This window comes from Crinia signifera, chromosome 4 (assembly GCF_055691185.1).
Source record: "Crinia signifera chromosome 4, ASM5569118v1, whole genome shotgun sequence".
Classification (NCBI taxonomy): Eukaryota; Metazoa; Chordata; class Amphibia; order Anura; family Myobatrachidae; genus Crinia; species Crinia signifera.
The window spans coordinates 281,624,891-281,756,769 of record NC_139220.1 but is presented as its reverse complement, the minus strand read 5'-3'; the positions used below and the strand labels follow the sequence as shown (position 1 = coordinate 281,756,769).

General features: G+C 45.4%; 2 protein-coding genes across 3 annotated transcripts; one reads left to right on the top strand and one right to left on the bottom strand.

Annotated features, from left to right (window-relative positions):
- Positions 1-13,298: 13,298 nt before the first annotated feature.
- Positions 13,299-14,240, top strand: LOC146073069 (olfactory receptor 5AR1-like). Its single transcript, XM_083180247.1, has one exon. It carries the CDS (start codon positions 13,299-13,301, stop codon positions 14,238-14,240), a length of 942 nt encoding a protein of 313 aa, XP_083036373.1.
- A 25,330-nt stretch (positions 14,241-39,570) lies between these two features.
- DPYSL2 (dihydropyrimidinase like 2) lies at positions 39,571-125,996 on the bottom strand. 2 transcript variants are annotated; one of them, XM_083184787.1, is made up of 14 exons: positions 125,094-125,996; positions 69,750-69,838; positions 61,957-62,141; positions 59,437-59,601; positions 56,812-56,873; positions 54,814-54,894; positions 48,998-49,066; positions 47,453-47,573; positions 47,128-47,284; positions 46,760-46,901; positions 44,088-44,258; positions 43,805-43,984; positions 42,798-42,963; positions 39,571-41,282 (listed from the first exon to the last, which is right to left on the bottom strand). In XM_083184787.1, the coding sequence occupies exons 1-14, from the start codon at positions 125,379-125,381 to the stop codon at positions 41,191-41,193; spliced, it is 1,968 nt and encodes a 655-aa protein (XP_083040913.1). In that variant the 5' UTR covers positions 125,382-125,996; the 3' UTR covers positions 39,571-41,190. The 2 variants fall into 2 exon arrangements, with proteins under 2 accessions (XP_083040913.1, XP_083040914.1); XM_083184788.1 differs by lacking the exon at positions 125,094-125,996 and adding an exon at positions 92,395-92,785.
- Between the last annotated feature and the right edge of the window lie 5,883 nt (positions 125,997-131,879).

Below are 131,879 nucleotides of genomic sequence, written 5' to 3'. Positions count from 1 at the left end.
GAAAAATGACATGTAGGAGTTGATTGGTTGACTCTCAACTTTATCACTTTTTTGAAGCTTGATACATCTGGCCCTAAATATCAATAAAAAATGTAATCTGATTTTGATGTTTCATTGTAAACATTGTAGATCTATAAGGAATTACTTAAGTCATTTTCAGTCCTGACCCATAGGAATGACTAAAAGGCCTAGGGATGCCCAATGGGAAACTCATCATTTAAAAAAAAGCATAAAACATAACAAGACGTAGCAAACATTGAAAAGCGATATATTTACATCAGAACATTCTAAATGTGCGTTTATCAGCCAAACTTGGAGCACTTTTTACAAATGAATATTAAGGTGAAGCATATATATTACAGTAAGTTACACATTATTTTTAAATTAGTTTACAAACAAAAATTTGACTTTTATTGTATCTGAATTTGTTTTCTAATATTTCATACAAATAATCATTGTACCCTTATCACAGTAGTCCCATACAACCACCAGTCCAGAATATTTTTACATACACAAGGACTGGGGTTTTAAGATCCAGTGGTAAAAAGTAAAAATTGAGTGAAATGTGTACATTTGGCATGGCCTGGACCAATTGGTGGTTGTGAATGAAAATGTCTAAATTTCAATGCAGAGGTGTATCTGAATAGGACGATCAATGTAAGCTCAAATATACACAGTACATTTCTTAAGGATGAACTCCTCTGTCTTACGATCTTGGAAATATTTTGTACTGGGAAAAATGTTTGATTTTGCAGAACTATTGTGTAGCAGTCATAATTGTCTGCCGTCATTGTACACAGGATGATTCAAATAAAAATAAAAATGTAAAATCAACAAGCAAAATAATTTTTTATAATGTTATCAAATTAATTCTAGAGTATATTGGTTACATCTACTTTTTTTTAAAACATTTTGGTAGGGTATGGATGGAATCAGATGTACGGTTAGTGACTTATGGAGCCCATAGACTAGGCGATTTACAAGTGATTTGGGCTCTTTTCATGTGATTGCAGCGACCCAAGCATCCAAATCACATGTGAATGACAGCAAGTCCGATGCGATGTGTGGTCCTGTGCGCACTGGAGCCTGTGAGTCGCACCAGCTGAAGAAACAGTTTGCATCTGAGCTGGCCAGGCTTGGCTAGAATGGCCTGTGATATATTGTATTTGAAAGAACCACATAAATTATATTGCATGTGACCTTCCCGGGCGGCTCAGTGGGGGGATTGCGTGCGACTTCTCCGAGGGGAAAAGTCTAACAAGTGTATAGATACCTTAAGATGCAGTCTTTGGATGGCTGTTAGACATTTACACCATATATTTATTATTTTATTAAGGAGTTATCCAAGGAAATAATCAGAACTAATGATCATCATAACTAATCATCATCATTAAGTTATTTGCAGTTTAATTGTAATGTACGTCCATTCCTTTCAGTCAGGGAATTTCAGATTGCAATGTAAATTTTCACATCTTCAAATGACATTTTAAATTTGGTGACTCTAGATCACATTGAACTGTTTGCATACAGTACTTATATTCTGTTGGTGTTATACTCTGGTTAAGCACTCATTTCCTAAAGTCCAGAGCACTACATCATGTACTTACTGTATTTGAAAAGATGTATTAAATGTTCTGCTTGTGTTACAATACCTGCAGTTATTTAGTATTCACCTTATGGAATGCAGCAAGTTTATCGATTTTGGAAGAGAACTCAGTAGGGATTAACCCAAGTGGTATAATGGGGAATTAAATTGTTACCTTTTCTTGGTAAGTTGTGTTCTCTGGTTCTTACTCCCATAAATGTAGCATTCACAACAAGTACTATATTTTTTTCTCTAATAGATTTCTACCTTAAATTGATGCATGCCAACAGCTGTGATGTATCACAATTATCCAATGTTTAAAATGCAACCGTCCCCTGTTGTTCAAATTCCAACAATGCCCTAGAACACCCCAGCTGTTGTTGAACTACACATCCCAGCATGCCCTGCAACAGTTTTGCTATTTGGCCATGTTGAAACTGTCCCAGGCCATGCTGGGATGTGTAGTTTAAAGACAGGTGGAGTGCTAAAGTTCTCCATCATTGTCCTAAACTAATACTGTTTCTCATAGTCTGTCTGTATCCTACTCAAGCAATCTGCCCTCACATGACCTAGAGGTCTTATAATATCATAACTATGGCAATGAAGGTACAACAGTGGTTATTTTGTCTTAGGAAACTTTGAGCAGCAAATTGTATTAGGTTTTAAAAATATGTAATAGAAAGTGTTTTGACATACTGTACTGTATTGTTGTCTGGTATGGAAATAGCAAGCAATTGGAGCAGGTGGTGCTTACCCCCACAGGTATTATAGGGAATGAATTGCCTTTCATTGAGGAAATTTATATTAGGAACTTTCACCAGAAAATAAACAGTATTGTTCAAGATTGCTATCATCCTTTCCATAACATATTTTCCTTCCTTTCGTCAAAAAGACAGTTTACTGTAGGTGTATTAAGGCAAGGACATCTTGATTGGAATTTTTTTTCCACCTGTAATTATTGATTTCAATCAAACTTGTTAACTTATAATTACTTTGTGACCTGGGCTATAATTTTGTTTTTGTTTTTCACAATGACAATAAAGAATATCTTATCCTATTATTTAATTTCTCTCTATAGCTTAATGTGACCCTATGCCTCAATGTCACTTCTTCAACACAACAGTCCATGCATTACTTCCCCAATACTGTAATTGTACTTATTAATATATGCTACACCAACGCTGTATCCTAACTCCTCATTCATTCTGACTTTCATTGTGTGTTAACTTGTTTTCTTTACTTTACAAGTTACATTTGCCATATCAGGAGACTAATTGTGATACTGGTGATTTCTCACTTGTTGCTTTTTTCTGCACTTTCTCCTTTACTACATCATCTGTAGGAAAAATTAACCCCTACTTCAATTTATGGGGGTATTCAGAGGTTAAAGTGAGCCGGAAGGGGCGGAACTGAGTTCCGGCAGTTGTAATTGAAGCCGGAACTTAGTTGACACTTTCCAGAAAAGAAAGTAATATTCAACAGTGTTATGTCTGTTGAGGTCATTGTGAAAAGTGATGATATTGTTAATGAAAAATGCACAATAAGGGTTACCATCTACCTTCTAATATCACCCAAACATACTGCTATCAACATACAACAGTGAATTAAGGACGTCTGCACCTCCAGCACATTCTGAATGTACAGCCTGGACAGCCCTCACCAAGCTCCCTGCCTGCAGGTCTCTAAGACCTATGCTCATAGCCAGTACTTTCTGTTCACCCTAATATCACAAGTCATATTTTCTGTGTATCCATTTCAGTGTGCTAGATTCCACATCAGTTCTCTGTGCACTGTGTATGTCCCTGTACACCTGCTTCTTACTCTACCTACCCTAACTCTGTACTTATCTTTCTGAACTACAGTAACAGTGACAGAAGTCAGATCAAAAACAGCACATTTAACATCACACATCTTTGTACACAATACAGCTGAGATATAGGGAAGTGAATGAGAATAGATACAGGTATAGATTATAGGTGAGTAAGAGAGCTGTAATTGAAATGCAAGAAGGGTGCTGTGAGAACAGGAGAGAAGAGGACCCTGCTCTAAGGAGCTTTCAATCCAGAAGGAGGGGGAGACAGACAGGTGACATGAGGTGCAGGTAAGGAGACCTGAGGCAAGAAGTGAGGATGGCAGGGAGTGTCAGGACATGAGGCAGCAGGAGAATGGACAAAGTAGTCATCTCCCTCCTCCTATCCTCCCCTGCCCCCTCCACCCGCACCTTTGACCCCTAGCAGCCCTGCACTGTGGCCTATGCCACAACACACCCTGCTAGGGGGCAGAAAGCATGCAGAGTGAATAGGTATATCACAGGATTGAGGAACCATGGCTCTGGTACAACAGTGTACAGTATGTCTAGTTCTGTTTACCCTGTACTGTTCTAATGTGTTCTATATGTATAGCGCTGCGTACCACTTGTGGCACCTTATAAATAAAAATATAATAATAATAACAATTCGATGTTTAGAAAATGAACATTAAAATACTAGGCCCAAAATACATTTAAGTGAAAAGGTTTTTTAAGTACTTTTCAGACAAATATCTTAAATGTGTACATTTTTGCAAGGATTTCCAAACCATGTGGAATAATACATTCAGTGGTATTGTTAAATGTGGAAGAGTGAGATCGTTGTAACTTATGTAATGTAATGTAATGTAATATGTTTGTTTCATAGTTTCAGCTGAACTGGAATTTTGGTTTATGAACGCCTCCTAGTTTTCCAAAGTCGTCCTTCATGGCATCGCATCAGCTAAACAGAACCACAGAATTTTTTCTTGTTGGTTTTTCCGATTCCCCAGACCTATGGTTTCCACTGTTCTTCTTCTTTCTCTTTGTTTATATATTAACACTTGTTGGAAACTTTGTTCTGATCCTGTTGATATGCTCCAGTCCCTCACTAAACACACCAATGTACTTCTTCTTGTGCAACCTCTCATCTCTTGACATTGTGTACACATCGGTGACCTCTCCGAAGCTGATCTACATCTTTGCCACCAATGATGGAAGAATCTCCTTTGTGGAGTGTATTGTACAGCTTTTCTTTTTTGTGTCTTTTTGGAACACTGAATACTACCTGCTAACCGTGATGTCTTATGACCGGTACGTGGCCATTTGTAAGCCGTTACATTATACTATGATCATGAACTGGAGAGTGTGTAAGATTGCTGCTACAGGAACCTGGCTGGGTGGAATGTTGGGATCAGTCTCCTCTACCACAGTCACCTCCATGTCAACTTACCATTCATCTGTTAAACTTAATCATTTCTTCTGTGATATCAAAGCACTGGAAACAGCTGCAGTTGCTAATAATGTTAATATACATAATGTCATTCTTATGCATGGTCTTTTATCTGTAATGACGTCTTTCTTATTAACCCTAATTTCATACATATATATAGCAGCCACCATATGTAAGATCAGATCCAATAGGGGGAAATACAAAGCATTCTCCACCTGTGCTTCTCACTTAACTGTTGTAAGTAGTTTCTATATTTTAATATTCAGCTTGTACTTTCAACCCAAATCATCTAGTACTCCGAAGCATGACAAGGTGCTAACTGTCATTATTGTGTACATCATTCCTCTGCTTAATCCTGTGGTGTATAGTTTTAGGAATACAGATGTGAAGGAGGCACTGACAAGGTTGCTTAGAAACACTATGCATACATAATGCAACCAGCCTTAAGGGGTGTACACACACGGAGCAGATTTGTGCTATTTTCTAAGCAATCTGACTCAAGGGCCAGGGCTGGTTCCCAAAATACAAGGGACAAAATGAGTAGGGGTCCCCCGTATTTTAAGAACCAGCCCCAGGCACAACCAGCCAGCAGGGTAATGCCACAGCCGGGGGGAGACTTTTTATACAAGTCCCCCCGGCCAAAGCATTCATCCCTACCGACCAGTCAGCCTGGCCAGGGGCCCTGGGGGAGTGGGGACCCCCCAATAAAGGGGTCCCCCCCCCTCCAGGACTTACCTGACCAGGCTGAAGCCTGGTGCTGTCCCCGGTGGCCCTGTGCGGTGGCCACCGGGCTGATCATTGTGTAAAAAAATAGATGAAAAACCTATTGTTTTAAACTGTGGAACTATGAGTCCCAGCAAGCCTCGACCGCAAGCTGGGACTTGGAGAACCACAAGTCCCAGCCTGCGGGGCATTAAAGGGCCCGCTGGGTCTTGTAGTTCCACAGTAAAAAAATAGATAAATAAATACACACTGACACATTATAAAAATAAAAGTTAAATACATACATTACACAAACACACTGATACTTACCTATCTTGATCCCGTAGGTAGGTCCCAGGGTCCGGTCCGGTGGCTTGGTTCCGGGGCTGGTCCGGGTCCGGGGCTCCAGGGCTGAAGAGTCCGGGGTCCTGGATCCGTAGTAATCCAAAGGGGTACCTGGAGAAGGAAATCCTACTCACCTGTCCTCTGGCGTCCACCCCGGCATCTTCACTTCAAGACGCGCTGCTCCCGGCTGCTGGTACCCTCTCCGCTGTATACTAGAGACGCAAAGATCCTTCTTCCTCTGCGTCTCTGCTCAGAATGAATTCTGGCCAATCAGGAGCCGACTTTCTCGGCCGGGAGCAGCGCGTCTTAAAGTGAAGATGCCGGTGTGGACGCCAGAGGACAGGTGAGTAGGATTTCCTTCCCCAGGTACCCCTTTGGATTACTACGGATCCAGGACCCCGGACTCTTCAGCCCTGGAGCACCGGACCCGGACAAGCCCCGGAACCAAGCCACCGGACCGGACCCTGGGACCTACCTACGGGATCAAGATAGGTAAGTATCAGTGTGTTTGTGTAATGTATGTATTAAACTTTTATTTTTATAATGTGTCAGTGTGTATTTATTTATCTATTTTTTTACTGTGGAACTACAAGACCCAGTGGGCCCTTTAATGCCCCGCAGGCTGGGACTTGTGGTTCTCCAAGTCCCAGCTTGCGGGGGAGGCTTGCTGGGACTCATAGTTCCACAGTTTAAAACAATAGGTTTTTCATCTATTTTTTTACACAATGATCAGCCCGGTGGCCACCGCACAGGGCCACTGGGGACAGCACCAGGCTTCAGCCTGGTCAGGTAAGTCCTGGAGGGGGGGGGACCCCTTTATTGGGGGGTCCCCACTCCCCCAGGGCCCCTGGCCAGGCTGACTGGTCGGTAGGGATGAATGCTTTGGCCAGGGGGACTTGTATAAAAAGTCTCCCCCCGGCTGTGGCATTACCCTGCTGGCTGGTTGTGCCTGGGGCTGGTTCTTAAAATACAGGGGGACCCCTACTAATTTTGTCCCCCATATTTTTCGAACCAGCCCCGGACCTGGAGCCTGGGGCTGGTTGTTAAATATCGGGGAACCCCTATTTGTCGGGTTCCCTGATTTTTAATTACCGGCCCCGGCTCTTTCAGCCTGGTGCTGATTACAGCTGTGGGGGGCACACCACGCTTTTTTTTTTTTTAATCCCCCCCTCATATTTTTTATGGGTTAAACGGGTTTTTAAACGGCAGTGTGAATGTGCCAAAAACGGCTTTTAAACGGTAATTTACCGTTTAAAAGCTGCAGTGGGAAAGGGTCTTTATGGCTCTTGCTGTTTAAAAAAAACGGGTAATGACCCGTTTCAGCAGTGGGAAAGCAGCATAAGCAAAACCATCTCTTTACAATGTGTACATGGATTAAACAACAAAGTGAAACCCTTGTCTATTTGGTGATATAACCAGTCAGTCCTTTCTTGTGAAACACACGTCAGTACTAAAACGACTTTAAATAATGTTTTTGTTTATTATTATTTAACCTCACCTATCCTATAAAAGATACAAGTTTGTATCCATATGAAAAACCGTCATTTTTTCTTTTTATCTAAAGGGCACTATATCATAATATAATCGTACATCTAGCAATAACTTTTCCGAGCAATATCAATTACATTCTGCTCTACATTCACCAGGTGGTTTCCATTCACCCTCCTATATTACTGCTTCTTTAGCAGTCTATTGTCACATCTTTGCAAGTCTTGATTTAGCATGTTCCCTGTATCAGTCAAATTAAAAGTGTGATCATCCATATTGTAAAGATTTGGCCAACCCAAGAATAAGGCTGCAAATGAACATCGCTGACATTAGCGACTGGGCATTTTTTACAAATTTCCACCCCTAAACGCTGGTTTCCTGTCAAGCAGACCGCATTTATTCTGCGATATTAATGCGTAAAGATAGTTATCCGCTATTTGCCAACACACATGGATTGCAAATTCTCTGGTTAGCGATCCATGCTGCATTAGGTCGATCACACACAACATAGGGCAAGGCTGACCAGTACATGAAGATCCAAACTTCAAAATGCTATTGCAGAAATGCAGTTGTATCACAGTTATGTGATGAGATTGCATTTCTAGCACAAGCCCCTTGCCTCTGCAGTCTGGCTGCGAAGGCAGGCACAGCATGACCGTTCACACAGCCGCCCTGCATCACCTCCAACCGTGGTCACTGAATCTGTGATCGCATCCATCCGGGATGCAGCCGTAGCACTCATGCACACTGCGAAGGCTGTGTATGCACAGAATGTGAAAATCTTCTAATAGTGATTTTTGCACTTCTGCCATTAATTCTGACACGGGCCCACTGATTGTTAAAGAATAAAGTGAACAATTTTACATTTGCTCCCCAAGAAGAGGTGGAGACGCTGGATGGCCCATGTGGACTACTTAAAATCCTGTGAACACCACTGCAGGAATCGTCTGTTGCAACTCCTCCTAAAACTCCATGTAATAGACTGGATCAGCTCATCCTCCTCCTATCCTATCAGAGCCAGCTGCACTGCCAACACCAACCACAGTGGAAGATTTCCAATCTACATCACTTTTAAAATCCCTGGGGACTGCCAGTACTGATTGCATGGTGCCCAGGAATCAGCATAACCCATTACAGTGTTAAGCCTACCCCCAGAATCCTATTGGCTGGGGAGCGGGCCTAACTGTGTAATGGTTTATGCTGATTTCCGGGTGCCTCAGCTAATCCCTGCTAACATTCTCTGGGCTATTCCCCTCTGCACTTACCCCATTGAAAAAATGTTTTAAAAAAGTACCCGCTACTGAAGATTTAAAAGTTGCCATAACACTTCTTAATGTTTCTGAGGTCCCAATGGCAGGAGCTGACTTTATTCACTGCATCCAGGACCGTCCTCCACATGGGATGGGTTTGGGAGTGTGGTGCCCCCTGTGTTGGTATGGCTGGTCTGCTCCAGGTTAGCACACCCTAACACTTTATTAACACTTATGTTTTCCCTATCACATTGTATATATTTTGTATTATTTTAATCACACCTTTACTTTCTTACATAGCACTTATGTGCTTCTTATTAACCCCTACTAACTTTCATTTGTGTGCTGCACTGGAGTAGTCAGCCTGTGCCGGCATTTTGGGGCCCACGCCCCAGACCCATACCCAGTATTAGGGACCCCCAGTGACACAGAGACGCCTTGACGTACAGCCTGGAGGCTTAGCCCTATATCTGCAGATATACGCAACCAAGATCTCTGTATTATCTGATTATTATGTAGATATTTCTCACTAGTGTGCAATTGGGATACAAAATGTTTTTTTCCTAGCCAGAATTACCCCTCCCTTTTGGCACCTAAATGACATTACCTCTGATTGAGTAGCTTGCCAACAAATCCATCCTCCACATGGCCTTCTTCTGGGAAGCAGACATTCTGTACACTTGGACACCCAGTAGGCAAGGTTAAACCTGTACCATGGCATAGACCAGGGCCCAGTTTTCTTGATATGAAAACTGCACAATGTGGCCTGACCTGGTCTTTCCTCATCAGCGTCCTCCACACCAATCTCCAGAACCTACTCCTCACACTCGTCTGGCTCTGCTACCATGCCTGCAACACCTCTCCAAACCTCACTCTCTCAAGTACAAACCACCACCTGCTAATAACAAAAAGCTTACAAAGGACAAAATGGAGGACAGGGTTTATATAGGGATAGATCAATTATTTTACTTTTGGGTGCCAATGGGCGACTTCTCTCACACTGTGCAGATGTTACATTTTCAAATCATTTAGCCAGTGAAACACTTCCTTAGTCTCTGTATACCTTCAACTTTCTGTTTTTTCCAGAGTCCAGATACCCTATGCCGCCATTACCTGTGGAATAGCTAATTTGCATAATATTGGTTATTGGTCATAATAATTTGGCCACTTAAGGTCAGATGTATCTACTTCAAAACTTGGAGTGATAAATAACCAGCCAATCAGCTCCTTCCTGTCATTTTTCAAATCCGGCCTATAACATCGCAGTTAGGAGCTGATTGGCTCTCCACTTTATCACTTTTTGAAGCTTGATACATTTGGCCCTTAGGGTCTAATTCAGGGTGGCTCGTTTGCTGATTAGCGAGCACCTTAACGCTACCCACCAAACTATTGACCAGATAACAATTGTACAAGGTACAAATTGATGTTTCTCATTTTTTTATAGCTTAAACATCTTTATTTTGTATAAATGGAAAATTAATTGTGAAACGTTATCTAAAAGAAAAAAACAATTACTATCTACTAATGAAAACACAACATTGGAAAAGGATGTCCCATGTGTCATTCTCTAAAAATACAGGTCCTTAATGGGATCTAATGGGAACAGGTCCCCAAACAATACTTGAAAGATAAATCACACGTTATTCACCTTTATATAGGAGGCATCTTCACAGTCACCAGATACAGTACATTGGTCAGGTAAGGAAATAATGCACACACGGGTTTACGCTCATACATTGTTACATTGCAACACTATGGGCCTTATTCAGATCTGAGCTCAGTACAAATTTGTTTGGAAAATGGGCAAAACCATGTGCACTGCAGGTGGGGCAGATGTAACCTGTGCAAAGAGAGTTTAATTTGGGTGGGGTGTGCTGAAACTGAAATCTAAATTGCAATTTAAAAATAATGCAGCCAGTATTTACCCTACACAGAAACAAAATAACTCACACAAATCGAACTCGTCTATACATAGTACATGTGCTCCACCTGCAGTGCACATGGTTTTGCCCATTTTCCAAACAAATTTGTACTGAGCTAAGATCTGAATAAGGCCCTATGGCAGGATATAAAGCAGGGTTCGTTGCCTACCTGACCCTCTCCTTCAGGGAGAAAATGCTCTGCTCCTGGACTTCCCTGGTAATGTATGATTGCCAGCACCTGTGGGGAGCAAGGTAATTGATAAGAAAGGTGTTTCACCACAGGTGATGGCAATCATACATTACCAGGGAAGTCCAGGAACAGAGCATTTTCTCTCTGAAGGAGAGGGTTAGGTAGGCAAACTTGATATAAAGTATATCTTCCTGGCTTCACATTTTTATCACAGTCTTTAAATGTGCATTAAATTAAATTATACTGTAGATCTATAATGTTTTGTCCATGTTAACGGATTCATTTGTCAGGTAATTATTATTATCAATATTATTTTCTTTTATTTATATGGTGCCACAAGGGTTCCGCAGAACCTAATAATACGTAGATAAACAAAAAAAACAAGAAAATAGTTATATACAGAACAAATGCAAATTAGGACAGTTACATGGTAAATAGATAACAATTGCAGCAACGGACACAGTGGCAGTGATATATCCGTAAGCTGTGTACACACGGGGGAGATATATTGCTCAGTGTCTCCTTTTCATCAGCGACCAGAGATGGTCGCTGATGAAAGGGAACCTCTGCCGGCGGTGCTGCAGAAGTAATCAGCTGGTCGCAGGAGCAAGCTCCTGCGACCAGCAATTAGAACGGGGCTGAAAACGGGAGCATGCACCCAGTGATTTATCGCCGGGGCAGACTCCCATCACTGGCAATATGGTCGCCAGCAACCATATTCCCAGCGATTTCAGCCCCATCACAGCCATGTGTACACGGATTTAGAAAAGCACATGAGGAGAGAGGGCCCTGCTCATTAGAGCTTACATTCTTAAGGTAAGGTTCAGACAAACTGGGGTGATGCAGCAGGGATAGAAGTGAGCATATACAGAAGGTTAGGATGAGAAAATGTTAGAAGTGGGTCTTGAGACCCTGTTTAACCCTTCATTGCATAATTTATTTATTTTGTAAAATATGTTCATGCTTCTTGTGTATTGTACTGACAAGGAAAAATAATGAAAAAATCACAGGCAAAAAATTTAAGATTTATTTAGAAAAAACGTTCTGTAGCAAATTTGATACACCATGTAATGGTATACCTATATACCTTATGTGTATGGGTGGGATTGATATGAAATCCTGGCGGTCGGAATCTCGGCGTACAAAATCACGACGCCGGAATCCCGACCGCCGAAATCCCGAAGGGGGGGGGGGGCGTGGATCCCCTCCCCCCCTTCGGGCTCGCTGCGCTCACCACGCAGCGGGCACACTAATTTATTCACCCTCTATGGGTGTTGTGGACACCCACAGAGGGAGAAAGTGTCGGGATTTCGGCAATCTGGATTCCGGCATCGGGATTTTGAACTCCGGGATTTGAACTGCATCCCATATGGGTATATGAGTTTGTAGCAAATTTTTAACAGTATGCAAATAAGTTTTGTAGTGATATGGCTAGTCTGATAGGGAGGGGTAGAAAATTCCAGAGATACAGAGCACAACTGACAAAGGCAGATGTAACATGTGCAGAGAGAGTTAAATTTGGGTGGGGTGCATTGAAACTGAAACTGAAATATATATTGCAGTGTAAAAATAATGCAGCCAGTATTTACCCTGCACAGAAACAAAATAACTCACACAAATGTAACTCTCTCTATACATGTGACATCTGCTCCACCTGCAGTGCACATGGTTTTGCCCATTTTGAGAACAAATTTGGGTACTTATGTATTATCTGGACTCCCATGTTAAATGCACCCCATTTTTTCATACCCCTACTATCCAACTACGCATGGAGTTGATTTTATATAGTGTGGCGAGCGCAGCGAGGCACCGTGCCCGAAGCGTGGCGAGGGGACACGGTCTCATAAGAAAAACGAGAGCCCAGATATTACATAAGTACCCAAATTTGTACTGCGATCAGATCTGAATAAGGGCCAACAGGAGAGTTGAAATCTTTGACTCTTTTTCGCTGCATAGAAATGAATATGCATTTTATGCTTTATACAGTACATATATTTATTGACTGTGGTTTACAGTGCACATGGGCCCCTGAGTCTAAGCAAGCCATTGGGTAACTGGACACCTCTTCAGGGTTTGGAGTACCATTGCATATGCCCATGATGGCTAACATTGACACTCCAGCTGTTGTTGAACTGCACATCCCAGTATGCCCTGCATCAGTTTTACTATTTGACCATGCTAAAACTGATGCAGGGCATGCTGGGATGTGTAGTTCAACAACTGCTGGAGTGTCAAGATTAGCCATCACTGGCATATGCCCTCTGAAAACTGATTCTGATGTGAGGTGATTTGCATGCCACTGCTTAGTAAACATTACCCTTGTTACTGCCTGCAATAATAGTATAACAGGCAGGGTCTGTCATATGTAAGGTCCACTCAATGATTCTTTTTTTTTCTTATTCAAAAAACGCTACTTTCAATTGTACAATTTCTTTTTTGAATAGGCAATTTTTACATAATTAATAATCTTATGAAAATGTTGTTATGACGTTTTTCCTGGTCAACCTTTTCCTTCAGCACAAGCAACCCAGAGATTGGTTTAATAAAAATATTACTTTGATTATTTTGGACACTAAGATGACAGCAATTGTAAAGAATAGTACATTGGAGAGAGATTTCCACATCCTGGCATTTACGCAATATGCAAACATAGAACCCGTAGTGTTCTTTGGCGTTTTATTAGTATACTTGATATCAGTACTTGGGAACCTGACCCTCGTTGCACTTGTGGTATTGGAATCCCACCTCCACACTCCTATGTACTTTTTCCTGTGTAACCTGTCAGTGCTAGACATCACGTATGTCTGTTCCATCCTGCCCAAGCTGCTGATGATCACTATAACCGAGAATACCGAAATATCTTTGCCAGAATGTTTCATACAGTTGTCGTTCTTTGCAATTTGTGTTGACACCTATTTCCTCCTCCTGACCTCCATGGCGTATGATCGCTATGTGGCCATCTGTAAAGCCCTATACTACCTCCTCATCATGAATAAGAGGACTTGTGCTTTACTGGCCATTACTTCCTGGCTTTTGGGTGTACTAAACTCACTGATGTGCTCTATCATGGTCTATAAGCTCTCATTCTGCAACTCCCATGATATCAACCATTTCTTCTGTGATCTAAAAGCATTGCTCAAACTCTCCTGCAGTGACACCACCAGCCTTGAAACCATAATATCAGCAGAAGGGGTGTTCTGGGGAATGCTTCCCTTTGCTCTCATTCTAACGTCCTATGGGTATATTATATCCACCATCCTAAAAATCCACTCGTCATCAGGAAGACTGAAGACCTTCTCCAGCTGCTCCTCACACATCACTGTTGTCGTCATATATTGTTTCACACTTATCATACTCTACATGAAACCTGCGTCCGATAATTCGGAAGAACAAGATAAGATTATATCTATGCTGTATATTGCTCTTGTTCCAATGCTAAACCCACTGGTGTACAGTTTGAGGAACAATGAGGTTGTAGGAGCTTTTAAAAAAAAGATGTGGTTTATAAATTGGATGTAATATTTAATGTAACTAAGATCTAGATCACAGGTTTTCAAACTCGGTCCTCAGGACCCCACACAGTGCTTGTTTTGCAGGTCTCCTCACAGAATCAAGTGAAATAATTAGTTCCACCTGTGCATCTTTTAATATGTGTCAGTCAGTATTGAGTGCACCTGTCGGGTGACCTGGAAATCGAGAAATGTGTGAGGACATAAGAACCGAGTTTGAGAACCCCTGATCTAGCACTAAAATATATTTTATAGTAATAAAAAAGTGCTTACACATGGGTTACTGAATGAGCCAATAATTGCTGCCATGTGTATATGTATGTACAGTACTATAATGTTTTATAAGCCCGGACGGACATATATTTCCAGTACTAGGTATGTTTTCGTCAGTGTCCTTGGTTCCAACATTATTGGCTTCTGCCCAAAACTGAGTGGAAGATACTTGTAGTTCAATCTGCAGATGAGAGGTAAGTGTAAGTGAATTCTCCCCTTATTGCAATCAAAGATCCACTTCATCAAGATCCAACTCAAATGTATTAGCTAGGTATTTTCCTTTAGCAGTCATTAACAATGCACATGATATACACTTAGGGGTTGATACAATACTGATCAATCCCCAGCGTATTTGCCGTAAGTCATAGTCAAGTTCAGAAACTTTAGCTAAGGGCGTAAGCAATCTAGTGACACCTAAATCGTTTTTTCATGTATCCAAACGCCTACAATCCACACTACCAACTCCAGATCAAAAATAGTCCTGCAGGCCATGTCACTGGCATGACTGACTCCTTTTCCTATCTGGGATTCCTCCAGAGATCCGTGAGTGCTACACCTACTGCTGCCTCTGCTGCCACTGCTGCTATTGCTGCTGTGAGTCCCATTTCATCCCAGAGAGGTCAGGAGACCATTTCTACTATTTAAACTAAGCAATTGACTGTCCAACAGTCTTTTGCGAGGAAGATAGAGTATGATAGCAGTCACCATGTTGCAAAGTGGATTACGGACGCCATAACGACTATGCTGGTGTTAGACATGCACCCAGTATATGCCATCAGTGCAGTGGGATTTAGACAGTAGATAAACACACTGTTCCCAGTACCAAATCCCATCTAGATTCCACTTCACTAGAAAATCGATTCCCAGACTGTACATGGACCTTAGTGTCCTCAAAAATGCCATTGTACCTTCTGTCAACTACACCACATACACAAGTACAAGTAGAACAGGGCAAACTAAGGACTACAAGACTGTGCCAGCCCACTGGGTCTATAGTATTGCATTATGCAGCAACGGCACCGGTAGCTGCATCTCACAACCTCCAACTCGTCCCTAGGCAGGCTACGCTGTGTATCACCAGTGTCAGTAAGAGGCACACTGCTGAGAACCACCTAGAGGGAGCTCATCGCACAATGGCTTACCCCACTTAGACTCTCCTGGGGATGTTTGATATCTGAGAACACCACCAATATTGTGCGAGTATTACATCTGGGCAAATTCCAGCACGTCCCATGTTTTGCTCACACAATTATTTTGGTGGTGCAGAATATTTTTTTAAATAACAGGGGCGTGCAAATAATACGTATAAAAACAATCTGCGACAGAGAAGCAACTGCAATTAAGGAATTAAGCCTCTGTGAGAGAGAGTCCAGAGGATATTTGAAAAATTAGGATGATCCATAAATAATACCTTAAAATGTAAATGGTTGGAATAATGAAGTTTTTAGTGATGATGGATAGAGTCTCAGTTAGTGGATAAATAAGAATCTGATAGTTCCATTAGTAGTATAGCAAGAAGGTGAGTTACTGAATCCTTAACGTACGCACAGTACTAGTAAAGTGTATATCTTGCAGTCTGTAGTATTATAGTTACCTCTTCAAAGGCAGTCAATAACAGTGGAGCCGTCGCTCCATAGATTTCAGCCAGATGTGTGTGGCTTTAAAAGATGCACCACCCAGGTGTCCAATCTGTAGATGATAGTTCACAGCTGTTTTAGCAATATGCCCCACTCTTAGTGGAGACCTTCCATGTATGGATCAGCTGCGGGTAATCTGTAGCAAATGCTGGTACCATAATGGGGCTCTTATGCGTTTCTCTGCCTTAGAATTCAACAACTTCCTCAGAGAGCAGAGAAAAAAATTTCAAGCCACTTTTCACATACAACAACTGGAACACCTACAAACCCTCTTGAACCTGCCCTGCCATCACTTGAAGCAAAAGTTAGCATCGAGTAGGAATTCTAACCTCTATATGCTTCAGAGGATAGAGGAGCAGCAAAAGGCCATTCAAGCCTATACATCCACCTATGGCAAAGGCAAAGGAGGGAGAATGTACCTGACTCAAGCGCAGTTCAGACACTGCCAGCTTCCAGAAGCAGCTGGAGAAAGTGAAGGAAGAGCTAAAACGGAGAGTGATTCGATTTGTGGATGGATCCCTTCATTCTCTTTGCTAGAATTCAAGGGTGGTCATTCTGTTGAAATCAGAACACTACATTTTGGCCACCGTGCTCGATCCTAGGTTCAAGCCTGAGGAAGCAGTGGTGAAACACGTGTAGCTAGCACAGCTAATGGAATGTAGCATAGGGAGATTTATCATGTTATAGCAGTCATGCGATATATAAGGATGTAATATCAAGAATTCAAGATTTTAAGAAATTAGTGCTGTGTATTACAGTGAATAGGCCATTGCAGATTGGTAATGGTTAAATTCTCTGTAGACTACAGTTAAATTATAAATATGAAGAATTGTGACATAAACTAACTTAAATTTAGTAAAGTTTGTAAGCGGCAATTAAATCAAATCAAATTAAATCAAATATCAATTATACAGCCGCAATTCCAATATATGACCACCAGATGTCAATGTTAAAACACAAAAAAAAATACCGACAGTTTTTCAGGCGATCCTTAATATACTCTTCTCCCAATGTATCACTGAGGGTTGCTCATGTAAACATGCAAGAAGAAAGATAAACAATATAGTATAATAACGTTTAAAAACACTAGGGCCCTTATTCTGATCGGTGCGGATATATCCGCGTGCGTTCGGCCCGCCGATGTTTTGTGTCTGCGCATGTGCAGAGGCGTCTCTGCGCATGTGCGAGCGGGGCGTACGGCCAAATCCCGCATGATATGTGAACACTCCGAACAGGGGGTGGAGAGGGGCGTGAAGGGCTATTTGGGCTCATTACCATATGCATACGCCCCGCGTTTCATGGGAGTTCCCATGAAAACGCTGGGCGTACGTATGGTAATGCGGCCGTGACGCACGTGTAGGGGGCGGACATATGACATCGCCGGATGTCAGCTGCCCGCCCAGATCCCTGCTTTTCCACGGAAAAATGTCCGTGTGGTCTGAGGTTGCGGGTGCTGGTGGAGCACACGGCCCTGCATTCGATGGTCTGCGACCATCGAATGATGGGGGAGGTTCCCTTAGATGGAGGAGGCGTATTCCGTGAAAAATACACGTGCGGTCCGTTCGGACAGCTTCTTACCGCATACGGACGGAGTTGGCGATCCGTATGGAAGGCGGGGTTTCGCACGCACGGTCCTGGCCGCATAATCGGCTCCGGCCGCACCGATCAGAATAAGGGCCTAAGTTATGTGGTTGTAGTCACTTTAAGGTAGGAATCGTACCCTCTTGATTGTCCACTAAAATAGTAGACACAAATCGCTTGTTTGATAATAGGTCTGGAATGATAGGTCCTCGAATGGATCCTTCAGGTTTGTCCTTGTATGTTCACCATGTAGAACATTGAAAAAATGCCTCCAATGGTGTAACACCGTTTTATTTCGCACAAATCCAATAAAAAGAAGTACAATGTACATAAAATGGGTATAAAAAGTGGACTCTCACCAGAACATTTTGTCCACAAGAGTAGACATAAACAGCATGAGATGTTAACCACAGGCATCCCTGGATACTGGTCAATGTCCTGGAGGTCCGTCCACGAATTATCAGCCCCTTCCGCCAACGCGTTTCAGACACAATGTCCTTTATCAAGGCCTTGATAAAGGACATTGTGTCTGAAACGCGTTGGCGGAAGGGGCTGATAATTCGTGGACGGACCTCCAGGACATTGACCAGTATCCAGGGACGCCTGTGGTTAACATCTCATGCTGTTTATGTCTACTCTTGTGGACAAAATGTTCTGGTGAGAGTCCACTTTTTATACCCATTTTATGTACATTGTACTTCTTTTTATTGGATTTGTGCGAAATAAAACGGTGTTACACCATTGGAGGCATTTTTTCAATGTTTTACATGGTGAACATACAAGGACAAACCTGAAGGATCCATTCGAGGACCTATCATTCCAGACCTATTATCAAACAAGCGATTTGTGTCTACTATTTTAGTGGACAATCAAGAGGGTACGATTCCTACCTTAAAGTGACTACAACCACATAACTTAGTGTTTTTAAACGTTATTATACTATATTGTTTATCTTTCTTCTTGCATGTTTACATGAGCAACCCTCAGTGATACATTGGGAGAAGAGTATATTAAGGATCGCCTGAAAAACTGTCGGTATTTTTTTTGTGTTGTTTCAAGTGTGGTGTGTTTGGTGACACACCTACCGTACAGGTTAGGCTGATCCTAAGCGCTTAATTTGACCCCGAACCCCATTTTCACTATAGATGTCAATGTTGTACCACAAATTAAGTATATGATTCTTCATAACTAAGGTTGGGAATGATAAAAACAATGTTTCATTTGTATCGAGTGTAAATTTCTAGGCTGCATGCCAGAATCATCAGTGTAACAATCCTTCCCTTTGGAGTAGTAAAAAGATACTATTACATTGAATATTCTGATAATACATTTGTATCTATTCAACCGTCTGGGCTTTATGCCAGAATTGTCGGTATATGAAGTACTTTCATGTATATAGATGGAGATATAAATACCAGCTCATCATACAATCTTTTTCCTTATCATTAATAAATTTAGACCAAATTAAAAGCAAAAAAAAAAAAAAAAAAAGCTTGAAAGGGCAGTTTTGGCAAAAACAATCCAGATCCAAAACACTAAGGGACATCCAGATCCAAAACACAAGACACGTAAAGTGTCCGGTGCACATCTCTACTTTGAATGAAGGCAAATCATTTCTAGACATGACATATAAGATGCTGTGAAAAATATAGGAATTTGTGGCTGTGATCAAGGTTAAATCAGACAAGACAGTAAACTTGGTAAAGCTTCCCAACAGTAGTACTGTACATAAGACAATGTAAGAGTTCCATCCATACATCTGTTGTAGACAGATGTAAAGGGCCCTACATACGCAGAGATGTGTGCCAGAGATACATAACGGGAGATTTAGCACAAGAGATTTCACTCTTGTGGCTCATTTCAGACAATGAGCCACATACAGAGAGATTTGTGTCAGAGATTCAAATTGGGAGATTCAGCACGGGAGATTTCAAATCTGTCACAGAAAGTGAAGTACAACACTGCACTTCATCACAAAAATGTTATTATTACTGAACATTACTTATTTTTCTTTAATAAGTATTCTTTCACCTCCCCCTAATATTGCCCCCCCCCCCCCCAAAAAAAAAAAAAGTTAATCATTGGTGGCTAGTGGTTCCCCCTGCACCGACCGACCCCCCCATATGCAAACTTTTAAACATTGGTGGTACAGTGGAAACGGACATAAAAAAAAATACTTACCAAGTCCGGGGTCCAGCGTCTCGTCCTGTCATACAATCATTTTGTAAAATAAAAAAAATGGCATGGGGTCCCCCCCCCCCAGGCATGACCAGCCCCGGGCTTTTTGAGTGGTCCTGGTTCCCAAAATCCAGAGGACAAAGTGCGTGGGGTCCCCCGGATTTTGGGGACCAGCACCAGGCTCTTGAGCTGGCCCTGGTTTCCAAAATACGGGGGGACAAAATGAATAGGGGTCCCACGTATTTTGGAGACCAGCACCAGGCTCCACTAGCAGGGGGTGTAATGCCATAGCCAGGGGACACGCTTGATGGTGTCCCGTGGCCAAAGCATTACCCACCCTAACTAGTCAGCCCAGGCCGGGAGTTTTTGGGGAGGTGGGGACCCCCCAAATAAGGGGGTCCCCCCTCTCCAGGGCACCCCAGGCCTGGGCTGCAGCCCGGGGCTATCCCCTGCACCCCTGGGCGGTGGGTGCAGGGTTGATAGCTTGTTTAACAGTAATATTGTCTTTTACAGTAGGACTACAGGTCCCAGCAAGCCTGCCCCACATGCTGGTACTTGGGAGAACCACAGGTACCAGCATGTGGGGCATTAAAGGCCCGCCGGTACCCATAGCCCCCCTGTAAAGGAAATATTAAAATAAAACACACAAACACTGGTTTTAAAATATTTTATTAATCTGATTCTTCTTTTTTCACCCAGGGGAGCTCAGCCCCCCCGGGCTTCTGCGGCATCTTCACCTGGGGGCGGCAGCCGCCTAAGCTCTTTTGCATGGCTGCCGCCTCCCAGGGCTTCTGCCTCTTCATCTGTGTTCTTCACCTGGGGGCGGCGGCCTTTTAAGCTCTTTTGCATTGGCCGCGCCTCCCAGGACTTCAGGAGCTCTTCTCTCCTTCTCCGCCGTCGGACTGACTGCCCCTACCCCGTCTCGAGCTGGCTAATATAGCCAGCTCTAGGGGGCGGGGCAATGACGCGGCGAGCCGTGATTGGCTTGCCGCGGCCATTTTGAAATTTAAATTTTTAAAAAAATTTTTTTAAACATGTCCGCCGCGCTGCTGCCCCGCTGCCGCCGAGAGGAGAGGTGAGGTGGGGGTGGCGATGGGTGCTACAGCTGGTGGGGGAGGGGGGTCAGGGGTGGCGGCGGCGGGTTCTGCGGCGCGGGGTGCGGCGGGTCTGCGGCGTCCGCAGTCGCTCGGCCCTGCTCATCTGCCCGCAGCCACACATGCGGGAGATGAGCAGGAGCTTTCTGAGCGACTGCTCTGAATTGTACAGCCCGTCCGTTCTGAATCTATGACAGATTCAGAACGGCGGGTGCGCGCATGTAAATCGCTGTGTGGGCTATATACACAGCGATTTACATGCATCTTCAGGCATTTTCTGAGCGATTTGTTAGAATCGCTCAGAAAATGCCTGAATATCGTGCTGTATGTGGGGGCCTTAAGAGTTCCTCGGCATACAGTACAACAGAACATCATCAGCACAGAACAATGAGTGAGAGCAGACTTTAGGGAACTTGGGACCTTATTCTGATCAACACGCAATGCTGGGAAGTTCGGTGTGTGTAGATTTAACACTGCCCACTGCTCGTACAACTGCTCACCCCCTCTCACTCGCCAAATTCGCCCACATGGTTCTAAATGGATGTTTTGCATAAACATCCATTCACAGCCTTGTGTGGGTGGACCAAATCATTCGATGATCACCGATCATCGAATGATTTGGAGTGTACATGCAAAACTAAGACATTCTCAGGTGCTTTCACCCATATCCACCCAATACCTTCGTCCTGCACTGGTGGGTGCGAATAGAATGGCGAACTTGCAGTTTGCTCTGCCTATTTGCACCCATCATCTGCATATGTGCAAAAAAATGCGCATGTGCAGATGCCAAACATCGGTCCCCTGTGCAAATGCACAGGGGACTGAACAGACCAGAATAAGGTCCCTGATTACCTCAACAATTAATCACTTGGTGTTCTACAATGTCTATAACCTATGTAAAATCGCGGTAATCACGTCGGTGTTAGGAACAGAGAGATCTCGCCTACCCTAACTCCGTTGTCACCCCTTGGAGTTGGCGGATGCGTGCTAAGCTAACCTTCACCAATAATAGCCGCATTCGTGGGAGCCCGTTAGTCAGGCTCCCACCCCGATGCCACCTGGTCTTACTAGTGACAACGCAGCCGCCAAGGCCAGAGGTAAACAAGGGGAAATCTACCTAACAAACAAGGAGGCGAGAACCACCCTGCCCCACGGAGGGGGGTGCCAGTGGATAGCAGTCTAAGCTGGAACCCGCTGTGCTAATGCTGTTGGCAACGGGTAAGACAATGTACCGTGGCCAAGCTGACCGGTATCACAATACACGAGGTGTACCCAAATGCTTAGCAGGTGTAACAATACACAGTATGCTGACACAATAAGAACTGCTGACGGGTGTAACAATACACAATATGCTGACACAATAAGAACTGCTGACGGGTGTAACAATACACAATATGCTGACACAATAAGAACTGCTGACGGGTGTAACAATACACAATATGCTGACACAATAAATAAATGACAAGTAGGGAGACAAGGAGTGGGAATCTCCCAACTTATCTGAAAACCAAGAGATCAGCAGGCAGACACAGGCAAGGATCCTGGAGGCAGCCAGGAACAGGTACTGGAAACAGGAGCCAAGCGTAGAACAGGAGCCTGGAACCGGAAACACTCTGGACGCCAAATCAAGAGCTATAGCCGGCGTCTGAGTGCCCCGGCAATCCAGTTTAAATAGCGCGCCACGCACTACCCTGACGCTCCGTGTGGCGTCATGCACACCCCTTCCTCCCTGCGGCCGCCAGGCGTCCCCCGTCGCCTTGGCAACCGCTGCGGCAGGGGAGAAAGGGGTTGTACTCCGGCAGCCTGATGCCCGTCATCGTCCGCCGGAAGCTCCCGGCTGATGACGCGACGGCGTCGAGGTAACCCGGCAACCGCCGGGAGAACTTTAGAGGAGACTGCCGGGCGAGCGGAGGCGCTGCCCGTGCAGCTCCTAACAGTACCCCCCCCTTGAGGAGGGGTCACCGAACCCTTAGACCCAGGTTTGAACGGGAAGGTCTTAAAGAACTCTGCTTTGAGCCTGGGCGCATGTAACAATCGCTCAGGCACCCAAGACCTCTCCTCTTCTCCGAACCCTTTCCAATGGACCAAAAATTTAAGTTGACCCCGAACGACCTTGGAATCCAATATCTGTTCTACTATGAATTCTTTGTGCCCTTGAATGAGGACTGGTTTGCGGTTCGGAGCAGGCCCTGATTGGGGAGCCATCGAGGCTGGTTTAAGAAGAGAACAATGAAAGACATTATTGATTCGCAGTGCTCTGGGGAGCTGCAACCTAAATGCCACCGGATTGACTTGAGCCGTGATCAGAAATGGACCGATGAACCTGGGTCCTAATTTTGGGCATCTCTGGCGCAGCTTGATGTGGCGAGTTGACAACCACACCTTTTGCCCCACTCGGAAAAAACATGGTCTCCTATGCTTGTCAAAAAAATTTTTCGAACGTGCAGAAGACTGCCTCAGAGCCAAATGAACCTTTTGCCATGACTTCCTAAGGAAGGACACTGTGGAGAAGGGCGACCGAGAGGAATCCCTTGGAACAAAGAAGGAGTTGCACTTGGGATGGAACCCGAAATTACACAAAAAAGGCGAGCTCTTGGAGGCCACATGATAAGAGTTGTTATAAGCAAATTCTGCCAAAGGTACCAGCTCAGCCCAATTGCTCTGACATTTGGAGACGAAGCAGCGTAAATATTGCTCCAGGGCCTGATTGACCCTTTCGGTCTGTCCGTTGGACTGTGGGTGATACCCGGAAGAAAGACTGACCTGTATTCCTAAACCGGAACAAAAACTTCTCCAGAACCTGGCCACAAACTGAGACCCCCTGTCTGAAACTATATCCAAGGGAAGGCCATGGAGTCTGAAAATATGAGAGATAAAGAGCTGTGCCAACTCTTTAGCAGTGGGGAGTTTACGCAAGGGTATAAAATGTGCCATTTTGCTAAAGCGGTCGACCGTGACCCAAATGGTGGTAAAACGAGTAGAAGAAGGAAGGTCGACAATGAAGTCCATAGAAATATGGGACCATGGCCTTTCTGGAATGGACAACGGCAGGAGTGTACCCACTGGTGATGATCTGGAAGACTTATGTCGAGCACAGACCGGACAAGAAGAGATAAACAGAGCAACATCCTGTTTTATGGTGGGCCACCAAACCGCTCTGGACAAGTGCTCAAGGGTCTTGGTAACGCCGGGGTGTCCAGTGACCCTACTGGAATGAAAGTCTTTGAGGACCAATTTTCTGAGATGTTTTGGAATAAACAGTCTATTATGTGGAGTCCCCTGAGGGGCAGAAGGCTGGGAAGCCAGGACACGGGAGGCCAAGTCCTGAGTCAGACCCGCAAAAATGACAGAAGACGGGACAATGGGTGTATCTTTAAGTCCAGCACTCTGACAAGTCTGGAAACTACGAGATAACGCATCAGCTTTGACATTTTTGGGGCCGGGTCTGAATGTAATGATGAATTGAAACCTGGTAAAGAACAACGCCCACCGGGCTTGTCGTGGGTTTAATCGTTTAGCCGACTCGATGTAGGCTAAGTTTTTGTGGTCAGTGATCACAGTGATGATGTGTTTGGCCCCTTCAAGCCAATGACGCCACTCCTCGAAAGCCCACTTAATGGCCAACAATTCACGATTCCCGACATCATAGTTCCTTTCGGCTGTGGAGAACTTGCGGGAGAAGAAGGCGCAAGGATGAATTTTCTGATCATGAATGTCCTTCTGAGAAAGGACAGCTCCAGCCCCTACATCCGAGGCGTCAACCTCCACAAGGAAAGGAATTCTGGGATCCGGGTGATGTAAGACAGGAGCCGAGCAGAAGGCCTTCTTTAACTTATGAAAGGATTCGATGGCCTGTGGGGACCAAACTTCTGGATTGGCTCCTTTGCGAGTCAATTCCACAATGGGGGCAACAATGTCAGAAAAGGAACGGATGAATCTCCGGTAATAATTAGAGAATCCTAAGAATCTTTGGATGGCCTTAAGATTGTTTGGACGAGCCCAAGACATGATGGCCTGAACCTTGCTGGGGTCCATGGAAAAACCCTTAGGAGAGATGACATAACCCAGAAATGAGACTTGAGCAATTTCGAATTCACACTTTTCGAGTTTGGCGTATAATTGATTCTCACGCAACTTCTGAAGGATCAGGCGGACGTGTTGCCGATGTTCAGGAAGTGACTTGGAAAAAATCAAAATGTCGTCTAAGTAAACCACAGCAAATACCCCCAGGTAAGGCCGGAGAACTTCATTGATAAAATCCTGAAAGACTGCAGGAGCATTGGCCAAGCCAAACGGCATCACAAGATATTCGTAGTGACCTGAATGTGTGTTAAAGGCTGTCTTCCACTCATCTCCTTTTCTAATCCTGATGAGGTTATATGCTCCTCTAAGATCGATCTTGGAAAACACCATCGCCTCCCGGATTTGATCAAATAAAACAGAGATGAGTGGTAACGGATAGGAATTTTTTACAGTAATTTTGTTCAAGGCCCTATAGTCTATACAGGGACGTAAAGATCCATCTTTTTTTTCAACAAAAAAAAACCCTGCACCTACGGGAGATTTAGAAGGACGAATGAATCCTTTTTCAAGACTCTCATTTATGTATGAATCCATGGCCTGGGATTCAGGTGCTGAGAGGGCATATAGGCGTCCCTTGGGCAATCTGGCATTGGGAACTAAGTCTATGGCACAATCAAAGGGACGGTGAGGGGGCAACGTATCTGCTTCCTTCTTGGAAAACACATCGGCAAAGTCTCTGTAGGGTACGGGTATGGAAGAAAAAACGGGAAGAACAAGACGAAGAGGAAGAGAGAGACAATGGTCAGAACAGGAAGAGCCCCAACGTGTGATTTCTCCTGTGGTCCAATTGATACTGGGATTGTGCTTCCTAAGCCATGGTAACCCCAGGACGAGTGGCGTGAGCGGACAGTGAAACAACAGAAAAGAAATCTCTTCCGAATGAAGAGCCCCCACCGAAAGCTGAAGAGAAGGGGTGCACGCGGTAACACTGCCGTTGGAGAGTGGCTGACCATCCAGGCCACAAACCGACAAGGAATTGACCAGGGGAATGGGTTTGAGCCCCAATGAACAAACCAGACCCCTGTCAATAAAATTGCCGGCTGCACCGCAATCAACAAAGGCAGTGGTAGCGACAGTGCAGTTATTACAGGTGACAGAAACCTGAATAATGATCGAGTCTAGGGGAGAAAAACAAGATAGGCCCAAGTGAGTTTCCCCAAACCCACTTAGGCCCTGTCTTTTCCCGCCTTCAACGGACAGACAACTGCACGGTGACCCTGACCTCCACAATACAGACAGAGACCCTTCAGCCTCCTGCGATTCTTTTCTGCGGCAGATAAACGTGTAGCCCCAATCTGCATGGGTTCGTCACAAGCAACCTCCGAGGTTTCCCCCGGTGATGATGAGGGATATATCCCGGAGTCCCTTTCCCTCTGGCGTTCCCGGAACCTCCGATCTACCTTGATGGCTAATTCCATAATTTCATCAAGGGAGGTCGGGGTAGGGTAGTGAACCAATGCATCTTTTAACGTTTCAGATAGACCAATGCGAAACTGGCTGCGGAGTGCTGGGTCATTCCAACCAGAGTCAATGGCCCACCTCCTGAATTGGGTACAATAAGCCTCTGCGTTACTCTGACCCTGCCGTAGTGCCCTCAGGTTGGCTTCGGCTGAGGCAGCACGGTCTGGGTCGTCGTAAAGCAACCCCATGGCAGAAAAAAAAGCATTCACAGAGGTAAGGGCCTCGGACCCTGCGGGAAGGCCGAACGCCCAGGTCTGTGGGTCCCCTTGTAACAGGGAGATAACCATTCCCACACGCTGGGATTCCAAGCCGGAGGAGGCCGGGCGGAGTTTGAAATAAAGTTTACACGACTCTCTAAAGTTAAAAAACTGGGAACGCTCCCCGGAAAACCGGTCCGGGAGACTCAACTTGGGTTCGGGGTTTCTGGATGAGGATAAGACCCCTTGTACCCGTTCCTCTTGTGAGTTTACCCGGAGGGTCAATTTCTGAAGCTCTTGAGTCAGGGTATGCATCTGCCCCGCCAAAGCGTGATTAGCAGCCTGCTGGGCCGGATCCATGATAGCTGACTGGAAGCTGGGTGAAGTATGTGGCCGGCTATAATGTTAGGAACAGAGAGATCTCGCCTACCCTAACTCCGTTGTCACCCCTTAGAGTTGGCGGATGCGTGCTAAGCTAACCTTCACCAATAATAGCCGCGTTCGTGGGAGCCCGTTAGTCAGGCTCCCACCCCGATGCCACCTGGTCTTACTAGTGACAACGCAGCCGCCAAGGCCAGAGGTAAACAAGGGGAAATCTACCTAACAAACAAGAAGGCGAGAACCACCCTGCCCCACGGAGGGGGGTGCCAGTGGATAGCAGTCTAAGCTGGAACCCGCTGTGCTAATGCTGTTGGCAACGGGTAAGACAATGTACCGTGGCCAAGCTGACCGGTATCACAATACACGAGGTGTACCCAAATGCTTAGCAGGTGTAACAATACACAGTATGCTGACACAATAAGAACTGCTGACGGGTGTAACAATACACAATATGCTGACACAATAAGAACTGCTGACGGGTGTAACAATACACAATATGCTGACACAATAAGAACTGCTGACGGGTGTAACAATACACAATATGCTGACACAATAAATAAATGACAAGTAGGGAGACAAGGAGTGGGAATCTCCCAACTTATCTGAAAACCAAGAGATCAGCAGGCAGACACAGGCAAGGATCCTGGAGGCAGCCAGGAACAGGTACTGGAAACAGGAGCCAAGCGTAGAACAGGAGCCTGGAACCGGAAACACTCTGGACGCCAAATCAAGAGCTATAGCCGGCGTCTGAGTGCCCCGGCAATCCAGTTTAAATAGCGCGCCACGCACTACCCTGACGCTGCGTGCGGCGTCATGCACACCCCTTCCTCCCTGCGGCCGCCAGGCGTCCCCCGTCGCCTTGGCAACCGCTGCGGCAGGGGAGGAAGGGGTTGTACGCCGGCAGCCTGATGCCCGTCATCGTCCGCCGGAAGCTCCCGGCTGATGACGCGACGGCGTCGAGGTAACCCGGCAACCGCCGGGAGAACTTTAGAGGAGACTGCCGGGCGAGCGGAGGCGCTGCCCGTGCAGCTCCTAACAGTCGGTCGCATCGCATGCGATTTTTTGGCCGCATGCGATGCGACTGACGCAATTTTTTTTACCTTGCGATGCCCAAGATCCAAATCGTGGGCGCCGTTCTAGGTAAAGAGTACCCAAATATGTCCTATCTCTATATTATGCTATACAAGTATATGTGATTTTGTGATTCGTCAAAAGGAAACAAACAAAAGTGAAAAGAAAAAAAAAACATATTTAAACGTGCCTTAGTGGTACAGAGTAATACTTTGAGGCTTTCCATAAACCCCAGATCTTATGAAATTTTAGACAAACTTCCCTTGTAGCATACACAAATCTCTCATGGGAACAAGTGCTATTGACTAGTTTTAACCATTCTCCAACCGTCAGAGCTGAAGGGGCCATCCACCGTCTAGCGACGATAACCTTCGCTATGGCTGACAGGTTCCTAGCTAACTTTTTCTATTCTCCCCCGTAAACCCCTTGCTCCCAGACTCCAAGTATTAAACTAGTGGGGGTGATAGTACTCCGGGGGATTCCAACATCCACCATTAGAATAACAATTTTATCCCAGAAAGTTTTTACCACTCTACACTCCCAAAGCATATGCCAGAAAGTCCCCAAACCCTCCTTACACTTAGGGCATATCTCGGAGTAGGAGCTCTCTACTTTCTTAAGTCTCACTGGAGTTATATAACTTCTGTGCAGAATATTAAATTGCACCTGCTGAATAGGGATTGAAGTGGTAGCCCCACTGGGAAATGACAATACCTCACACCAGGAAGTTTGGGCCATCGGGGGAACATCCTCCATCCAATATCTTTTTAATTAATCCATCTCCTCGCACTGTATATGGGAGAGTAAATACCTATATAGTTTGGACAGCCTCTTACGGGGACACAATTGCATCATATATTTCTTACACGGTGAGTCAATAATATTTATCAAACCCCTCCCTTCAGACTGCTGTAACGCACTCCTGACCTGAAGGTATTTATAAAACATATGATTAGGAAGGTTATATTGCAGTCGCAGCTCATTGAAGGGTCTAAGATGACCTTCATGGTAGAATTGACCGATCGAAGTTAAACCATATTTTCCCCAGACTATACCCCCCTGTTGTGCCTTGATTCCTTTCAAAGCCACTAAGGAAAAAATAGATGTATCCTGATTGGTACCCTCAAACCGTATAGTTCTATGCACCCACTTCCAAATTAGAACTGTTTGTTTAATAATGGGGGGCAAATCAATTCGTACATCTCCCTACAAAAGTCTTTGAAGAGGAGTTATATCCGGGTCCAAGCATGTTATCAATTTTCCCATCTCCACTGTGATTTCATTATCCCAAACCCATGAACAGGCATGTGCTAATTGGGCCGCAATATACCTTCATGTTTGGAGATGCCAGGCCTCCTTTAGCCCTATCTCTACACAGTGTGGCCATTTTAATCCTAGGGCGCTTGTTTCGCCAGATAAAGGAAGATAGAATACTGTCAATTTCCTTAAAATACTCAATTTTTTATATAAACCGTGGAGTGCTGGAATACATATAGTAACCTAGGGAGGACAGACATCTTAATCAGGTTAACGCTTCCTATTTGTGAAATAGGTAGTTTTACCCACCTACGACACTTAACCTTGATTTCTTTGATAAGTGGAACAAGATTATCCCCAATATAATCTTGAGGAACCTTCGAAACGCAGATTCCTAAATATCTGAATTTATTAATCGGGTGTATTGGTGACCCAGTCTGCACCATCTGTGAACTATCCCCGAAATACATCAAGTTCGCCCAATTAATTTTTATCCCTGAGTATTCCCCAAATTCACTCAACTGTGTCAAGATAACCGGCAGATCTATCTCAGGGTTAGCCACCCCCACTAGCAGATCATCTGCATAAAGAGAAACCATATTTATTCCCTGTCCAGAGTCGCTTATGCGGTCCCTGAGTTTTTCTCTCAGTATACACGCGAGAGGTTCCACTGCAACCGCAAATAGTAGCGGTGACAGTGGACACCCGTCGGGTACCCCTTGCAAGCGGAAACGAGGATGAAGTGAACCCATTGATTGAAATCCTGGCCACAGGTTTCTGATACATCAATGTTATCCAGTTGAGAAAACTCTCCCCAAATCCAAAAGCCTTAAGGACCCCCCCAAAGGTATTCCCACTCTATTGAATCAAAGGCTTTGTTGGCATCAAAAGATGCCAACGCCGCCCTACCTTTCCTATAATTAACGCTTTGAATGTATGAGAGGACCCTCCTCAGGTTGATCGCCATTGACATACCTGCCCTAAATCCCGTTTGGTCAGGATGCACAATATAGTCAAGCACCATTCCCAAACGGTTAGCTAATACTTTAGCAAAAATGTTTGCGTCAGTTGACATTATTGAGATCGGTCGGTACGACTCCACCTGAGAAGGATCCTTTACGGCTTTGGGGATCATTGATATCGAGGCCGTTGACATTGACGGAGGAAAGTTTCCCTCCTCCACCATCTCCTGAAATAACACCAAAAGAGAAGGGGCCAAGATTTTTACATATTTTTGGTAGAATTCGCCTGGAAGCCCATCCAACCCTGGAGCTTTATTGGTTGGCAAAGCCTTAATAGCTGCCTCAACCTCCTCTAAACTAATTGGGGAATCCAGAATCTCTCTAAATTCTGGGGGTATTTGAGGCAGTGCAGATGCCTTCAGATAATCAGCAATCTCTTCTTTACTCTTAACCAGCTGGGATTGGTATAGATTGCTAAAATAGGAGACAAACTCCGAGACTATCTTGGGTGTATCACACTCCAGTTCACCTGACTCCACTCTGATATTAGGAATAATATTGGGGGGTCTATCCTGCTTGGCCAAAAGGGCTAGCCATTTCCCAGCCCTGTCTGCACTGGCAAATCTACGATGATCACCGGAAATTATTCTACGACTTGTAACTTCCTGCATATAGTCCTGCCATTCTTTTTGGGCTTCAAGCCAAGCACTCCAATCTACATCCAAGCCACTCTTCAAAAATATAGTCTCAGAATTAGCTACCCTGTTTTCTAATTCAGTGGCCCTAATCCGATGTCCTTTCTTTATAAATGCAATCTTTTTAATTAGTGTCCCTCTAATAAAGGCCTTAAAAGTGTCCCAGACCATCGTGCCCTGAGCAGAGCTGCGGTTCTCATTAAAAAACTCCTCGATTACTGCTTCTAACTCCTCCTGCTCACCTAATTGGGCCAGCCAAAATGGCTGCAATTTCCAGTACTTGAACCCAGCCTCCTTTGTAGTTCTAGCTGAATAACAACAGGGGAATGGTCGGAGATTCCTCGAGATTTATACTCTATCTGCGCAACCTTATTAAGGAGGCCATCAGAAACAAAAATTAAGTCTATTCTAGAAAAAACCTTATAGGTAGCTTACGATCTGGATATTTTAGGCGCCAGGGATCCCACCATCCTATTTCTCTAACAAAGTCTTGGAAATTATTGCCTTCATTAACTGTCCCCTGGGGTGATTTCCATCTGTCCAGTCGGGAATCCAGAACCTTATTAAAGTCCCCTAAACATATTACCTGGCTATCTGGATAGTTCGCCGAGAACTCTACAGCTTCCTTGATAATATCATAGGAGAACGGTGGGGGTATATACACTGCCAGAATGCACATCCTTATCTGATTAATATGACACTCTAAAAATATATATCTACCCAAGGGGTCTATCTTACAAACTCCCGGTACGAAAGCCAAGGATTTTTTGATCAAAATCGAGACTCCTCTAGACATGGAAGAGAAGGGGCATGATAGAAGGAACCCAACCAGGGTTGTTTTAAAGAAAGTAGTTTATCCCCAATCAAGTGGGTTTCTTGAAGGCAGATTATATCAGCCTCATAATTTTTACATTGTTTTAACACCAGCACCCTTTTTATTCTCTCATTCAGGCCCCTCACATTCCAGCTCAAGATTCAAACTCCCATATTGGCTCAAGGTAACTAAATTGTATGAAGAGAAAAAACCATAATGCGGCTTGTTCCGCCATTCCAAATTGAGCAGATTGTGACCAGAGAAAACACAAACAAAGAAATATAACATGACAAGTAGCACACCCCTCCCCCCACCCCCACCCTGTATACCCAAATCCCCTAGGCATACCTTTATCCCTGTAACAACCCCTCTCCCCAAACAACTGTTCTTTTGGGGCAATTAACTAACAAGCCACTGGAGAGAGCTGTCCCTCCCTCCCCATGCCCCACCTGCGAATAACACTGTATTAGATATATTCAAATTTCAGTGAACCTATCTCACGCCCGTCCTCTAGCCCTACAAACAAAATACATAGTTTCTGATCTGAGAGTGGCATCCGAGTAAGTTAGTCCATGACTAATTAGCTAGCACTTGTCTCTTCCCTGGAAAGGAACTGTCCAACCAACTGGCCACGTCGCTAGGCGAAGAGAAGAATTTTGTAACACCGTCCGCCACATCATTGAGTATTTCAAACCCACTCTCGCAGCCGCGTTTTCACATCTTTAAATTTTGTGCGGTCTCACTGGACCTCAATAGGAAAGTCCGGGAAGGTGGCTATTTTTTTCCCATTATGAGTTAAGTCCTCTTTATCCCTAGCTAGCCGTAACAAGGCATCACGATCTTTAAAATGCAGGAACTTAGCAATCAAGGTTCGAGACGGGGCCCCCGGCACAGGTGGCCGCCCTGGGATTCGGTGCGCCCGTTTGACCGCGCAGAATTTTTCAGGCTCCCTTCCCTCCACTCGTTCATCAAAGCCCAAAAACCTGACATTATTGCGTCTAAGCCTCCCTTCCAAATCAGTGAGCTTTTGACGCAGCTCTACATTAGATGACATTGTTTTAACCTGGGCGTTAAGTGGGGTAACACAGTCCTCCAATAACGATATGCGGTTCTCAGCCTCAGACACTCTTTCTCTTATTTTCTGAGCGTCGTTTCTTAATAATGAAATGTCCGACTGTACTTTACCCATTTGTTCCAGTAAGCGGGCCTCACACTTATTAACAGCCTCCAGCACTTGCTGCAAAGTAACATCCGCTGCCGGTTGGGGATTACTACCCTTTACTGGGGTAGTCGCGGGGGTAGTAGATTGGGAACTGTTCCCAAGCTGGGACTGTGTACGGGCATATTTTTCAAGTCTGGCGGCGGCCGTATTCTGGCCAGTTTTCCCCATGGTAATTATGTGTGCAATAGAAATATAAAACTGCAACCTTCTCAAAGCCAACTGAACAAACCCCTTAATATAGAGGTGCTGGACAGGGTGACAGGGTGAGGTCTTAGCAATAGTCAAAAATGCACCACACCAGATGTATTTCTGCCCTTCACAGAGGTGTGGGGGCTGGGAATAATCCTGTATATCCCAAAGGAGGAGCAGCTGTCCACTCTTCAACAGCTGCCTCTCTCACAGGCAGCCCGGTATAGGCAAATGCAGCACTCGTAGTTATCAAAGGGGTTTGTACTAACCGTACCGACCAGTCTGACTAATTCACCGGCTGCCAGCAGAGGTCCCCAGCCAGCCAGACACGGATCTTCCCTGCTGCTCCGATGGGTGCAAGCACCGCCATGGCCACCCCCCCCCCCAGGAGGTTGGACTTTAATATGACAGCTACCTGACGACCTACAGATTATGTGATGCTGCACTATATATGCTATATATGCACATGTTTTGAAGAAAGAGTTTTTTTATAAAGATGTATTAAATAAAGATGAGCCTTTTCCAGAAACTTAGGGGGAAATGATAAGAAATCTCCAAGTGTTTTAATGCGGCAATCATTTACAATGCAAAACCAGTTTGATTGTTGAAGTGTAAATGATTGCCGCTTTAAATAAACTGGAGATTTCTTACCAAATCTCTCACTTTCTGAATCTCTCATCCTATTGTATTTCACCCTTAGGATCGGTAAAAATGAATTAACCTGTATTAAACTGTTTCTATCACAAGATGGCGCCCTTGACTATTGCAGCAACTTGTTATTCCATACATACATACAGCTACAGTAGGTACCATTTTTTTAAATTGTAAAGCCAGGAAATTAATATCATGTTACATTTATTGTCAATAATAGCAACAAATTCATGTATTGGTGTATAAAACATATTTAAACCCTCAGAATACTGTCTTACAGACCAGGTTATTCATAGTTAGAAATATCCAGCGTCACATTGCTGTTGAGCTGGAGCTTGTCATGATGACATATTTCTAGGACATGAGACCTGATTCGGAGTCAGACACAAATCCCGCCGCTGCTGCATCTTTGCACACAGCGGCTCGGAGAAGGTATGCTAATGCCACCGCAGCTTTCTTGTGTACATGATTTGCAATTTGCATGCAACTTTGGACAACATACATCGGTCTTACCATTGTGCTCAAAAAATCATTTACAACTAAGCTGCCAGAGCCATACAAGGACACAGCTGCTGGTAGTGACACACCTGCGATTTTATAGACAGCCCCATTCCAACATATACCCATAGCAAGGAATACATTTAATTTACATTTTGCCAATACTGGAAAGTAAATGGAAATGTTCTAGGACAAAAACAAGTTATAGTGTTCAAAAAAAGTTAGTCTGATATAAAAAATGATATTAATGCATCAAAAATTGTTACTTGATGTAACGGGTTGGTTTAAAATTCCGACAGCAAGAATCCCGACAAAAATCCTGATGGATCCTGGTATTTACACCCTGATCAACGGCCATTTTTGACTATTTTCCACCGATGCAGATTCAAATCTTTAACAAAGTCGAACCTGAATCGGCGGATCAAGTGGCATTAACTAGGTATACCAATGAATACTCCAAAACGGGGAGTTAGTAATCTGTCCAATGGTCACAAAGCTGATCTGATGCGGTGGCCTCTGACATTGCCGCGGATCACAGAAGCCAGCCGCTTTCTCCCCCTTGCCATCACATGACTTGCTGAGAGGCTGTGTGTGACTGACAGCTATTCTTGTCTGTCCCCAGGTCAGATTTTGGAAACAAGATAATGATTTGTATGAGTGACAGCTAAGGATGCATGCTTACACGTTATTTAACTTGCCATTTAAAGAAGAGTAACAAATACACCTTTGATGAGGAACTGGTGTTTAAACAGGCATTAGAAGATTATTTATATAGCCTCTATTCAGCGCAGACAATGATGTACTTACTGGGCGTTCCCTCCTAGAACTCCGCTGTATTTCCCCACACTTCATGATACAGCATGAAAAGCTGAAATTGGCACAGAGCATGCCGAGAGCTTATTAATGTGTGTCTGCTAATTATCAGCCTCACAAATGTTAAGGTCATGCACTAAACGAGTGACGGGAAACATGCAGGCCTGGGGCCACACGTGGCCCTCTTAGCCTTCATTCGCAGCCATTAGACCTTGCCTGCTTTGTTGACATATTTGCTTGTTATGGCTTAGAATGCTCATATAAAACTCCTGACAAAATGTTGTTAGACATTAATGTAAATCAAACGTATTAAATTACTAAGATTAGGAAAAAGGTGAGGTTAGAGGACCCCCTCAGTGTGCCCCAATGTAACCTGTAGGCCAGGCATGTCCAAACTAAGGCCCTCCAGCTATTGTAAAACTACAAGTCACATCATGCCTTGGTACAGTTTTGCTATTATGGAATGCCATAACTATGGCAAGGCATGCTGGGATGTGTAGTTTCACAACTACTGGAGGGCCACAGTTTGGACATGCCTGCTGTAGACAGTGGTGTAACTACATGTTTGTAGGCTCCATAGCAAAAGATTTTAAGGGCCCCTATGTATCTACCAATAGTGAATAAGGTGGTCCCCCTTTAGCACTGGGCCCCATAGCAGCTGCACCTATGGTAGTTATGCAGTTATCTGTCGGGCTAGTGTTAAACTATGTGACCCATGTCCCACACCCCACCCTGAGGATTCCAGGTCTTCAGGAGCATCAGCGGATCACAGAAGCTGGCAAAATATGCCTCCTATGGCATTAACATATTGTCACACAGCAGGTGCACCATAAGATGCAGCTGCTGTGCTTACTGGGTGCATCTCTGAATCAGGCCATATGTTCAGATAACAAAACCAACCTTTAGTAAATGTAAGTAATTTGAAAAAGGTGTCAAGCAATTGAATTTTATGGCGGGTTGTACATGGCACCAAATTATTACCATTGTGCTTTATTTATATGGCACCACAAGGGATCAGCAGTGCCCAATTACAGAGTACTTACTGTAAATGAACAAGCAAAAACAGTTGAATACAATAGAGGACAAGCACATGGTACGCACACGTAGCTGCATCAGCAGAGGACACTGGGATAAGTATCAGCCTGGCAGAAAACCACAGGACTTGGTGCCATTAAAGATGATTTCATTAAGAGAAGGGAAAATGCATGAGGGAACCCCTTTGCTTTTTAAATGTAGCTATGTCTAGCAAAAAATTGTACACACTGTGCATGTAAAGCTTTTAATTAGCAAAGTGCATGCAGTCAGATACAGGTTACATGTATTTCACTTCCATTTCAGCCTATCATACGGGATTACAGGTAGTTTAGTTTCTCACAGAGCATTTGTGATATTTTTGTTATACATTACACTTTATAATCCGCTTCTCATTTTTTTTCTCTCTTGAGGGAGCTTCATCGATATTGATCTTTTCAGAAATTATTTGCCAAACAAATAACCTCTCCTTTTCACTCTTTAGTTCAGCTCGCTCAACTTCCAATATAATATCTATGCTCATGATACTTAACCCTTCCTCTCCTGATCTCACTCCTGCTCTCCTCGCTGGTATATCCGACTACCTCTTTTTGGATGTCACAGAAACTTAGCATGTCTAAGACTGGGCTAGTCATCTTCCCACCCTCCTGCATAACCGCACCTTCCACAATTTTACTTCCTTTTGATGGTCCAACTATCTCCTCTAGTTCTCAAGTCCTGCCACTTCCACCTTTAAAATATTTCTAGGATCAAACCCTCTCACCCAGGATGCTACCAAGACACACACTGGTCATCTCCAGGCTGGACTACTAAAATCTCCTCCTATGTGGCATCCCTGACAAATGCCTCTCTTTACACTCCCACCTACCCTCTTTGCCCTTCCCAAACACATGCTGCCTGTCCTGCCTGATTATCTCTTCCCATTTGTGCCTCCAAGATCTTGCCCATGGTGCTCCCTACCTCTGGAACTCTCTACCTCTCCCTATCACTCTCCGCTTCTCTACAAAACTTTAGGGAGAGGGTTGGCTTGAAGAAGCTTTAATTGCAAAACACGTGTCCTAACTAATGTTTATAGTGCTACATGGTGGGCTGTGAATAGTGGGTGTAGGAAATGTGTTCCTCGTAAAATGATTTGCATTAATAGAGTAAGTACTAAGTACCCGCACTGATAAATCTCTGTTGAATACATGACTGTTTGTGGAGTATTGGCTGCTAAAACAATGGAGCAATATTATATGATACCACAAGGTGTCAGTATTGCACTAATGTTGTACAAGAGCTCCCCTTGAAGCCCAGCAATAGTATCCATCCTCCGCAACATCATTACCTTTGACATTTCTGGGCAAGTCGCCAAGTATACACTGAATAATAGCAACAGTGTATTGAATCTAGTGGTGTCTATTTCACAAATATACAGGGAAAATCTAAAATTCTCTACACCGAATAAGCCAATACAGGCCAATTGCCCGTATATTTGTGAAAATTTCCACATATACCCCCACCCAGATCTTAGTGGAAACATCTCAGGAGTATGATAGGTGTCATAAATACTACTGGGACACCCCAATATACTCTCACAGCATATACATTGCTTTATAAAGCACATTATGAAGGGGGATTATTCCTGAACCACATATCGGCAAAACCGCAAGTCACATATGACCATAAGAGTATTCACAGATGAGTGACTACTAAGGGTCCTGCAAGGATATACACATACTCGCCTGGGTATGATGTGTATCAAACTAAGCCAATAACAGGCCAATTATAGATACACACACCACAAAGGGAAATATAAACAAATATTATCCTTTCCTACTGTATATCCTGGATGCATTAATCCCAGGTCAATAATCAGCACCTCACAGCACCATCTACCTATATTTTAAAATTTATTGAACACTTAATTTCTACTCTTTCTTCACTATAATATGTACATATATGTCGTATGTCTTACATTTTAACCTCTACTATTTCACAACTATAGTGGGTGTACCCTGAATCAATAAAGATTAATAGGATTCCCTACTCAGGATATTAATGTGGACAATGTTACCATCAATTTAGTAAAAGATCTCTATTCTCTTGGAGTGCATCCGCCACAACTACTTTCTTCTCTTTTGTGTTTACAAAACTTAAAACAGGCTCTTAAAACCCATTTCTTAACCAAACCAAGAAATCTCTCATCCTAATGTTCTGCTACAGTCTGTTTGCCATTCCCTTTTAGAATGTAAGCTTTCATGAGCAGGGGATTCTCCCCCTCACGTGCTTTCCCTACCTTAGTCGATTTTCTACTCAATACTCCCTACAACGGGGGGGGACCTCAGGCCTGGGGGACGTATGCGTCCCTCGTAGCCGTTCTGAGTGGCCCGCACACCCGCCCTGTGGCTTTGCCGGGAGTCAAGTACAGGGGAATTCTCGCAAGAGGTCGGTAGTTCTCGCAAGACTCCTCTTAATCAACAGCAGCCGGAGACTGTCAGTCCTAGTCAGTCGCAGCCGCTGGAGCGTGGGATGGCTGCAGCAGGGCAATTTGTAAGATACATTTTTTACATATGTCCCCCGAAGGATTTTTTTTTCCCCATACAAACAGCTCTTGGGACAAAAAAGGTTCCCCACCCCTGCCCTATAACATCACCCACTGTAGCCCTTGATTTCTGCCACCCTGAAGATTTCAGTGTCCCTGATGTAGCAATAGTTATATACCATGTACTTGTCCTGCATTCTTTGTTTTCATTTGCAGATGTACTTTGATAGGTGCTGCCAAACCCTTGTGGCACCGTATTAATTAAAGATAATGGTATTTGTGTAGTTTCAAGGCGCCAGCATGGCGCTGTGCTACTTCCGGTTCTACGCTCGGCACAAAATATCTAAAATAAAGTAACTTAACTCCATGCCAACATGGATAGTTCATACCCCCACTATCCATGTTGGCATGAAGTTGATTTTAGATAGTGTGGCGAGCACATAAGTACCAAGATAATGAAAATAATAATAACAATAAACAACTAAGTTTTAGAAGAACAGTTAACGACTTGTAAATCCTCAACTTGTTGCATAAATGCTTTGTTTTCTATAAGTACTTGTTTTATTGGTGGGGATCTACTGTTATTTTGTGCAGTGTAATTGTTTTATGAATGTGCAATCCAAAACATATCTGCAGATTGATGCAAATCACAGGACAGGAAATTCCTCTGCGTTTCCGTACGGCGCGCGCCAAACCTCTGGAAGGAAAGAACGAGCAGGACACAGTGTGAAAGCACAACATTTTATTAGTGGATCCTGTGATAAGAAATCAGAACACAGTGTTTACAGGGAAAGACACAAGACTTATCTCTTTGCTATTTAAGACATCGGAGAGAGCACAATTGCATTCTAGACACATTTATTAGCATTAGCACAACATCTCCTGCACTCAGAAACACAACCACAAATCCCACAATGGGTTAAAAACTGGTTGATATGGAACATCCACCCTGAACGGTCAGTACCGAGATGCCCTCTATACACTATATACCCACATAAACCTGAAGCTTCTGGCGTTTCCACCCAGGACGTCTTTGATGTAACTGATTAGTCTTAGGCTGAGGTCTACCTAAACAGTTTTAGTTTTGAATCATCGGCTAGTAATCAGATGGTGAGATGACTGGTGTAGAGTATCCAAACTAATCTTACAGTAGAATCCCTATGTTAGTTTGTAAAAAGTCAGAGAGCAGAAAGAGAAATTTACCTGCACTCATGTTTGCTACCGGGATCGCCACCAACGGTTGGTGATCTGAACTCACCTCGTTACCTAGTAGACATCATCAGTTTCTTCTTCTAAGTACAGGTGTATTTTCTCATAGAGATGTATATCACTAATCCCATAACCTGAATTTATATTCCTCTTCTGGCAAGACTGAGATGTTTCTACATAGTGACCTTTACTTCAGCACGAGAGAACACTGGGGGGGCATCAAAACTGGGAACAGATTTATAAAGGTGGTAAATGGGCACTAGAAAAGATGGATCTTGAGGGGCTCTCTAACTCAATCCAATAAAGTCCAGGAGAAATATGTGTGTATATTGATATATTAACGCTGCAATCCCACAGATTATATTTTTTTAAACAGCAAGTTTTGTACCATTGTAACAAGAAGCAACATGAAACTTAAAGTCATTTATCCAGGATGTCATCCTTTAAGACCTCAGTCCTCCCATTGCAAAAAGCGCTCTCTGGGGGAAGACTGGCATGGCTGCCATTGCAAGAGTGTCTCTCAGCTGGAAGCATTTGGTTTCGGATCTACAAGCTCATTCGTGAGGAGAAGGGTCAGAGCTAGTCAGTCAGGAAGGTCCTCATTAGTCATGTGATGTCAGACCAGGAAGTGATGCCAAGAAGTGGAATGCCATAAAGGGGTCCCAAAGACTTTTTGACTGGTAACTGCCATATTTAACGTGACTGTGGTTGTCATGGCAACTGCATGACACTTTAAAAAAAAAACTGTAAATGAATAATAGCAGCTTCATTAAAAATAAAAACACTATAAAAATAACTACCAGGTGACGTTACCAGAGTGATGATATTAAAGAAAAAAAAAAAAAAAACATCACTTTTACATGGGATTGCAGCATTAATACATATACTCATCTACACACATGCAAACATACAAAGTGATACCTGTAATGAACACACTACAAATATCCTATACATGTATGTATATTTATGATGTAGGTACGATGTCATACTGCTTGTCTCCTAGACCATTGGTTTCTGCTCCTAGAAAAGTCACTGCCCTCAAGATTAAAAAAAAAAAATGTCAGGACACGGTAAATCTTTCAGCATAATTCACCTTGGAAAAGGAACAAAATCTTGGGGCAGGAGAGTTAGTTTGGGTTTAGCCTAGGCTGGTGATGTTTGCACGACCACCGGGAGGCGCCACAATGCGCTGAGTAGTGCGTCGAGGTACATTGTCATCCACCTGTGCTCCTGAAAGAATAAAACAGCATATGGGAAACCGTGTACATTACCAGGGAAGGAAAGAAAGAACAATTGTGTTGCAAACTAGAAAACATTTTAGAATGGAAAAAAATGATGCCTGGGGAGGGGGTTGTCAATTCACAGCAGGTAATAGGAGTCTGAAATGGCAAAAAGGTTTTATTTGCCACTTTTAAAACCAACATGTTTTGCCCATGTGCATGATGGATCCTGCGGATCACATCACTATAATGGTAATGTCTCTGCCTGATTGATAGGCAGAGGTGCTCGTGGGGAGGGAAGGTGATGGAAGATGGAGATGTGCTGCCACTGTTTCCTGTGCTTGGTGAGGCCAAGAACGGTCTCACATTTCCTTGGCCTCGCAATGCCCCCTGCGACTGCAAGTATGAGTAAGGTCAGACTTACTCAGACAGCAGTCGCAGGAGGACATCCCAAGCGATGGTCACGATGTTACTCTAGAGCAGGCATGTCCAACGTTGGCGTTATATGTATAAGTTTTAAATAAATGTTTTAAAAATGTTTCAATTCTGTTTTGTTTGCATATATGGAATGAATGCCATCTAATTCTGGGCGGCGCTGTTGACACTGTTGTGTTAGAGATTGGTGTTTAAAGTTCTGACTAGTATGGAACTTAAAGCCTTATTTTGGTTGGTCCGGACGGATGCGTATTTGCAGACTGGAACCGAGTGTTCTTAGCCCTGCCTTCCGTACGGATCGCTCACACCGTCCGAATGCGGTAAGACGCCGCCCGACCGGACCGCGAGTGGATTTTTCATGTTAACACCTCCTCCCGAATGGTCAGGCAGCACCAAGTGCTCCAGACCACTCGGGCATTTCTCTGTGCAAAAGCAGGGATATGGGCGTGCAGCTGGCATCCGGCTATGTCATATGTCCGCCCCACACACGTGCGTCATGGCCGCATTACCATACGCACGCCCAGCTTTTCATGGGAACGCCCATGAAACGCGGGGCGTACGCATATGGCAATGAGCCCAAACAGCCCTTCACGCCCCTCTCCACCCCTGTTCGGAGTGTACAGAATTCACGCCGTATTCGGAAGTGCGCGGCATTCACACATGTGCAGATACGCCTCTGTACATGCGCAAACACCAACCATCGGCCGTCCGTACGCATTCGGAGCCATCCGAACAAACCAGAATAAGGCCCTTAGTGCTGATAGCGACCGATGTTGGAAGAATCCTATAAATATAAGCACAACCTTAGAGATTTATATATATGCACTGTGTGGGGTCCTGAGGACCAAGTTTGAGAACCTGTGCTGTAAGTAACACAGAAGCAGAATCAGATGGATTTTAACAGCTAGTCTAATAAGTAAAGGTTAGAGCCCAACTGCCTTATGATAAACTGCATTAAGACAGTGATGCTCCTAAAAACACTAAAAAACAACCACCGGGAGACGTGACCAGAGTGGTGATGCTAAAGAAGAAATCTCCTGTAACATTTGAATCGGCGACCATTCCCAGCAGTCAGTGGATGACGACTCACCTGACAGGCTGAATCCAGATTGGTGCAGGTTCCGTATGGGCTGCCCCGGCTGTTTGGCAGGTGATGTCTTGGCAGAGGATGCAGGGGTGACTGCTTTTGGAGTCACAGAGACTTCGCAGACAGGTCCATCGTACAGTCCACGGGGGACCCCTCGCAACTCAGCAAGCTAGAGAGATAAGTAAAGTTCTTACGGACACAAACCTTATTATTTTTCAGGGTTTCCTAAAGTCAAATCTAGAACCTTGCGTGGCGGTTACATGGAATGTGGGCTTTCCTGAAAAGGACGTATCTCTTGTGATCACAAAAACTTCCTCCCCAACATTTTTGCCAACCTAAATCCTGTAAAAAGGAAATCAGATCTTCTCATGTGCAGGAGCCAGACTGTTATGTCGGCAGCCTAGGGCCACCAACATCACGTCCTGGGTGTGTCCTAGAATGTCTAGCGGTTCCCATTATGGAGGCGGAGCTCTAAAAACACTACTGCAAAATATGCTTGTAGGTATCTGAGCACTTTATCATTGATCTCTACAGCGCACACACACCATCCCACCTGGGTGCAACGTCTTGCTCAAAGGTGATAAATCAGTCACCTGAGTTACCTATGACATGTTCCTCTGTGCTCTGCATATATGAGAAGGGGAGAGAGACCGAGTCATTTGGTGGATCTAAGACACCTGGGGTGCATGGCGATAATGTCCAATGTGGATCTTTGGTCCAAGGGTGGGGCTGGAAGACTTCTATAGTGGAGATCAACAGCTACAGTGATAATGGCAATAATGGTGGTCTCATAATGTTGGAGGCATCAATAGCTGACTATATTTATCTACTTAACCCTATTCCTACCACCTCAATTATTCAGCCTTGTTCAGATTTGAGCCCAGCTCCTTACAGTTTAAACCTCGTCCCCTGATTTATCTCCATGCTATCATTGAATGTTAGATGTATAATGACATATACATGATCTCACTACTCGGCTGCTTCCGATGGTTAAACACTGTAAATCTCACCCTGCTTCGCGCCTTGATCCTTTTGTACACGTAATCTGGGAACGGCTTCCTGGGAATGTATCGTCCAGATCCCTCGATGACGTGGAGAGTGCCATCTTCAAATACAATCTTTCCCTGGCTTATCACCACTAGGGGGCTCCCACGGCACTCCATACCTTCAAAAATATTATACTCCACAGACTGAAATGAAAGAGACCAATTTAAAAAACAACGGTGAGTAAGAGCTGATGAAGAACTGCTGCTAGTACTTTCCTCTGTTCTTCACACAAATACCAGAGCTTACACTGTTGTGCGTCTTGGCTGAGATTGTCTTTACACCGTCCGGGTCCCATATAACCAGATCAGCATCAGATCCTACTGCGATGCGTCCCTTTCGAGGATACAAGTTGAATATTTTGGCAGCGTTGGTGCTGGTTACAGCGACAAATTGGTTTTCATCCATTTTCCCAGTCACCTAGACATACAAAGAGGCAACGGAGATGACAGTTTAGCATTGAAACACCAGCCATTAACACTCTAAGACTAAAAAGGAAGATAAAAAAGTAATATCGTGCCCTAAAACTGATGCACTGTATAACACTTAGCGATACCAACCCCACAAATCAAATATACCAAAAAAACAAAGAAATGTGTACACTTGTGCACTATTCCTCAAATTGGTGGAAGATGAACTCTTCTCAACGATGTTAACCATCCATGAACCACATACACATGAAGAAAGGGATATATCATATTAGTGGCAGTGGTGTAGACAGTTCATCCTAGATTACCAATTTTTACAAAGCCTGGCCTTTCTCACCAGCCCTATGTTCACATAAAGGTTTCTTTGTAACCAATAATCTTTGTATATGTATAGATAATCAAAGAAACCTTTATGTGCACATAGGGCTGGTGAGAAAGGTCAGTCCATGTAAAAATTGGTAATCTAGGATGAACGGTCTACACCATTGCCACTAATCGGATATATCCCCTTCTTCATGTGTATGTGATTCGTGAATGGTTCAAATTGTTGAGAAGCATTCATCTTCCACTTATTCAAGGTACAGCGCAGAGGTGTACACATTTCTTTGTTTTTGGGATACTCTGAGACTGGCTAGTTATTTCTTACGGTGTGCAGACCAGCCTGACGTCAGAGACACGTGACTAACATGACGATGACACTGTAACATGTGAAGTATTAGTGACTATGTAGTGTGAGTAGTAGAGCTGTCAGTAGCTGTATACATGTTCTGCTAAACATGGAGTTGTCTCCCTTCTAGAACTCCAGTCTTCCCTCAGTTTTACACAAATGAACAAGATTGTGAGGTGCAAATAACTATTCAACTCTGGATTGTTGTGACCACTAGACAAAGGGGGAGATGTAGCAATCTTGGACAGAGATAAAGTGAAGAAGATGTGCAAAGCAATAGCCTCCAACTGTCATTTATCTAGAACAGTTTTTGAAAGGACACAAGCTCCACTGTATCTCTCACCAAAGCTTGCTACATCTCTCCTAAAATAAGGACCCCATCTCAATGGAATACTAGAGGGGTGGTAGAGATGGTATTCTCACTTTGGAGAGATGCGTTAAACCTTCAAGAGAGATACTGTCAAGTTCCCAATAGCAAAACAATGGGCAGATGTATTAAGCTTGGTGAAGACATAAAGTGGAGATAAAGTGGAAGATGATAACGCACCGGCCAATCATCTATGTATACCTTCCACTTTATCTCTTCACCAGGCTTAATACTTCTGCCCCAATCAGCTTTAAACTAAACTATAGACTGTATCTGGAACAATGAATAAAAAAAGAGCTGATTGGTTGCTTTGCATAAATTCTCCCCTTCGCCGACATGATCCTGTATCCTCTAGAACTCCCCCCCCTTGACTCACGCATTCTTCATACGGTCACCAGATAGGAAACCTTGACACACAGACAAATTAATGGGCATTTCCTACTGCAATTACTCTCAGGGCCTAATTCAGTACCGCTCGCTAACCAGCGGTCATTTGAGGAGGGACAGGAGAGTGTTACAAGGGGAGAAATGATAATGTTGGTAATGCTCGGGAAAGGGCTCAGGCACAAAAACTGCCTCATCCCATCATTTACTACATGAATTAAAATGTAGATATATAGGAAACATAAATAATACTATACATTGCATAATTCCTTTAACATTTTCTAATATATTACGCTGTAAAATTCACTCTTTAGGTTGAGCTCAGAATACTTAAATTAAATAGTTTTCTATATGTAATTATTATACAGTAATCCCAGTGGGGGAAGCGGTCATCTATTAGAATGAACTTAGGTCTACAGTCATTAGGTCGGCCCCACTAGGTCGACTGGCAGGAAGGTCGACCTGACTTAAGGTCGACATGGGCCAAGGTCGACATGACTTAAGGTCGAATTTGCATAAAGGTCGACATGAGGAAGGTCGACTGGTCATAAGGTCGACATGGGTTTTTCACTGTTTTTTGAGCCGACATGTGCCGACAGGCGGTATTTCATGCCCTACCATCCACTAGGGCGTGGTGGGAGAATAAAATAGTGTGCCAAGCGCAGCGAGGCACCGTGCCCGAAGCATTGCAAGTGAAGCGAGCAATGCGAGGGTCCGATTCTCATTGCCAACTGTGTCCATGTCGACTGTGTCGACATTCGGATAAAAAACAGTGAAAAACCCATGTCGACCTTATGACCAGTCGACCTTCCTCATGTCGACCTTTATGCAAATTCGACCTTAAGTCATGTCGACCTTGGTCCATGTCGACCTTAAGTCAGGTCGACCTTCCTGCCAGTCGACCTAGTGGGGTCGACCTAATGACTGTAGACCTAAGTTCATTCTGACAGATGTACCGATTCCCCCTGTGGATGCCCCCTCGCTGTCTCTCACTGTAATTCTTGTTGTCCTCTCATAATTGGATGCTCTGGAACCCAACGCACTAAACTCTCCAAGGTCAACTGTCTGTACCCACCACAGCTCGGTCCCACACGATGCTCATTCTCTCCTCCGCTCCATTGGTCCCTTCTGGAATTAGTGCGAAATTGTCTTTTCCGACAGCTTTCTGAGCTGTGTTAAAAGTGCAGTGTGCACTCCCGCAAACCTGCAAGTCACCACTGGGAAACGGGGGAAGAAACATTAACCTTCAAACCCCAAACTATCCCCGTTATTGACATAAAATAAGCTGCTCTGCGTATAGATGCACCCGGCCCACATCTAGGACATTACAGAATCTCCATTCTTCATGAGTAGACAGCACACACAAGGTCCTGACTGTCCATACACACCAGGGAGTTACGGTAAAATCCTGGTTAGCGGAGGCTTCGAGCACAGAGGACTCACCAGGAGAGCAGAGAGTTGAGGAAATCGGGAGTACTGGGGTCGGGGTTCAGTGGGGGAGATGTGACGAATGCTGCGGCCTTAGCCCAGTTCTTGCTCCAGTAGTGGGAGCCATCAGTGCCTAAACTTGCAGTGATTGGCTCCCCATACACAACCGCACCTGTGAGGATAGAGAGCCATTTGTACTGTCAGTATATACGGAAAGGAAGAGCAGTAACTAGATTCGGTGGTGCACATATTTACCTGATCCTCAGAATAAGAGATCAATGTCTCACATAGAAATTAATATATGCTCAGAACATACTTCAAGTCAAACTCCACAACACACCTTTCTTCCTGGACTGTGCGATGACTTCTGCAGAGCTTTTGCTCATCACCTTGGTGACATATAGTGGACAGTTGGTCTGGTTGGCGATGGTGATGGAGCGGTTGACAGCCTCTGCCTCCACCTACATAGAGGTTACAATAGTCAGATATACTTGAACTTGCCACCTGGGCTTGCACATTATGGGGGTTATTTTGGTTCACTCTTTCTGACAAATTCCTTCTGAGATGGACAAAACCATGTGCGCTGCAGGTGGGGCAGATGTTACTTGTGCAGAGAGAATAAGAATTGGGTGGGGTTTTACTTCAAAGTGAGATCTATATTGCAGTGTAAAAATAAAGCAGCCAGTATTTACCCTGCACAGAAACAAAATAACTCACCCAAATCTAATTCTCTCTGCACATTTTACATCTGCCCCCCTGCAGTGCACATGGTTTTGTCCATCTGAGAAGGATTTTGTCAGAAAGAGTGAACTAGAATAAGGCCCTATATCCTATCACTACGTTGAGCAGTAGGGAAGAGACTACTCCTTCCAAATCTAACGTTGCCTCTTCTCATTTGCTACTATTCTCACATTGGGCCTTATTCTAGTTCACTCTGACAAAATCCTTCTTAGATGGACAAAACCATGTGCACTGCAGGGGGGCAGATGTAAAATGTGCAGTGAGAATTAGATTTGCAGTGCACATGGTTTTGTCCATCTAAGAAGGATTTTGTCAGAAAGAGTGAACTAGAATAACCCCCATTATGCCATATCCGCTGTCACATAGTGGTGTCCACATTGCCACAAACAGGAGTGGACACCTTCTATATCTCTCATCTCCTGCTGCTGTGATCACTCCAGTGATCTGGTTTACTACAGACTGTTATAGCAAAGCCAAACTTAAAACGACGGACACCAGGATGAGCAGGACTAAATACAATAAAAGCACCTGGTACCTTAAGGAAAAAGAAGAATGAATCACTGTCCAAGACATGACAGTTAATTATAAGAGCCGCAGGCAATGAGTCACGAGCAGGCAATCACAGTCCTGTGTTAGTGTCCCCGCTAGGCTGTTTTAGCAGGGCACTGCGCCCAGCCTGATTTTTAAGGGTGCCCTGCTAAAACAGCCTGCTGCCTGTCCCCGCCAGAAGCACGGGGAAGCCCAGCAGTGACTTCAGCGGGGCCAGGCCCGCCCCTTTTGGAGATGTCAGCGGGTCTGGCCAGCCTCCTTTCGTGATGTTGCCGGCTGGGCCCACCCCCTTTCATGATGTCGCAGCCTGGGCCCGCACCTTTCGTGACATCAGCGGCCCAGACCCACCCCTTTCATGACGCAAGTGGCCCGGGCCTGCCCACAACGGTAACGTCGGGCCCGGTCCGCCTTCTTTATGCTGCCCCCATGCAGCACCGCCCTGCCCAGTTCCTAGAAGGAACACTGCTGTGTCAGATATGGTAGTGCTCAGACAGCTGTAGGAGGTCTGCAAGGGACGTTCGGGGATGTGTGGCACCAAGCAGAAATAGGATATATGTTTGTAAAGTGGAAAGGTGTTAAAGATAATCTGTCTCACCTCTTCTGGCCGGCTTAAGACGTGTCCCTCTGGGCCAGTGATTCCTTGTTCTAAGATCCTTAGTTGTTCCTGGAATAACAATGGAATGACATGAAACCCACACACAGACATCACTGTATGGTACACTAGTCACAGATTGCCTGGTCTTACACAGTACAATAAGTGGACACTGGGTTTTTATTTGTCAGGAAAAGGGATCCGACAAAAAAAGAAAGAAAAACGCTTTTTGGGCGCACTCTTTTATAATGATTATATTAGATAATTAATACATAACTTTTATTTTAGACTTACTTTAAAATAGGGTGGCACGGGGGATTAATTGGAAATATAGAAGGTATTAAAATGTAGTGTGATCCTTGTACTGGTGTAGTTCAAGGAAAATTCGCAGATTGGTCACACCTTTAGTATGTCATTTAAGCACTGTTTTTATCAGAGGTACAGTTACCAATGATAGTAGGCAGTGAAATGATTAGGTTCTCATCTCATATGTAATAATTAATGCTTAATAGCATATGATAGTATACCTAAATGATAGTATGAGGAGAGAAAGAGTTACACAGCCTCAAAACAATTCTATTTATAATAAACACTCACTCCGGCAGTCATTGTTGCAGGTATTTTATTTGATATTTGATACGGCGGCCCTTACCCCTAATCTCGATGTTGCCACACCGGGGCTTCCCCGGGAGTCTCCCACCTGGGTACTGACCTGGCCCTCCACTGCTTGGCTTCCAAGTTCGGAGAGGGTTTGGGCAGACCAGTGGGGTATGGTGGCAGATCTTTAGGGTTCAGTATCCAATCAAATGTAGCCTGTAGGGCTGCAAGAGGGGATCACTTCACCATGCGCAACAAGTGATTCTTGGCAAGATAGATGTTTATATATGGGTAATTATCGGTTTGGGGGATTGAAGATCCCTAGGTAGTCAGGCTATCAGCCACTATGGATTTTCTCCTAAATAAATTAATTAGGTGGAGAAGGTGGGGCAAAAAAAGTGGGAAGAGAAAATTGTTTTTTGGGCACAGAAATAGATGGTCACAAACGTTAGTTGTCTGCTAGTAGCAAAATTTTTGAAATTCCTTGCAGTCAATTTTTTGGATATACGATTTTATGCAGTAATTGCTCCACTTAGGGATTTATTCTTTGCCACACACCATGCGATTTAAGAAACGATAATTGCACTGATTTGGGTGAAATTCCTACACTATACAGTAACAGGTTAAAACGTCAGATTGCCAAAAATGATCAGATACTTAGTTGCAGAGTTGTAAATAAAGCCTAGATATTTTGTTGCATTTGAGTAACAAATGGGGCATGCACACAATGCTTGATCAATGAGTGAGACGTAAACCCTGTTGCTATAGGCAGTGGGGGAGCGTCTCTCCAATCTGTTACCTGCCACACACCATGCGATTTGAGAAAAAATATATTGCACTGTTTTAAGATGAAATTGATACACAATACAATAGTAGGTTAAAGAGTCAGATTGCCCAAAGTGATAAACCACCTAGTTGCACTGTTGTAGCTAAAGCCTGGATATCTTGTTGCATTTATGTAGCAGATAGGGCATGTACGCAGTGACTTGGTCAACGAGTGAGACGTGTACCCCGTTGCCGTTGGCAGTGGGGGAGCGTCTCTCTAACCTGTTGCCGCTGCCTGGGTTAGCGGCTGGTGTGGAGGGAGTTCCGTGATGATGTTGGAGCGCAGAGATGTGACCCGCTGACCGCTGGGTGACGGAGCCGGGGATGGACGATGGTTTTGAGGCTGTGTAACTCTTTCTCTCCTCATACTATCATTTAGGTATACTATCATATGCTATTAAGCATTAATTATTACATATGAGATGAGAACCTAATCATTTCACTGCCTACTATCATTGGTAACTGTACCTCTGATAAAAACAGTGCTTAAATGACATACTAAAGGTGTGACCAATCTGCGAATTTTCCTTGAACTACACCAGTACAAGGATCACACTACATTTTAATACCTTCTATATTTCCAATTAATCCCCCGTGCCACCCTATTTTAAAGTAAGTCTAAAATAAAAGTTATGTATTAATTATCTAATATAATCATTATAAAAGAGTGCGCCCAAAAAGCGTTTTTCTTTCTTTTTTTGTCGGATCCCTTTTCCTGACAAATAAAAACCCAGTGTCCAATCATTGATATCTAAACGCTGGGCGCACCACCAACCCCTCTAACTACCAGAATCTATCAATAAGTGTAGTTTCTCAAGTTGGTTCTTCAAGTATACACAAATTTTGAGTCTGTGCGGATCTCCAACCCCATCTCTGTTCACAGTACAATAAGTACAATACTCAGACATCAATAAACCCATAGATGCATGTACAAAATCCATTGTGAAAGAAGTTGTGTAGTTTGGTCAACATCAATTATTTATTTTATAACTGTTTGCAATTTACTATTTATTAGAAAATAATTCACATTGGTGTTGTTTTGGACCTCCTCAGTATGATTAGAATGGACTGCAATGCTCTATTTTAGCCAGCAGATGTCATAGTGAACCTGCTGCTTATAGAAAAACCAACGCTTTCAGGGCTAAATGTATGAAGCAGTGATAAGGGAGGGGAAGTGAGCCAGAGGAGAAGTGGTCCATGGCAACCAATCAGCACTGAAGTAACATCTATGATTTGCATAATATAAAATTATACAGAGCAGCTGATTGGTTGCCATGGGCCACTTCTCCTCTGGCTCACTTCTCCTGCCATATCACTGCTTCATACATCTACCCCTCAGTGAGATCACATATATCTGCTGTCCACAGACAGAGGCATGTGAGAGGACATAAACTCAGACCGAACAGTCTATTAAATGACAGAAAGCGAACAATTGTTATAGTTATCTTCTCCAGCACACCATAATAGAACAGCAGTTGAGACATGGGGGTATAGTCAATGCAGTTTTGGCGAGCTATGACAGTGCCTATTGCTCGCCGTCACAGCCCGCCCCCAATATTCAACTGACCCCCTGCACTTGCCGTTTCCACCTAGCTATTTCTAAAACACGAAGTGGAAACGGCAACTGCGGCCATCAAAATGGGGAGGCTTGCGGCTATATGCAGCCATTAACCTCGCCATTCGGGGGAATCCTTACCGTCCTCCAGCGGCGAGGATTCCCCCGGAACATAGAATAGGGAGTACAGCCTTAGATGGGGTTAAACAGCGAGGATAGCTTGTTTTTGGCGATCCTCGCGGAAAACAAGCCATCCGTGCCATAAAAACCCCCTCGCCGGCCACATTGAATACACCCCTTGGATCCTACATGATAATAGTTCTGCAGAGAACTCGGTTACAAACATTTGCAAACATATAGTAAGTTGCCAGGCATGGTAAGATATCTTTGCTCTGGTGGCCCAACACCACATGATAATAACACCTGTTTATTATCTAGTCTAGAATAACTCCTTTTTTTACATGCACATATGATGGACCAATAAATTAATGTGAGCCATTTTCTTTACTATTTTTCACCCACTGGCCCATACCAATCCACTGTCATTGTCTCCACCACTTCCTTGACCATGTCTTCACCCACCAGTGTGATCCGTCTCACTACTCCACCCTCATTCATCTACTTTCCACACCCAGACACAGTCACCAGACCCAAGCTCAGGTCTCTTGACCCAGCAATCCTATCCTACCTCAAAACTCTCCTTTCTCATCTAACCAGCATGGTCTGCCCCAACCATGCAGTCAACTTCTAGAATTCCACCTTCACCTCTATTCACTCTATTCTATTGACCCCAACTCCTTGGTCCCCTCCACTGTTCTAAACCCTAACCCTGGCTCTCAAAACTAACCAGGTTCCTGCAAAAATTCTCACACACACACTGGTCAACTCACGGCTCAACTATTACAACATTGTTCTCACTAGCCTTCCATACTCCAGTCCCACTCTCCTCTGATGTGTTCTCAACTCAGCAGCTAGACTTACCTTCCTCTCCTGCTGCACCAGATCTGTCATTCCCATTTAACAAAATATGCACTGGCTCTCATTCTCCTACAGAACCTTCTTTAACCCCTGTAGTGGGTTCTCCTGGGGCAGGACAAACCTACATGGGCAGATTTGTCTTGCGCCAGAAAAACCCACCACTGAAGCTGCAGTCACTACCCTCTGAAAGTAGTGCTGCAGCTAGTAGTAGCAGCAGTGGCTCCAAGCGGCCACTCAGGAAAGTTCGGTGCCACTGGGGGGGTGCCCCGCGGCAGCGAGTGCGCTTGGGTGTTCGGGCGCTCGTGTATTCAGGTGCCCAAACACACAAACATCCGAGTACTACAGGGCGGCCCAGAACTTCCAGGGCAGTGCTCGGCAGCGGCGGAGTTCAGTAATTGGTGGTGGCAGGGAGCGCCCGGCAGTGGAGTGTGGTCACTGTGGTGTACAGTATGTGAGTGCGCGCCAGTGCTGAAGGCACCACTGGCGTGTACCTACTGAATCGTGGTATGCCTGAAAATTTTCTGGTACAGCCCGCTGTGGCATCGCAGCTGAACCCTGAAAATTTCCGGGCATACCACTGAATCGGTTAAGCTCCTTTCTCTCACATACTGTACTGTACAAGGCAATCTGTAACTCCGCTGCTCCAACTTCATCTTCCAACATACTCCCTCTCTCCCGCTCCATTTAGCCAATGACTGTCGCTTCTCGTCTACCCTGGTCACTGCATCCCATGCGTGTGTCCAAGATTTTTCTTGTGCTGCCCTGCTTTACTGGAACAAGCTCTCTTAAATGGGCACTAACCCCTCCTATTCATCAAAGCATATCATTTTGCAGGATAATCTAGTATTAAGGCCACTCTCCCTACCACCTTGCCTAACTTAAGCCATTTTTCCACCTTCCACATGTTCGCACCACATATCACCTGTCTCTCCCTCCTCCTCCAAGATGCATCGACATAAATCGAGCCTCCTTGTGCGTTAAACAACACTTTTCCAGTAAACTACTGTATTGTAGCCTTTCGTATGCAGATACACCTACAGTCACACATGGAATACAGGCATGCTATATATCATTTTAATCAACAGAAGCTGCTTGTGCGCCATACTCAACACCTTTTGACGAATAAGCAATTTATACTGGATCCTGGAGAGTATAAACAGCCAGGCAGCCAGTGTAGGGGTTTGCAGAGGGGTGGAGTGTAATGCTGAGCAGAGAGGGAAAGATAGTCTAGCCACAGTATTTGGGGCAGATAGGGGAATGCAGAATAAGAGGTTGCAATAGTCAAGGTGGGAGATGAGTAGATAACGATATTATTGCATTTTAAATAGTAAAAAGGTGAATTCTAGCATTTTAAAAGTTGAAATAAAGGAATGACATCTGTTTTGGGAATGTTTAATGTATTTATTTTTAAGCTTTATATAGCATTAGGATCCCTGTGGAAATAGATGGGAGAATGCTGGTCATGCTACCACAATAAAAATATATTGTCAAAACCCTTGGACCAGAAGTATTAATGGCAGGATATCAATCACATACGCCTTCACCCACAGTAAGTGTTTATATACTTTGAAATTCACTAACACTAAATGCCTCAGGCCGTCCTCGTAACACACTCATATATATTTATCTCTCTATCCACGGCTGTACCATTCTCCCAAGGGCCAATTGTTGGGCTCAGTCATTATTTATGAGACTGTAACCAATCACGTCGCTAGAAACCAATCACGTGACGTTCCCCAGTGTGCTTCAGGCTCTCACCAGGAGACACAAACCACATAGTTACATGCACAAAGTCAGCATCAGTCTCATCACTGAGATGTACATCACTCCCTGATATAAAGTCATTAACCAAGAAATGTCTTACCTCAGCTATGACATCGCCATTCTCTGCATGCACTTGTGCAATGGCTCCAATGTCCCGAATGACACTAAACACCTCATAGATCTGAGAATGAGAAGATAGGCTTGTTGTTACAGTCTATACAGAGATCTCAATGTGTTTTTACCTACAGAGTTTACAAATAGTGCAGCATAATGGGGTATTAATCACTGTTCTCCTGTCAGTATATATGGGGAAATGACAATGTATAAAATGTTCTAGTATAAATACAGTGCTCCAATGTTACTAACAATCTATAACATGATCAGCTGCAATACAGTAAGATAATACATAGTGTTCATTCTAGCACCCGCCATCTTTGAAAACACATGCAGTTCCTCTTCCCTGCCTGGGGTGTCGCTGTCTGCTGTAGTGCTTCTAGCAAAGTGTGGTCTGTGTATCAGCACTGATATGCAAACCAGACCTGTGATAGAAACACCACAGCAGACAGCGACACCCCAGGCAGGGAAGAGGAACTGCATGGGTTTTCAAAGATGGCGGGTGCTAGAATGAACACTAATACAGTTTATATAGATAAAACAATTATGCAGGCGCTATGGGTGGCCCTCGTACAGTAGAGTAAGAGGCAGCCTATTTATTTGGGACAGACCTGATCACCAAAAACAGGCTGGCTTACCGGCATACGGACATAGGGCCGAATTCAGTATGGATGGCTAATTAGTCAATTTGCAAATCAGGCAATTATTGAACGACTACGCATGTGCGAGGGAAATAGCGACTGAAAATGTCAACAGATCACAAAGTAGCCACGGGTTTTACTGACAGGAAGCCGGTGTATGGGGGTGCAAATGAGCAGTTTTCTGGGATAGGTTGGGAAAACGCAGCCCTGCCCAGGAGGTTTTAGTGTGGGTCTGTGGCATCAGCGCTAACCACTTCCTGTCTGTCTCAGTCACAGACTAGTGGAAGCCTCTGACCTACTCAGGATTTGTAAGGACGGCAGGTACTCTTTAACGGTCTTCGATGTCCCAGGAACTATGAATCGATTAGTGTATGGATTGTGTTGATCCATTCACAATTTTGCTCAAGGGATTTTGGCTGTCTGGGCTATGCTTTCTGCCCGCAGGCCACTGTGAATTCTCTCAATAGCAATCCATGCTGAATAAGCCCCATGGTCTTTGTGGCTTACACACATGACCTAAGAATATTTCCTGATTTCTCTTTTAGGAAGGCTGTCAAACAAAAAGACTTAAACAATGAAAGGGTCACAAAAATCAGGTGGCTGAGTCCATACATCAGGCATGTCCAAACTATGGCCCTCCAGCTGTTGTGAAACTACAAGTCCCATCATGCCTTGTCACAGTTTTGCTATTAGGGAATGCTAAAACTATTGCAAGGCATGCTGGGACGTGTAATTTCACAACAGATGGAGGGCCACAGTTTGGACACGCCTGCCATACATAGAATGAACTGCATCGCTTGTGATTCCATACACCAATTATTGCAATAACTATTATTACAGTGCTTTTATTTACCTATTAATGAGTATATATGGCATCTAACTCCCGCCACATTATTTCCCCATCAGCACTGACATGGGAAGCGATTAGCAAATACACGTCAAAACGGTAGCGCTGCTGATATCCGCCACATACATCTGTAAATAGCACATGTTATGTCATTTACACCAGTATTCCACAGTGAATCTTACCTCATGTCTTGCAGATTTACTGTGTCAGTAATTATCTGTGTGCGGCCAGCAGTGGCTGGTATGCAGAGTGTGTCATAGGAATCCTGAATATGTGTTTACCATGTGTGGTGTCCGCTAGTCTTGGCAGAAGTTAGCTCATTCTCATTACACACCCAGACACAGAGCAGCGATAACAGATTGTGTACACTGGAGCTCAGAGGATTTTCTCCTCCAGTGAATGCAGCGTTGTGGCAGTAGGCTAGCCGGGCCTGTGATTCCCCTGGTGCGGACACTTGACAAATACAATTGGGACAATATACTGTCAGGGCAGTTACCTGTGAGTCTGTGAGCTGATACTCATCCTTGTAAGCCATGTACACCAGAAAGGAATTAACACCTGGAAAAAGAGGGTAGAGGGAATTCAGCGCGCACTTACTACATGGTGGTACAAGTCATACAGGAAATTTACTGGCAACATATATAAAGCAGCGATAATGTTACAATCTCATAGAAAGAAGTGCCCTTACTTGTATCTACCATTATGTAATCAGAAAGGACTTGTTCAGGCCCAAATGCTTTCAGAATGTTCACAAAAAGTGGGATTACAATGTTAATAATGCTAATTTGATACAGAACGGGTTCCAGGTGAATGCCTGACAGGGAGGAGCCCGACGGTCAGTATTCCAACGTCGGAATCCCGACTGCCGGTGCGCTGGTGTCCCTTGTGGGGGACCATGATCCCCATAGAGGGAGAAAGGCTTCTTTGCGCTCGCCCCACTGTTTGAGCACCGGCAGTCGGGATAGTGACTGTTGGGATCCCCCCGTCAGACCGCCATACCACACCCGAATCCACCAAGCCGCATTACAAGTTGTCCACTGACCTGTAGGTCTCTGTTGCACTGTAAAGAGTGGAAGGGGCTACCCTGATTGATTATGGGGGGGGGGCATCACATTAATGCAATATCTTAAATATAGGAAGTGTTATGTAAAATAGATTTGGATTATTATTATTAATAATAATTATAATTTAATTGTTTTGAGAGCTAATGTTTCTTTCTTGTATAGATCTGTGAATACGTTGTATTGTTTTCTCCAGGAGTAGACCAGCTGCATATACGTCTGTTCTCTCAGATTTATCCACTGTTCAAGCTGTACAAATTGTATATTTTTTCGTACACATCTCACAACTGCACTTGCAGCTACCCATCCCAAATTATATTAGTGTTCATTCTAGCACCCGCTATCTTTGAAAACCCATGCAGTTACTGTTCCCTGTCTGGGGTGTCGCTGTCTGCTGTGGTGTTTGTAGCACAGGTCTGCTAGAAGTAGCTATCTGCTGTCTTGCTAGAAGCACTAAAGCAGATAGCGACACCCCAGGCAGGGAAGAGGAACTGCATGGGTTTTCAAAGATAGCGGGTGCTAGAATGAACACTATGGCCCTTATTCTGGTTGGTGCGGCCGGAGCCGCACACGGTGCTCCGGCCGCACAAACCAATCCCCGCCCACGAGACGGATCGCCACGGCCGTCCGTACACGGACGGCTGGCGATCCGCATAAAAATGGTGGGGCGTACGCCTCCACCATGGTGGGAGCTGCCCCCTGCATTCGATGGTCGTCGACCATCGAAGGCAGGGCCGCACGCCACAGCAGCTCCCGCAAGCTGAGACCACACGGACAATCGTCCGTGTGATAGCTTGTATGGGGGCTGAGAGCTGACATCCGGCGACGTCAGCTTTCCGCCCCCATCACTGGCGTCATAGCCTCATTACCATGCATACGCCCCGCGTTTGCATGGGAACGCCCATGAAACGCGGGGCGTATACATAGGGAAATGAGGGTATGAAGCCCCTCACGCCCCTATACGCCCCCTTTGCGGCGGACGAAATACGTCTGCGGCGAATGGGGCTGCACATGCGCAGATTGACCTCTGCGCATGTGCAGACTAAAAACATCGGCGGTACGGCCGCACGCGGGCCGTACCGCACGATGCAGAATAAGGGCCTATATATGAACACCTAAGACACTCCAGTGACACTTTTACAAAAGAGGGCGTTTCTGTCCAAATAGTTCCTACACACACACACACACACAAATATGTAACTTGGCATCTGCGCAGGCGCTGTAATCTAGAATGTACAGTATGCGTCCCGGTCACACTCAGAGTCAGACCCATAGGGAGGTGTTACCAGTATATCACACAAGTGCCTTACCCTGCATAGTACAGCAGCATATCTACATGGGTATGGGTCGACATGCATTGGCTCGATCACTGAAGGACGACATGGCTTAGATTGACACATGAAGTAGGTCGATAGGGTGGGAAGGTTGAAACAAGCCCTACGTCGACAAAGGCTAGGTCAACAGTCAAAGGTTGACACAGGTGTTTCTTTCCTTTCCTCGCTATGCCCGGCACACTATTCCATTCTCCCACCATGCCCTAGTGGATGGTAGGGCATGAAATACCGCCTGTCGGCACATGTTGGCTCAAAAAAAAAACATGAAAAACTCATGTCAACCTTTTGACTGTGGATCTTCCCATTGTCGACCTTCCAACACGGTCAACCTATTTCATGTGTCGATCTAAGCCATCTCAACCTTCAGTGGTTGACTCTGCATGTCGACCTTATACAGTATGTGATCGACCTAATGACCATATACCATCTACACATAGGGCCTGATTCGCTGCTCCACACTACAGTACTACACCATTGCAATATAAAGATACTTCTTGTCCCAACTGCACAGGATCATTTTTTCTTTGGCCAGGGCAGAATTACGTAGTGGTTCACCTTTAGATCCTAACAACCCAGCATGCCCTGCAACCTGTTGCAGGGCATGCTGGGATGTGTAGTTCAACACTGTATAGTATTTGTGTTTTAGGCAAACTGACAAAACCAGAACTCTTGCAGAGCATGTACAACAACACTGCTGCCTGCTTATATTATAGAGACAAAACTCACCGTGATCTTTCACCAGCGCCTCCATTTCCTCCTGTACGCCCTTGTGCCACTCCGTGATATCCACGTGCAAGGAGTAGTCACAACAGGATTTGCCATCCGCCCACTCGTGCCATTGGTCAAATGCAGAAAGCAAGCTGGTCCCTGGCTCCGGTATAACATGATCAACTAGTGTCAAGAAAAAGATAAAGTAAGGACCGGATTGGGTACTGGGAACACAATACTGCACACACTAACTTAGGAGGAGTGCAGGCTGGTAACTCTGCCTTAAAAGGACATCACATTGCCCAACTAGCCATTGTGATAACAACTACTGTATTAGAATAGTACAAGGAAAAGGTGCATTTATTGTGCCCATCTACAACATAGGCATTGAGTGTCACCTATAGCAATACACAGTTTCCAAGCCCATAGCAGCATCCTATCTTCCATAGAACTCTCATCTTAGTAAATAAACCCCACTGGATGTTACCATAGAAGGTTAGTATAGAGTCATTGAGGTTTTGAACATGGGTTTAATATTAATTAACTCCTAGAGGTAAGAGGAGAATATGCTCCTTTTATGTGTCAGAAATCAGTATATTTTCATGCTAATTGGCAGATACTGCCTACATGGGCTGCCACTATCCCATACACTAGGGATGCGGAACCTTTGGCCCTCCAGCTGTTTTTGAACTACACATCCCAGCATGCCATGCAACAGTTTTAAGCATGACCAAACAGCAAACTGTAGCAGGGCATGCTGGGATGTGTAGTTCAACACCAGCTGGAGGGCCCAAGGCTCCCCATCCCTGCCATACACAAATGGTGTTAGAGATACAACAGTTTTAGCATGACCAAATAGCAAACTGTAGCAGGGCATGCTGGGATGTGTAGTTCAACACCAGCTGGAGGGCCGAAGGTTCCCCGTCCCTGCCATACACAAATGGCAGGGCTCAGAGATACACCATTTGCAGCCTGTCCTGGGTCTGCAGCAGAGCATACATCAATGATACGTCTTCACATTTGCCCAGTAACGCCCATTCCAGTTATTCATAGAACACATGTGCATTCACTATATTGGTGCACAGAGTTTGTGCAACACCATATAATTAGTCGGAGATGTGCACCAACACTGGGTTTGGTGTAAAGTGTATGTGTTTTTATTGCTAATAAATCTAAAATGGTTTTATGATTAGATGAAACAGAGATTCACAAACTCCGGTACTGCGGCTCATGATTTAAGAATACCCATGCTTGAGCAAAGGTGCTTATTTAATACCTCAGTCAATTTGATTTAACCATCTGGAATCAAGCATAGATATCCTTAAAACCTGGACTGTAATGTCAGGGCTTGGGAGACTGATATGACCACAAAGTGTTATTGTTCTACCGTAGTCGAGTCGGAAACTGCCGTTTGTCGGAAAACTTCAGTTTCTGACTTTTTTTAGTCGAGTTCATGATTCGGCCTATTCAGTTTTTATTTTTTATTTTTTTCCGACAGGTCGGAATAGCCACCAAACTGCGTGCTTTTGTCGTAAACGGGGCAAAATTTGACAGGTTTTCTCCTGTTTCTGACAATCTCGATCCGACTTTAAAAAAATTTGGATTGAGGAGATGAGGTAGGGAGAACGGCACCAAGGCCCTTATTCTGATCGGTGCGCCCAGATCCGAATATGCGGCCAGCACCGTGCGTCCTAAACCCCGCCTTCCATACGGATCGCCAACTCCGTCCGTACGCGGTAAGAAGCTGTCCGAACGGACCGCACGTGTATTTCTCATGAATACACCTCCTCCATCTCAGGGAACCTCCCCCATCATTCGATGGTCGCAGAACATCGAATGCAGGGCCGAGTGGTCTGCCAGCTCCCGCAACCTCAGACCACACGGGCATTTCTCCGTGCAAAAGCAGGGATCTGGGCGGGCAGCTGACATCCGGCAATGTTATATGTCCGCCCCTTACACGTGCGTCACGGCCGCATTACCATACGTACGCCCAGCGTTTTCATGGGAACGCCCATGAAACGCGGGGTGTAAACATATGGTAATGAGCCCAAACAGCCCTTCACACCCCTCTCCACCCCCTGTTCGTAGTGTACACGTTTCATGCGGAATGTGGCCGTGCGTCCGGCTCGCACATGCGCAGAGACGCCTCTGCACATGCACAGACACAAAACATCGGTGGCACGAGCGCACGCGGATATTACCGCACCAACCAGAATAAGGGCCCAAGTGAGCAGCATCAGCAGCCAAATTCAACAGTCGGATTTGGACGGACAATTGAATAGGTATTGTCGGATCCATTCTGAAAAATGCATATCGGAATGGATCCGACTTTAATTGAATAGACCCCTATGTGTGATCTTGTTACCCAGCAGTACTCAGTCACTATTGTACTTCCACGGCACTGCACAACAAAACACAACAGTGTTGTGTCGAATGAGTTTATGAGGAGCCAGAGATTGTTATGAGACCAGTGCTATCAGGGCACAGGACGTAACTCTGTACAATATTATATCTAGCATGGCATAAGCCCTCTCTTACTGATCATTGTGGTGCCTCCGGCCAGACATGCTTTGGTCCCCTGGAAGAAGTCATCTGCAGACACCATGCCGTGGGCGGACCTCTGGAAACAGGTGTGGACATCTATCCCGCCCGGCACCACCATCCTGCCATGAGCCTCTATGGTCTTCACACCTCCTGGTACAATCAGATTTTCCCCGATCTGCCTGTTATAGAGCAACACACCAGGTCAGAAGCATGGAACACTGACACCTCCTCAAACCACCAACAAAGCCATATCTTAGTTACATTATCAAGTGACTGCCTGGTATGCTTGGGAAATCAGGATCGTCAGTCTATTTGTATACATCTGTGGTTCACAAACTTTCTTTAACCCCTTCCTGACGCAGCATGTTTTTGCCTTCCTGACAGAGCCCTTTTTTTCAAATCTGACATGTATCACTTAAGTGGGGATAACTTTTTTTTGCTTTTACTTATCCCAGTGATTTTGAGATTGTTTTCTCGTGACACATTGTACTTCAAGTTAGTGGTAAATTTGGGTCGATACAGTCTGTGTTTTTTTGTGAAAAATACCAAAATGTCGTAAAAAAATTGAAAATTTAGCAATTTTCAAAATGTTAAATTTTCTGCTTGTGAGACAAATAATCATACCACTCAAAATAGTTAATAACTAACATAGACCATATGTCTACTTTATGTTTCCATCATTATTTCAACATCCTTTTAATTTTTTTGGACACTAGGAGGCTTAAAATATGAATAGCAAATTCTCAAATTTTCAAGAAAATTTCAAACACTGATTTTTTTAGGGACCAGTTCAGTTCTGATGTGACTTTGAGGGACTTGTATGTGAGACACCCCCATAAATGATGCCATTTCAAAAACTGCACCCCTCACAGTATTCAAAACAGCATTTTGGAAGTTTGTTAACCCTTTAGGTGTTTCACAGGAATTAAAACAAAGTGTAGGTGAAATTTCAAAATTTCATTTTTTTGCAGATTTGCAATTTGAATACATTTTTCTAAGGAACACAGTAGATTTTACTAGAGAAATGTGACTAAAAATTGATTCCCCCAATTATTTTGTTTTCATAAATATCCTATATGTGGCCCTAGTGTGCACGTTGGCCAAACCACAGGCTTCATAATAGAAGGAGCACCTACTTGATTTTGGAGCCTCCTTTTTATGAGATTATTTTTTAGGCACCATGTAGGTTTCTAGGCACCATAAGATGCTAAAAGTTAGGAACCCCCCCACAAGTGACCCCATTTTGCAAACTACACCCCTCAGGGAATTCATCTAGGGGTATAGTGTACATTTCAAACCCCCAGGGGTTTCACCAATTTTGGTACAACTGGGCAGTGAAAATGAAAAATTAATTTTTTTACACAAAAATGCAGTTCTGGCTCCAAATTTTTCATTTTCACAAGGAATGAAGGAGACAAAGCACCCCAAAATCTGTGCCCCAATTTCTCCCGAGTACAGCAATGCCTCACATGTGACCAAAAAATACCATTTGGGTGCATGGCAGGACTCAGAAGGGAAGGAGTGATTTTTGGATTTTGCAGCTCAGATTCTGGTGGAATGTTGGTGGGTGCTATGTCGCATTAGCAAGACCCCCGAAGCACCAATACAGTGGAACCCCCCCACAAGTGACCCCATTTTGCAAACTACACCCCTCAGGGAATTCATCTAGGGGTATAGTGTACATTTGAAACCCCCAGGGGTTTCACCAATTTTGATACAACTGGGCTGTGCAAATGAAAAATTACATTTTTTACACAAAAATGCAGTTCTGGCTCCAAATTTGTCATTTTAACAAGGAATGAAGGAGACAAAGCACCCCAAAATCTGTGCCCCAATTTCTCCCGAGTACGGCAATGCCTCATGTGTGACCAAAAAATGGCAGGACTCAGAAGGGAAGGAGTGATATTTGGATTTTGCAGCACAGATTCTGGTGGAATGTTGGTGGGTGCTATGTCACATTAGCAAGACCCCCGAAGCACCAATACAGTGAAACCCCCCCACAAGTGACCCCATTTTGCAAACTACACCCCTCAGGGAATTCAACTAGGGGTATAGTGTACATTTCAAACCCCCAGGGGTTTCACCAATTGTGGTACAACTGGGCAGTGAAAATGAAAAAAATTAATTTTTTACACAAAAATGCAGTTCTGGCTCAAAATTTTTCATTTTCACAAGGAATGAAGGAGACAAAGCACCCCAAAATCTGTGCCCCAATTTCTCCCGAGTACGGCAATGCCTCATGTGTGACCAAAAAATGGCAGGACTCAGAAGGGAAGGAGTGATATTTGGATTTTGCAGCACAGATTCTGGTGGAATGTTGGTGGGTGCTATGTCGCATTAGCAAGACCCCCGAAGCACCAATACAGTGGAACCCCCCCACAAGTGACCCCATTTTGCAAACTACACCCCTCAGGGAATTCAACTAGGGGTATAGTGTACATTTACACAAAAATGCAGTTCTGGCTCAAAATTTTTAATTTTCATAAGGTATGAAGGAGAAAAAGCACCCCAAAATCTGTGCCCCAATTTCTCCCGAGTATGGCAATGCCTCATATGTGACCAAAAAATACCAGTTGGGTGCATGGCAGGACTCAGAAGGGAAGGAGTGATTTTTGGATTTTGCAGCTCAGATTCTGGTGGAATGAATGGTGGGTGCTATGTGGCATTAGCAAGACCCCAGGGTATATATAAAAAAAAAAAACCTGCACCCCCAAAAAGTTGCTGATCAGTTAATTTATACTGTTCAGCACAAAAGGGGGGGCAGCAGTCAGTTGCACAGGCAGCACAACCTTTGGTGCAACTGACAGGTGTATATATATAAAAAAAAAAAAAAAAACCAAAAAGTTGCTGATCAGCACAGATATACTGATCAGCACAAAAGGGGTGCAGCAGACACAAAATATAGCACTCTCTATCACTCTCTGTCACTCTCTCTCACTCTCTGTCACGATCTGTGACTCTATGACACTGCAGCAGCAGGACACAGGAAGTCACAAGATCCAGGAAGCATCCAGCTGCTGGCAGCACGCTACCAGCGGTGATCAGCGGTGATCAGGTAAGTATCAGGCAAGGTTCAGGTATGTATAGCACGACAGAGTGGCCGGTGACCGCTCTGCACGCAATTCCAGACCGGAATGGCGTCTGCAGCGCAGTCACCGTTAGTTTAAATCACGCGCCATGGCTGTGATTAGTCCGTCGGTCCGACGGACCAATCACAGCCTTGGGGCAGGTGGGGTGAGGTGTGGTCATCACCGGTGACCCCCTCACACCCGGCGGTGATTGATCCCTGTGTTACCGAGCGTCTGATTCGCGTCTGATTCGCCGGTAACACAGGAAAACGCTGCGATCGGTTGTTCACATTGAACAGCCAATCGCAGCGATCGCCGACGTCCCTAGACGCGGTGACACTTTAAAGTCATGACGTATATATACGTCATGTGTCGGGAAGTACATCCCGGCCATGACGTATATATACGTCAAATGTCGGGAAGGGGTTAATCACGGTGCCCCAGAGTCATTTTTCACGGCACCACTACTGTGTGCCAAATCTTCTTAAAGTGAATTCAACGTAAATGATTTAATGAAGTTGTGCTTATCGGCCGTCCTTAGGCCGTAGTTATAGAGTGGTGGACAGGGCTGTGTTTCTGTTTGTCCACATAATATATGATCAGCAGCAACCAGAACTGGTTTGGTCGATTACAGTGACCATAATTAATCTGAATCGGCCCTGAACCACCAACCCGTGGCACCCATGCTTGTTCCCTGCCACGCCCCAGGGTACCATGGTACTCAGTTTGGGAACCACTATAATCAACCACTATAGTCATTTTGAACAGCATGATTAACGTTGCGTGGCTGGCGCAGAGAGGTGTGTATGCACATCTGCAGAGCGGTGATGGATCACAGGGCTGACAGTGACCTGAGCACATGGCCGCCCAATCAGTATACTGCATATCCTAGCTTGGCTGACTTTGAGTCCATATGAACGGTAAATTATGAAAAAGTCAAAATTATGAAAATAATTGTGAAAAAAACGCGTCAATCTTTTCATGTGTCGACCATTGTAATTTTGACCTTGTGCATGTTGACATTTTGGTGTCAACTTATTGACTGTCGACCCAGACATTGTTGACTTGTCATCAGGATACCGTGCAGAGAGTATAATGCATGGTTTTTGCTATGCGTTTTCTCTGGAAACCAAGGACATGATACAGTCCCGAACGCAAGACTGCAAATTCACAGCCGATGCCGATTATCAGGCGATCAAGCATGCGCACAATACACTGTACGAGCCGTCCGTGTGAAGGCTGTTTGCTGGCTGCTCGCAGGGTGATAGACACCCTGTGGCCGTTTGGGGAAAACGCAGGTGTTCCTGGCCAATGGGATGGAGGGCCGCTGACATCATCGGAGGCCAAGTCCTGGCTTACTCGCTGCTGTGAACAGAGGGGAAAACTAGTAGATGTAAGTGATTGGTTTTCCCCGCATGTGAATGACTTTGCAGCCAGCTAATTGGTAGGTCAGTCTCCTCTACACTGGCCTCTGTAAAGGAGTAACTGAGCTGATATCTTTCCTTCCCTTCTCCGTTTTTCCTTTTGGACGGACTACTGTTGACACCACGCCGGCAGTTCCTAGTCGGTAAGTGCTTGGGAATATCTGTCACCAAACTAGCGATAGGGGCAATGTTATTGAGCTATATTTCATATGAAGTGTATCCCAGCTGCCAGGCCGCTGTCTTCATCACTGTAGTCAGTAAAGCTGTGCTGACTTACAGAGACGTTAACACATAATAAAGTAATGCGAGTGATATGTACACACGTCTGTGCGCCATCTCAGTACTTTGTGACTGATTCATAAGCAGGGATGACACTTTCCAGATGTTTCCTCCAATCCGCTCAGAGCCATGTTAGTCTTACTTTGGCCTGGTTTCCCCATTCTTCTTATGGAAAACTGATTTACAACGGTATCCGGTTGATAGAACTACAGTAAAATCATGGGACAGTCAACCCCAACTGTTCGACATGCAACAAGGTGTTAATGTTGACAGGTAAAAGGTACTGCTTAAGGTCAACGGGTTCAAAAAGTAGACTCGATCTTTGTGAAATTTTGAGCCAAGTTTTTTTTTTTCACTTTTTCAACATTTTGTCAACCACAAGGGCTACGATTGGGAATAATAAGAAATTCTGGCCAAAGCGTGGTGACCGAGCTTGCCCAGAAGGGTACGTGTTTCTATCCCTTTTACACTGCAGCAAAAACCTGGGGTTTTCCCTCATGGACCCAGGTCAGCGGCGGAGTAAAAGGGGTTAACCCGTGTCCCTTTACACAGGACTTCTACTCAGGTCCTGACCAGGGTAGAACCTGGGTAGAAGGCAGTGTAAACGGGTATGCCGGATCATCCGTTTACAGCTATGGGCGAAGCCCAACCTCCGAACCGCAGCGTCCTGCGGTCAACATGGAGGTTGGGCGGGTGGCGCACACAGCCTCTGGTGCTTTCTGCTGTACTGTGCAGACAGCAGCGGAGGTGAATGAAACCTGTGTGCGGCATCCATTCACCTCAGGGGGCTAGGGGGTGCACGGAGGCTGAAGGCAGCCCAGTAGATTACCTTGGTGCTGGGCTTGGCCCCAGCGTTGCTATGATGGCGGGGGTCCCAGCTGGTGGATTTCCCGGCACTCTGAGATGATGCAATCCAATCTAAGCACCGGCCTCAGAACCTTCTCCGCCGTGGGGGGGGGGGGGGGGCGCGCCGGTGAAGTTTCCCAGGGCAGACTGGGTGCGACCTGGCGTTTTGGTGTAAAAGGGGTAATAATTGGCTCAAATATGGATACCCATAGAAAATGACACAAAACTTGTATCGACCATTTTCGTGTTGACCTTTTGACCTTATACATGTCAACCCTTTGGAGTCGACCTATTAACTGTCTTTTTACTGTAGATCTATTGAACCAAACCCGATTACAATTACTGTAAGCTCTTCGTCCAAGCACTGGTTATCCCAGACCCTGTAACATACAGATGTGTCCACATTCCCTTGTCCTGACCTCGCACCTAAGGGCCCTGCTTGGTGCCTCACCGACTTTACAACTGAGCCCATGTGAGGCTTTTTCATAATAATACGGTGTCTTATTCACATCACCAATGCAACAAAAATACAATGTAGGGTTACCCGGCCTACTGTGCTGGCATCTCATGTAGCTTCTGTGTGCGACTCATTCACTTATTTGGGAAAAAAAGTCAAATTATTATTACCATTTATTTATGTAGCACACACACATAAAGGGAAATTTCCGAAGATCTCGGCCAGGAATCGCATATTGGCAAATTTACAGAGCACAAAATTCAGCCAATTTTGCTTTTTTACAAATGAAAATCATGGTTGAAACAATAAGAACCAAACTCGGCAGGACTTTCCATAGGCACCAGGGCAACTCGGCAAATTCACCATCCATCATATGAGCAAAGTCGGATGCGAAATTATCTCAAAATTCTTCTATGTGTAAGCATCCAATCTGCCCTACACAATACACCCACCCACATAACTGTAATATGGGACACCGTGACCACACACTCAATACTGTACTATGGACACCTCACATACACACACACACAGAATAATGTACTTACTATGTGACCACACACACACACCCCAATACTGTACTATGGACACCTCACATACACAAACACACACACATAATAATGTACTATGTGACCACACACACACCAATACTGTACTATGGACACCTCACATACACAAACACACACACATAATAATGTACTATGTGACCACACACACACCAATACTGTACTATGGACACCTCACATAATAATGTACTATGTGACCACACACACTCAATACTGTACTATGGACACCTCACATACACACATAATAATGTACTATGTGACCACACACACACCAATACTGTAAAATGGGACACCTCACAAACACAATAATGTACTATAGGACACCACACACACAATACTGTACTATGTGACTACACACACACACACAATACAATGGGACATCTCACATACTGTACATACACACACACACACACACACACAATAATGTACTATAGGACAGCCCCCCCCCCCCCCCCACACACACACACACACACACAATACTGTACTATGGGATACCCCACGGACACAATACTGTACTATGGGACTGTACACACACACACACACACACACAATACTGTACTATGGAACACCTCACATACACACACACACACACAATACTGTACTATGGGACACCACACATACACACACACACAATACTGTACTATGGGACACCACACACACACACACACACACACACACACACAATACTGTACTGTGGAACACCTCACATACATACACACACACACACACACACACACACACTACTGTACTATGGGACACCACACACACACACACACGATACTGTACTATCGGACACCTCACATACACAATACTGTACGGTGGAACACCTCACACACACACACACACACAATAATGTACAGTGGAACACCTCACATACACACACACACTATACTGTACTATGCCCCCCCCCCCCCCAACAAACACACACATTCTGTACTATCGGACCCCCCCACACACAATAGCACCAAGTATAACAAGCCTAAACATTTGCCTACAGCTATGGTAACACACATCACAGCGTTTATGTGCAATGCAAATACATTTACAGCTTATTGTAATACTGGGCATGAGTACAAGAGTGAATATGGGTCAGAGTCAATGACATGAGCGCGTTCTAGCACCAGTCTAGCATTGTTAATGGTATACTCACTTAATTAACCCATCCTCCATGTAGATGTCAGCAAGAAATGATTGGTCATCGTTGACAATTTTCCCACATTTTATAAGGAGTCGATCGCTCTGAAACAAAATATATTATAATGGTTAGTGACTGTTTATTCAGGTCTCTGGGGACAAGGTATAATGCTCTAAATCTGTAATTGATAATATATACACCATCTGTTAAAGCTTTTAGAACACCCGGGTTTTCTCATTTTTAATTGTTTTTTTTTTATCAAAAGTAGCCGCCTTCTGCAATTATAATCGCTGCACACTTGTGGCGCTCTTTCTGTAACAGCAATCAATGCTGTCCTTCACTCTGTGCGCGATAACATGGACGGAGATAAAGTAGACCCGTATGTCTGGAGACTGTGGTGGCTATTCCATGTTTTGTAGCCAATCACCTCCTTCTTTTCCTCCAAGGTAGGTCTGCATTGGCCTGGAGGTATGTTTGGGTCACTGTATATAGGGTAGTGGCACAGTAGTATGCTGCGGTAGCCCCTTAGGTTCACTCTGCGAAAGTTGCTGACTTCATATATAGCAAAAGACACACATTAATGAACCAATTTATCAGCTACTTGACACAAAAAAATAGAATGATCGAAGATTTCCAGTTTTAAGGCCCCCATACACTGTGCGACTTCTCAGAGGGAAAAAGTAGCATCCATTACCCCCGTGAGCTGCACAGCAGCTACATGGGATTTGGCATATTTTACATACAGATAGGCGTGTGACAACGCTGGCGACTTAAATTCATCAGCTTTCTCCAATCTTCACTAGTCCACTGGTGGTGTTTAATGAACCAGACAGGCCTCGTTTCCTTATCTTGCCATCTTAGCAAAGGTTTTCTTATTGCCACTTGACCTATCAAACCTGAATCCCAAAGACTTCTCTACACAGCTAAAGCTGAGACTTGCTCACATTGACCAGTATCACACAAGCTGTTGTCTCCCAGAAACTTATGTTGTGGCTTTATCGTCTGTCACACCACTTCCTGTTGTTTCCTCCAGTGTCCAAATGCCTTTTTATTGTGGAGGAAACTGTACTCACGTACACCTTGACTTACTTTATTATTTCTCTTAAGGCAGGCATGTCCAAACTATGGCCCTCCAGCTGTTGTGAAACTACAAGTCCCATCATGCCTTGCCACAGTTTTGCTATTAGGGAATGCTAAAACTATGGCAAGGCAGGCATACTGGGATGTGTAGTTTCACAACAGCTGGAGGGCCACAGTTTGGACATGCCTGTCTTAAGAGTTACTGACATTTTCTCATCATTAGGACAGCTATACAATTCTTGCAAAGGAATATTGTAATACTTCTCAGGATGTAATAATGATGCATACACATGGGGCAATTCCAGGGCTATTTGTAAGAGATCTGACTAGATTGCTTAGAAATTGAGCATGTATTGCTCTGAGTATATACCCCCCAGCAACGGCGATGCGTGGCTCAGTACGTCACCATCACCTGACTAGATTTATACTGCATTCAGTATACATTGGGGGATATTTTCTAAGAAAACGAATATGACTCAGTCGTATTCGTATTCTTAACACGACAGAATACGACCGCCTACGGTGCAGCAATTGCGATCTAGAGGCTCCTTCCTATCTGATGAGCTCCGGGCCTGCGCATCGGACGGATGTAAAACACACGCGGTTTGCCACTTTTAACCCGATTCCACGGCCCGATGCGTCTGTATCGGTTGAAATTTCGCAAACTCGCATAAGTGTATGGCCAGCTTAACCCATAATTTGCTCCCTCAAAAAAGACATATCTTTGTAAATTTTAAATATATAGTTGATCTTCCTAACATTTATTGTTGACATTTCCGTAAAAGGATTAAAAATGGGGATGTTCTAAAACTTTTGACCGGTAGTGTATATAGGATCTAGACATTAATGTATCTAAGAGTGCCTTCTGTAGTCAAACACAACTATGTATGCACAACATACCACGCAACCTAATTGCTTGTTTCTATAAAATAACCGTACAGTATATACCCTTTTCTGTAATATATAACATATAAGAACCAACTCCCAGCAGTTCTGATGGCTTAGTAACCACCTATTCCACGGAGCGCCAGCTAGCTACCATATGGGTATTGTATAACAGTAATGCCCAACAACAAACTCAGCAACTGCCACGGCTTTCCGGCAGCCCGTTAATAAACATCCTACCCAATATATCTACGTACAGGGCTTCCATTGTCTCTGTTTTTTCAGGACACTCGTTTTTTGCCAATGGAAATAACTTGGAATTTGTGTGTTTTCTGCACTTCGTCTCTTAGGGTGTGTTCTATGACAGTGGAAGATGTTCTGAAAAAATGTATTTGATGGAACAACTGTACAATCTAACACCACGTTCCATTAACATAGCTTCCATCAGGATTCAAAAACGTACAGCGCAGTCATTTATTATTTAAAATGAAGGATTTCTAGCGGCGTATCAAATCGTACTAGCTTAGGGGAAGATTTATCAAAACTTGGAAAGAGATAAAAGTGGAGAGATAAAGTACAAACTAATCAGCTTCTTACTGCCATGTTACAGGCAGGGCTTGAAAGATGTCAATTAGTAGCTGATTGGTTGGTACCTTATCTCTCTTCGTCTCTCACCAAGCTTTATACAGTGTCACAGGTCGCAAAAGACAGGGGGGGTGCTGACGCCATGTTACGGCAACCGCCCGCGCCAAACAGGCATCGGCCCGCCTGCGTTTTCATTGGGACGCCCATAAAATGCTTGGGGTTCCGCTGCTCCGGGCCGGTGTCCCCCACTCGCCCTTCCCTACCTCAGCGAGTGTGATACTTGACGAAGGCGTTCGCACAGGGGGTGTGCACATGCGCAAATACACACATGAGCAGACCCCCACCATTGGAACGGGACCGAATTTGGCCCCTTCCGAGTGAAGCTGAATCACCCCATAGTGGTTCCCAAACAGTGTGCCTAGGTATACTGGGGTGTCTCCAAACACTTGCAGGAGTGCTGTGGGTTGGTGATCCAATACCAATGAATATTATTAATGTATAAAGGTAAAAGCATTGCTGGTGGCTTCCAATAATAAAATATGTAGACAAACAGAACCAAATCTGATCCCTCACCACATAACTGACCCTAAAGGTAACATATAAAATCAATTCACTTTTTTTCAATTTAAAATGTTTTTAAGAAAAAGTTTTGAGAAACTTTTGGCCTAGGGGTGACATGAAAAAAAAAGTGATACTCGTGGGAGCGGATTCAAAAAAGTTTGGGAACCACCAATATACAGTAAGAGGTGGCAAAAGTGATGGAAAAATCTATTTTTCCAATGACATATTTCTCCTGTAATATATCTGGTTATGGGCGCCCCCAGTTTTGGTTTTACAATGAAGGTATGCTATGAATTTAAATGCCCCAGTACACATGGCTTACTGTGGCAAGAGAGGTACTTTGCCACTTGGAAACAACCCTAGGGAATTAATAGTGGCTTGTGCCACTAAAAGAAAGGCTGGTGGAAGCTACTCATAAGGTGCCAAGGGTAGATAGGAAGTGTGGATGGACTGGGTTCCCATCCATTGGGCCCAGGTCAGGTTACAGAGGCTTCTTAGCCGAAGAAACTGCTTCATCAGCCAGCACCTGGCTGCTGGGTTTAACCCTTGAGTGGTGTTTTTTTTGCTGGGGCAGGACAAACCTACCAGAGCAGGTTTGTCCTGTCCCAGCAAACCCACCACACAACGTAGGACACCCCCCCTCCCCCTCACCTCTGCTCCGGCGTTTGTATGCCGGAGCTCCCGTGTCCTTGCCCCAGCCGCCAGTCACAGCAGTGATCACAGGCGGCAGGCTCGGGGATGTTCGCAGCGGCTCGGGAGTACTCGGGCGCCTGAACTCCTGAGCGCTCCCGAGTCCCCGCGAGCCACCCCAGCCTGCCGCCTTCGTCATTGCTGTGAATGGTGGCTGGGGAGCTCCGGTGTTTGATCGATGGAGCGGAGGTGATGGGGGGCCTAGAGGTGTTATGCCAGTGGTGCACAGCTGAAAGCACCACTGGCGTGCACCTTCTGCATAGTGGTATGCCTGGAAATTTTCCGGGACAGCCCTCTGCGGCAGCGCAGCTGAGCCTGGAAAATTTGTCTGTACTTGTACTAATGGATGGATGCGCACAAAGCTAAGGGACAATGACACTTACCTTGGTCAGCAAGGTAGCTAAACTGTATTACATATTGTATTAATCTGACAATTAGGGGGCAGAAGCAAATGTATTTTTCTCTTTAGCAACCAGCCATTTTGTACCAGAAAATTACAGTACAATGCACAAAATAGGTTGCAGGCATCTAATCAGGCATTGGCAACCCATGGCTCTCCAGCTGTTGGGAAACTACAAGTCCCATCATGCCTTGCCACAGTTTTGCTCTTAGGGAGTGCTAAAACTGGTACAGCATGCTGGGGCTTGTAGTTTGACAACCGCTGAAGAGCCACAGGTTGCCTACGCTGGATCTCATCAATCCCTCACAGCTTTAATGCTTCCATCAGTCTGGCTGGTGCTATAATCACTGGTCATAATAAAGTAGACAATGACCATGGGACAGGACATACACAGGTAATGGAATCTCAGCTTTAGGTTTCAGTGAAGCTGCTAAAAGACCAGTTTAAATATACAACCCGACAAGAGAAATGCATGGAATGGACTTTCATAGGGATGCGCCGGCATCAGTGACGCGCGGTCAGGGAGGGCAAAGCCTCCCCTCCTATAAAAACAATTGAAATAATTCAAAGTAGATGTTTATATCTTACAACTATACTATTTTTAGTATTATAACCATATTTAAAGTAAAAACTCACCAACGTTCAGCCTGCAAGGCCTTACATAATGGGGGTGATTCTGGTTGACCTTCAAAGCTGTGAAATTCAGGTCTGGTCTGCATCTCAGTATTAAAATAAAGACAACACGGTTCTAGGAGCACCACAGCAGAGAGCGCCACCCCAGGCAGGGAAGAGGTACTGCACAGGTTTTGAAATATGCAGGGTTCTAGAATGAACACTATGGGGGTTATTATGTAAGATGGGAGCACTATTTCATATGGGAAGTTGCTATGGGTAACCCCTTCTTATTTATCTACCACCATCTAGAACAGGCATGTCCAAACTGTGGCCCTCCAGCTGTTGTGAAACTACACATCCCAGCATGCCTTGCCATAGTTTTAGCATTCCATTATAGCAAAACTATGGCAAGGCATGATGGGACTTGTGGTTTCACAACAGCTGTAGGGCCATAGTTTGGACATGCCTGTTCTAGATGGTGGTAGATAGATGAAATTGCCTGATGTAGAAGATAATAGATAGAATCTGACTGGTTGCCCATAGCAACATCCCATCTTAGCAACTGAGAGTCCCAATGATAATAATTACTAATACAATAATAATAACTAATATAAAGCCAAGAGGACAAATATCTAACTGCTTCCAGCCTCTAGTTCCCATTGTCAGAAGCATGATTACTCAATGACAGTAAATCCAAGGAACGATCTGGCTGGCACAGAAACGCCTCTGCTATAACTGCTGGTCACACGCGCAGAGCAGGACCACAGGGAGCTGCAGCGGTCCTGCAGAAAGACCAGAGGTCACTGGGAAGAGAGGACCCTAGGCACAAACGCAATCTGCGTGGGAGAGCAGCCGGGAACACATCCTACAGCCATACAGGAAAAGTCAACATTTCAAATATGCAACATAATTAAATAAGCCAGAAATGTTTGACAAAAAGGGCTGAGGACAGAATAAATACAGCACGTGGCTTTTCTTACAACAGTTACAAAAACATTTCTTTTGAAGAAATTAACACCTTAAAAAAGACATTAATTATGGGTGTGGGGGTTACTGCATACCAAGACAGTGGGCCTGATTCAGACCTGTTTGCACAGGTCCGAATTCATCCCCCGTCCCCGATGGTGGGATGCTCCATAATGTGCATGTGCAAACCCCCGCAGCGAGCGTCTTCGGCGGATTTTTCATTTGCGGGGGCGCTCGCTTCCTGAGAAAGAGGCAGGGGGCGTTCGCTCGGGCTCATCCAGCGCTTCATGGGCGTGGCCACCAAACCGGTGGTCACGCCAATAGAAACGCTTGGCGGACCCCAGTAAATGCAGGCCTACACCTGCCTGCTCGGGGGCAGGTGAATGACGTCACATGGCGTCAGCGCACGCCCCCAATTCGTCGGAAAGCGCCCAGGTGAAAAGTAAGTCCTGGCTTACTGTTCATAACATGGTGAGTAACCATCAAATTATTTTTCCTCTGTGCGAGTGGATGTGTAAGCGGGTGCATGCGAGTGGATGTGTAAGCATACACATCCGCTCCAAGCATAGCGCAGGGATTTGGGTGGCCGCCTTTTGACAGAAGGGTACGCTCGAGCGCCACATTATGTCGGAGCCCTCCACCACCCTCCACCGGCTCCCCGCAGTCCCCACGCCCTGCCCGTCTCCCTGAAGCGGAGACGTGCAGGGAAGCCGCTCCCCACCGCCTGAGAGCGTGTGAGACGCCCCATCAGATGGAGCTCCTCTCCGCCAGCCTGAGCCAGCTCAGGACATCAGGCGATCCTGCTGACAGTCGCTCCATCTGTATATTCCCACTAGGATGGTAAAGTGTGAAGTCAGTTTAAAAAAATCACGAAAAACTCACGTTAAACTTTTTTCATGTTGACCTAATGCATGTCAACCTTGTACATGTAGTGACCTTCTGCATGTCGACCAATAGTGGTGGACGTTTTGACTGTTAACCTAGATACGGTCGACCTGAAGACCACCTTATCAAACAATCCTAGAAGCTAATGTAATCTTCCCTGTACTGTGATATGGACACTGTGGCACCATAGAAAAAACATTATAATAAACAAGTGGTTGTAATAATATCCAGGGTCCCCTGGAGCTGAACAGAAGATGGATTTTGCAGCACAACAAGAATCCAAAACACACCAGGAACCAGTCATAGCAAATAGATGAAAGATTAAAGTCCTGGAGGAACAAGACCTGAATACTATTGAAAATCAGTGTGGGGGGGATCTCAGACCTACTGGATGACGCCTGAGCCAGCAGGGAACTGCCAGGGAGAGAAGGAACAGATACTAAGGCAGGAGAAGAACAAACACTACCCGGAACAAAATGTCTGCCATCCGTAACCTCTGCCAACAGAGGGGCTGCAGAGTACAGACTGACAGGGTGCCCACACCATGGCACATGCCACATTCACTGCCCTATTGTACTCAATCTGGTAAATTCAGCAAATAAATAGTAATTGTGCATATAACGTGCAAACTATGGGGGTTATTCTGGATCACTCAGAAAGGGACAGTCACTCTCTAATGGACAAAAGCATATAAAATGCAGGTGGGGCTGATGTAACATGTGCAGAGAGAGTTACATTTGGGTGTTTTATTGTTTCTGTGCAGGGTAAATACTGGCTGCTTTATTTTTACACTGCAACATAGATATCAGAAGTACAAACCCCACCAAAATGTAACTATCTCTGCATGTTACATCAGGACCCCCTGAAGTGCATATGGTTTTGTCTATTAGAGAGCGATTGTGCCTTTGCGAGTGAACCAGAATAACCCCCTATGTCATGTTATGGGACTAGAAAGGGTATCATATTTTCGAGAGCTAAGTTAACAGCAGGTATATTTTTGGACTGTGGAAGGTAACCGGAGAGAATATACAAACTCCACACAGTTGGTAATTGAACGGATGACCTCAGTGCTGTGAGGCAGTCATGCTAATCATTAGGTTGTGTTACCCTTCTTTCCACTCATTTAGTAAAACAATCAATATGACCAGGTGCACAAGTATTTGGAAACAATTCTATATTACTCCTACTAACACCCCACCCCAGGTCAAGTGAGATTATGAAGGGGACACAACTCCATGAGGACTATACTGTCCTTATATCTCACCGCAGTGGTGCATTACAGGGCTGTAACTAAGGGCCTTATTCTGGTTCACTCCTTCTGGCAAATTCCATCTTAGATGGACAAAACCATGTGCACTGCAGGTGGGGCAGATGTTACTTGTGCAAAGAGAATTAGATTTGGGTGGGGTTTTACTTCAAAGTGATATCTATAGTGCAGTGTACAAATATATTTTCCCTGCACAGAAACAAAATAACTCACCCAAATCTAATTCTCTCTGCACATTTTACATCTGTTCCCTTGCAGTGCACATGGTTTTGTCCATCTAAGAAGGAATTAGCCAGAATGAGTGAACCAGAATAAGGCCCTAATAGCCTTATTCTAGTTCACTCTTTCTGACAAAATCCTTCTTAGATGGACAAAACCATGTGCACTGCAGGGGGGCAGATGTAAAATGTGCAGAGAGAATTAGATTTGGGTGAGTTATTTTGTTTCTGTGCAGGGTAAATACTGGCTGCTTTATTTTTACACTGCAATATAGATCTCACTTTGAAGTAAAACCCCACCCAAATCTAATTCTCTCTGCACGAGTAACATCTGCCCCACCTGCAGTGCACATGGGTTTTGTCCATCTAAGAAGGATTTTGTCAGAAAGAGTGAACTAGAATAAGGCCCTAAAGGTGGTGCTGACAGTGCTCAGCACATATGCACTGCGGGCGGAGAACCATCCAGTGGCAGCACGCAAATCTACCCAGCATTTAAGCAGGCAGTGATGCGGCTGCCCCACTATCTCCTGGCAGAGACATCATACTTCTGACCCTGGGGCCCCTATATAGCTGGAGAAGAGGTTTCCCGTGGCAGCCGTTTAAAGTCCTGGACACGAGGACCTACACCATTTTGGATAAGACACTGGAGGCTTCGAAAGGTCTCTGCACTGGCTGAGTTTCAGCTCCACAATCCCTTAGCTGGCGAAAGCGTTCCTGCTCTTGATGTGGCTTGACCCACCTCTGTCCACTGATCTCTGGGTGTTTTGCTGCCTTGTACCTGTCTCTGGACAAAGTCTCGCCAGTGCAATAAAGGGCCATTCTAGCACACAGCTTATACAAAGGGGATTGCTTTTAGGCTGTGCTGCTTTTCTTAGGCGTAATGTTTATAAGGGGCTCTACTGTTGTGCAATGTGTATAAGGGGCTCTGCTTTCTGGTGTAATGGGTATATGTATTAATGTGTGGTGTAATATGAATTAATACTATTCTGTGGCCACCACCCTGTTTTGACTCTTTCTGGCACAGGGCTCCAAAATGTCGGGTCTGGGACGGATATTAGACAGCACTTACATCGACAGCCATTACATCGACACCATTAGTTCGACAGCTCAATAGGTCGACATGGTTTTAGGTCGACATACCATTAGGTCGACATGTCATTAGGTCGACAGCTCATTAGGTCGACAGCTCATTAGGTCGACATGTTTTTAGATCGACACTACCATTAGGTCGACAGTGTCTATGTCGACAGTCAAAAGGTCGACATGGGTTTTTTCACTGTTTTTGGCCGAAATGTCGACACAGTCGACATGGACACAGTTTGAAGTGTACCGCTCGGCACACTATTTTATTCTCCCACCACGCCCTAGTGGATAGTAGGGCATGAAATACCGCCTGTCGGCACATGTCGGCTCAAAAAACAGTGAAAAAACCCATGTCGACCTTTTGACTGTCGACATAGACACTGTCGACCTAATGGTAGTGTCGACCTAAAAACATGTCGACCTAATGAGCTGTCGACCTAATGACATGTCGACCTAAAACCATGTCGACCTATTGAGCTGTCGAACTAATGGTGTCGATGTAATGGCTGTCGATGTAAGTGCTGTCTAACAATAGTCCGGATACCAAAATGTCTTGTTCCAGCATTGGTGAATTATTCCTTATACTACATGGACAGCAATGTTGTGTTAAATGTTTTAGAATTTTAATTTCCATATGTACTAAAATGACTATTGCACATGTTTAGTTACTGTATAGTAGAAGACAATATATATAGCTGTACTAAAATGCAGGGCTGTGGAGTCGGTAGATAAATGGTCCGACTCCGACCCCGACTTATCGTACGTCTGACCCCGACTCCGACTCCTCTGTATTAATATGCGAATGTATTTGATACATTCCTCGAAGGAAAGAAAGGCAACATACATATTATTACTACAGAAACAGTTTAAGCAAAGGACAAACACAATGTTTGTCCGCTGGTTTGCTTGCTCATCACCGTTCAATTCAAGGACACAAGGAACGATTTCTTTGCCGAATCGTTACTGGCGACGAAAAACCAGCGTAAGGAATGGCTTAGCCAAGGTAAACAAACGACCCCGCGCATGAAACAAGATCTTCATCCGCGTAAAAATATGTTGTGCGTATGGTGGGAGAGCTTGGTTGAATGAATTTTTCGAGGTATTGAAAACCTTATTGAACGTTGGAAATAAGTTGTAAACTACAAGGGAGAATACATTGTGTGCCATATAGTGAAGCACATGAAAAGCATGCTTTTTCACGGTCACTTAACGTGTTCGTTTTGCAGTTACGTGAGGCACTGCATGCATTGGTCTTTATTCTTACAGTAGGAAGTCATTAATTATAATTTTCGGAGTCGGTGCATTGTTTGCCGACTCCGACTCCAGGCACTCGAAATATACTCTGACTCCTCGACTCCGACTCCACAGCCCTGAAATGCATTTATATGCAAGTTTGTATCTACTTTACGCAAAGGTGGAAAAAGCACATGTCTAACATAGTTCTAGGATACACTGTATACATAAACATGACTCAGTACGGACGGTGTAATGGTTAGCATTACTGCCTCACAGGACTGAGGTCATGGGTTTGATTCCCACCATTGCCCTAACTGTGTGGAGTTTGTATATTTTCCCCGTGTTTGCATGGGTTTTCTCCGGGTACTCCGGTTTCCTACCACAATCCAAAAATATACTCGTATGCTAATTGGCTCCCAACAAATTAACCCTAGAATGTCTGTGTGTACATGTGGTAGGGAATATAGATTGTAAGCTCCACTCGGGCAGGGACTAATATGAATGTACAAGTATTCTCTGTAAAGCGCTGCGTAATATGTGTGCGCTATATAAGAAACTGTTAATAATTATTACAGTCCCTGTGACCAGAGGCAGTGCGCAGCCCGCAGTTGCCAGGGTGTCAGCTTCCTGCACTAGCAGCTGAGCCAGACACTCAGCAGAGGGGACGCTGTGCCAGCCCTTCACAGGAAACACTACTTTGTGTGTGAGTCACATGTGGGACACAAACCCAATGTCTGGTAACCGCTGGAGACCGACACACAAACAGAAGAATTCTGGTCTGAGAGAGGCTGCTGCGGGAGATGTTTCGCTGCTCTCACCGGACGGTGCCTGCCATGCAGATCACACTGCTGCCTCTCACCACTTCACTCCCACTTCATACCTGAGAAGGGGTTTGTGATCCCGGTTTCACAGTGGAGACAGGGAGGTGACCTACTTTGAACGTAAAAACGGGCTGTTACATGGGTGTGTTACTTGAGTGCCACATTCGTGTCTGGGAGCGCTGAAGAATTTCCAATTGCAAATCTACTGCTTCACAAGACATGTAGTTGGATTTGACTGTAACTAGAGTATGCACAACACCAGTGGCTGCTTCAGAGGCTGGGCTGCAGTGCAGGTCAAAATTCAAAAAGGGGAGACACATCAACTGCCACCAATTGGAATTCCAAACTGACTCACTGGCAGTGAGTGTGGCAGCACTATTTGAATTTTGTATTGTGCTGCAGCCCCTCCTCTGAAGCCATCACTACACAAGACTACAGCAAACATCGATGACGCAACCGATGTTGCATTGATGTTAAACGGTTTACAATCTCCATTGCAATTAGACAGACGACATGGCTTGAAAGAGACCTTCTCAGCTCTCTTACACCTTGTGTAGCACATAGTGAAGGCCAGGCCGGCCAATAGGGGGTGCTGTGGGTACAGCTGTCCCAAACCGGCTTTTTTAGAGAGGGAAGGGCCTGGCAACACATTTTGCCCACTGCACGCACCACCCTCCCCCCCCACCCACCCACCACCACCACCGCCTCGACTGTGCTGCCTGCACTCTCAATGCACTGAATGAAGCCCTTTAGGGTCCCAGAGGTTTCTTCACCTCCAGACGATGGCAGCCAATCAGTGCATGCGTACTGCTGGCAGCCGCTCTGATTGGCTAACAGTACGCTAGCTCTGATTGGCTTACCAGCCATGTCACATTTTATTTGACTGGTGGTGTCCGGAGGCAAAGAAGCCTGCATTCCAGGAGCAGGGCTTCCTTCAGCCGCAGCGCAAGGGGGTTGAGACCCGGAGCTGGGGGTGGTAAGTGAGGGGGGGGGGGGATTTTGGGGACCGGGACTGATTTTTTAGTCCAGGCACCAAAATTCCTAGCAGCAGCTATGGTGAAGGCATTATACTTTGCTCCTGAAGAAGCTGGGAGGTCAATCCCAGAGAAACTCGTTGAGCTCTTTTAAATTGGGCATTCTACAAAAAAACATCACGGCACTCCATGTAATAAGGACACTTGACATTCATCAGCAATCCATCCCATCAGGAAAGCAATCCGAGGCAGCTTCAGGCTAACATCAGCCATCCAGGTTCACCATCCCGCCAGAGGAACCTAATCCATCTTTGGACTCTGTATTTGGGACTTTTTGGCCACCTAGTGTCTATCTGCTACATATGGGACCCAACAAATGATGTCCTCATGGTATTATGCCCACACAAATGCCTGTTTGCATTGTGATGTACAGTGTTTTATATTGAATGTCCTTGCATTATCCATGCTTTTTAATATGCATTACTACATTTTTAATGGAATTCAATAATTACAGCTAAATTAATTAATTATAATAAAAATTTATTGTACAGGATACCGTTCTCACCATTTTTTTCAGCCTGCGCTGGTATACCACTTTGTTTCTGCATTCACATATTTTGGGACTTGACAACCCCAGTACCAGCTGCAGATAGTAGCGCACTGATCAAACTTCCTTTTTCTCTGTTAGGAGCTGATTGGCTAGTGTTTTATCATGTTCAAGCTTAGTACATCTTGCCCTTTATTCCTTATATTTGCTGAGTAGTAATCAATGGGCCTAATTCAGACCTGATCACTGCTGTGGGAATTTGCAGAGATCTGCGATCAGATAGCCGCTGCCCAGATAGAGTGAAATCATGCCCTAGGAAAGTCCACAAATTACTTGCGAATAGATATGAAAATCTATTCGCAACTCACCCACCATTGAAATATTTTGACAGTCTGCAAGTGTGTGCCTCTGGGCTAGATGCACTAAGCTTCAAAAGTGAAAAAATGGAGAGTGATAAACAACCAACCAATCAGCTCCTGCCTGACATTTTTCAAACTCTGTGGCATGGCAGGTAGGAGCTGATTGGCTTGCTTGCTTTTTATCACTCTCCATTTTATCACTTTTGAAGCTTATACCCCTTTTCACACCAGAAAATGCAGGGACCCACCCGGGAATTCAGCCCAGGGATCATGCCAGGCCATTACCGGTTTGGCCCCTTTCACACCAGAAAAGTCCCTGCATTTTCTAGTGTGGGAAGGAGGCGGGGAGGAGGCCGGCAGGAGGCGGGCAGGAGCTGGGATGGCGGCAAAGGCGGTGGACAATACTCACCCTGGGTTGCTGGTTCTCGGTGCAGGAGGGTGATCCACACAGGTGGCGGGTGCAGATGACACAGCTCTCTGGTGGCAGTGAGGGCACCGGAGAGCTGCGTCATCTTCATCCGCCGCCTGTCCAGTCATTTGTGTCCGCCGCCTGTGTGGATCCCCGGCCTGACAGCACACCGAGGACCCGGGTAAGTACCCCCTACCCTTTTCACATCAGCCAGGTCCTAGGGTTGAACCCGGGAACAACCCTGCTCCACAGGGCCTTATAAACCACCGCTAGTCGCGGGTTGTTCCCGGGCCCAACCGAGAAAATTAGACTGGTGTGAAAGGGGTATTCGTGCATCTAGCCCTCAGTCCCTTGCCCAACTGTGAGACAGAAACAGGCTGACCAAGGCTGGCCCTGACATCACACCCCCTCCCTGAAAACGTCTGGGCGCGCCCGCGTTTTTTCTGACACTCCCAGAAAACGGCCAGTTAACACCCCTAAACACCGGCTTTCTGTCAGTAATCTGTGAGGTGATTGCAAATGGATTTATCAAAGTTTTTGGTCAGTTTGGCCTCGCGCATTCGGGCTATGATCTGTACGCATGCGCAGTTATCTGATAATCGTTAGGCTTGCAAATTCTCACAACTGCAATCAGGACTGAATAACCCCCAATACCTTTTGAGGGAACAGCGATAATCTCCACCAATTGGTATATTATACAGTTTATAATACATATCTTACCTTATTACACTGACAATTTTTGTAAAATATTATCATTTATATAATCCATTATCTGAAGAGGAACTTTGCACTATTGTGAGATAACAGTCACTGGGGTTCATTTAATAGAAAATGTACGGTAACCCACAGCAACAAGTCTGCAAATAGCTATGACAGACCTAGGGCAAGTTCAACAAGGATACTTGCCCTAGATTCATCAAATCCGCCAAGAGTACCACGTGGTAACACAGGCCCCAAACTGGGCAATGCACATTTACAAGGTCAGTGGTACAAAGAGAACCAGCAATGGAGGAAGGCAATATGATCAGAGGAATCATCCACCAAATTGTAGCATTCATTTTCCAGCAGGAGCATGATAACGCCCGCATCCACAGGGTACATGCAGCCATCCAATGGTTTGATAAGAATGACACTAATGCACAGGACCCCACACAGCGCATGTTTTGCAGGTCTCCTCACAGAGAACCTTATTTTGATTTGTTCAGTCCCCCGTGCGTTCGCACTGCGCACGGCATCAGATGGATTTTGCGGCCTTGCGAGTCATAAGATCCAGAATCATAAGTGAAATAATTAGCTCCACCTGTGGATCTTTTAAAATGTGTCAATGAGTAATGAATGCACCTGTGCGCCTGCCGGTTGACCTTGAAAAAGTGTGTGGAGTCCTGAGGACCAAGTTTGAGAACCGCTACACTAATGTAATCCACATTAATCCAATTCATGATGTTTTTAGTCAACAGATCACAACCCAAGGGAACACTTATGTGATGTCCAGAACCAACACCTCAGTCGACCTTTTGACCTTTCCCATGTCGACCTAATGCTTGTGTCAACCTAATGTCCCTGTCCCACCTAACCCGTGTCGACCTTCCTGCATGCCGACCTAGTGACCGCATCCAATGTAGCCGGGGATGGGCAGGTGGGGGGGTAGGTTTAGGCACCTACTGAGCAGTTAGGGTTAGGCTATAGGGAGGGAAGGTTTGGATTAGGAACCATTTAGGGGGGGGGGGGGGGTTAGCCACTAAGGTGGGAGGTTAGGGTTATGCTGCGGGAGGGGATCTTACCTTCTGATGCCAGCGTCGGGAGATCGATCAATCCTGACGTCAGAAATCATACTGATCCCCATTAAGCCTAGTGTAAATGTGTGTGCACATGTGATAGGGAATAAATATTGCATTAGGGAATCAACCGCTGTGAATGAAATATTTGCGCTGTAGAATATATACGTGTTAAATAAATACAACCCATAATTACTAAATAATGTAGGTCTGTTTCTTGCATATAAGAAATAGGGAATTATTACGGTCTTAGCTTACATGAGTTTTGGAGCTTCATTTATACCTCCTTCCCTTTCATTGCTGGTTTCATCCCTGTTCTGTTAGTGGGTATATCAGACCTCTGAATAATAACACACGCCCGCTACGGCTCCGATCAGTACCTCTCACCACGAATACCTACATCGGTAAGGATTACGGTTTATTTTCCATTACAACAGCTTCCATAAAGATAATGTATGGATGATATTAGAGCAGTCAGGCGATACACCATACAGCTTTCATTATGTGCATATTTTAATCTCCCAGACATATGTAATTTGGATTTGCCTGTCAAATAACAGATCCCCTTTAGGCTGATGAAAACAAACTAAGATTTCTGGGTTTTCCCCTCTCTTTAATATAGCTTAGCGGTACTGAACAGCCCTGGTGCTGGGCGTCTCCACATAAATTACATGCTCCAGATTGCTCCAGTGAGGAAGGCAGACTCTGCATTAATGTCTCATCCGATGGCAGTGGTTGCCATGGAAACAAGACCCCACCAATGTATTGTGCCAACAGTCCTCCGATGGTCTGTCCCCAACCTGGGATGTCACAGGGGGGGTGTCTCTTAGCCCCTCCTCCCCCCCTTTTTCCTAATCCACATACAAAAGGACACAATGAAATAGATGGGTGATTGGTCTGACAGGCCGAACACTGCCGGTGTGCTCTTAATATGGGTTATGTGTCTGAGTACATGACCAGCCTGAGATCATGACAGCAGCTGCATGCATGACAGATGTGGTCAGCAATTATGTGTGGCAAGCACCAGGTGTACTTGTGTTACCAGTAGTACACTCTGATTGGGTTCAGTAAGAGACTGTGATTGTGTGTTATGAAGAAAACAAGTGTGTGAAAAGGCAGTAACGTATGTGTGTCATGCAGAATCGGGGAGTGTGTTTGTCAAGTAGAGTAGCATGTACTATTAATAATCTGGGCATGCATAACTTCAAAACATGATTTAGTTATGACAGACATGCAATAAGCATGTTTGACAGGCAGACATGTTTAAATGCAACAGGATGGCATGTAGACATGTGTACATGCCACAGGATGGCGAGTGGGTACGCACGACAGGCGGGGCAAGCGGGTAATAATCCTTTCACATTGGCATTAACCCGGATCGGACCCAGGCTGCGGTGCAGTGTGAAAGCACCAAACCATATAACACGGTTCGAGCAACCCGGCAATTCGACCTTTAGTTATAAGAAGGGTTAATGTGCAACCCAGGTTTAATGTGAATGCGCCAGACCCGGGTCCAATCTGGCTTTGCGATCTGAAAGTGGAAAAAAAAGTGACAAACTAAGCTAGTTCATACGTGTAACAGGCTGAGCAAGTCAGTTCACATCGCAAATGCATGGTCGCATCCGGGATTTGGACACGGAGCGACCCAGCATTTGTGTTATTAGTCCCCTACAGTGACCTGGCAAGAAGCCTGGAAGCTGACGTCAAAAAGGGGGTGGGGCATCATCGGGGGCGAGGGAGGAAGCAGCACTTGAAACTGATGCTATCTCCTCCATAATGTGAAAGGGACACGGGTTGCTGGACCCGGGTTACCCGTTCACACTGCACAGCAACATGTGTCTGACCCGGGATTAACTCTTCTTTCAACCTGGGTTGGAATGTCCGGCTGTTGGACCCGGGAAATGTAGTGTTCCCACTAGGCTGTTTTAGCGAGGTGCGATTAGACGGCGATTTCCAGCGCTTCCTCGGCAGCACGGTAACTTTGGCGGGGCCAGGCCCTCCTCCTTTAGTGACGGCGGTGGCCGGGCCCGCCCCTTTTCATGACGCCACGGCCCGGGCACGCCCCTTTTGTGATGTCGGCTGCCTATGACCGCCCACAACTGTGATGTCGGCGGGTCCGGTCCGCCCCCCTTGCGCTGCCCCCATGCAGGGGCGCCCTGCCCGCCCTCATTTCTAGAGGGAACACTAAAATATGAAAAGGCCCTTTCACACCACATAGAGACCCAGGTCGACCAAGATTATTTTTGCGCTGTGTAAGGGGTACGGGTGTGACAGGCTGAGCAGGAGAGTAACTGTACAGTAACCTGTACAGTAGGCAGAGAAGAGCAAATTCGTAACCGTGGTGCGGAATTGTTAAACTGCGATATTGCCACTCAATGCATTTCTATGAGGCGCACAAGCGAATCAGACACACGCACATGGTGACAGTATCGCACCAATCGCCAAGGGAGTCACACATGAGAATTGGCATGGCAACGATGAGCTATATAAGAGATAGGCGTATGACTGAGAAGAGGGAGTTACTGTGACAGTGAGAGCAGCGAGCACCTTCAAGAGGGTGAGTACCCAAGACTATCATAGGGAGAGATGTACTAACCCTTGAAGAGTGATATAATGGAGAGATAAAGTACTGGCCAATTAGCTGCTGTTATGTCACATTCTGTTTTTAAAAGTTAGGAGCCGATTGGTTGGTACTTTATCTCTCTTCTGCTAATTACACGCCAAGGCTTAGTACATCTGCCCCAGGAAGAACAGTGAAGTTATGAGACAAACACATAACAAGGAGAGTTCCTGTGACAGGTAATGCGTAAAATGTATCTGACAGGCATGCAGAAAGAGAGAGATAAAGTACCAAGCAATCAGCTCCTTTAATTTTTTAAACACAGCATGTAACCTGGCTTTATTTCTCCACAATGTCTCACTCTCAGAAGCTTCAATCTCCCATACAGTATTTGAAACGGTGATTGTTTGCTTTGGGAAAGTACTCTATGGCATATATTCAATGCCGTGGGCGAGCGGTGACTGCGAGCAGGACTTTTTGCTCGCAGTCACCGCTCACCCTGTCAGTATTCAACTGACCCCCCTCATACGCAAATTCCCCCTCGCTCCGTTTTTTTGAGCGAGGGAGAATTGGTGTATGTGCCTCCAAAAGCTGTGAGAATCGAGGCTAATTACAGCGAGTTTGCTGCACTAGCCGCGGGTCAAGGATCACTGGTTTTCTGCGATCCTCGCAGTTTAACCCCCTCGCCGGCCGCTCGCACCGGCATTGAATACATGCCTATATATCTCCAAGGCTTGGTACATCCCTAATGGTGGCCACACATCAGACCAATTTTACTCCATACACTCCCACTAGTTGGTTGGATGGAATAAAAACCCGGTACTGGATAGGAGCAAATGTAATTTGTAATTGAGTCATTTGTTTCCCAAATATGAAAATGGACAACAACTGTCACTCAGACAATATACTGTAGTTGGAAATATTTGATTTAAACAATTTCACTGAATGTTTTTGTCCATTCTCCTGAGTTTGTGAGCAAATTGCTTATTGGCATTTGCCCCCATACAGTACCAGATTTTCAGTCCAACCAACCAACTACTTGGATGGTTGGAGGAAAGTTGGTCTGATGCGGCGAGCATAAGCAAGTAGAGCAATCAGTATCTCTGACGCTGAGAATATGTGACAGGCGTGTGATAAGGACAGCAGTGAGCACCTGTGACAATCAGAACACCTGCAGCATGCAGAGCATTTGATATGGGCAGAGCATGTGTAACAGAGCAGTGAGCACCAGTGACATGCAGAACACCTGTAGCAGACAGAACAGTGAGCCCCAGTGACATGCAGAACACCTGTAGCAGGCAGGACAGTGAGCACCAGTGACATGCAGAACATCTGTAGCAGGCAGGACAGTGAGCACCAGTGACATGCAGAACACCCGTAGCAGGCAGGACAGTGAGCACCAGTGAGATGCAGAACACCTGTAGCAGGCAGGACAGTGAGCACCAGTGACATGCAGAACACCTGTAGCAGGCAGGACAGTGAGCACCAGTGACATGCAGAACACCTGTAGCAGGCAGGACAGTGAGCACCAGTGACATGCAGAACACCTGTAGCAGACAGAACAGTGAGTCCCAGTGAGATGCAAAACATCTGTAGCAGGCAGGACAGTGAGCATCAGTGACATGCAGAACATCTGTAGCAGGCAGGACAGTGAGCATCAGTGACATGCAGAACATCTGTAGCAGACAGAGCAGTGAGCACCAGCGACATGCAGAACATCTGTAGCAGGCAGAGCAGTGAGCACCAGCGACATGCAGAACATCTGTAGCAGGCAGGACAGTGAGCACCAGTGACAACACCTGTAGCAGGCAGAGCACTGGAGCACCTGTTATGGGCAGGACAGGGAGCATGTGTTACAGAGCAGTGAGAACCTGTGACAGACAGAATGGTACTTGTGTAATATCTGGGCGCCCGATTTTTTAATTGTATTGCATCGCATGCAATATAGTGGCATACAATTCATGCAATGCCATTTTTCATTGTAAAGACCCGATTTTTAATTGTATAGTCACCCATGGGTGATTTCAAACCCCACTATCCAACTATGCATGGAGTTGATTTTATATAGTGTGGCGAGCGCAGCGAGCCACCGAGCCGGAAGCGTGGCGAGCCCCGCGAGGGGACGCAGAATACATGTAAAGTAATCTGGGTCCGCTCGCCACGCTTCGGGCTCAGTGGCTCGCTGCACTCGCCACACTATATAAAATTAACTCCATGCGTAGTTTGATAGTGGAGGTATGAAATCACCCATGGTTGACTATACAATTAAAAATCGGGTCTTTACAATGAAAAATTGCATTGCATGCCTTAAGTAGTGGCATGCAATGAAAAAAATCGGGCGCCCACATAATACACAAGTACCGACAGAATACCTGTAGCAGGCAGAGCATTTGTTATGGGCAGAGCAAGGAGCATGTGTAACAGAGCAGTGAGAACCTGTGACAGGCACAACACCTGTAGCAGGCAGAACAGTGAGCACCAGTGACAAGCAGGACACCTGTAGCAGGCAGAACAGTGAGCACCAGTGACATGCAGGACACCTGTAGCAGGCAGAGCAGTGAGCACCAGTGACACGCAGGACACCTGTAGCAGGCAGAGCAGTGAGCACCAGTGACACGCAGGACACCTGTAGCAGGCAGAGCAGTGAGCACCAGTGACACGCAGGACACCTGTAGCAGGCAGAGCAGTGAGCACCAGTGACACGCAGGACACCTGTAGCAGGCAGAGCAGTGAGCACCAGTGACATGCAGGACACCTGTAGCAGGCAGAGCACTGGAGCATCTGTTATGGGCAGAGCAGGTAGCATGTGTAACAGAGCAGCAAGAACCTGTGACAGACAGAACAGTGCCTAACTGTTATGGACAGAGCACTGAGTACCTGTTACAACAGGCAGAGTAATGTATATGTGTGTGGGCAAAGCAGAAAGCATCAATAATCAGCATTATGTATTCATTTAGGCAGTATATCTGTGACACTCATCCTTTGTCAGAATGCTGTTCCCTCCTGTACAATAGCCTTATCTATTCACTATTAGCCAGAAACCCCACTACAGTCCACAGAAAACCAATATAGCTGCACGCCTACTTAGTGTTCTTGATAAAGAATAAAACACACACACACAAATTATGAAAGAAATCCTGTGCAATTCTATCGTGGAAATATACTGTATGAGGCTGGATGTTACTCACAACAGACCCATCTATGTTGTTATGTAACCACCATCCACACTGACTCATTACGACTTAGGTTATAGATGCTGCAGCTACAATGTGTACAGTTTCTCGAAGCACTTACACAAGGCGCAGGCAGTTCTATTAATAAACCAATAAAATACTATCTGATTGCACAGGACCCAGTGTTTTGGTGAATTACTTGCCCGGTACCTAATATTTTTCCAAATACAGGTCACAAACCCTAAACAATTTACTAAACACGCCTTGCATTCTGTAATATTATAAATGTACTTCTGCAATCTTGATAAAACCAAGGAGTATCTGGCAGATTATACATTGCAGGCTGGACACAGTTAAATACACTGGGTGGTATGGTACAATGGGCAACCCCAGATACAGTTCTAAACATAACAAGCTGCCTCTTGCCAACATCATGAGCCATACTACCTACTTTGCACATATATCAACAAAGTCATAATTTACGAGACTACACACACACACACACACACACACAAACACACACACATCCATCCATACAGCATCCTGCACCCTGGCATCATGTACACACACACACAGCATCCCGGACCATGGCATCATGTATATATAAACACACACACACACACAAAATCCTCCACCCTGGCATCATGTACACACACACAGCATCCTCCACCCTGGCATCATGTTATATATATATATATATATATATATATATATATATATATATATATACATACATACATACATACATACATACATACATACATACATACATACATACACACACACACACACGCCATCCTCCACCATTTCACCATATACACACACCCAGAGCATCTTACACACTAGCACCATGTATATACAGACACACACATAGCATCATCAACCCTGGCATCATGTACACACACACCCAGAGAATCTTCCACATTAGCACCATGTACATACACACACACACATACACAGCATCATCCACCCTGGCATCATGCACACACAGCATCCTCCACCCTGGCATCATGTACATACAGAGCATAAACACACGCACACCATCCTCTACCCTGGCACCATGTACACAGCACCATGTACAGACACACCATTCTCTACCCTGCCTGGCACCGAGCACACACACAGCTTCCTCCATCTATGCACTATGTAGACACACACACACACACACACACACACACACACACAACAGCATCCTCCACACAGGCACCATGTACACACACACACACAGCATCATCCACATAGGCAAAAAGTACACTACACACACACAGCATCATCCCCATTAGCACCATGTACACACACACACACACACACGCATAGCATCCTCCACACACAGCATCATCCACACTGGCCCCACGAACACACACACAGCATCCTCCACCCTGGCACTGTATGCACACATACACACAGCATCCTCCACCCTGGCACTGTATACACACACACACAGCATCCTCCACCATGCCAGCCTGTACACACAGTGACACAGCGATGCCCTGGCACGCACAGATGGCCATGCATACAGACAGGCTGCTGTCTGCAGCAGACACGATGCCAATCACTGAGCTCCCACTCACCGTGATGCGAGGAATGTTCTTCTTGCCCTGGTAGGACATGTTTGCGGCTCTCCCCTCGGAGCAGGGCGGGGGGCTGGCGGACGCGGGGCAGTGTGCTGAGGACGGAGGGTGCAGAGGAGGAGGAGGAGGATGCGATGCTACCCCCAATCTTCCTATCAATGCCCGGGCTGCAATAAAGGACTTGCAGCAAGCAGCAGTGCGCATGCGCAGCGCCACTCCCTGTCCTCATCGGAGGCAACAGCTCCCGGCCACTGTGATTGGCTGCGGTGTCGGCCGCTATGCTAATGAGGATACCGGACGGAGGGCGGGGCCGTTAAAAAGGATGCAACGACTGCAATGCAGGGGAGCCCTGGTCATGGATGCGCTGCAATCCAGAGTGTTAATTGGTGATTCTGCAGCGGAATGCACGGAGTGAGTACTGCCTGGTGATGCTTCAGCGCTATCCATGGAGTGGGTGTCGCTTGGTGATGCTGCAGCACAATCTATTGAGTGCTTGGTGATGCTGCAACGCAATCCAGTGAACGAGTGCTGTGCCACCCAGTGATGCTGCAGCGCTATCCAGGGAGTGAGTGCCACCTGGTGATGCTGCAGCGCAATAAGGGGAATGAGTGCCGCCTAGTGATGCTGCAGCTCAATACAGTGAATGAGCAGGGCACTCTGTAGAGTGAGTGCTGCCCATGGATGGATATAGGGAAGGAAAGTCTGGTGATGCTGCAGCATAATCCAGGGAGCGACTGCTGTCTGGTGATGCTGTACTGCTCTGTCCAGGAAGTGAGTGCCACCTGGTGATGCTGTACTGCAATCCAGGAAGTGAGTGCTGTCTGGTGATGCTGTACTGCAATCCAGGAAGTGAGTGCCCTCTGGTGATGCTTTAGTGCAATCCAAGATGTGAGTGCCGTCTGGTGATGCTGCAGTGCAATCATTGCCAGCTGTCAGTAATACCCTTTTCAGAAATACGACCCAGGAATTTCTCTGCTCACACCCAGTTTCTCACCTGTTAAAGGTTTTTGCTTGAGATCCCATTTCACCCTAGGAGTGGGATGCTCTAAACCGAAAATGCGGTAAAAATCCCATTATTGGGGTTTTTACCGTATTTTTGTATACTCTAAAGACCATCTGTCGGGGGACAGCGCTTCGGAGGGAATCACCAACTTTTGCTGGCTATACCCTGCGTCTTTCCACTGCGATGAGTGAGGGATCCATCACGGATCCCTCCCAGCATGCCCCGTGGCAGGGCATGCGTGGAGAGACTCCCGTGTTTTAGACCCGGAAGTCCAGGAATGGAGCTGCATCAAAAGAGTTGTCCTTTGCGTTACTAATCGCATATGTTAGTCCATATGCGATTAATATAAATCCCTGGTCATCCCTTTTCAGACTAAGGGCGGGATGTATTAAAATACATTGCGGCCCCCCCGCCGCGATGCCGCCGCATATGTACTAACATATGCGGCTGGCATCGCGATGCGGTGACGGAGGCCCCCTGCGATACCTGGAATGTGGTGTGCGGGAGGTCTCCGTCACCTCTCTGCCCCCTCCTGCATCCCTCACGCCGGGGACAGCTAAGCAAGCTGTCCCCGGCGCCTCCTCCTCCCCCCTGCAGCCGGAAGTACGTCTGGCTGCGTCACTAGGGGGAGGAAGGTGTTACCTTCCGGGTCCAGGAGTACCTGGACCAGGTAAGAGAGGGAGGGGGAGAGGGGGGTCGGCGGGTTTTTCGGCGGGGGCGGCGAAAAGAAGCCCATAGGCTTCTATAGGGTATCGCCACCCAAAGGTGGCGATACCCTACACTGCGGTGACGTGGCGGTCGGGTAATAGTACATAGGAAAATGCGGTAAAACGGGGGTTTTACTGCATTTTTCCTTTAGTACATCTCGCCCATAGGCCTAATCTGCCGAACTGCTCTCATGTCACATTCATACATGTCATATATATACACACACGTCACACATATACACACACATATCACACATGTCTTACACACACATATACAGTATGTCTTATGCATAAACGTGACACTCATACACACACACACATACATATCATACTTCCCAATGGGGACAGCCATCTTGGCATGGTGGCAGAGGGAGGGGTGCGACATATAGGGGCCTGGTGGAGGAGGGGTGATGCTGGGTTGTGGCAGGGGGGAGTGTCCACAAATGTCATCATAGCGGACATGCCTCCGACACACAATGCCAAGATTACAGGCACTGTGAGGTAGGGGGCAGGGCCACCATAACGTGATGCAGCGTAAGTTGCATTATCCTTATTGGTGCACCATACAATTTTTGGGAAAGTGCCTGCGATTCTGGAAGAGTAGGCAACTATGATGTCATACTGAGGCACTGCCTTCCAAAGCAGCAGAGATCCTACCAAGAAGAAGTCGACAAAACTTATATAAATTAGGCAATATGGAACGAAAGAGTAACAATGTCACTTGTATTGCATTGTACATGGTTGTTTTGGTGTATGTTCTTTGCTTACATGTCTGGACATTGGGCCTAATTCAGACTTGATTGCAGGACAAATCTAAAGCTTAGTACACACCTAAAGAGTTATATATGGGAGTATATGAGACTTGAGCATTTGCTCCCATACACTGGGAAACAGACAATGGTCATTAATACGCATTGGCTAAATCTATGTGATTTAACAAATTTATCCAAACAATCATTTTGTGCATTTTCCAGCATTTGGGATTTGTTTTTTTATTTGCTCCCATATATTACCAGAATTTTGTTCCCAGCAGACAGATTGGACAGACATATCTGTAGGTGTGTATCCAGCTTTACACTCCGCACATGCTACATTAGCCCCACCTGCAGTGCACATGGTTTTGCCCATTTTGAGAACAAATTTGTCCTGCGATCAGGCCCATTTTCATTGAAAATAATAGGAAATTATTTCATCAACCGTTTCTGGACCATTTGAAGCGCAAGTGAGATCGTTAACCTTTCCATCGATATACAAGCACATCACAGTCATGTAAACACATGTCATACACTGTAACCAGACCTCATCACAATGAGCAACATCTCTTTCTGGGTTGCGTTGGCTGCTTTGACTACACATTGGGCGGTATTCAATGAGGCTGATTCTCCAGGTTTTTATGGCGATTTTGTGCTGTAAGGCGAATTTTTGACTAAAACGGTGAATCACCCTATTCAATGACCAGATGGCGAATACATTTCAAGGTTTTTTTCGCCATGATTCACCGAGTAGCAATCGCTATCTTTTTATGGTGAAGTGAAATGTGAACTTTTAAAATAAAGTGTTTTGTTTTTTACATTTGGTGTAAAAAAATCTGGAATTTTATTCTGAGGAGGGGCATGCTATTTTTATTCATGTGCTGTAAGCACATGAATATATATTTAATTTTAAAAAATATATATATATATTTTTTTTACACAGACCAGCCAGCAGGGGGCCGGAGCCAAGCCGCTCATTAGATATTCATATATTCACTTCACCCGATCATTACATATGCATGATCGGGTGTAGTGAATATACCCGGTCCCCTGCTGGCACCCCCAGGGGGGCAGCCTGTGCTGCCTGGCACCCGGGGAGCCCACCTTCCCTCCACAAACGTTCTGGGGCAGGCAGGGAGACTTCCATTTCCCTGCCTGCCACCGTCCTCAGGCTCCCTGCGGCATCGCCGCAGGAGTTAAAATTCGCCGGTCAGGGGCAGCAAGCCCCTGACTCGTTGAATACTGGAGCCGGCGAGGCTCCGGAACGCGGCAACCAGTGGCGAATATGCAGCGAATCCTAAACAGGATTCGATGCACATCGCCAAAATCATCATTGAATACCGCCCATTGTATGAACTGCAGCTGTATGCCCGCCTCCCCAGGTAGCCACACCCCCTTCAGGCAGCCCCGCTCCCTCCACCAAACCCAAAAAACAATTTTACAGCTTGCAGACAGCCACGGTCAAATAACCTGACAATTACCCGGCACTTGAAGCGCCGGGTTATTCGGCCGCATGCTGTTAGACCCCCTTCACACAGAAGAGCAAATCTCAAGGGTCTAAAATTTAGACCCGGAAATTCACTCAATTACACAGGTTTTTCGCCGTTGTGAAAGGGTCATCCCGGATCCTAAACTCTGGGTCTTCGACCCTGGTGATTTACAGGGTCGGAGACCCAGAGTTTAAGATCCGGATTGAACCTTTCACACAGAAAAAGGAGCCAAGTATTTCATGAAATTCCTGGGTAAAACTGCTTCACCTGGGAATTTCAGTTTCTATGTGAAAGGGGGAGATATATTGCTCAGTTTCTCCTTTTCATCAGCGACCAGAGATGGTCGCTGATGAAAGGGAACCTCTACCGGGCGGTGTCGCAGAGGTAATCAGCAAGCTCCGGCGACCAGCAATTAGAAGGGGGCTGAAAACGGGAGCGCGCACCCGGCAATTTATCGCCGGGGCACACTCCCATCACTGGCAATATGGTCGCCATATTTCCAGCGATTTCAGCCCCTATCGCCCCAGTGTGTACACAGCTTTAGTGCTACTCAGGAGTATATACCCAGGTCTCACCATTAAGAATTGAGCCATTTTATCTACCAGGGAAGTAGGTCCCAGGAAGAACCCAGGTTGGTTACTTTCTTACATACACGAGACCCAGGTAATTTGCCCGAGCCCAGGCCTTAGGAATCTCCATGTGTCTGAATGGTGTATAAACAATGCACATCCATACTCCGGGGCTAATACAGCGATTGTCAACCCTATTTATGTCGACATACATCGGGTCAACAAGGCTCAGGTTGACACCTGAAGTAAGTCAACACGGCTTAGGCCTACACTAGCATCAGGTTGACAATGGGAAGGTGGACATGAGTTTTTCATGTCTTTTTGAGCCGATGTGCCGACAGGCGGCATTTCATGCCCTAACATCCAATACGGCGTGGTGGGAGAATAAAATAGTGTGCCCAAAGCATGGCGAGCGCAGTGAGGGGACGCGGTACACTTTGCTGGTGTTCATGTCGACATTTGGAACTAAAGAACACGAAAATCTCATGTCGACCTTCCCATTGTCTACCTAATGCTCTTATCGACCTTACAACCCTGTCGACCTTAGCCATGTTGACCTATTTCAGGTGTCGACCTAAGACCTGTTGACCTTCAGTGGTCGACCCAATGCATGTCAACCCAATGTTGACATCGCAATCTACGGCCCGTCATTCGCAAGGCATGTTCCTTCTCACAGCGTGCAAATGGATGTTTCACATAAAAATCCATTCGCATTCCACTGGGAGCCTCCCACATCTTTCGATGGTCGCCGACCATCGAGAGATGTGGAAGGTGCACGCACATGTAAGGTTGCTCTGAGCAATCTTACATATGCGTAGATGCTCGGGGGGAAGTGGGTGGGCAGTTGTTTGTCATGGGCGCACGCACCCTGCGCATTCAAAAACATTGCCCCCATGCGAACACATACGGGCTTGCAAATGGACAGTGACCCATACCCCTTGTGAGTGCGGTCCTGTGGACTGTACTGGGATATACTGTATGACTGTGCTGGGAAGTATACATTTGCATATAGAACGTGTCAGTGATGCAGTCTGGTATCCTGCACTTTGTATTAATAAACCTGCAGTTACAATATACGGTACTTTTGTAGTATCTGGGCCCCCGATTTTGTGATTGTATGCCTTACCTTAAGGCATACAATCAGTTGCAATTCGACGCGATTTTTCGGCAAAATCGCATCGAAATTGCATGCGAGATCGCATGCAATCCGATGCGATTTTTTTCATAGGATTCAATGTTAACAAAGTCCTGTTCATTTCCCCACTATGCAAGTGGGTATAGAGTTGATTTTATATAGCGTGGCGAGCGCAGCGGGCCACCGAGCCCGAAGCGTGGCGAGCGGACGCGGAAAACATTTGAAATAATCCGCGGCCGCTCGCCACACTTCGGGCATGGTGGCTCGCTGCGCTCGCCACACTATATAAGATCAACTCTATGCCCACTTGGATAGTAGGGAAATGAACAGGACCTTGTTAACATTGAATCCTATGAAAAAACGCATCGGATTGCATGCGATCTCACATGCAATTTCGATGCGATTTTCCGACCCGATCTTAAAATCGGGTGCCCAGATACTACATAAGTACCCAATATACTTCTATTATACAGTTGAGGTTTAAGACTAAAATGGACCCTGGGCAACAAGATGCACCGTACCCTGTCACCTCACCAGCACCTCTTGCGCCATGATCCCATGTCTGCTTTCTCCTCCATCAGTATGGCTGCCCACTATCAACACTCCCAAACCACAATGCTTCTTCCAATTGCTAAAAAGGCCAACCAAACTTCAACATGCACAGCACAGCTCCCCCAGGCATGGCTATGGCAAATACTGTTGGCATGTATTTATTAACAGCATTTTTACTAGGCTTATGCTGTAATTGGACTACTTTGCTGGTTGTTGTGACAAATTGCAATTATCAGGGCTACACCATTAGTCTTTTGCCAGGATAGCGACTTGGATAAGACAAAGTAGCATGTACAGTATATCTTGAATGTATTGAGCCTCCATGATCACTTTACTTTGGCTAGGTACTGCACCTTTTTCCTGGTGTTTTTAGGGGATATCCCACAAAAAGAGAAATAGGCCCCATAGAGTGTACAGTGTAGTGACGGCTGTCCCTGTACTTATGGTTCTGTCCTGGACTACCTAGAACCGAGGGGAGGAATGTCCGGCCTGCAGCTATTTGTCTCAAAAACAAAGGAAAAAACCCATGTTCACCTTTTGACTGTGGACCTAGACACTGTCGACCTTCCAATCATGTCGACTTATTTCAGGTGTCGACCTTCAGTGGTCAACCCAATGTGTGTTGACCCGTTTACCCTAAAGACATACTCGGATAGTAGAAGCTTGTCAGAGCTTATTAAATAGCTACAGTATATGACTCCACTCTATGCCACAACAGGAGTAGTCATTGAAATCTGAGTGAGCCCCTGAAATATCGTTTATATCGCCGGGAATTCCATCAGACGACGGCCGCCTGCTATTTTCCCTTGTGGGGGTCCACGACCCCCATAGAGGGAGAATAGAACAGGTGGCAAGCGCAGCGAGCCCGCAAGGGGCTTAGTTACGCACACCATGCTGTCTGGGTCCGGCCAGTCGGGCTAATGACTGTCGGGATCCCCTGTACAACATCCTATGGAAAAACATAGCCTTGCAATAATGCTCATGAACACATCACAATCGGTAATTGTAAATGACAGTTTCCATTTTCAAACTCATTTACATCCGTTGTACTAGTGATAGTAACACATAGGAGCAGGGCCGGTGCTAGGGTGTCCGGCACCCTCCTGCAAACCATACATTTTGTGCCCTTTCACATTGCCATCGCAACAAGCTGCAGCCCGATTGTGGGAGTGTATGCAACATGCGATCCTACGGAGGATCTCGGGTGCATGTACATGTTTGCATACACCATCTCAGTGCTGTGTCCGCAAAATGTTGTAGGGCACTAAAGGTGCCCATACACGCTGCAAGAATCGCATACGTTATGGGCTAGATTGCATCGCATCGCACGGCATGCATGCAATGTGTAAAGCAGTACAAAAAGTATGTGCAGCACTCGTGACTGAGGGGGAAAGGAGGTGAGGGAAGGAGGAGATGGAAGAAGAGGGGAGGTATAGAGGGGGCAGAGTGATGAGGACTGGCAGCGGCACTGGCACAGCAGACTGAGAAGAGGGAAGGAAGGGGAGGCGGCGCTGCTGCCTGTTCGTCATTTGATTGACAGCTGACAGGCGCAGGGAGCAGTGGGTAGGGGGCGTATCCGGACATGACATGTCATCCAGGCATTCGAAGACCGCGCTACATGAGTCAGCGCAAGTGTCCGTGTGGAAGAGGGGGCAGGTCGAAGGAAGAGGACAGTGTGTGCGCGGTGCAGGGAGCTGCTCAGCCTCTCCATACTGCCGTCCGCTGTCAGACAGGCGCTGCGGACAGCGTGCAGGAGGCAGTGACAGTGAGGGCTGAGGCAGCTTTAGCAGAGCAGGGAGGGAGACAGCGCCTTTTCAGCATGGCGCCTCCCTGCTTTGCAGGAGCTGCTGAGTGGGTAGCGCTGGCCCTGCATAGGAGGAGGCTGCATGTGAGATGAGTGCTGAACGAGGAGTATAATGGGCCCGTTTATCAGTAATCTCAATGTGATCTGGGGCGCAATATTAGCCCCTTGACTCGCATTGTAATATGTAATTATAATAGCGGCATGCATCATCGGGCACCTGCTGGTTGGTTGACTGTATATTACCGCATTCAATATAAAATACTTCTACATACATACTTCTACATTCACACAGAGCCATTACTCTGACTACACCGACTTATATCTCTTTACTTATCTCAAAATATATCCCCACCCTACTGAAGAATTTCCTTAAGTATTGTTTGTTAAAAGCTTTTTTGTACTTCATTGTTCCTGTACTGTAATACATTCATTCTATCTGTTAAGCACCTTGCATCCTTATGGAGAAAGTATACAATTATTATTATAGTGTAACTCCTAGCATAAATGGATTTATTAGTCATGCTTGCAGAATTATTGCGTTCAATCGTTAACAGTTTAATACAATAAACAGTTGAGCCTGGTACACACTAGGCAAAATTTTAATCAAATTTGCAGTTAATGACCATTTATTACAACAAAGTATTAAAATGTGTGTGCTAGCGATGCGCACTTCTAGTGACGTTCATTGTCGACTTACATTCATCTCAGTTTCTAAAATGCTGCAAACCATGCAGTATACACGCTACCAATGATCAACAATATGTCTTCACAACCTGCTTGGTGTGAACATCATCAGAGTCTCTCCCTGGACACTCCCATACACCATTTTTTGGGCCGATCACTGGCAGCAGTGATGATAGGGGATCCAGAATTTCCATCCAAGTTTCTGAATATTTTGGTTTGTATACAGTGCTGTTGCCAATGTTGCTGCTGCCAACCTAATTATGTTGCTGCCCACCAATGTTTACACAGTTGCCCACCAAGGTTATATGCTCATGCCCAGAACTGGCTGCAGCACCGACCAAGGAGTGCAGGGAAGGATCCCGGAGCACCCCCCATTGGATCACCAGTGCTGATTGCGTCGGGTGCCTGGTGGCACCAAGACTCCTATTGGTCGTGGGCGGGCTGAACACTGTAATAGCTAATGCTGATTCCCGGGCAGTGCTGGCAATCTCCAGAGGATCGATCCTGCACATATATTGCATGTATATCACATGCATGTATATTCCTGCTCTGTGATTTCCCTCTGCACTCCTTGGTTGGTACTTCGGCCGCTTCTGCTCATGCCCACCCAATTTTTTCAACTGCCACCGGCTATTTATCCCCTCCTGACACTCCAGCCCAGTACTGAGATAAGGCAGAAATCCAAAAATGTTTTAGAGTCCAGTATATCGTTTGACTGTTTGTAAAATCGCTCAGTGTGTACGCACAATATTGTTTGGGAGTTCAAGGAAAAACGTGAGCAACATGTTGTTTGCATGTTGCCTAGTGTGTGCCCGGCATTAGGCAGTTAGTTATGGAACTTATTAGGTAGTAAACTCCAAATAACACTTTGGAAATTCCACAATATATACAAAAGCAACCTATGCACTTTAAGAGACAAGGAAAAAATATGCAGTATGCTGAAGGGTATGAATACTTGATTCCCTTTATTTAGAGTATATAACTATGGGAATACGTTTGCAGCCCGACCGTCGGTCAGGCTGTGCACATTTCTGTGCATGTGCTTGGTGCGTGCACCCACTGCAAATAGTGGGATCGCTGGGTGCATGCACCCAGGGCAGCAGGCAGCCCCATTACCATATGGACGTTCTCAGGGTAAATGAGGCCGTGATGCGGGGGGGGGGGAGGGGTGGGCAGGCAGCTGAGTTCACCGGATGAAATACCGCCTGTCTGCACATGTCAGGTCAAAAAACTGTGAAAAACCCCATGTCGACATTTTGACTGTCGACCTAGCCCATGTCGACCTAATGCTTGTGTCGACCTAATGACCTTTTGACCTTGTCCCATGTCAACCTAGTGGTGTCGACCTAATGACTGTCAACCTTATGACCGTAATGAATTCGGCATTAAGGTTCAACATATGGATTCTGGTAGATCACAGCTAAGTAAGTGAACAAAAGGTAGATCCCAGGTCACAAAAGTCAAACCACTCTAAAGGTGCATACACACTGGATGATGTATGCACTGAAAGACAATGATAACCAATTTCCCTTGAACCCAGTGTACTGAACGAAAGATGTTGACAAAAAGAAGAAAGAGGAACGACCTAGCTACAGTTTATAGGCTTTGTTTAAAGATATGCAAATTTAGCTGCCTGCACAGTAGACGAACAACCTTGATGAACGACCAGCAGGTACTCACATCATCATTCGTCATTCGAATCATACACACTGAAATATATTTTGACCAATATTGTTCAGAAGGGCCGAAATAAACTAAATTGGTCCAAAAAAATGATACAGAGTGTACGCACTATAACCTAATAATATTGTTACAATGTAAGCTCTGGAGGTTTGCTATGGCAGCGTGAAGGCTAATGGAGCCCTTGGTATTCACCAGGGAACCCTGCAGAGACATTTAGGCTTCACTGCAAGTACTCGTCACAGCCAACAGATCTTCCCATTGAGATCCAATTCAACAATCCAGAAAGAAATCCAGAAAGAAAAGTCAACAAGCTGTAATCTGGAACCCTGGGATACACTGCAGAGTACCACATCTGAAGATAGAGGAGTCACATAAACGGGTCTGGGATGCAGGAATCACTGGGAGCACTGAAGGGTGGAGCACTGGTGCTAAAAAAGGAACCTTAAAGTCTGGCACCAACATTTGTACTTAGTCCAGTTTAAATGGGCACACTTGTCTGAATCAGGTGAGCCAATGAAATATGTAGTCACATGGGAAGCGCGTTGTAACATACTGTAGAAACAGAAGCTTCAGATGTCGGGTGTCATAAGCAACACAGGATCAGAAAATATCCATAACATCTATGTAACATACAGGACAGGATGTATCAAATGAAAATTGGTAAAAAAAAAAAACGTTCTCTGCACTTGTCTGATTTCACCTGATTCCGACGGAAATGTGAGAGATGTGTTTGTCCGCACGGGACCGCGCATCGGAGGTCAGGCGGGCAGACCATAAGATGGGTCAGAATAAGAGCCATCAACGATACATCCTGGAGTGGGAAACACCTGATGCGTTTCACTACTAGCTGTAGCTTTATCAAAGGAAAGCTACAGCCAGTAGTGAAACGCATCAGGTGTTTCACACTCCAGGATTTGGACTTAAAATAATTGCCAGATCATCTTGTTTCAATCTGATCACTGTTCCAACTGTGGAACTTTCTATGGGACTTATTGTGGTTCTCCCTCCTACCCCTACCACTTGGATGTCCCTAGGTGAGAACCTCCCAAAGAGGACTCCTTCATCGTCTGTTGTATTGCCCTACCACATCTCCTCCAGCGGTTCTTGGGGTACACCACGTCACCAGTGATGTCACTTGGGCCTAAACATAGTGAACCCTCCACAGATTCCTCCAGCCGCACCAATCCAGGACACCGTATTAAATAGAGAGGACCTGTGTTATTGCAATCCTTCATCATTTCAGGAACAGTGATCTACATTCTAGTCCCTTTGGTAAAGTGCATTTACCTCAATTTATTTTTTAATGAGCAGTTAACATTCACGATTTCATCCAATCCTAGGAGTGAGTTTATCAATCAGTTATTATTATTATCTTTCTTGTAATATTTATGTAGATGTTCTTTTTTTATATATAAAATCTTCATTACCACATTGTTGTGTAGTATGCTTTCATTGTAGGCAAGCGCTGCTATATTTGCATTTTCTCTTTGTTCTAACCCATAGGGATTGACTACCCCTATACCTAGCAGCTGCTTCTGAGAACCAACACATATCACAGGCGCCCTTATCTTTTTCTTTAATAGATTGAAATTTTCTTTTTTACACATTCATTTGAACATTCAACTTCCCTGGAAACACTTTTGTATGCGATAAATCACATGCAAAAATGGCAAATCAAGCACCCAATCGTGTGTGAGCTGTCCCGGGGAGCTACCTATTGTATGGGAGCCTTTAGATTTGGGTGTGGTGTGTTCAAACTGAAATCTAAATTGCACTGTAAAAATAAAGCAGCCAGTATTTACCCTGCACAGAAACCCAAATCTAATTTTTCTGCGCATCTATTTCTCTCTGAACTTGTTATATCTGCCCCACCTGCAGTGCACAATGTTTTGCCCATTAAAAAAAGATTTTGCTTTTGCGATCTGTAGTGAATCAGGCCCTTTGCTCTGAATCTGTAGAGCCATGCCTTGGCTATACTTAAATATATTTCCTATAATGCCCTGTGTATTCCTAGTGGCATTAAATTGTTAAGCCAAGCTCTTCACAGTGATTTTCTAGATGTGGAATTTCTAGATAAAGGCTCGTACAAATTTTCTTTTTCGTTTCTTCATTAGACCAGTCCAGTGCTGCTATGAGATGATAGCCAGGGCCTTCCCCTCATTAGTGTTTGTTAAGTAAGCACAAATGGGATTAAATCAAATTATGATCCATTAGAGCTCATTTGCTTGCTTGCAATTTAGCAACATGGTTCTGTATGCACTGGGGAGACTATTAGAGACAAGCTTGAGAGGGTCATGTAAGAAAGCCACACTTTTATATGGTGCAGTGCCATTATATTTTACCCATACTTGCCTACCTGACCCTCTCCAGTCTCCATGCGGGAGAAAATGCTCTGCTCCTGGACTTCCCTGGTAATGTATGATTGCCATCACCTGTGGTGAGCTAGGTAATTGATAAGAAAGGTGTTTCACCACAGGTGATGGCAAACATACATTACCAGGGAAGTCCAGGAACAGAGCATTTTCTCCCTCATGGAGAGGGTCAGGTAGGCAAGTATGATTTTACAGAAGGTCTGTTGAACCAGTGCTCTACTGTGCATGGCTGCAAAGACTCCCTGCACTCCCAGGCACCGACAGAGACCTGGGTAATGCACCACCTCTCTCCACCTCTTTATGCTACTTTTCTACTATGAAGAGCAAAGGTGGAGTCTACATGCAGGGGTTAAAGTGAGGGGGAACTGGGTGGAACTGAGTTCCACCACCTCTAATGGTCAGGTGGAACATTTTAACCTCCACATTGGCCCTGCACAGTAATTCTCACAAAAAAAGCATTCTAGTTTGATAGGGGATGCCAAATTCCATACTTCTGGCCCTGTCTCTACCTAATGGGGCAGAGGGAAGGAGGGTAATTAGGTGGCATCGAGAAATGAGTTCCCCCACCTCTGCATGACCACTTTAAGCCCTGTCTACATGGGTGTGGCTGCTACTGGGCCCAGAGCTGAGGTGGGTCTAGAAATGCTGAATGCTGGTTCTCCTCCTGAGACCCCTGTTTTGCTCTTTTAAGGGACTATTTATCACTGAGTATTTGAAGCATACGTCCCGTCCGTCGTCCCCCTCCTGCACTTGCATGGTCATTAGAGTGCATGCAATTGTACAGGAGTCCTGATAAAGAACGTCAGCATGATCATAATGTCTATATTGACCACTAATAATATTCTTCAAATAGATCATAGATGTGCGCACATTGAGTGTTAGGGGTGCACAGGCACCCCCTAATGCTGTGCCCCACCCTTATGAGCACCTCTGCCGCTAGCAATACCCTTAACCAAAGACTTTTGCTTTTTTGAACTGTATTCCATTTAAAGAAGCGCCCATCAATCAATTATGTGTGTTTGCATTGTAAATTGTACTAGACCATTGTCATATCACTACATACCTGTGTCATCCATATATGTGTATGACTGTATTTGCATGTACTGTTACACAGAGTAATTAGAAGATTAAAACTGAAATAGGCAGATTATGGTGTGGCTGAGAGACTTTTTATATTGTTGCGAATACCAATAGATGATGGAAGACATACACATGCACACTCCTTTGACGGTGCACCCCCTAATAAAATGTGCTGCGCACGCCTATGAAATAGAGCAAATAGACAGTGATTAAACAGCAACATGTTACAATATCAATATTTTGTCCTGGTGGTCCAGCAGTGACTTACATTCACCTTGCAGCTCCAGCAGCATCTTCCAGGTGCGGTCCTCCAGCTTTTGGGCAAATGTGTTCCTTGCCAATGTTCCCCTACCCCTGTATCCTAACCCTAACTACCCCCACAATTTAAACCTAATGTCAACATCCTGGGAATGTAAACATGTTGCCTGTCGACATGAACGTTATTGTTGACCTTTTGACTACGTACACTTTTGGAGACCATGTGGTCTATTTACTAAGCTTTGGTAGGAGATAAAGTACTGGCTCCTGACAATCATTTTTCAAACAGCCTGTAACATGACAGTTAAGGGCTGACTGACATTCGGGCAGTAATATAACTTCTTATAGTTACCAAAAGTAGTAATAAGAGATTACAATTATCTGAGTCTATGGGCCTGATTCTGGTTCACTTGCAAAAGCAAAATCTCTCTTTAATGGACATAACCATGTGCACTGCAGGGGGCAGATGTAACTTGTGCAGAGAGAGTTAGATTTAGGTATGGTTTGATATCTATATTGCAGTGTAAAAATAAAGCAGTCAGTATTTACCCTGCACAGAAACAAACTAACACCCAAATCGAACACTCTCTGCACATGTTACATCTGCCCCACCTGCAGTGCACATGGATAGGACGGATGCGTATATTTCGGACAGGCACCGAGTACGGATCGCTCACACCGTCCGACTGCGGTAAGACGCCGAGCGAATAGACCGCGAGTGGATGTTTCATGCGAACACCTCCCACATCTGTGGGAACCTCCCCCATTTTCCGATGGTCGGCGACCATCAAATGATGGACCGAGTGGTCAGACAGCCCCGAGTGCTCCAGATCACTCTGACATTTTTTCCGTATGAAAGCAGGGATATGGGCGGGCAGTTGGCATCCGGCTATGTCAGCTGTCCGCCCCCCCACACGTGCATCACGGCCGGATTACCATACGTACGCCCAGCATTTTCAGGGGAACGCCGATGAAACGTGGGGCGTACGCATATGGTGATGAGCCCAGATATCCCTTCACGCCCCTCTCCACCCCTGCTCGGATGGTTCTGACCGATAATTTTCTGCACGGAACTCACGCCGTGTTAGGACGTGCGAGGCGTTCGAACATGCGCAGAGACGCCTCTCCACATGCGCAAACACCAAACATCGGCCGTTCGACCGCACACGCAGCCGTCCGACTCAATCAGAATAAGGGCCATGGTTTTGTCCATTAAAGAACGAGTTTGTCTTTGTGAGTGAACCAGAATCAGGCCCTAAAACCTGATAATTGATAAATATGCCCCACTACATTTTAGTTTATAACTTATGTCTATTAATATTATGCAATCTATGTTTGTGAAATACAGAATTTGCATTGTGTAACTGACTTACATTGCATGATAAGTACTATTTCCATAACCATAACCTATATGTTTCTAGTCCCATTTTATAATAATAGAATAATCAAATTCCCTGCAAGATCATCTTAAAACAAACTAGCAGGTTCATTGACTTTTCACAAATAAAATGTTAACCCTATTCTCTCCGTGTGGTAAGGAAGATAGACTGCCAGCCCTAGTGTGTCCATGTGTCTAGACTGCCAGCCCTAGTGTGTCCATGTGTCTAGACTGCCAGCCCTAGTGTGTCCATGTGTCTAGACTGCCAGCCCTAGTGTGTCCATGAGGTAGGGAGTGTAGACTGTCAGCCCTAGTGTGTCCATGAGGTAGGGAGTGTAGACTGTCAGCCCTAGTGTGTCCTTGTGTCTACACTGAAAGCGGTAGTGTGTCCATGTGGTAGGGAGTATAGACTGTCAGCCCTAGTGTGTCCGTGTGGTAGGGAGTATAGACTGTCAGCCCTAGTGTGCCTATATGGTAGGGAGTGTAGACTGTCAGCCCTAGTGTGTCTGTGTGGTAGGGAGTATAGACTGTCATCCCTAGTGCATACGTGCGGTAGGGAGTGTAGACTGTCAGCCCTAGTGTGTCCATGTGGTAAGGAGTGTAGACTGTCAGCCCTAGTGTGTCCATGTGGTAGGGAGTATATACTGTCAGCCTTAGTGTGTCCATGTGGTAGGGAGTGTAGACTGTCAGCCCTAGTGTGTCCATGTGGTAGGGAGTGTAGACTGTCAGCCCTAGTGTGTCCGTGTGGTAGGGAGTGTAGACTGGCAGCCCTAGTGTGTCCGTGTGGTAGGGAGTATAGACTGTCAGCCCTAGTGTGTCCGTGTGGTAGGGAGTGTAGACTGTCAGCCCTAGTGTGTCCATGTGGTATGGAGTATAGACTGTCAGCCCTAGTGTGTCCATGCAGTAGGGAGTGTAGACTGTCAGCCCTAGTGTGTCTGTGTGGTAGGGAGTATAGACTGTCAGCCCTAGTGCATACGTGCGGTAGGGAGTGTAGACTGTCAGGCCTAGTGTGTCCATGTGGTAAGGAGTGTAGACTGTCAGCCCTAGTGTGTCCATGTGGTAGGGAGTATATACTGTCAGCCTTAGTGTGTCCATGTGGTAGGGAGTGTAGACTGTCAGCCCTAGTGTCTCCGTGTGGTAGGGAGTGTAGACTCTCAGTCCTAGTCTGTCCATGTGGTGGGGAGTATAGACTGTCAGCCTTAGTGTGTCCATGCGGTAGGGAGTGTAGACTGTCAGCCCTAGTCTGTCCATGTGGTGGGGAGTATAGACTGTCAGCCTTAGTGTGTCCATGCAGTAGGGAGTGTAGACTGTCAGCCCTAGCGTGTCCATGTGGTAGGGAGAATAGACTGTTAGCCTTAGTGCGTCCATGTGGTAGGGAGTGTAGACTGTCAGCGCTAGTGTGTCCATGTGTCTAGACTGCTAGCCCTAATGTGTCCATGTGTCTAGACTCTCAGCCCTAGTGTGTCCATGCGGTAGGGAGTGTAGACTGCCATCCCTAGTGTATCGGTATGTTGGTTTTTTGGCTAGGTCCTTTGGCGCTGCTTCTGATGTTTTGCTGCCTCACTGTTACAAGAAGGGACTATCCCTTAAAGTCCCAAGACGTTGCAAGTTTGAAAAAAAGAATTTAGTACCAGTGTTGGCGCTGCATCAGTTAAGTATAGGGAGATGGAGGATATCCTCCATCTCCCTATACTTAACTGATGCAGCGCCAACGCAGGTACTAAATTCTTTTTTTTCAAACTTGCCATCCCTAGTGTGTCCATGTGTCTAGACTGCCAGTCCTAGTGTGCCCATGCGGAAGGGAGTATAGACTGTCAGCCCTAGTGTGTCCGTGTGGTAGGGAGTATAGACTGTCAGCCCTAGTGTGTCCATGCGGTAGGAAGTATAGATTGTCAGCCACTGTTTGTCCATGTAGTAGGGAGTACAGACTGTCAACCCTAGTGTGTCCATGTAGTAGGGAGTATAGACTGTCAGCCCTAGTGTGTCCATGTGTTAGGGAGTATAGTCTGAATGTACCAATATGGAAGAAAGGTAAGAAAACTTACCCTGAAAATTATAGACCGGTCAGCCTTACATCCATTGTGGGAAAAATATTAGAAGGAATAATAAGAGATAGTATCCAACATTTCTTAGAACTGGAGAAGGTGATAAAATAGATCATGTCAGATTAATTTTAATAGCTTCTATGAAGAAGTCAGCAGGGAGTGAACTTGGGGAAATCTGTTGATGTAATATTTCTTGATTTTGCTAAAGCTCTTGACACGGTGCATCATAAAAGGTTATTAATAAAACTAGGTAACTTAGGGGTAAAAGATAACATTTGTAATTGGATTAAAAACTGGTTGCTTAATCGGAGACAGAGAGTGATGGTATACATTCCAGCTGGGGTAAGTTCCAAAGTCCCACAAGGTTCAATATTGGGACCTACATTGTTTAATGTATTAATTGAGTAAGGAAATTAACTCAGGAGAGGATGTGAATACACTACAAAGCGTCTTAATTACACTGGAAAGGTGGGCAGAAAGGTGTAAAATGCAGTTTAACATTGAAAAAGGTAAAGTAATTTGTTATGGGAACAAAAATTAACAAGCTACTTATAAGCTAAATGGAGTTAATATAGGGAATTCTGCAGTGTAGAAGGACTTTGGGGTCATCATAGATGAAATATTGGGTTATAGTGCTCAAGTGCAGCCGCAAAAGCAAACAGGACACTGGCATGCATTAACCCCTTCCCGACATTTGACGTACATTTACGTCATGGTCGGGAAGCACTTCCCGACACATGGCGTAAATGTACGTCATGGATTTAAACTGTCACCGCGTCTATAGACGCGGTGACAGTTTCAACATGTCTGCTGTCCCTGACAGCAGACATGTCCGTGCATGCCCCGGGGGGGCTGCGATGCCGCCCCCCCGTCGGCGATCGCTGTGATTGGCTGTTCAGTGTGAACAGCCATTCACAGCGTTTTCCTGTGTCACCGGCGAATAACGTTCGCCGGTGACACGGGATCAGAGGTGATTGGTGCTGTAAAGTACAGCACCAATCACCGCGGGGTGTAAGGGTGACACTGGTGTCACCCCACCTCACCCCGCCCGCCCCCAAAGGCCGTGATTGGTCCGTCGGACCGACGGACCAATCACAGCCAAGGAGGGAGATTTAAACTAACGGTGACTGCACTGCAGACGCCATTCCGGTCTGGAAAGCGTGCAGTGCGGTCACCGTACCCCCCTGCCGCCATACTGACCAGAAATACTTGCTGCAATACTTACCTGATCGCTGCTGATTGCTTCCTGGATCCTGTGCAATAATTGTGCCATACTGTGATATTGTGCTGCTGCACTGTATTAGTATTAGCTAGATAGATAGAGAGATAGATAGAGATAGATAGAGAGAGATAGAGAGAGATAGAGAGAGAGAGATAGAGAGAGATAGAGAGAGATAGAGAGAGATAGAGAGAGAGATAGTGTCAGAGAGTGCTATATTTTGTGCTGCTGCAGTGTGATATAGTTATAGATAGAGAGAGAGAGATAGAGAGAGAGAGATAGAGAGAGAGGCCTACTGACAGAGTGCTATATTTTGTGCTGCTGCAGTGTGATAGTTATAGAGAGATAGAGAGAGATAGAGAGAGAGAGATAGAGAGAGATAGAGAGAGATAGTGACAGATTGTGCTATATATTTTTTATATAACTGACTGCTGCCCCCTCCTTTTGTGCTGATCAGTATAAATTAACTGATCAGTAACTTTTTGGGGGCGCAGGTTTTTTTTTATATATAGATATACCTGTGAGTGCTGCTGCTGCAGTGTCATAGAGTGTTAGATAGTGTTAGATAGTGAGAGATAGAGAGATAGAGAGAGATAGTGATAGAGAGTGCTAAATTTTGTGTCTGCTGTCCCCGCCTTTTGTGCTGATCACTATATCTGAGGTGATCAGCAACTTTTTTGGGGGTACAGAGGTTTTTTTTTTTTTATATATATACCTGTCAGTTGCATCAAAGGTTGTGCACCTGCTGCACCTCACTGGTAATCAGTGTCGCATCACTGATCACCTTTTTTTTTTGTGTGTGTGCTGTGGGGTATTTTTTTAATTTTTTTTTTTACACACACTGTGATTTTGTGGGTGTCCTGTGGCCGCTGTGCGCTGATCAGTGACGTACATCACTGATCATCTCTTTCGGCACAGGGTTGATCTATTTTTTTTTTTTTTTTTGATCAAATTCCTGTTGCCTTTGAGCGCTGTTCAGTGACAGACGTTACTGACCAACATCTGTGCTCAATTTTTGGCGCAGGACCTTTTTTTTTTTAACCCCTTCCTTTTTTTTTTTTTTAACCCCTTCATTTTTTTTTTTTTTTATTGGTATAAAGTATTTTTTTTTTTTTCTGCACCACATACACACTACACACTACATACCCCCCGGATTGAAATAAAGTTTGTGCCCCCCCCTACACTATACACGTGTTGAAACATTTCACTACCGGTAACACAAAAATAAAAATGGCATCCCAAATGTCCTCCCAAATGTCCTCCCAAATGTCCTCCCAATCATCCAGGAGAATGTATTCAGTGGAGGAGGCATATGCCATGCTTGCTTCTGACTCTGACACAGCCAGTGATGCAAGCGGGGAATTTGAAGGATTTGCCTTAAGCTCCTCTTCCTCCTCTGCTGATGAGGGACCCCCTCAAAGACGCCCCCGTAGATCAGCTGAGATTCCCCCCCCAATAATTGATCTAGTATGGACCCCACCACCAGACAATTTTGAGCCCCAGGTTCCTGAGTTTTTGGCCATGCCAGGAATCCAATTTGATTCCACAGGTCTCAGAGAAATTGACTTTTTCAAATTATTTTTCTCTGATGATTTTATAAATTTAATGGTGGACCAAACTAATTTATATGCCCAGCAGTTTATTGCTCAAAACCCCACGTCATCATTTGCTAGGTGGACCCCTGTAGATGCAGTAGAGATGATGACGTTTTGGGGTCTGGTGTTTCATATGGGCATAGTAAAAAAGCCAGAAATTAGGCAATATTGGAGTACAGATGTTCTGTACAGTACTCCATTTTACCGTATGGCCATGCCCCGGACTCGATTTGAGACAATTCTTAAATTCATACATTACACCGATAATGCACAGTGCCCACCCAGAGATGATCCCACCTTTGACCGGCTATTCAAAGTCAGGCCGGTCATTGATCATTTCAGTGCCAAATTTGAAGAGGTGTACATCCCTGAAAAATTTATTTGTATCGACGAGTCCCTTATACATTTTAAAGGAAGGGTTAAATTCCGCCAGTACCTTCCCAGTAAGAGGGCAAGGTATGGCATAAAAATGTATAAACTGTGTGAAAGCACCTCAGGGTACACCCACAGGTTTAGGGTTTATGAAGGGAAGGATTCAAGAATTCAACCGCCAGAATGCCCCCCCTCCCTCGTAGGTGTTAGTGGGAAAATTGTCTGGGATTTAGTGCACCCCTTCCTGGATAAAGGTTATCACCTCTATGTGGATAACTTTTACACTAGCATCCCCCTGTTTAAGGCCCTTGGTTCAAGAGGTACAGCAGCTTGCGGTACTGTGCGCAAGAACCAAAGAGGCCTCCCAAAAACGCACATTGCCCAAGTAATGAGAAGGGGTGAAAGCAGGGGAATATGCACCGAAAATATGTTGTTGGTCAAATATAAGGACAAGAGGGATGTCCTTATACTGACAACAATTCACGGAGACAGTACCACCTCCGTCCCTGTACGAGGTACCAGTACCCACACCTCAAAACCTAATTGTATCCTGGATTACAATAGGTACATGGGCGGAGTGGATCTTTCAGATCAGGTACTGAAGCCGTACAGTGCCCTGCGGAAAACAAAAATCTGGTACAAGAAGGTGGCCGTGTATATCATCCAGATGGCACTGTATAACGCTTACGTGCTATTCCGTTCTACCGGCCAGAGGGGGACATTTATGCACTTTCAAGAGGAAGTCATAAAGGGCCTAATATTTGGGAACCAGCAGGCAGAGGGCCCCAGTACTTCTAGTACTGGCCCCCGTATTGTACCAGGGCAGCATTTTCCTGATGAAATCCCCTCCACTGGAAAAAAGGGCAGGACACAAAAAAGGTGCAAAGTTTGCTATAAAAAGGGAATAAGAAAGCAAACTATTTTCCAGTGTGACACTTGCCCCGACAAACCCGGCCTATGTATAAAGGAGTGTTTTAAATTATACCACACATCTATGGAATATTAGGTTCATAATTTCACCGTGCTTCGGGGGTCTTGCTAATGCCACATAGCACCCACCATTCATTCCACCAGAATCTGAGCCGCAAAATCCAAAAATCACTCCTTCCCTTCTGAGTCCTGCCATGCACCCAACTGGTATTTTTTGGTCACATGTGAGGCATTGCCGTACTCGGGAGATATTGGGGCACAGATTTTGGGGTGCTTTTTCTCCTTCATACCTTCTGAAAATGAAAAATTTTGAGCCAGAACTGCATTTTTGTGTAAAAAATGTAATTTTTCTTTTTCACTGCCCACTTGTATCAAAATTGGTGAAACCCCTGGGGGTTTTAAATGTACACTATACCCCTAGATGAATTCCCTGAGGGGTGTAGTTTTCAAAATGGGGTGACTTGTGGGGGGGTTCCACTGTATTGGTGCTTGGGGGGTCTTGCTAATGCGACATAGCACCCACCAAAATTCCACCAGAATTTGTGCTGCAAACTCCAAATATCACTCCTTCCCTTCTGAGTCCTGCCACTTTTTGGTCACACATGAGGCATTGCCGTACTCGGGAGAAATTGGGGCACAGATTTTGGGGTGCTTTGTCTCCTTCATTCCTTGTGAAAATGAAATATTTTGAGCCAGAACTGCATTTTTGTGTAAAAAAATGTAATTTTTCATTTTCACTGCCCACTTGTATCAAAATTGGTGAAACCCCTGGGGGTTTGAAATGTACACTATACCCCTAGATGAATTCCCTGAGGGGTGTAGTTTGCAAAATGGGGTGACTTGTGGGGGGGTTCCACTGTATTGGTGCAACATAGCACCCACCATTCATTCCACCAGAATCTGTGCTGCAAAATCCAAAAATCACTCCTTCCCTTCTGAGTCCTGCCATGCACCCAACTGGTATTTTTTGGTCACATGTGAGGCATTGCCGTACTCGGGAGAAATTGGGGCACAGATTTTGGGGTGCTTTTTCTCCTTCATACCTTCTGAAAATGAAAAATTTTGAGCCAGAACTGCATTTTTGTGTAAAAAATGTAATTTTTCTTTTTCACTGCCCACTTGTATCAAAATTGGTGAAACCCCTGGGGGTTTTAAATGTACACTATACCCCTAGATGAATTCCCTGAGGGGTGTAGTTTGCAAAATGGGGTCACTTGTGGGGGGGTTCTACTGTATTGGTGCTTGGGGGGTCTTGCTAATGCGACATAGCACCCACCAAAATTCCACCAGAATCTGAGCTGCAAAATCCAAAAATCACTCCTTCCCTTTTGAGTCCTGCCATGCACCCAACTGGTATTTTTTGGTCACATGTGAGGCATTGCCGTACTCGGGAGAAATTGGGGCACAGATTTTGGGGTGCTTTTTCTCCTTCATACCTTCTGAAAATGAAAAATTTTGAGCCAGAACTGCATTTTTGTGTGAAAAATGTAATTTTTCATGTTCACTGCCCACTTGTATCAAAATTGGTGAAACCCCTGGGGGTTTGAAATGTACACTATACCCCTAGATGAATTCCCTGAGGGGTGTAGTTTGCAAAATGGGGTGACTTGTGGGGGGGTTCCACTGTATTGGTGCTTGGGGGGTCTTGCTAATGCGACATAGCACCCACCAAAATTCCACCAGAATCTGAGCCACAAAATCCAAAAATCACTCCTTCCGTTCTGAGTCCTGCCATGCACCCAACTGGTATTTTTTGGTCACATGTGAGGCATTGCCGTACTCGGAAGAAATTGGGGCACATATTTTGGGGTGCTTTTTCTCCTTCATACCTTCTGAAAATGAAAAATTGTGAGCCAGAACTGCATTTTTGTGTAAAAAAATGTAATTTTTCATTTTCACTGCCCACTTGTATCAAAATTGGTGAAACCCCTGGGGGTTTGAAATGTACACTATACCCCTAGATGAATTCCCTGAGGGGTGTACTTTGCAAAATGGGGTGACTTGTGGGGGGGTTCCACTGTATTGGTGCTTGGGGGGTCTTGCTAATGCGACATAGCACCCACCAAAATTCCACCAGAATCTGAGCTGCAAAATCCAAAAATCACTCCTTCCCTTCTGAGTCCTGCCATGCACCCAACTGGTATTTTTTGGTCACATGTGAGGCATTGCCGTACTCGGGAGAAATTGGGGCACAGATTTTGGGGTGCTTTTTCTCCTTCATACCTTCTGAAAATGAAAAATTTTGAGCCAGAACTGCATTTTTGTGTAAAAAATGTAATTTTTCTTTTTCACTGCCCACTTGTATCAAAATTGGTGAAACCCCTGGGGGTTTTAAATGTACACTATACCCCTAGATGAATTCCCTGAGGGGTGTAGTTTTCAAAATGGGGTGACTTGTGGGGGGGTTCCACTGTATTGGTGCTTGGGGGGTCTTGCTAATGCGACATAGCACCCACCAAAATTCCACCAGAATCTGAGCCGCAAAATCCAAAAATCACTCCTTCCGTTCTGAGTCCTGCCATGCACCCAACTGGTATTTTTTGGTCACATGTGAGGCATTGCCGTACTCGGAAGAAATTGGGGCACATATTTTGGGGTGCTTTTTCTCCTTCATACCTTCTGAAAATGAAAAATTGTGAGCCAGAACTGCATTTTTGTGTAAAAAAATGTAATTTTTCATTTTCACTGCCCACTTGTATCAAAATTGGTGAAACCCCTGGGGGTTTGAAATGTACACTATACCCCTAGATGAATTCCCTGAGGGGTGTACTTTGCAAAATGGGGTGACTTGTGGGGGGGTTCCACTGTATTGGTGCAACATAGCACCCACCATTCATTCCACCAGAATCTGTGCTGCAAAATCCAAAAATCACTCCTTCCCTTCTGAGTCCTGCCATGCACCCAACTGGTATTTTTTGGTCACATGTGAGGCATTGCCGTACTCGGGAGAAATTGGGGCACAGATTTTGGGGTGCTTTTTCTCCTTCATACCTTCTGAAAATGAAAAATTTTGAGCCAGAACTGCATTTTTGTGTAAAAAAATGTAATTTTTCATTTTCACTGCCCACTTGTATCAAAATTGGTGAAACCCCTGGGGGTTTGAAATGTACACTATACCCCTAGATGAATTCCCTGAGGGGTGTAGTTTGCAAAATGGGGTGACTTGTGGGGGGGTTCCACTGTATTGGTGCTTGGGGGGTCTTGCTAATGCGACATAGCACCCACCAAAATTCCACCAGAATCTGAGCTGCAAAATCCAAAAATCACTCCTTCCCTTTTGAGTCCTGCCATGCACCCAACTGGTATTTTTTGGTCACATGTGAGGCATTGCTGTACTCGGGAGAAATTGGGGCACAGATTTTGGGGTGCTTTGTCTCCTTCATACCTTCTGAAAATGACAAATTTGGAGCCAGAACTGCATTTTTGTGTAAAAAAAATAATTTTTCATTTTCACTGCCCAGTTGTACCACAATTGGTGAAACCCCTGCGGGTTTGAAATGTACACTATACCCCTAGCTGAATTCCCTGAGGGGTGTAGTTTGCAAAATGGGGTCACTTGTGGGGGGGTTCCTAACTTTTAGCATGTTATGGTGCCTAGAAACCTACATGGTGCCTAAAAAATAATCTCATAAAAAGGAGGCTCCAAAATCAAGTAGGTGCTCCTTCTATTATGAAGCCTGTGGTTTGGTCACCGTGCACACTAGGGCCACATATAGGATATTTATGAAAACAAAAGAATTGGGGGAATCAATTTTTAGTCACATTTCTCTAGTAAAATGTACTGTGTTCCTTAGAAAAATGGGTACTTATGTAGTATCTGGGCTGCCGATTTCTAAATCGGGTCGGATCGGGAGATCGCATCGCATCGCATGCGACCATGCGATTCGATGCGATGCGATGCGATGCGATGACCCGATTTTTCCATAGGAATCAATGTTAAAATGGACTGAGTCCATTTTAACATGGAATTCAATGGGAAAAATGGGTCCTTTTCATACCCCTACTATCCAAGTGGGCATGGAGTTGGATATAAACCTGTGGCGAGCGTAGCGAGCCACCGAGCCCGAAGCGTGGCGAGCGAAGCGAGCCCCGCGAGGGGACGAATACCGTCCCCTCGCGGGGCTCGCTTCGCTCGCCACGCTTCGGGCTCGGTGGCTCGCTACGCTCGCCACAGGTTTATATCCAACTCCATGCCCACTTGGATAGTAGGGGTATGAAAAGGACCCATTTTTTCATAGGAATCATTTTAACATTGATTCCTATGGAAAAATCGGGTCATCGCATCCGATATCGGATGCGATGCGATGCGATGCGATGCGATATCGCATCGCATCGCATCTGATTGTATGCCTTAACTTAAGGCATACAATCAAAAAATCGGCAGCCCAGATACTACATAAGTACCGAAAAATGTATTAAAATTGCAAATCTGCAAAAAAAAAGAAATTTTGAAATTTCACCTACACTTTGTTTTAATTCCTGTGAAACACCTAAAGGGTTAACAAACTTCCAAAATGCTGTTTTGAATACTGTGAGGGGTGCAGTTTTTGAAATGGCATCATTTATGGGGGTGTCTCACATACAAGTCCCTCAAAGTCACATCAGAACTGAACTGGTCCCTAAAAAAATCAGTGTTTGAAATTTTCTTGAAAATTTGAGAATTTGCTATTCATATTGTAAGCCTCCTAGTGTCCCAAAAAATTAAAAGGAAGTTGAAATAATGATGTCAACATAAAGTAGACATATGGTCTATGTTAGTTATTCACTATTTTGAGTGGTAAGATTATTTGTCTCACAAGCAGAAAATTTAACATTTTGCAAATCGCTAAATTTTCAATTTTTTCACGATATTTTGGTATTTTTCACAAAAAAACACAGACTGTATCGACGAAAATTTACCACTAACTTGAAGTACAATGTGTCACGAAAAAACAATCTCAAAATCACTGGGATAAGTAAAAGCAAAAAAAAGTTATCCCCACTTAAGTGAGACATGTCAGAATTGAAAAAAAGGGCTCTGTCAGGAAGGCAAAAACAGGCTCTGTCAGGAAGGGGTTAAAAGGGGAATGGATTAAATGGATGCCAATGTGATAGTGCCTATTTACAGGACATTGGTAAGACCACACTTGGAATATTGTGTTCAGTTCTGGGCGCCGTGCAATAAAAAGGACATAAATGAATTGGAACAGGTACAGAGAAGGGCGACTAAACAAGTATAAGGTCTCGAATCACCAGAATACAAAGATAGGTTAACCAGGCAGAGTATGTCTTCACTGGCAAAACGGAGGTTGAGAGGTGATATGATTAGTATGTTCAAATACAGGATTGGGAATCATATAGAACTGGGAGATGATTTGTTCACTAACAGGCCTATACTTAGGACACGCGGGCATGTACTGAGGATCGGGGAAAAGAAATTCAGTACTGAATTAAGAAGAGGATTCTTCACCATTAGAGCAGTAACATTCTGGAACTCATTGCCGGTGGGGTTGATTACAGCAACTACCGTTAATGAATTTAAATCAAAACTGGATACATTTTTGGAAACTAAGTGAATCACATACATATGACTTATTCAAGTCAGTAGTTACAAGTCAGATAGGTTGAACTCGATGGACTAACATCTTTTTTCAACCTTAATTACTATGTTACTATGAATATAGACTGTCAGCCATAGTGTGCCCATGTGGTAGGGATTATAGACTGTCAGCCATAGTGTATTCATGCGTTAGAGAGTATAGACTATAAGCCCATATGAAGTGTAGACTGTCAGCCCTAGTGTGTCCATGCAGTAGGGAGTGTAGACTGTCAGCCCTAGTGCGTCCGTGCGGTAGATAGTGTAGACTCTCAGCCTAGTGTGTCCGTGTGGTAGGGAGTGTAGACTGTCAGCCCTAGTGTGTCCGTGCGGTAGGGAGTGTAGACTGTCAGCCCTAGTGTGTCCGTGCGGTAGGGAGTGTAGACTGTCAGCCCTAGTGTGTCCATGTGGTAGGGTGTGTAGACTGTCAGCCCTAGTGTATCCGTGCAGTAGGGAGTGTAGACTGTCAGCCCTAGTGTGTCCGTGTGGTAGGGAGTATAGACTCTCAGCCTAGTGTGTCCGTGTGGTAGGGAGTGTAGACTGTCAGCCCTAGTGTGTCCGTGTGGTAGGGAGTGTAGACTGTCAGCCTAGTGTGTCCATGTGGTAGGGAGTATATACTGTCAGCCTTAGTGTGTCTATGTGGTAGGGAGTGTAGCCTGTCAGCCCTAGTGTATCCGTGCGGTAGCGAGTGTAGCCTGTCAGCCCTAGTGTGTCCATGCGGTAGGGAGTTTAGACTGTCAGCCCTAGTGTGTCCGTGTGGTAGGGAGTGTAGACCCTCCCGTGCATGCACCTGAAAAGTTTTACTGAACTAATTTGAGCATCTACCACTATCTGTATGTATGTTGTGAGAGGCAGAGAGGAGCTTGCATTAGGCGGAGATGCAGGTCCTGATATGCCACATGGAGTAGTCTGGGGTTACTCCAAGGTAGGTAGCTCTTAGTTCAGATATACCAAGTAATGAGCCATTATCATGTGGCTCCTTGCTGACTAATTGTAGACCCAATTTAGGGTAACAGTGGTGTGGGGTGTGGTGCCCCTGGACTGGTTGGGCTGGGTGGCTTTAGTGCGGCATGCCCTTACATTCTATTAACACTTTTCCCTCACTAACACTCTCTCACTCTTATTTTAATTACATTTCATTTATCTCTCTCTTTATATATAGCTTCGGCTTCCTATCACTAATTATTAACACTTAGTATATCACTGGCATGCTGCACTGGGCCTCCTAGCTTAAGATAGTTTTTGGGGTGCCACACCCTGCACCTAGATATAGCGCTAGGGACCCCCAATATACAGAGAAGCCTTGACGCGGCTTGGGGGCATATCATACACCTGCGCAGGTATATGTAACCAATATCTCTGAATTCTATTATCATGTAGTGTTCAAGATTGGTTGCTAAAACTATTCAGTGTGCCGGGGGAACCAATGTCTTGTTACTTACTAAGTATTAACCCCTCCCTTGCATGCACCTGAAAAGTTTTACTGAACTACTTTGAGCATCTACCACTATCTGTATGTAGGGAGTGTAGACTGTCAGCCCTAGTGTGTCCAGGTGGGGCTGATTCTGACCTAATTGATGCTAGGCAAATTTTCAGAGCCCTGTGATCAGATAACTGCGTCTCAGACAGAGTGAAATCCTGCCCTGTGCCAGTCTGCGAATAGCTTGTGGAAATATCGCCGATTAGCGAGCTGCAACTGATCCATATGCAACTCACTCACCATCAAATGATTTGCACAGTCTGTGCAAGTGTAGTAGTAGTAGTAGTACGTTTATTTATAAGGCGCCGCAAAGTGTCCGCAGCGCCGTACATAGCAAACAAAAACAAATTACAAGGTAACGTACAGGGTGTGTTGAAAGATACAGTATAAATAGGGGTATAGCTGGTAGAACTAAAATCAGCATCAGTTCAGAAGTAGGTGTCAAAATTGTCAAGGAGACTGAAGATGAAGTAGAGGAAGGGAAGAACAGGACAGGAGCACAGGTGAGGTAATGAGGTAGGGTGAGTACGTGAGGAAGGAGGGCCCTGCTCATAAGAGTTAACATACTAAAAATAGGTGGGTGGACGAACGAAATACAATAGGATAAGTAGGAACGGAGGGGAACGGAGGCAGGATAGGAGGATCAAAAGAGGTTAGGAGGAGGGATAGGCTAGTCGAAAAAAGTGGGTTTTGAGGGAGCGCTTAAAGGAGGTAAGGGAATCAGATAGCCTGATGGGTGGCGGGAGGTTGTTCCAGTGCAGGGGGGCAGCGCGAGAGAAATCTTGGACACGGGAGTGGGAGGAGGTGATTAGGTGAGAGGTCAGTCGGCGGTCAGCGATGGAGCGAAGAGGACGGGAGGGAGTGTGGATAGAGATCAGTGAAGAGAGGTAGGGAGCTGTGGAGGAGGAGAGAGCCTTGTAGGTGGTGGTGAGGAGTTTAAAGAGAACTCGGAAAGGAATGGGGAGCCGGTGAAGAGATAAACAGAGGGGGGAGGCGGAGGTCTGAGTAAGTCTGACCATTCCACAACTCTGCGACAGAAAGAGGCTGATCAAGGGCGGAGCTGACATCACACGCCCTCCCTGAAAATGCCTGGGCACGTCTGCGTTTCTCCTGACACTGCTCCTAGAAAATGGCGGTTTACCACCCACAAATGTTCTGTCAATCCACTTGCAAACAGCATTGCAAATAGAATAAACGCTGACTTTTGTCTCTGGTTGGCCTTGCGCATGCACGCTACAATCCATGCGCATGAGCAGTCATTCGATAATCAATCGCCTTGCACATTTGAAATTCGTACAACCGTGATCAGGTCTGAATAACCCCTATAGACAATAAGCCCTGATGCGTCCATGTGGAAGGGAATATAGACTGCAAAATCTATCAGGGCACATGCAATTTTTGCAGGCCTAGCACATTAGAAGCAGCATCTGTATTGCAACATTGATAAAGTGCCCGTGATCCGCCAACAAAATACATTTGTTTGCCACTTACATTGTGATGCGGTTCTGACAGGTGCAGCTTCTGAGAACTTTGCTGTATGATGAAGCTGTGGGCTCTATATAGTACAAAAAGCCCTAACTACCTGCTCATTCCCCTACAGGCCCATACACACTGGGCAACTTTGAGCTGAAAGTAGCTCAGTTTACTGGTTTGAGCTGCTTTCAGTTCAAAAGTCACCCAATGTGTACGGGGCTAGCGATGAGCGCTGATGCGCGCTCCCATATCATGGCTGGCCCACTCGCTCACCTGCTGGTATTACCAACAGAGTGGACGGCTTTCTATATCGTCCTGCTATGGAAAGTCTTCCACCCCCGGGGAAAATCGCTAAAACAGTCGAAAAACCCGATGATGGGGAAAATCGCTGGGTTGAGAAACACTGAGGCCTTTATTCAGATCTGATTGCAGTACAAATTTGTTTGGAAAATGGGTAAAACCATGTGCACTGCAGGTGGGGCAGATGTAATATGTGCAGAGAGAGTTATATTTGTGTGAGCTATTTTGTTTCTGTGCAAGGTAAATACTGGCTGCATTATTTTTACACTGCAATTTAGATTTCAGTTTCAACACACCGCACCCGAATGTAACTCTCTCTGCACATGTTACATCTGCCCCACCTGCAGTGCACATGGTTTTGCCCATTTTTCAAACAAATTTGTACTGCGATCAGATCTGAATAAGGGCCTCTGTGTGTATGCACTGAGTGTTTCTCAACCCAGTGATTTTCCCCATCATCGGTCAGCATACACGCTGGGCACAATCGCCCAGCGTGTATGGACCTTAACACACACAAGGACACATCCAGGGCCGGTGCTAGTCACTACAACGCCCCCAGGCGGGGGGGGGAGGGGCGCCGCTCACCCGCCGGTGGGGTGGGGGGTGGTAGATACATCCACTGCCGTCGGGTCACTCCAGGGGGGGGGACACTCTACCGGGCAGCGATTGACAGCGGGGGCTCAGGAAGCGCTGCCTGCTCTGCTATGATGGTGCCATCGGACACACAGCACGTGAGGGGAGAAGCTTGTGCTGATAGTGTGAGACAGTGCAAGTTCAGTGTCCCCACGCGCTGTGTGCCCGATGGTGCACCATCATAGCAGAGCAGGCAGCACTTCCTGAGCCCCCCCGGTGTCAAGTGCCGCCTGGGAGAGTTCCTGCACAGCGCCACCATGGATTTCTGGTCAGCACCACCGCTCACCCACTTTACGGTGCGGCTGGGGTGCGGGTGTGGGTGCTGCTCACCTCACCTGGCTCCAGGGTGGGAAGGGGGGTACACTGTGACCTGCTCCGTCCCAAGTCCCGCCCTCCAGTGGCCGGCGCCCTAGGCAAATGCCTAAAGCTGCCTAGTGGTGGCGCCGGCCCTGGACACATCCTAGTATTCCTGTTTTCATTTTGATTTCAGATAATATAATATTGAAATCTGCTACCCAAAATACTAGGTACAGATGACACACAACATCGGTGACAGTATACAGAAGACATACAGTATCCGAAGTAACCAGTGACTTTATGGGACAGGCCTCTATTTCAAACTGTATGAAATGTTAACTCCTATATGAATGTATTTTGTCGATGATACACAATGGTTCCCTTTCCCCTGATACACACATTGATATCAGTACTTCACGTGTAGGACCTTCCCTCTAGGTCTAGTGCAAAAGTTTTGTGTTTAGGCCTCCACAGAGGGGCGACAGAGTTTAAAATGACACTTTATACAAATCCAATGAATAGAAGAACCATATCTTCGGATCTTATTAGCAAACAGCATTACAGTATGTTACAATATGTATCCTGTGTTATTCATAAATGCATTTGGTACTATATTATTTAGCAATGGTGATATTACATCAATATGTGATTAAATGTAACAATAGTGTATCTGGACTGTATGTAGAATGTTACCACCAGACCTGCATTATATCAGGGCTTTATATAAAGGGTAGAGTCCACACTGGTAGCAATATTAGTACAGCTGGAGTACAAGGGACTGGTCACATGACACTAAGGGAGAAATTCACTAAGATGGGAGTTCTGTTTCACACGGGATGTTGCTACGGGCAACCAATCAGATCTATTATCTTCTAGAAGGTGTTAATAAATAAGTAGATTCTGATTGGTTGCCTATAGCAACATCCCATGTGAAATCGAACTCCCATCTCAGTAAATTTCCCCCTAAGCATTATACAATAAATAAATAAAGCACATTATTATTTAATATAGTATTATAACAGGATCTGATAGCAAACAAGTCAGAGACTAATATTATCCCAAGGCCAATAAGATGACAATAAAAAAAAAAAAAAACCCATGGTATGGAAGAGACACAAAGGACATTGCCACCACTGTCTATTCACACACATCATCAGGATCTATGAACTTTAAACACAGAGGCGAGGAGGATACCAGTCTATGCTGACTGAAGGCATATGAAGGGTTAATGCCCTACCCAATGCCGGCTCAATGCACCCAATCAGCCACCTCCCATCTTGTCTATTCACATAAGTCATCAGACCATCACCCACCTTGTCATTGTGGTACTGAAGGGCTTCTTTCCCATAAGAACACTTGATTTCCAGCTTCCTCCCAGTATCTGAAGGGGTCACATCCTTTTGCTGGGCAATGACTTTCCCAAACCCCTTCATCAATGACAGGGAATCAAAATTGATAGTCTTGTTCTCAGAAGATCCTTCCACTGGGCAGAACATCCCACAGAATTTCTGCCTAGGCTTGGGACTCCCGGATCCCATGTTCTTGAAGAAGGCTGGGACCTCTTCCCCATCATTCTGCCTGGGTTGCTTCCTGTCAGCCATCCTCAGCCCCTGGGGATGGACCAGTTATTTCAGACAAATAAAGAAGAAAATAAAAAATGTAGGGGGACAAAATAAGGCTGCAGGGGGAGGACTGTGGTGAGGTGGGAGGAGAAGGCACTGCAGGTTAGGAGCAAACAATAGATGTGACTGCTCCTCACACCATGCTGGGTCCTCTGGTTACTTCAGCTGATGGATCCTCCTTAGTACAGCTCACAAGTGCACAGCCTGCGCTCCTCAACTTAGTAGAATTAGGAAGCAGGGAGGGGGATGGAGAGTGGGCGGGGGGCTCTGCAGAAGAAAGGCACATGTATCCGGGCAGCGCTGCAAATGGATGAGCCGGGAATGTGTCCACATGTTGCTGGGAGAGGGTTCTTCCTTGTCATGCAGAGTACACATACATGGGATCAGATGGTGACTGGGTATGTGTGTGTGTGTGCTCAGGCTATGTGTACATGTGCTGGGTGTGTGTGGCTCCCCTTCTAGCTGCAGTGTCAGTGTAGGGAGGACAAAGCCCACACCCGCAGCATCTGCATGAGGACACAGGTGCGATCTATGAGAATTTAGAGGCCATATTGTAATATTGGTGGATGTGCCATGTAACCGCTGGAAGGGGCTCAGTGGTGTGACGCCCGCAGCGCTGCAGGGGTGGCTATGTGCGGCATGGTGCAGGGGCTGGTGTGGCCGGGCGGCTAGGTGAGGAACAAAAGAGCATGGACAATACTGTGCACAGGGACTGACTGCTAGTATGCCCAGGGACTGGCTGTTACTGCACTGGGACTTGGTGGTAATGTGCCCAGGGATTGGCTGTCTATGTGCATAGGTACTGGCTCTTATACTGGGACTTGGTGGTAATCTGCACAGGGACTGGCTTTTACTGTGTACGGGGACTGGCAGCGTACACAAAGGCTGTGTTTTAGTATGCAAAGGTACAGGCTGTTAGTATACACCAGGACTGGCTGATAGTATGCACAGGGACTGACTGATAGTATGTACAGGGACTGACTGATAGTATGTACAGGGACTGGCTGATAGTATGTACAGGGACTGGCTGTTAGTATACACCAGGACTGGCTGATAGTATGCACAGGGACTGACTGATAGTATGTACAGGGACTGGCTGATAGTATGTACATGGACTGGCTGATAGTATGTACATAGACTGGCTGTTAATATGCACAGTCAGGGACTGACTGATAGTATGTAAAGGGACTGTTAATATGCACAGGGTATACTATGGTACACGCTGTTAGTATACACCAGGACTGGCTGATAGTATGTACAGAGACTGGCTGTTAATATGCACAGTCAGGGACTGACTGATAGTATGTACAGGGACTGGCTGATAGTATGTACAGAGACTGGCTGTTAATATGCACAGGGACTGGCTGATAGTATGTACAGGGACTGTTAATATGCACAGGGTATACTATGGTACACGCTGTTAGTATACACAAGGACTGGCTGATAGTATGTACATGGACTGGCTGTTAATATGCGCAGGGACTGGCAGTGTGCATAGGGTCTGATTTAGAATGCAAAGATACAGGCTGTCAAAAAAACAGGGACTGGCGGCTGTCAGTAGGCACAGGGACTGGCTGTCAGTGTACACAGGGACGGGTGCACAGCCTGACAGCCCAGCACTGAGAGATGATGCTGGGGAGGGAGGTTGCACTGCAGGCGCTGTCCGTTCAGCACTCGCAGAAGACATACAGTAGATAAGAAGTGACAGATAGGGACAGCGCCCAGTGTCAGGGAACTTACCTCCCAACATGACCCTCTCAAGGAGGGACAGAATGCTCTGTTTCTGGACTTTCCTCTTAATAATAGGACAGAAGGACTAACCTAGGGGAGTGATAAAGTGGAGAGAGATAATCTACAAATCAGCTTCTAACTGAAACTGTTGTGGATATCACACCTGATTACAAGACATGTACTAAGCCTTAGAAGGGGATGGAGATATAGCACCAATCAATCAGCTCCTAACTGGCATGTTACAGGCTATAAAGAATGCACCATCTTTATGTAGAGTGCTGAAATAAATGATCTCTCATTTCTGTCCTCCATCTAGTGTAGGTGGAAGTGCTAACTCCAGTTAGTAGCTCTTGCTACTTCCTAGCTGCCCTTATATGGTAATCTGCCTTTCATTAGCCCAGATGTACAGTATACCCAAATTACATTAAAGGAAGAGACAGACTATACAATTACCGCGAGTTAACGATATCGCTACAAAAGAGCTATACTAGTGTCTACACTGAATATCGTTAATGATGCTCGCTCCCGCGTATCATTAATGACCACTCCCTTGTTCAGCATGTTCTGATGAGGGAGGTCCTCGTTAACGACGTCCATGCTGCAGCTCCTACCCCCTGTCGCTCCCTTCCCTGCTGGCATCGGCAAGGGTCTATACACATGCCAATGCCGGCACCCCATCGCAGCCACTGGGATCCTATAGTGTGAATGGGGCTTTAGTTTTCATTCAAGTCCTCCAATGGTTTTATTATGTTTCATTGGGACTATGTAAAAACCGGACCCGGACTAAACCCCGGACTGCTGGACAGGACATCAAAATCTGCATTCCGGAGCTTGTAGGGTCATAGGCAGCCCCCCCGAACAGGACACCCCCCGGACGGGTTACCCCCCCCCACCGGACCGGACCCTACATGCTCCGGACTGCAGAGTTTGATGTCCTGTCCGGCAGTCCGGGGGATTTGTCCTGGTCCGGTTTTTACCCATACTCCGTTTCATTTATTTGGTGAAACAGGAATTCTATAGCACCATAGTTAACGGGTTGAAAATACAATAAGTACATAAATTGCTCAATTACAAATCACAATTCTATATGATTGTGATTGGAAAATGGCATAGTTACATAGAGGAGACCGTAGGAGAGAGGTGGACTTGGTAAACACCAGAACCGGACCTGATCCTGGAAAACTGAACCGAACAGGCTCCATTCATGAAACTGCCAATCCGCACCTTGTATTGTCCGGTCCGAAGGGTGCATATTAAGGTTCAGGGTTTGTCCCATCCGGAGGGTGCCTGTGACAGCTGTCACCTGGGAGATGGAGAAGGGGAGATTACAGCCTCCTTGTATGGTCCGGACCATTCAGGGTTTTACTACTTCCCCGAACAATACAGGGAGGCTTTTATCACGTCCTCACCTCCTTCCAAATCTCCCAGATGACAGGTGTCACAGGTGTTGGGGTAGCCTGACACTTAATTCCGGTGCGGCATACAGGGATGTAATATAATCTATCATAGCCAGCTATATCATAATGACCAACCAATAGCAGTAAGTGTGCTCTGTTCTGCCCGTCAGGCCAGTCACAATGGGCCTTATTCTGATCGGTGCGGCCCGATCAGAATATGCGGCCAAGACCGTGCAGGCGAATCCCCGCCTTCCATACGGATCGCCACCTCCGTCCGTACGCGGATATGTGGCGATCCGCATGAAAGTGGACGGGGATACGCCTCCTCCGTCTTGGGAGCAGCCCCTGCATTCGATGGTCGCCGAACATCGAATGCAGGGCCGCACGCTCCACTAGGTCCCGCCACCCAAGACCACACGGACACTTGTCCGTGTGAAATCATGTATGGGGGCGGGCAGCTGACATCCGGCGATGTCAGATGCCCGCCCCCTACACACGCGTCACGGCTTCATTACCATGCATACGCCCCGCGTTTGCATGGGAACGCCCATGAAACGCGGGGCGTATGCATAGGGTAATGAGGCTAAGTAGCCCCTCACGCCCCTCTACACCCCCTGTGCGGCGTGTAAAGAATACGTGCGGCGAAATCGCCTGCACATGCGCAGAGTGACCTCTGCACATGCGCAGACGATAACCATCGGCGGGACGACCGCATGCGGCGAAATCCGCACCGACCAGAATAAGGCCCAATATATGTATTTGACATTTTGTATAATGAAATACAAACAGAAGGAACAATGCTAGGGAGAAATCTAATAGTAAAATAAATCTGGTATTGAGATAAGTGAAGACACGTGAATATTTTGTAAACAATATAATTTATAAAAAGCCTTGTGCAATTTAATGAAATATGCAATTACTAGTGACCAGCCCCACAAAATGTCGGAGCAACTTGTCAGCGTCGGTGATTGTTCTCGCCCTGTCGGGCGCCATCTAGTGGCTGCCAGAATGCAAAACACTTGAATTATACCTTTGGGGGTGAGGAGCAGCATTAGCCTTTTATTATATAGGATATACAGATAAAATTAGCTCAAAGATTGCTTAGAACCCTTAAAAAGTGCATCATGCTTTAAGAATACTTGACATTGCCTACAAAGTTCCAGTTGGAACCTCAAATTGCCTATATTTGCCACATTTAATAAACCAGTGTGAAAAGAGCGGTCCCAAAATGTGCCTATGTCAGACTATGGCATGAATGCAATGGTATAGACCTAAGATTAAGGGGTGTAGTCAGCCACCAGAGGGGGAGGGGTGGTCATCTACCAGGGCTACTTTTCTAGCCTTGAACCCTGTACACCACCACAGAACTGACCCTAAGGCTGACCTAGCACCCTAATGCTGACATAGAACTCTACACAACACCACAGAACTGACCCTAAGGCTGACCTAAAACCCTGTACCCCACCACAGAACTGACCCTAAGGCTGACCTAGCACCCTAATGCTGACATAGAACTCTACACAACACCACAGAACTGACCCTAAGGCTGACCTAAAACCCTGTACCCCACCACAGAACTGACCCTAAGGCTGACCTAGAGCCATGTACACAACCACAGAACTGACCCTAAGGCTGACCTAGAACCCTGTACACAACCACAGAACTGACCCTAAGGCTGACCTAGAACCCTGTACCCCACCACAGAACTGACCCTAAGGCTTACCTAGAACCCTGTACACCACCACAGAACTGACCCTAAGGCTGACCTTGAACCCTATACACCACCACAGAACTGACCCTAAGGCTGACCTTGAACCCTGTACACCACCACAGAACTGACCCTAAGGCTGACCAAGAACCCTGTACACCACCACAGAACTGACCCTAAGGCTTACCTAGAACCCTGTACACCACCATAGCACTGACCCTAAGGCTCACCTAGAACCCTGTACACCACCTCAGAACTGACCCTAAAGCTGATCTAGAACCATGTACACCACAGAACTGATGCTAAGTCTGACCTAGAACTCTGTACACCACCACACAACTGACCCTAAGGATGACAATTTACTTGAACAATTTTATCTGAATATGTCAAAAATAAAGTTTTGGTGTAAGGGATTCTGTGTAAAGAATTCTGATACTCTAGGGCAAAATGAGTCAAAATACGTTTGGGAACCACTGTCCTAAGCAATAGACAGCATAAATATTATCTGTAATGTGTCCATTTTTCTGTTATATAGCTTTCCAGTGATATGATTTGCATACGGCAGCCAGCTCTGAGGTTGATTTTGTAGAACGTCTGCAATTTCTTTGGACTATGGGGCTGATTCGGAGGTGGATACTAATGGCACCACTTCTACATCATTGTACATAGTGGCTGTGCGAAATTATGCAAAAGCCACAGGAAGCATCTATATAAAAAATTTAAAAAAAGGACGCCTGCTACTGGCATCTCTGATTCGCTGCTGCATCCAAAGACGCAGCATCGGACCAACTGCATGAGTATTAAACATATAAGTAGCCCTCAAGTTTCTTGGATGACCGGCAAAATCAACTGCGGAGTTGTGTCTGAGTACGCAGCCACTGGCTTCTGTATTCCAGAAAACAGGACCAACATGAATATACTGTATGGGCCAGTGTGTATAGTCAATATCATTCTTACACGGCAGTTAACAATTTTGGCGTCTGCAGGAACAGCCTAGTGTGTACCCAGCATTACTTAGTCAACAACAAGATGCCTATCACTGCCCAGCTATTGGCATTATGTCACTCACCAGAAACTTTGGAGTATTTTAAAAGGAACATTTACAAATGTAATTATATAGGGCTGGTCCAAATGCTATGCAGATACGATCTTGATGGGTTTACTTGTAATGTTGTGACAATTTCCTTGTCAGATCACAGAGTGTTTAGCCTGATCAGATAATGACGGTATACTGTATTTCAGTTAGTATGGGGGAAATTTACTAATATGAAAAACCTAGTTTTTCGTATTAGTATTTCCCCTACGACTGCATACGACTGTTTCAGTCGTATGCAAAGTCGTGTTCTGGAGGGGAAATTACAAAGCAGTCAGATACGACTGCTTTGTAACCCTCCGATGGTGTAACCATTCGTATTAGCGGCACATATATACGGCCGCTAATACGAATTCGTACAGGCAGTCTGCACGGATCAGTCAGATCCGTGCAGGCTGCAGAGTGTAAAAAATAAATAAATAAATAAAAAAAACAGCGTGGGGTCCGTAACCAGCACCAGGCTGAAAGAGCCGGGGCCGGTAATTAAAAATCAGGGAACCCGACAAATAGGGGTTCCCCGGTTTTTAACAACCAGCCCCAGGCTCCAG

Excerpts from the sequence above, each read along its gene's own strand:
- LOC146073069 (XM_083180247.1), top strand. The coding sequence starts at position 13,299 with ATGACAGCAATTGTAAAGAATAGTACATTGGAGAGAGATTTCCACATC.
- DPYSL2 (XM_083184787.1), bottom strand. The coding sequence starts at position 125,381 with ATGGCTGACAGGAAGCAACCCAGGCAGAATGATGGGGAAGAGGTCCCA. Across the intron at positions 54,895-56,811 it reads ATCAGCTCACAGACTCACAG|ATCTATGAGGTGTTTAGTGT; the intron begins GTAACTGCCCTG and ends TCTCATTCTCAG. Across the intron at positions 47,285-47,452 it reads CGCACAGTCCAGGAAGAAAG|GTGCGGTTGTGTATGGGGAG; the intron begins GTGTGTTGTGGA and ends CTATCCTCACAG.